General features: G+C 47.3%; 1 protein-coding gene and 1 long non-coding RNA gene across 21 annotated transcripts; one reads left to right on the top strand and one right to left on the bottom strand.

Moving 5' to 3' along the window:
• Positions 1 to 2569: 2569 nt before the first annotated feature.
• Positions 2570 to 42941, top strand: LOC118636933 (membrane cofactor protein-like). Of its 15 annotated transcripts, none has more exons than XM_036271895.1 (14): positions 2581 to 2816; positions 12858 to 13049; positions 13374 to 13467; positions 20725 to 20813; positions 21394 to 21591; positions 26049 to 26231; positions 26562 to 26612; positions 26716 to 26760; positions 28211 to 28258; positions 32061 to 32102; positions 34014 to 34052; positions 34670 to 34727; positions 35302 to 35340; positions 42482 to 42941. In XM_036271895.1, the coding sequence occupies exons 1-13, from the start codon at positions 2675 to 2677 to the stop codon at positions 35315 to 35317; spliced, it is 1197 nt and encodes a 398-aa protein (XP_036127788.1). In that variant the 5' UTR covers positions 2581 to 2674; the 3' UTR covers positions 35318 to 35340; positions 42482 to 42941. The 15 variants fall into 15 exon arrangements, with proteins under 15 accessions (XP_036127797.1, XP_036127788.1, XP_036127784.1 ...); XM_036271891.1 differs by lacking the exon at positions 35302 to 35340 and adding an exon at positions 39944 to 40036; XM_036271896.1 differs by lacking the exon at positions 42482 to 42941 and adding an exon at positions 39944 to 40034.
• Positions 42942 to 53827: 10886 nt separating this feature from the next.
• LOC118636932 lies at positions 53828 to 119014 on the bottom strand. 6 transcript variants are annotated; one of them, XR_004960854.1, is made up of 5 exons: positions 107145 to 107530; positions 97563 to 97711; positions 66229 to 66409; positions 64914 to 65063; positions 53828 to 55412 (listed from the first exon to the last, which is right to left on the bottom strand). It is a non-coding gene; the product is annotated as an uncharacterized LOC118636932 (long non-coding RNA). The 6 variants fall into 6 exon arrangements; XR_004960853.1 differs by having other exon boundaries at positions 53828 to 54088; positions 54186 to 55412; positions 64914 to 66409; XR_004960855.1 differs by adding an exon at positions 102743 to 102848 and having other exon boundaries at positions 64914 to 66409.
• Positions 119015 to 125459: the final 6445 nt, after the last annotated feature.

Consider the following 125459-nt stretch of genomic DNA (forward strand, 5'->3'; position numbering starts at 1 on the left):
TTTCCCAGCGTTTGGTAAATCCATGCTCACAGAGAATGGGCAGAAATATGTTAAATCACTTGACAGCAACACCTATTTATTGCATTTAATAATTAATACATGTTTATTATGTAGCTACTACAGGCCTAGAACTAGCTGAGCACGGAAGAAAACTCTATCCCTTCTTCATGGAGCTTGTCCAGAAAAATAGGGAACAAGGTTTAGAACATATCAAATGATCCTCAGCTGAGTTACCTCTAAATAAGTTAAAGAGATAAACAAGAATACTATCGATTATATTACGACTGGTTTGATGATTCCCAGGTATAGAAATTTCACTAATAGGAAGAAAGTTCGAGTAAATCCCCAATTAATGAATCTAATCTAGTACCTATAACTAGGAAACCAAACACTAGCCATATTTTTTCCCTGTTAAATTTTCTCATTAAAAAAAAAAAACAAAACCAAAAAAACTGACTTCCAAGCCAAGGAATAGATGGGAAAGTTTTTTCTTCCCAGCTTCACTGAGGTATAATTGACATACGACATGGAGTACAGATGGTTGTAGAGAATAGATTCTCTGTTTTCACAAATAAGTGCCAACACTGAACTACAGAACATTTCTGTTGTATCACTTTTACTACTGCAATAATTAAGACAAATGATAATCCCCTCTCATTGAGTTTCCTTTGTTTCTTTATACCTCCTTCAAGTTAGTGTCATCATGGTGTGTCTTCATTTAATAATCCAAGATTCTAAGGTCTTTATTTCATACATCACCTCCACTCTTACTGTCTTTCATGCTCAACTAAGAATCCAAACATTATGTTGGTCTGAGGGGAAGAGGAAATCCCATAATTCGTTAAACCCTTTAAAGTCAAACCCTTTCAGATGCAGGATTGTTTAAATATATATAAAGTTGTGTAGTTCCAGAGCATGCATTTGAGGTTTGTGCTGAAAGCTTCCATTTCCTCACCATTCTCTCATTTCTTAAGCCTCTGTGATAGTTTCTATCACCATTCTATGAACAAAGATGTTGATATATAAGTTGGGTTATTAAAATTTTTCCTTACCAGATTCCAAATGTAACCTGGGTCGATATAGAAAACTGAAAAGCACCAAAAATGAAATATGCACGATCCTATCAACTATTAGTTGTTTTTGGTGTATTTCCAACTAATCTCTCTCTATGTGTATCAATAAAGTACTTTGGTTTTATTAAAGGAATACCAAAAGGCACATAGTGATTTGGAGTCTGCTTTTTCCACTTAGAATAGAGGATAGTTTCTCACATTGATATTTTTTTACACTGCTTACTGCATAGAATTCCATCCCCTAAGCCACCTAGCAAAATTTTCCTATACTTTCGATTGACACTTAGGAGCTTATATTTTTCCCTCCAAATTATACATCTTTGTTCATAGGTCTGATGATCTCTGTGGGATGAACTCTAAATGGAACTTTTGCTTTAAAAGTTATGTCCATTTAAAAACTTCAAAACACACAAAAATTATTTTAAAAACTAAACTTTTGTGGGTGCTGGTTCCCCCAATGTTTACTCAGTGTTGGATGTTTTTATCTTTTGCAATTAATACGAAGAAAATGTCAACTTTTTTTGTTTGTTCTTTTAATACTGGTCATGCTACCATTTTTTTGTTTTATTATTCATACAGGTTTACTCACAATCCTACAAATAAATCTTGCTCATTCTTATACTTCTGGCATAGAGAGGCTGTTTCATCAGAAACGTTCTTCCTCTTACTAATTCCTACATATCCCAACAATAACAGCATTCATCACGTCCAAGAATTTGGCATTAATACACCCTTGTCCTTACCTTTTTCATTTACGTATATTTCCTCTTCAATAAAACATTTAGTTGTTCAAGGGCAAGGGCCCCATATGCTTAAGGCCAGGAATTAATCTACCTTTCCAGGGGTCCCCTCAAGGGAGTAGGGGCAAAGTCATTTACATTGGGGTTGGGAGTGCAGTGGGCAAACCATCTTGGTGATTTTGAAATCTAGCAGGCTTCGAGAGGATTCAGTAGCAGCCCTTCAGCCACGGAAATCTCAAGTATTGTCCCTAATTATGTCTAATGAATGCCAAATTTGAGCAAGGGCCCTGGCACTACTGACAGTCTGGAGGCCTCAGGACAAAAGTGGAGCCCTGAAGGCTGCTGGCCCATAGACGACCCGCTGTCTCGCTCTGGGTTTCTATTTTCAGGTCGTTGCGCTATATTCTTCTATCCAGAGTTTCGGAAAAGACGTAACGGAGACTGTCAACTCTTGCTCCCTTTCCACCCTTCCTGAGTGGAGTGATAATTGCCGGTTTAGGGGCGTCGCAATAAACCACCATTTCCGGCAAACTGCAGCGGTGCTTTCCGAACTGTTTCGGAACAGTTACTGTCAGTAGGCGCTGGCAGGGGCCTGAGCTGCCTGGGGACCCGGGTTCGGTCAGGCCACGCCCCGCTCCTGCAGGGCAAAGCGCTGCCCGGGCGCCGAGGCCCCGCCTGGGCGCCGAGGCCCCGCCTTGCAGCCTGCCGATTGGCCCCTCCCGCCCTACTGAACGTCACTTCCGTTTCGGGCGTGGCCCAGGCCCTGCCCCGCTGGGGTTCCGCACTGGGCGTTTCCTGAGTCTGAGGGTTGCTGCGGCGGGTAGCCGCACTCGAAAAGGTATATACTCGCTGGCCTTCGGGATGCTCGCTGTCTTCCGGAAGATGACGGCTTCTTGCGTGACTCGAACGATACCTCCCCGCCGCCGCGAGAGTCCCTTTTCTTCTTGGAGCTTCGTTGGGATCCTTTTGGTGGCCCCAATGCTCCTGTTACCCTCAACCACCGGTAGGGGCCTGGAGAGGTTGTGCGCTCTGGGAGCGAACTGGAGCGGGTCGGGGAGCTGGCCGACCGGAGCCGAGGTCGGGGAGAGGTTTGCTGGGTGGGTCGGGTAGGAGGCACGGGGCTTGGTTAGACCTTCGCCGGATTGTGCTGTGCGCGGGTCCAGGGGAGCGGGGACCCCGAAGTGCTTAGTGGTCGACACTGAGCCTTCCAGGGCGCTGGCGCGGCCGGTGTGTGCTCGGAACCAAGCAAAAACTTGCAGGTGTTTCGGGACTGAGCCAAGCAGGCTGGGAGGGGCCGACCCTGTGCTCAAGGTGAGAGCTTGGTCTTGAGTGCCCCAGTGCGTGGGGATGTTGCTAGGGCAGGTGCTGTGCCCATGGGGAGTGTTTACGCTGTTTCCTGGAAGGGGTGGTGCCTTGGTGAGTGGGGTGTTTGTGCCCCCCTGGGTCTGCCCAGGAAAGCCTGGCCCAAGTGACCTCGGGTGTGTGCTATACGGAAGTGGCCAGGGCAACTGTGCAGCGGGTGGGGCAAGGAACTTGCAGTGTTTCCTCTGTGTCGAGGCGGGCAGCGCGCGTTGAGCTCTTGAGTGAAAAGTGTGCTTTTGGAAGGGCGCGGCAGTGCTTTTGAAGTTCAAGTTAACAGGCTCCTTGTTACCCAAATTCGTATTAGCATTGATTTGCAGACTGTTGTGCCCTTTCCAGCCTCCCACCATTACCCACAGTGGTCTTTTTGCTCCTATGGAGTATACGAAGTATCCTATTCAATTAACCAAATGTCTTTTGGCATTGTTTTTTTTCATTAGGTTGAGTCATATTTGAGGGGATATCCAGAGTAACCTAAAAAACTTTGGTAGGTAAACCTTGTGAGAAATTTAGTGTACTAAGAAATGGACAATAAATAATGTTAATATGGTTTTCCCCGACAGATCATAAATTAAGCTGAAGGGCGATTCATTAAATTTGTTTAGTTTTTCGTGGAATGGAATAATTACTTTATATGCTAAAAAAGACATGCTTATTGTATAAAATATACACAAAGGACAACCATTTTATATTTTAGTGTATTTCCAACTGTCTTTATTATGCATGTGTGTTTCTATACCCAAGTTACTTTTTGGCTCCTATTACATAGTTTGTATGCTGCATTCTGTCCTTAGCAAAATTCATTCAATAAATATTTGTCTTATATGTGCCAGGTCTGTGCTGGTTCTGGGGATACACTGGTGAGCAAAAACCATTTCTAGTTTCATGCTCCTTCTTTCACTAGTTGTCTGTTTGCACCTGCACATGCACACGCGTGAACATAAACATGGGCTGTGATTTGCTCACTGTTAGATCCCCAGTACTAGGCACACAATAGGCAATCAATAAATATTTGCTAAAATTTATTGAGACTGACAGACAGTAACAAACCAGAATACTAGCCTTTTTAAAATATATATATTTTTATTGATTTTAAAAAGAGAGGAAGGAAGAAGGAGAGAGAAACAGAGAGAGAACTATCAATTGGTTGCCTCCTGTATGCACCCTGACCAGGGATCGAATCCACAACCTGGGTATGTGCCCTGACTGGGAATAGAACCTGTGACCTTTCAGTGCATGGGATGATAATCAACTGAGCCACACTGAGCAGGGGCATTATGCTAGTCTTATAACCCAAGAGAGGTGCTCTGGAAGGAAGGAGCATGATTCTCTGAGAGCATTTAACAAAGGCTTGTGGAAGGGAAGACTTCTCTGCTCATGAAACAAGCCAAACTCTGCCACTTTGGGGCTTCTGCATTTGCTGTCCCTCAGTCTAGGAAAATTGTCCTTCTGCCTCTTGCATAATTGGCTCCTCCTTATCCTTCAAACTCAGTTGTGATGTCACCCCCTGGGAAGGACCTTCTGTGACCTCTTTATCTCAGGTTGATGTGTACACACACACACACACACACACACACACAGAGTTTAAGTTACCCTTCCAAAACTATGTTTTTTTTGTTTTCTCCCTGCTAGAATATAGAGGTCTTGTGTGTCTTGTCACACTTGTGTTTACAAATGCTCCATTTTTTTCCCCAATATCAACACTCTTGGATAAATATTAATTAGCAAGAAGTTAAATATAATATTTAGCTGGGTCTTAAAAGCTCAGGAAAAAAGGTTCCTCCTGCCTTGAGGAGGAAGATTCTGTTGTCTGTTTTCCTTAAGCAAATAGTCAGCCAGATACTTCTCTAGCAAAATTGGTTTATTTGGGAACACCAAGAATTGCTTTTTGGAACATGAGGTCTAAAAGTAAATCAAGAACAAGTCCAGAGAAAGAAAGAAAGGGGAACTGAATGTTTGACGTACAATGACTTCTTATTGGCCAAGTTATGGCAGTTTCTCACTGGCTGAGCTGTCAATGGGCAAGGAGGAATCTTTTCCTTCCTCTTGTTGAGGCAGCAAAATAGTATCACATCCTGTGGGAGGTGCACGGTAAGGTCTCTAACAGTTGGGATCATCAGTGTGTGTTTTTTATTTATTTTATTTTATTTTTTGATACGTGCCCCTAGCGGGAACCAAACCTGGGACTCTGGTCCGCAGGTTGATGCTCCAGTAGCTTAGCCAAACCGGCCAGGGCAGTGTGTGTTTTTTGATATGGGTGTGAGAACTTTCTCTTCTAGCTTCCTGATGCCATTTTAAATGAGGTTTCTATTTCTTAATTTTCAAATGCCCCCCCCTCCTTAATGAAGATTTTTCTATGAAATCATTGCTGATCAAGAGTCAGGTTGTTTTGGATTCAGTGACCTTTTGTACCTTGATGCCAGGAAGGACCTTTCCTGAGTGTCACGTTCCCTGTCGGAGGAAAATGTACAGATTGTAAACCTACTGTGATCACATTTGAGTAACGAGGGGTGGGGGGAGATCTCTCAGGAATTACCCATCTCAAATTTGTATTTTAGAGTAGTGAATCTGCAAAGCTATCCTCAGAACTGAAAGAATTAAACAGCTTTGGGGAGACACATTGCAGGAATAGAACATGGAGCAGTTAAACAGTATTGTTATCTTAAAAGAAACTGGAACAAAATGTCTTATCAATAATACAGCCTGTAGGTTGCAAATCAGAGACTATGAATTGGATAATAATCCATGATCAGTTAATAGTCTAGATGAAAGAGAGACTTCCGTGAATTTTAAACCTTTTAACTGGCCTGGTTTGAACATGTTGTGGAAGCAGTCTCACCAGGTGTACCCTGCATCAATTTTGGGAAACTTTTACCCTCAGTCACCAGATGGTGTGCAGGTTCAGTCAGGATTAGATGCTTTTTGTGGATGTGTCGTGTAAATCCAGGAGTCTATTGCCTAGAGTTTGGCAGCAGAAGGGTTGGTTAGCAGGACCTGATAGGGGCCTTTGCGGTGAGGTTGCAAAGCCTTTCTGCAAGTGTCTTTTCCAATACATGAAGTGTCTAGGATGCACAGTGTGTTGCTTAAGGTCTTCATCTCTCTGGAGTGCACTGTGAAAAGATTGCTTTATCAGACCATGGTTAATTTTGATAGAAGAACTTAGGCCTTTACAATATTGAAGCATATTTTCTTTTATCTTTGTGAATCAAAAGAGGCAGGGGCCAGTTGCATTGGGTTTTTAGTGACTATCTCAAAGGGTGAGAGTTTGAGTTCCAAAGGAGGTGGATCAGAGATTTAGAAGTACCAACCAGCAGTGCTTTTGGCTAAGGTATTTAGAAGGTTTCTGCAAATTTTGTCAGTTGAGTCTTTAAAAAAAAATTTCTTTTTCTTTATTGATTTTTAGAGAGAAAGGAAGGGGGAGAGAGAGAGAGAAACATCAATTGGCCGTCTCCTTCACGTCCCCTACTGGGGATTGGGCCCACAACCTGAGCATGTGCCCTGACTGGGAATAGAACCAGTGACACTCAACCACTGAGCCAAACTGGCCAGGCTGCAACTGAGTCTTGATGCTGTTAGTGCATTTGACTAAACCTGATGATCCAGTGTGGTCAGTGCCATGAAAGTGGTGTCAAACTGGCCATATAGCACAATTCTGTCAAAGCACCTGACTGGTAAAATGGGTTCCTCATTTCCTGGGGGTTTGGAGGGGTTCTCTAGGTTGGGGCAATCTTTTCGTAGGGACTTTAGCCACAGGAGAGGCTGTAGCCTGTCTGTTGGGAAAGCTTCAGTCTAGTGAGAAAACATACAGACCATTACTAAAATAAATTTATATCCATGAGATGGGACAGCTGTATGAAATCCACTTGTTGGGCTGCGACTGGTCCATTCGGCAATTTAAAATGTCCGGGAGCAGTTGGAGCAGGCTTTCCTGGCTTATACTTCGGACAAATGGTGGCCTTATTAATAGTTCCCCAGCAGTATTGATTTATAAACATTATCATTTTGTCAGTGGACCAATGGTTTAATGCATGTGCAGTCGTTAGGAGTGGGGGTTTTAGAGCCTCTGGTTGGACTGGGTGTTATTTGGCTCAAACCAGAGCTGCTGCTTTTTGTCAAACCAACAATTGTCGAATTTCCAATTTTGTTTTCCTTTCCTGAGGCCAATTGTTGGACTTCTCTAGCCATTTTTTCTAAGTTATCATTTGAGGGAATATCCCTTTGACCACACCAGAGTTTTGGCTGCTGTTGGTTCCTTTTAAGAACTGCATTTCTTGTGGAAGTGTCAGCAAGATGATATCCCTGCAGCTTCCAGAGAGACAAGTTTAGAATGCCCTGGGATTTTTAAAAGATATATGTTTTTATTGATTTTTTAGAGCGAGAGGAAGGGAGAGAGAGAGAAATATCGATATGAGAAACATCTATTGGCTGCCTCTTGCCCACCTCCTTCTGGGGATCGAGCCGGCAACCCAGGCACGTGTCCTGACTGGAAATCAAACTAGGACCTGTCATTCCAGGGGACGATGCTCAATCCACTGACCCACACCGGCCAGGCTGCCCTGGGATCTTAATAATAGCTAAAGCAGCAGGTAAAAGTAGAGCATCTGATAATTTCTGAGCATACGGTCATTTTTTATTTTATTTCAGCTGGAAGTAAGAAAGCCATCTTGCTTCCACAACATTCCAAATCATGACCTGCTTACTCTGCAGTTATCTCGACTATCAGTAGAAATGTCAGTAGTTCTGCCCTGAACTAGGACACAGGCCCCTAGAGCTTGTTGGGCTGTAGTAGCCAAAGGCAAAGATCCCACTTCAGTCACATCAAAGGGTGTTGAAATTGCATATCCAGCACAATATTTGCCACGTAAATAAGAACCATTATTGAAGCATGAGAAGTCAGCCTTACTCAAAGGAGTGTCCTCCAGATCTAATGTAAGGCTTCATCTCTTTCTGGGTAAAGCCTTGTTTTGTCCGAGAGGACTCGGCTGGCACTTTGCCTGCCTCCTGAAATCAGGCCGTTCCACTGCAAGTGTGGTGGCCTTCAGACCGACCCCTTCTGGCACCAGGCTGCGTCTGAAACTGTGCTGGCCTGCAGTCCACCTTTGATACTGTTAAAATACCATTTCCAATAATAGCAGTAATGGAAAATGGGTTCATATTAAACGAAGCATAAATATTTTGACAGGAAAGAAATTTAAAACTTTAATAAAGGGTAATGGAAAAACTTGGCATACAGGCAAAACCTGAAGGAAAAATTATGACTTGCAGATATCTCTGGAACAAGTTGGCTGAACGAACAGTAAAGAATTTAATTTTGATCTAAGAGTGTATAGAACTGGTAACTGCTCATTCAGCTCTGACTCTATGCAGTGATGAATGACACGAGGCCCTCAAGAAGGTGTTAGTCTTGTGGGGAGTAAAATAATAAATAATTACAATAGGAAAAGTTCTATGCAAGGTATACTGTGGTATCATGATGGCATTATCCCAATACTCTGAGTGGGAGATGTCAGGAGCCTCAAGGAAGGAGGGTATCTAAGACGAAACTGAAGGGTGAGTGCGTGGGAAGAATGACAGGGTCTCCTCGGTCAAAACTGAAGGAAAATGATGCATGGAGGCATCTACAGTGCTGACATGATTTAAGCAATGTAATGGGCACCACAAGGGATCAAACGTGGCTTGACAATAGTGTGCAAGAGAAAACAGGATTCAGATAGTGACAGATTTTCAAAGTCTGTTAGTCATGCTGAGGAGACATTATCTTGAGGATCCGTTGAAAAGTATCTGACTTGGAAGGTCCTTGGTCACTGTATCATGTGTGTCCATATTTTTCTGGTAGCAATATGAAGAATGAATGGAATGAATAGTGCCAAGGTAGGTGAAGAGACCTATCCAGAAACTGGAAGAATGACAGTGGCTGTAGGAGTAAAGGATAGAACTAGAGGGTTGAACAGACATTTAGTTATGGAAACGATACAACTAGTTCGCCGGGTATGTGTGAGTATGAAGAAACAGGAGAGCGCGTTCATTATGTTATTTGAGACAGCATGCCACTTTCCAAGTGAGCTATGTGGGGTGGCAATTAAATATACAAACTTGGCACCCCAGCCCAAGATGTACAACGGAGAGGGGTTTGGGAAGCAGCTTTTTAGAGGTAATGAAGTCATGGGAGTATATCTACCCATCTTGGGGGTCTGCAGAACGAAATAACAAGAGTCCCTAGCAAGTGCCATTAGGAACATCACATGCAGTCAGGCAGAGGAGGAAGAGCAGTTAGAGAACAGGCTGAAAACCAGTGCGGCTGTGCTGTCCTGCAAACCACAGAGAGAGTTTTTAGGTAGAAAAGAGCAAAGGCAGAGTGATCAGTAGCTCCAGATGTTATATACAGGGTAACTAAAATTACTGTGGAAGAATGTGTTAGGATTCATTGAAAAGCAAGGTCATTTAATGACTTTGAAAGTAATTTAGTGATTTTTGTAGGCCTAGAAACGAGGAAGTGAGAGATAAAATAGACAGTTGTAGGTGTCATTGTCTGCATTTTGGGAAGCAAAGAAAGTTTTAAAATAGGTTATGGAGATAGTGGGATAAGGAGCAGGATTATCAGGTTTCTTTGGGGTTCCAGTTTGGGCACAGACCATGATTTCTGAAGGCACCGATCTGGGCCGGGATGTATATACTCTTGGCAGAAAAGGATTTTAATTCTTGCCAGCAGGTAGAGTGCTTACCCAATTTTGACAGATGTAGACAAGGTGAACAGCTCTCTTGACTCAGCAGAAAGCTATTTCATTTTCCTGAAACTCATATGGAATATTGGGAAATTTTCTGAATGCAGTTCATCATATTACTTAATGTTATCTATTGTTAAAATATAGCATTGCAGCCAAGTAATAATTATATTTAAACTAGCTAGGAAAACAACTAAGTCAAGGTGCTATTTTTCTGGGTCTGGAAATGTTTAGTTTGAACATTCCCATAGGAAAAAAATAAGAAGAAATTTGCTTATTAAACAGTATGGTATTGAACTCGTTTATTACAGTGTATATGGCTTGTAATCAACTGGTTACCAAACCACAATTTATACCCTGCACATTGGTGGGAGCATATCTTTCATGATGCATGTTAGTGGGAAGAAATACTTCAGATTAGTTGAATGAATTAAACTGTCTTCTTGACTTTTCCTTTTTCATACAGACACTCCATGTGAGTCATATTAGGAATCCTTTCTTCTTTATGGGCTTTCAGGATAGTCACCAAGGTTGAATGCATCTAACAAAGGATACTTGCATAATTTAATCACAGGCATGCCGTTGCGTGATTTCTTTCTTTGTGGGTCCAGGAAATTCTAGAATGATGTTGTACTTTTGTATCTGAACAGAATTATATAGACTGTCTCGCCCATGTTTGTTTTCCTATTGAAAGTGACAGTATCTAGCTCAGGGTATTAAATAAATGTAATTTCATTAATAAAACTTACCTCTATACTAACCCTTTTTTGAAACAGTGCTTTTTAAGAACATGTTTTTATTGATTTTAGAGAGAGAGAAAGGTAGATGAGAGAGCCATCAATCAGCTGCCCCCTATTGGGGATCGAGCCCAAAACCTGGACATGTGCCTTGACTGGGAATCAAACCAGTGACCTCTTGGTGCATGGGCTGATGCTCAACTAACTGAGCCACACTGGCCAGGGCTTAAACACTGCTTTCACTTACTAGAGATTTTGGTTTCCTTTTTGCCTTTGTTTTGAGCAGTTGATTGAGGAACATTCAGATACCAAGGGCAGCATAATGGAAATGTTGAAAACATTTGTCAGTATGTAGATTTCAGGAGATGATGGAAATGAAATGTTGGACTGTTGTGTGTGTATGTGTATGTGTGTGTGTGTGTGTGTATATATATAGTTTTAGAATTTAGAATATAATATGAAAGGAGAGTAAAATTTCACTTGTTTAGAGTTCTCTTTACTGGTCCCTCTTTTTTTTTAATCCTCACTTGAGGATATTTTTACATTTATCTTCAGACAGTAGGAGGGAGGGAGAGAGACAGAGAGAGAGAGAGAGACATCAATGTGAGAAAGGCACATTGACTGGTTGCTACCCGCATGACCCCAACTGGGGCCAGGAACTAACTGCAACTGAGGTATGTGTCCTTGGCTGGAATCGAACCGGGGACTCCTTGGTCCACAGGCCGAGGCTCCAACTGCTGAGCCAAACCGGTCAGGGCTTTACTGGTCTCTTAATCTGAAGTAAGACCAAGATTCAGGGAGCAAAAGAGGAAAGGTTCCTCAGGGAGCAAAACAGATCTACTTTCTCCTTAGGTCCCTAACTTTATAGGAGAGGCCTCTGCATTCTTTTAGCCCATTAGGACTTTACTTAATGTGTCTCCATCACATTTTTTTTACATAATAGTTCTAACACATTTGTTAGGCTTTCAAGCCCACAGATAATGTAAAGGAAGGCAAATTACACTATTCAAGGGAGTGAACACTGCCCCCTTCCAAAGAAATCAGAAGTAAAAAATTCTAAAAGCATAGCAATATAGTAGCTTTACTACAGGGATATATTGGATACACAGCCCAAAGAGCTATCTCTGGGAGCTTCTGAGTTCATGAATGATCCTTTGATCAGTTAAAGAAGATAAATTACTCTTGACGTTTGAACCACATTGGTTTGAACTACCCGCATTCACTTATCCCCGAATTTTTTTTCTCTAGATACCTAGTGTCTGCTGGTGTCTGGGTTTCACGATTGTGGAAACAGCCAATAGTATTTTCCATCTGCGGCTGGGAATCCCGACAATGCTGAGAGCATACTGTATGCATTGTTCTCAATCACTATATAAGCGACTTGAGCATTCAAGGGTTCTTACATGGGGTATCCTGGAACCCATTCCCGAGTGATACAGAGGAAATACTCTACTTAAGTTTGGGGGAATCCAAAAGTCATATGCAGATTTTCAACTGCGTGGGGGCCCCCACCATTGCTTAAGGGTCAGTTGCATATTTAAAGTAATGTCAAGAAAGCAGTTTTTTTTTTTTATGTAAGGGTATTCAAAGTAATAAAATTTGATTTTTAATAGCATCTATTCACTTATAAAATGCTCATTTCACAGATAGGAAATGAAGTTTTACATTGTGAAATAGTTTAGTCCATATTTATTTTGATCTATGAAATCCACAATGGCTAAATAATAATTACTTCTAACCATAGCATTTCTTGAGCATCCACTGGGTACAAAGTGTAGGAGGAAAAGAAGGCATATGACTGGTCCTTCACCTCTAGGAACTTGCCTCCTGAGAGGAGACTGAGCCTGAAGTGACAAGTCGTCATCAGTTTGTATTTCAAACTGTGGAAGAGTAATCTGATCAAGGGCTATAAAGTCTTAAGGGAGAGGTGAGTATGAAATGAACTCAGAATAAATGGGAAGGATGCATGCCTATAAATATATTTTTAAAACCAAAATTATGACTGTTGAATGAATATTCACCTTATTCTCCAAGATTTTAAAGCTAATAGAGTGTTATTTAAAGCAAGCACGGCACATGGTCCAGTGAAAACGTGGCACAATCACTTAAACTCTTGACATGGACCTTTCCATCTGCTCTGCACTACCTGCCTGCGGAGGCCATAATCCGTGGCTGGTGAAAAAGAGAAAATACTATATTTTCATGTTCTTATTCTCTTATGTCCAGATGCCTGTGATGCCCCACCGAGATTCAACACTATGAAAATCAAGGGTAATCCTCCAACCTCTTATAATCCTGGGGACAAAGTAGAATATGAATGTCGCCTAGGATTCAGGATTATTGTTCCTCCTCTTCCCACCTCGACTGTTTGTCAGGCTGATAACACGTGGACACCAACTCTCCAGGAGGCTTGTACAAGTAAGTAAACATACTTTCTATTTTTATTGCTCTAAAGATTTTCTCACATTTTAGACAGTCTATTCCACAACTGCAATGATGGTTTTCTCACGTGAATGTAGATTTTAGAGAGCAATGTATGTTTTCAGGCTTTGAAAATCTCCAGGAAATTTTTTATTTGGCTATTGATTCTCTGGGGCAATGTGAATCTTAAGTTCGGCCTTTTAATAGTTAAAGAAAGAAAATAGTATTCCCATGAATTCAGTAGAGCAATGTAGAATTTTGGTGTTGATTCAAATCTGTTTTGAAAATTGTATAAAAACGAATTTCAAACTTTTCTTTCAGGAAAATCATGTCCACAACCACCAGATCCCATAAATGGACAAAAAGAGGGATCTTTTGAGTATGGTTCAGAGCTTCGCTTTTCTTGTAATGAGGGGTAAGTAGAGGAAATAGGTAAATGTTACTAGTTCTGTTTTTGTTTTGCTTCCCTTCTAAGTATTCCCATAATGTTGACTTTATTTTGCTTTGTGTGCGACAAGTTGTATTTATAGTCAGTCAACTCTTGGACTTTTTATAGAGACTGAAAAGATGTGTAATGAATAGCAAGAAATTTCAGTAGAAGTAAAGCAGAATTGTATAATGCTGCATATAATAATAAGCCTATGTTAGCATGAAAAATATAGTCATCATGGTAGTTTTATCCTTGACAACAAAGTGCACCCTATTTTAAATGGCCAACTTTCAAAGTTGATGGAGGGCTTATAGAAATGGGAGGTAGAATTGTCAACCAAAAATAATCTTATATTGAGATAACTCTGTCATGTGTTAACCAGATGAAAATTGACCTGATTAGGCTGGACCGTAACGTTGATCAAGATCTCTTAGTGGAAAGCCTTATTTTTGAGACTGCTTCAAAGGAGTGAAGGTCTCAAAAAGAGTTACTGAGCACTTAATAGTAGCCTTTGTTCTATAGGGTTCTATTAATAGTATATATTCGGGATATTGGAAATTTATGGAAAATGTGCATTATAGCATGAGTAAATGTAATACAATATAAAATGTAACTGATTTTTTTGTATTAACTTTGTGTCCTGGTAATTTACTGAATTCATTCATTCTAATGGGGTGTGTGTGTTTGTAATTTTTAGAATTTACAAATTCTATATGGATAAGGTTGCACTATCTGTAAACACAGATAATTTTACTTCTTCCTAACCAACTTTGATGCCTTTTGTTTGTTGTTTTTCCTTGTCTAATTGCTCTGGCCAGAACGTCCAGTAGTATGTTGATAGGAGTAGTAAAAGCAGGCATCCTTACGTTGTTCCTTATCTTAGAGGAAAATCTTTCGCTTGTTACCATTAAATATGGTGTTTGCAATGGGTTTTTCATGTATGCTGTTTATTATCTTGAGGTAGTTTCTTTCTTTATAGATTATGTTTCACATGAAAGAGTGTTACATTTTGTCAAGTGTTTTTACTGCATCATGTGTTTTTCCTCCTTTATGCTATTGACGTAGCATAGTACGTTAATTAATTTTTACAGGTTGAGCCATCCTGGCATCCCAAGAATCAATCCCACTTGGTCATAGTGAATAATATTTTTAATATGCTACTCAATTCTGTTTGCTAGTCTTCCACTGAGTTGTACATGTAGGTTCATAAGGTATATATGTCTAGTTTTTCTGTGGTGTCTTTGGTAGCTTTGGTATCACAACAATGCTGGTTTCATAGCCTGAGTTCAGAAGACTTCCATCATCTTCATTTTTAAAAAAATTTTGAGAAGAGTTGGATTTAGTATTTTTTTTTTTTTTAAATTGGTAGAATTCAGCATGAAACCAATTAGGTCCAGGAGTTTATATCTGTGTGACTTAGTCTTTAGTCTGTGTGATAGGTTTTGTTGACATAAAATTGTTCATAGTACTCTAACAATATTTTGTTTTCTGTATAATTGGTATTGTCCCCAGTTTCCTTTCTGATTTTAGTAATGTGGGGTCTTCTCTTTTTTTACTAGTCTTTCTAGCCAAAGGTTTATCAAGTCAAAGAACTGACTTTATTTCATTTATTTTCTCTATTGTTTTCCTCTTTTCTTGTTTATCTCTGCTCTAATCTTTATTACTTTCTTCCTAATGATAGTTTTGGGTTTAGTTCTTCTATTTCTAGTTGTGAAGTTAGGTTGTTAATTTCTGATCTCTCTCTCTCTCTTTTTTTTTATCTTTACCCAAGGACATTTTTTACATTTATCTTCAGATAGAGCAGGAGGGAGAGAGCGGGGAATAGAGAGAGAAACATTGTGTGAAAGAGAGACATCGACTGGTTTCTACCCACACGACCCCAGCCAGGGCGGGGACAAACTGCAACCAAGGTACATGCCCTTAGCAGGAACCGAACCCGGGACTCTGGTCCACGGGCCGACGCTCTAACCGCTGAGTCAAACTGACCAGGGCTGATCTCATTTTAAAAAAAATATGTTTTTATTGATTTTAGAGAGAAAAGGAGAGGGAGAGCAAACAATATCAATGTGAGAGAAAGAAATACTGATTGGTTGTCTCTGAGGATCAAACCAGCAACCTGGGTATGTGCCCTGACCAGGAATCGAACCAGCAACCTTTCAGTGCACAGGGCGAATCTCAACCAACTGAGCTACACCGGCAAGGGCTCAGATCTCATTTTTTGTTATAAACTTTTATAGCTGTAAATTCCCCCTTTGGCACTGTTTTCACTATGTCTCATAAGTTTGGGGATGTTGTTTTTTCATTTTCATTCATCTGAAAGTTATTTATAATTTCTCTTGTGATTTCTTTGATCCAGTGGTTGTTTAAAAGTGTGTTGTTTTCAGCCTTGTGATATTGATTTCTAACTTCATCCCGTGTGGTCAGAAGATACTTTGATATCTATTTTTTAATATTTAATAGATATTTAATATTAACTGTGGCCAAGTGTAAGTATGTTTTTAATTATGTATTTATTATGTAATTAATTTATTAATAAAATTAATCTGTGTTATCAATTTGTAACCTAAAATATGGTCTGTCCTGGAAAATGTCTCATTTGAACCTGAGACTGTGTTCTGTTGTTGGATAGAGTGCTCTATTTGCATCTGTGTTAGATCTGTTTTGTTAGTTGTCTTATTGATCCTCTATTTCTTTTTATTATTGATTTGAGAGAGACAGACAGACAGAGACAGAGACATTGAGTGAGAGAGAAACTTCAAACGGTTACCTCCCGTATACACCCTGACCAGGGATTGAACCCACAACCTGGGTATGTGCCCTAAGCAGTAATTGAACCTGCCACCTTTAGGTGTATGGTACTATGCTCCAACCAGCTGAGCCACACCAGCCAGGGCAAAGTCCTCTGTTTTCTTATTTATCTTCTGATGGGTGGTCTGTTCATTATTGTGAGTGGGGTATTAAGGTCTCCAACTATTTTTGGAGAAAGGCCTATTACGTAGAAATGTATATTTCTCTCTTCAATTCTGTTAGTTTTTACATCATGTATTTTCAAGGGCTGTCATTAGGTGCATAAATGCTTTAATCATTACATCTTCTTGTAGTATTGAACCCTCATTAAAATATAATGTCCTTCTTTGTTCTTGTAACTTTTTTGCTGTTAATCCTCACCTGAGGATATTTTTCCATTGATTTTTAGGTTAAGTGGAAGGCAGGGAGGGAGGGAGGAAGAGACAGAGAGAAAGAGAAAGGGAAAGAATCATGGATGTGAGAGAGACAAATCTATTGGTTGCCTCCCACATGACCCCCGATGGAACCTGCAGCTCTGGTATGTGCCCTTGACGGGAATCAAACCCATGACTCTTCGGTCTGGCACCATTGAGCCAAACTGGCCAGGGCTAAACTTTTTTGATTTAAAGTCTATTTTGTATGCATTAATGTGGCACCTCTGCTCTCATATTTACTAAGTGCATGGAACATATTTTTCCACTTTTTTACTTTCATCTTATTTGTGTTTTTGTGTCTCAAGTGAGTCTCTTGTAGATAGCATATAGTTGGATCCATTGTTTCTATCCATTCTGCCAGTATCTGTCTTTGGATTGAAGAGTATAATTGTTTTAAATTTAAAAGAATTGCTGACAGGAAAGACGGTTTTCTATGATTATGCTACAGTTTTCTACATGCCTTAGAGCTTTTTTTGGTCCCTTCTTTCCTGTTCAGTTGATTTTTATAGTGAAATGCTAAAATTTCTTTCTCATTCACTTTAGTGTCCATTCTATACAGTTTTTGTTTGTGGTTACCATGCAGATTATATTTTAAATCCTACAGTTACAGTTTTCTGATTTGAATTTATACCAACTTAATTTCATTAAATTATAAAACTGCACCTTTACAACTCTATCCCCACTCCTTTTGGTTGTTAATGTAATAGTAGCCTCTACACTAATAATTGTAATACTAGCCGCCATAGTAATGAATTTATTTTCTTTTGAAAGATTTGGCTCTTAAACCACATAGAAAACAAAAATTATAGGTACAGACCATTGTTACAATAATCCTGGTTTTAATTATTGCCCATATATTTACCTGTAGTGAAATGCTTCTTTATCCATATGCCTTCAGGTTACTTTCTTTAATTTCACCTGTTAGGACTCCCTTGAGTATTTTTTGCAGGCAAGGTCTGATGGTAACAACTCCCTCAATTTTTGTTTCTGGAAAAGTCTTAGTATCTCCCTCACATTTGAGTACATTTTTGCTGGATTGAAGATTTTTGATGGATATATATATTTTTTTTAATCACTTTGAGTGTATCCGTTCGCTGTCCTCTGGCCTTCAAGATTCTGATGAGAAATCGGCTGGTAGTATTATTTGGAATTCCTTGTACTGATGATTCACTCCTCTTTTACAGCTTTTAAAATTAGATCACTGGGTTTTGAAAGTTTGCTCATTATGTTTCTTAGTGTGGTTCTCTTGAGTTCATCTCACTTGGAGTTTATTGAGATTTTTGAATGTATCTATGTCTTGCATCAAATTTGGGAAACTTTCAGCCATTATTTCTTCAATATTTTCTTTGCCTCCTTCACTCTATCTTCTCTTTCTGAGAGTCCCACAATGAATATGTTGGTCTGCTTATTGGTTTCCTACAGGTCCCATAGATCCCTTAGGTTCTTTTCACTGTTCTTCAGACTCAATAATTTCCATTGTCCTTTCAAGTTCACCAATTCTTTTGTCTGCCTGCTAAAAACTGCCTTTAATTTCTGTAGTGAAGTTATTATACTTTTCATTTTTCATATAATTTTCATTTAAGTTATTATACTTTTCAATTCCAAAATTGCCTTTTTTTTTTCTTCAGGTTTTCCATCTCCTAATCAAGATTCACATTGTGTTCATTATTTTCTTGATTTTTCTACATTTCTTCCATTAGTTCTTTTTTTTTTTTTTTTTCCCATTTTTGATTTTAGAGAGAGGAAGTGAGAAGGAGAGAGAGATAGAAACATTGATGAGAGAGAGAGAGAGAGAACATCGACTAGCCACCTCCTGCATGCCCTCCACAGGGGATCCGTCCCGCAACCTGGGCATGTGTCCTGACCAGGAATCGAACTGGCGACCTGGGGCATGGGTCGACGCTCAACTGCTGAGCCACACCAGCCAGACAATTCCATTAGTTCTTTGAGCATCTGGAAAATAGTTACTTTAAAATCTTTGTGTATTAGATCTGGAATGAGGTCTTTTTTCAGGGATAATTTCTGTTAATTTATTTTTTTCTTTGAAGGCACCATACTTTTCTGTTTCTTTGTGTGCTTTATGATTTTTTTTCTTGAACTGGACACTTGAATCTAATAATGAGGTAACTCTGGAGATCAAATTCTCCTTCCCAGGGCTTATTATTTTCCTTAGTTCTTTTTAGTGTTTTGATTGTTGTAGGGTCTGAGGATCACCCTGATATATATCCTAAAAGACTTCTCAGGTCTTTTCTGAGCCTTTGTTCCAGATTTGATGTCTGGCTTTTCAAAGGGAAAGAGCAAAAATTGAAGGGAGGAGCAAAGAACACTGGCTCTTTAACTTTCCAGAGGTCACTTCAGTAGGTAATGAATAGGCTTGCAAAAGTGGAGACATGTGACAATAATGACTGCCCGCTTCTTTGTCTGCTGTTCTGATCAGAAGCAGTCGTCAGTAGTAAGAGCACAGATCCCTGGTATTTGTGAGAAGAGGGTTGTTTCCCCTGGTCCCTGCAGGCTGCTGCAGGAGCCGTGTGCATCTGCCTGCTGTGGGAGCGAGATGGGCAGCTGCCACCGTGCTAAGAGCTGAGAGCGACAGACACTAATGCAGTTTCCTTGTCCAAGTCCTCCCTTAGCAGTTACAAGCCTCAAGGGACTCCAGAGTTCCAGAATAGTCACATCATCCAAATTCCAGCATTGTAATTGTTGTTTAGGTGGGAAGCCAGATTCTTGGTGCTTCCTACCCTCCCATCATCCCTGAATCCTCTCCTCATGTATTATAATATAGAACCAATGAGTGAGTCTTGGGCAGAGTCAGCTGGAAGCAGCTATAGGCAGTTTCGGTGACTATGTTTTTACTTGATCAAATAAAAATATCTAGTTTAAAGTTAGAACCTGGAAGGCACTTTGAGGAGTACCAAAAGGTTAAGACATACACTCTTTTTAAAGAAGTTTTTGCCTTATTGAGAAGTACAGTATACACAGACAGATGTCAAAGCAAAAGAGTAAATGAGAAGTACCAAAGAAATAGATGTTATTCATGGTCATTACGATGATAATCCAGAGCAGGAGAGAATAATGTGAATTTGAATCATTAGAGATGAAATCAAGTAGGGGTCTTCCTGAGCTACTTCTAAGAAGATACTCTGATCTGAAGAATTTTTTTAAAAATTGATTTTAAAGGGAGGACGGGAGAGAAAGATCGATGTGAGAGAAACAGCAATCCATTGTCTCTCATACATGCCCAGACTGGGGATCAAACCCACAAGCTGGATATGTGCCTTGACTGGGAATCAAACCTGCCACCTTTCCATAGGAGGATGCTCTAACCAACTGAGCCACCCAGCCAGGGCCTGAAGAATATTCATAAGACTTAAAGCTTATGCAGCACTCGCCATATTCCACATGCTAATTCATCTACTACTCACAACAACCTCACGAGGTATATACTGTTAGCCCCTTTTCATCGATGAGGAAACTGAGAAAGAAAAGGGGACTTGCCCAACTGAAATAACAAGTCAGTTGTGGAGCTGGGACGCAAAGCCAGGCAGGGAAGCTCTTGAGCCTGCTCTCTCTACTCGGTCATGATCCTGCCTGGGCAGAATGCATGAACTAGGGCACAGAAGTGAATGTTGATGTGCCTGCTGGAGAGAGCAGAGAGGCCAGACTGACAAGCATAGATGTAGATAATTTGCTCTAGGTCAGTGTGTGATCAAATGCAGAAACTCTTTATTTCATTACAGATTTTGTTTGTACTTTCATTATAAGTCATTTAAGAAATTTCTCCCTTAAACTACTGTAGTGCAGAAAAACAACCATATAAAAGTTTTCCTTATTACCATGTGCATCATGTTAGCTGGTAAAAACAAACAAACAAACAAAAAACAAAACAAAAAACATGCCCTGGCTGATTTGGCTCAGCGGTTGGACCGTTGGCCTGCGGACCAGAGAGTCCTGGGTTTGGTTTCCACTAGGGGCACATACAAGAAAAAAATAATAATAATCATCTTTTTTCTTTCTTATTTAGTTATTACTTACTTGGAAGCCCAGTTCTACGTTGTGAAATTTCTTCTGGGAATACCGTGGCTTGGAATGATGAGCCCCCACGTTGTGAAAGTAAGTATACTCTGTCTTTAAAATTTAAATTTAGAGCAGTAGTTCTCAAACTTTTGGCCTTGGCTTGACTTTATACTTCTAAATGTAAAAAGATCCCACATAGCTTCTCTTCAGGTGAAATGTGGCTATTGCTATTCATTATATTGGAATTCAAATGGAAACGTTTTAAAAGTAGTTATTTACTAATTCATTACTAGGAACAGTAAGCATAATACATATTAATATATGCAACATATTTTTTATGAAAAAACAAAAATTTCCAAATAGTGAGAATCATGGCATTGTTTTACATGTTTGCAAATCTCATCAATATGTGTCTTAAAGGAAGACCTCAGGATTTGGGTTGTCCGGTTAGCACACCATTTGTACCTTTGGCAAATTTCACTATACACTCTTAAGGATGAAAAAGATAGTACACTTCATAGAAACTTTGTTTCAAGTGGATATTGGATTTGCAACTAGACTGTAGAAATCATATTAATGAATTTATTGAAGGCAGTTCATAGGATATTACTAATGCTATCTTAATCTTGTGCTTTTTTTTTTTGCCTTTCCTGTCCTCCTTTTTTCTTTTTCTAAGAGATTTTGTGTCAACCACCTAAACAAATAGCAAATGGAACATACTCCAATAGCCACAAGGATACCTTTGAATATAGTGAAGTAGTCACTTATAGTTGTAATCCTTCAAGTGGACCAGATAAATATTCACTTATTGGAGAGAGCAAACTGATTTGTATCGGGCAAAACAAATGGAGTAGTGACCCTCCTGAGTGTAAAGGTAATAATATTTTTATTTATTTCTTCTTTTGTAAATAGTATGGAAATGCTTTGTAAATACTTCACTAACAAGTAAACAAAATAGCCACATTTGCTCACTCACACTGTTAAATTGATTTCTGATTTAATTTGAAAACGGTAAAATTGAATCAAAACTAATTTTAGTTGTAGAGTTCCCCACCCCTCACCACAGTTTTCAGTTTTCTTGGCATTAGAATTTATACATTGTGAATTATGGTGTAGATGCAGGAGTTGGGTTTTTTTGTTTTTTGTTTTTTTTGGTTTTTGTTTTTGTTTTTGCTTCAGAGTATCAAAAAACTCACATTGGTTTAAACATAACAAAGATTTATTTTGTTTTGCAAAAAATCTATGAGTGCCAGCTAGAAAATAATAGTGGAGTAGTCATAAAAGACTAACCTCCTCACCAATAAGATTGATAAACTCTGAACGAAATGTACAGGCGTACCTTACTTAATTGCACTCTGCTTTATTGCATTTCACAGATGTTTTTTTTTTTTTAATTGAAGGCAAGACCCTCACCAACAGAGAGATTATGCCTTGCTTTATTACAATACTCGTTTTAATGCTGTGGTTTGATACCAAACCTGCTGTATCTTTGTCATGTGCCTGTACTTTAAACATAATGTTTAAGGCATTAGAGAGTGACTTCAAACAGGGAGGCACTGGAGGCTATTTGACTCTTGCAAGAAAGGAACCACTGAATAATACCAAAATAATTACTCTTGTCATGTGCAAATGGAACATTCTCTAATTGCATATTCTAGGCATTAAGATAATTTTTAACAAATTTCAAAATATTAAAATCATTTACTGTACATTATCTGATCACAGTGGAATGAATGTAGAAGTCAAAAATAATTGTAAAATCGCAAAATATATGAAAATTATGCAAGACACTTTCGGCTAACCCATGGTGCAGAGAAGACTTCACAAGCAAAATGAGAAGTGTTGTGAATTGCATGAAAATGAAAATACAACATATTAAAATTTGTGGGGTACAGCCAAAGCATTGCTTAGTAAGATACTAATAGCATGAAATACTTATTAGAAAAGGGGAAACATCTCAAATCAGTAATTTAAACTTCTACCTAATGAACCTAAAAAAGGAAGAGCAAATTGTACTCCAAACAAGGAAACAAAAGGAAAGAATAAAGATAGAAATGTAAAAGAGAAAAAAGTAGAGAGAATTAATGAAACCAACACATAATTTTTAAAGAAGATCAATAAAATGTTTTAACATATAACCATTCTGACAAGAAAACTAGAAAATACAAGTTACCAATATTAAGAATGGAAAAGAAGACATCACTGAAAATATCCTACAGATATTTAAAGGCTAATAAGAGAATAACACAAACAACTTTATACCTATAAATTTGACATCTTAAGTCTCCTCAAAAAGAGAACTGTTCCCCCTGGAGAAAGTAGCAAACATTGTGGGAGTAAATAATAGTTACAGATATTTCTCCTTTTTCCCCAACTGATTCCCCCCTCCCCACCCTCCCCGCCCTGTCCCCAGCTTTGTTGTCCATGTTCATTGTTCATGCATACATGCATATAAGTTCTGTGGTTTATTCAAATGGACAGAATATTTGAGTAGAACTCTTCCACCAAAGAAGTTATATGGATGGCAAAAAGTACATTAAAAGTTACTCAATAGCATTAGTAATCACAGAAATATAATTTTAAGCCACAATGATATACAACTAAACACCTATTAGAATGGCTAAGAATAAAATTTAAAAATTAACAATACCATTACTCATAAAGATATGGCGTAATTAGAACTGTCATACATTGCAAGTTAAGAATGCAAAGTGGTATGTCTATCTAAGAAAACATTTGGTGATTTCTTATAAAGCTAAATATGCACTTACCATGCAACTCAGCTATCCAAGTGAATTAAAACATGTTCAATAGAACCCTATATGAGAATATTCATAACAGCCTTATTCTTAATCATCCCATATTGGAAGCAGCCACTTATTTTTCATTTGGTGAATGGCTGAACAACCATGGTACATCCATATAATGGAATAATACTCTGCAATAAAAAGGAATGAGTGTCTAATCTTGCAAAGGCAGGAATGAATCTGAGATGCATTACACTAAGTGAAGTAAGCCATACTCAGAGGCTGAGATCCCATTTGACATTCTGGAAAAGAAACATTATAGGGATAGAAAACAGATCAGTGGTTGGCTGGTTGGGGAAGGTGGTTGGGGGATGGGGAGGGTTGATTACAAAATGGCATGAGGAAATGTTGGAGGTAATCGAACTCTTCTTTGAATTTATTGTGGTGATAATTACATAGTGTTTTCATTGATCAAACCTCATTCAGCTGTACACTTAAAAGGGTGAGTTTTACTGTATGTAGATTATATCCAGTAACTCTAACTTACAGAAATTATTACTGTGATTAACAGCAGTTTAGCACAACAGAGAATAGATCAGTGAAGACAGTGGAAACAAAATGATTTAAAAGAAATATTTTTAAAAAGAGAGAGAAAGATAGGCTTACAGCCTGGGGAATAGCAAGCAGTCAAAGATGCATGTTAATGGAGTTTCAGAAAGAGGAGAAACAATAGTATAGACAGTTAATTGAATAAATATTGGCCAAAAGTTATCCACATTTGATCCAAAGCAACTACCCCACAAGTCCAGGAAATTCAGTGACCCTAGCAGGATAAATACATTTTAAAAACTTCCAGAGAAACCCCGCTAAAGTAAACATACCATGGTAAAACTTCTGAAAACAAAAAAGAAAAAGCCAATGAGAGGAGGAAAAAAACAAATATATTACATTTGCCCCACTGCTCTAAGTAAGAATGACAGCTGGTTTCTCTTAAGGAAATGTGGAGACTAGAAGACAATAGCATCTACTAAAGTGCTGAAAGGAAAATAAAACAAGAAACCTAGAGGTCTCTGTCAAGGAGAAGTATTTTATTTAAAATTTAAAAAAAATTTCAGTTAGCCCGGCCAGTGTGGCTCAGTGGTTGAGTGAAGACCCATGCACCAAGAGGTCCCTGGTTCGATTTCTGGTTAGGGTACATGCCCAGGTTGTGGGCCAAATCTCCAGTGGGGGGCATGCAGGAGGTAGCCAGTTAATGTTCTCTCTCATCGATGTTTCTGTCTCTCTTCTCCCTCTCCTCTTCCTTCCTCCTTCTCTAAAATCAATAAAAAAATTTTTAAAAATTTTAATTACAGTTGACACTCAATATTAATTAGTTTCAGGTGTACCACATCATGCTTAGACATTTATATAACTTACAAAGTGATCACTGCTGTTAAGTCTTATAGCCACCCACCTGGCACCATCCGTAGTTATTACAGTATTACTGACTATATTCCTTATGCTGTACCTGACACTCCTGTGACTATTTCGTAACTGCCAATTTGCACTTCTTAATCCCTTCACCTTTTAAGGAGAAATCTTTTAAAACTGAAGGTGAAATAAATAAAAACATTTTAAGATAAACTAAAGCTAAGAGAATTGTCACTACCCTACCCGCCCTCTAAGAATTGCTACAGGAAGTTCTTCAGGCTGAAGGGGAAAGGTACCTGATGGCAGTTCAGATCCACATGCCAGGAGGAAAAGCACTGTCCTGGTTTAATCTCATAAAATGTTCTCTTTTACTTACTGCCAGCCAATGCTCCCCCACCCCCCATCCCAATTCTGCCAAACCCATTACTGGATTCTGAAATCAATTTAGAATGTTATGACCAACATTTTACTTCTTGAGAAGTAGAGTAGAAATACCAGAGTACACTAGTATGAAGTCTACATATTAACTTTTAACTTTATCTCAGGCTTGTGGGATTATATACTGGTTTACAGTGGAAAATGTGGTTTTCGATTCCTGGGTTGGAGTCCAGAATGTATGGAAAACACAGCCGTGACTCCATTTGTCTTTCTATTTCTTGAGCATCCCAGTTCTTGTATGTTGTTAGTACTTAGAACTTTCTCTTTGCATTTTTGCATAGCTAGGTTATTTCCAACTTTTAAATTTGAGCTGAAGTATTTTAATTCACAAGAGTCTCTTCTGCCTTTCTACTAAAGTAGGGTACTGTAATCAGTGTCAGCATGAAATTTTAAATCCCTGGAGCTAAAAAGTATCAACAGGTTGTATCTGAACTTACTAGGAAATTGTATCTGGTAGTCAGACCTTTCTCAAAACATGTCAGTAATGGGAGAAAAAATGTAGGAAAGCCTATAAACAAACTCTAGTGGCAGTCTGTTGTTCTAGGTAGAAAAGATTGGATTTTGTGAAATCTATTTACCTACAATTAAGACGCACAAATAAAGTCTTTTAAAGAGTTAACATCCTGCCTTCTATCCCTTGTCTCTCTGTTTCCAGGGAAATTACTATTTTGTACTAGTTTTTCTCTCCTAGGCTAAAGCAGCTTTCCATTAATTCTGAAATTTCTTCACTTTTCAGTGGTCAGATGTCCATATCTAACACTGACGAATGGAGTACTGGTGTCAGGATTTGCAAACAAATATTACTACAAAGCAGAGGTTGAACTTGCTTGCAATCAGGGCTTTTCCCTTGAAGGCAGCCGCACAATTGTCTGTGGAGCTAATGGAACTTGGGAGCCTGCGATTCCAAAATGTGTTCCAGGTACAAAGCATGTCTTTTATGTTCTTCTTTATTTAGATTTTAATTCTTTGACATTAAGTATAAATGATACAACAGTTTTAGTATTTGACTATGTCTTGATATATAAAATTCACAAAGAATTCTTTGGTTATTTTGTATATTTTTTATAGAGTTAGTACATTATGTATATCACACAGGTGTATAAATTTTTCTTCAACTTTTTTATGTATAAAACTGGATAGCAGCCATTTTTAAAATTGAAGCATAGGTATTTTCATCTAAACAAGTCAAGAATGAAAAAAACAGTAATTTGTAAGTGGTTCATCCAATTGACATTATTTTGTTTTCCAGTGTTGGCTCCTCCCAGTACCAAACCTCCGATTTTGAGTACTTCAGGTTTAAGTAACATTCTACTTATACTTTTCAAAACTTATTTTGAAATATTGATGTTTGCCAGTGATAGCTCCCAAGTATCTGATGTGCTCTACATTATTTTGTTTTCCAGCATCTACTTCTTTCAGCACAAAACCTCCAACTTCCAGTGTCCCAGGTTTAGTAACTTTCTGCTTATATTTTTCAAAATCTTATACATTCCTAGTGATTTTTTTTTGGAAATCATTTGAATTCCTGGATATTTTTTCAAAATCCTTTAAATACCTGATGATTTACCCTCATTCATCATTGTTAGTGATTCTAAACTTATTTGCCATAGTCCTCAGATATAAACAGCTCTGTTAACTTGGCAAGTTATGTACACTTTAAATGTGTTTATTTTTATGTAAAATTGTTTAATACCTTCCTACTGGATGGTGAGAAACTTTAAGTGGTATGCATTAAAGCTTTTACCGCAGTGCCTGGCATATAAGAAGTTCTTAAAGGAAGCTGTGTGACTTACAGCATCACTCTGATTACATTAGTGAACAAGAAGGCCCTTGGCTTCTGTTTTTTAATGTATTTGTTTTCTGTCATCAACTTTGCTGTTTTATTAATATTGAAAGTGATCTGGTGACATCTTTACAGAGTATCTTCCTGATCCAGGACTAAGTTTCATTTCCTGGACAGCAAACAGTTTTTTTCTTTTTATATAGTACAATTTGAAGTGGTAAATTTCTGCTGACTCCCACCCCTACCTCATACAATTATTCTTTTTGTCTTTGCTGGTTTTTTTTTTTTTTTTAAATCCTCACCTGAGGATATGTTTATTGATTTGAGAGAGAGAGGAAGAGAGAGAGAGACAGATACGTCAATTCCCATACATGCCCCAACCGTGGATTGAACCTGGCACCTTTTGGTTGATGGGACAATGCTCCAGCCAGCTGAACCATGGGAATGAAATTTTATAGCAACTGAAAGGCAAAGAAAGACTATATTTATTGAAATGAAATGGAGGGTGTTTTGCATGAACTACCATCAACTGCTCTGCTTAAGATATGAGAGATTATTTTAATATGGTGGAAGGAATTGTCTTTTGATTTCAGCAGAAACAAGAGACAAGCAGAATAGTAGGAAGATCATTATCCTGGGCTCATCTCACTCAGGGCCCTAGTTTTGCTTACTCATGTGACATCATTTCTGCTGGCTTTACTTTCCTGTTGAGGGTGAACTGAAATCTCTAATCATTGGCTTCGATGTTTCTCTCACATTGATGTTTCTCTCTCCCTCCCCCTTTCTCTCTCTCTAAAAATCAATAAAAACATATTTAAAACAATAAAGATGCATGTTTATTCTGAACCCCTTTATTATTATTTATTATTAATTAACTTCTGTCATTTTCATTATAAAGTACAAAGCTATAGTGAACATTGTTAGATAGATTCTTATATATTTTTGTAAATATATACTTAGGTTAAATACACAACAGTAGAAATGCAAAGTTTAGAAAGTATGTGTATTTTTTATTTTAGTTACTAATTAACCGTTTTAAAAAATTAAAAATTAAAATTAAATCCATAATATCATATTGATAAGGCTGGTGAATGGAATCAAATTTATTTTTCCAGGTGTCAAGCCTATTCATCCAACAGAATCTGCAGTTCCAAATAGTCCAGGTTCAAAAACTCATTATTCTACCTACATTAAGAAGTTTATAGCCCTGACCAGTTTGCCTCAGTGGTTAAAGCGTTGGCCTATGGATCAGAGAGACCCGGGTTTGGTTCCCGCTAAGGGCATATACCTCAGTTGCAGTTTGTCCCCGGCCCTGGTTGGAGTCGTGTGGGTGGTAACCACTCAATGTGTCTCTCTCTCGTCGATGTTTCTCTCTCTCTCGTCGATGTTTCTTTCTCTCTCTTACCCCTTCTCTCCCTCCCGCTCTATCTATCTGAAAATGAATGTGAAAACGTCCTCAGGTAAGTATTAAAAAAAAAATGTTTATAATGTGATGGATGGAAAATGATGTCATGTATTAGCTTGCATTTCTTAAATTATTAGATAAGATAAGCTTTTTGATCTACATTGTTTATTCATGTCCTTTGTTCATTTGTCTGTTAGGTTTCTAGATTTGTGTTGATTTATCAGAATTCATTATAAATTAAACCCCTTTTAACTTAAAAGGAACATTTTTTCCATTTTGTTTTTGCCTCATTTTTACTAGTCAGTTTCCTTTTAAGATTTTTATCCTCGCCCGAGGACATTTTTCCATTTTTTGTGGGAGGGAGAGAGAGAGAGAGAGAGAAACATCAACGTGAAAGGGACACATCGAATGGTTGCCGCCCGCACAACCCAACCAGGGCCGGGGACAAACTGCAACCATGGTACATGCCCTTAGCGGGAACTGAACCCGGGTCTCTCTGGATCGCGGGCTGCCGCTCCAACCACTGAGCCAAACCAGCCAGGGCCCTTTTGAGATTTTTACGCTATTGGATATAGATTGCTTTTTATAACTTTTAATTTTAGAAGTAGTATATGAATATAAATTTCTAAAATTTAAAACATTAGAGAGTAAAAGATAGTCTCCTTCTCTTTCTCTAGTCCATTGTATCTGTTTCTATTGATCAATATCCTGTATGTGTAGATTTACATATTTTATACATATTTTGGCTTATTTTCTTTTATCTTAAAAATGGCATGATGCTGTTCCTGTTTTTCTAAAACTCTTACATTTTTGCCCTGGCCGGTTTGGCTCAGCGGTTAGAGTGTCACCCCGCAGACCAATGAGTCATGGGTTCGATTCTGGTCAAGGGCACATATCTCGGTTTCGGTTCGTCCCTGGCCCTGGTCAGGGTCATGCAGGAGGCAGCCAGTTGAAGTGTCTCTCTCACATTGATGTCTGTCTGTCTGTCTGTCTGTCTGTCTCTCCCCTTCCTGCCCTGCCCCTCCCTCCCTCTCTCCCTACCACTCTATATGAACAAAAATGGAAAAACATCCTCGGGTGAGGATAAAAAAATAAATAAAAATAAAACTCTCATATTTTGTATTTGCTGTCTTAGATTGGGGTTTGTATTTAGATTTATTCCCATCCTTTTTATGATGACTTTTATATATGCCATATTTTACTCTATCAGAGGTAATTTATATGTGCAGAAGCTTTCTTTACATTAATAGGTGGTTAGATATAGCGATCATTTCCTTAATGGTCTTCCCCATGTTGAAATTATATAAACATTTCAACCAGGTGTTCTGATTGCATTCTTTGCATTTAAATTGTTGGTACAGCTGAAATACTTATGATATATGGAATTAAATAGAGTTCCTTTCCACTCCACCCATCCCCAATTATTCAATAAGTTGTCTTCGCTTCTCATTTTGACATGCCAGTTTTTATCATAAATTTTACATTCCCACTGGTGATACACAGAAGTTCCAGTTTGTCAACTCTTGACCAACACTTGTTATTTTCTGTTTGTTTTTTTTTTAAATTTTTTTACACTAGCCATCCTAATGTATATGAAGTAGTATCTCATTGTCATTTTTGTTAGCATTTCCTAATAATTAGTGATCATACTTTTATGTACTTATTGATGTTTTGTATAGCTTCTCTGGGGAAATGTCTATTCAAGTTATTTGCTCATTTTTTAAATTTGTTTTTTGTTGTTATTGAATTTTAGTAGTTCATTATGTATTTTGGATATTAATCCCTTGTCAGCTATATGATTTACAGATGTTTCCTCCCATTCTTAGATTGCCTTATTACTCCATTGATAGTGTATTTTGATAAATGAAAGTTTTTAATTTTGATGAAGTCCAATAAATCTATTTTTTTCTTTTGATGGCTGTTTTTGGTGACACATTGCCAGATCCAACATCATGAAGTTTGTCCTCTATGTTTTCTTCTAAGAGTTTTATTGTTTGAACTCTTATGCTTAGTTCTTTGATGCATTTTGAATTAATTTTTATGTATGGTAAAAGGCAGGAAACCAACTTCATTCTTTTGCATGTAGATATCCACTTTTCCAAGAACCACTTGTTGAAAAGACTTCTTTTCCCATTAGATATTTTTAGCATCCTTGTGGACATTTGACCATATATGTGAGGGTTTATTTCTGGACTTGTATTCATTTGGTCTCTGTGTCTGTCTTTATGCCAGTACCACTATGGTTTGGTTATTGTAGCTCTTTAGTAGTTTAGTAAATCAGGAACTTTGAGTCCTCTCAACTATGCTGTTTTTTGTTTGTTTTTTAGGATTGTCTTGGCTATTTTTAGATCCTTGAATTTCATGAATTTTAAGTTGGAGTTTTCTATTTCTGAAAAATACATATTCAAGATGGTGATGGAGTTGCCTGTAACCTGTAGATTACTTTTTGTAATGTTAACACAGGATATCTTTCTATTTATTCTTCTGTTTCTTTCAGCATAAGTTTGTAGTTTCCAGTGTAGGAGTCTTTCACTTCCGTGGTTAAGTTTCTTCCTAAGTATTTTATTTTTTATGCTATTGTAAATGGAATTGTTTTCATAATTTCCTTTTGGGATTGTTCATTTTCATTGTATAAAAATGCAACTGATTTGGGGGTGTAGGTTATGTACCCTGCAACTTTGCTGAATTTATTTCTTAGTTCTAAGAGGTTTGTGTTTGTATGTGTAGTCTTCAGAGTTTTCTATGTAAAAGATCATGTCATCTGCAATGGAGATCATTCCTTTCCAACTTGGATGCTCTTCTTTTTTCTTCCTTATTGCTCTGACTAAAACTTCCAGTATTATGTTCAATAGAAGCCTACTTCTAATGCAGGCATTCTGTCTAGTTCTGATCTTATGGGAAAAACTTTCAGTGGTTTACCATTGAGAATATTATCAGCTATGGGTTTTTCATAAATGGCCTTTATTATGTGGAAGTTTCTTCTACTGCAGATCAGCTTCTAAATCTTTGTTTTTATCCTCACCCGAGGACATTTTTCCATAATTTGTTCAGATAGAGTGGGAGGGAGAGAGAGAGAAAAAAACATCGACGTGAAAGGGACACATCGAGTGGTTGCCACCTGCATGACCCAGCCAGGGCTGGGAACACACTGCAACTGAGGTACATGCCCTTACGGGAACTGAACCCAGGTCTGGACCGCAGGCCGGCGCTCTAACCGCTGAGCCAAACCGGCCAGGGCAACTTCTAAATCTTTTTTAGCCTTCCTTTGTTTTTAAATTTTATGTAGAATCACATTGATCCATGGGCTTATTTTGACATTAGTCTAATGATAAATTAGACCAATAAATTGCTGTTCCACAGAATATTATCATAGGAAGTGTTACTGAACAGGAAAAAAATATATATGACATTGAATATAAATTTATAATATTCTGTGATACTACTTTTAAATAGAAACATTAATATAATTTATAAGCTAAAAATTCTAAAATCTGATTTAGAGGTCTTTAATCTTTGTCTTCTTTCTTTTTCACTTATTTTTATTTTTTTCTTTCTTCTAGGGCATCCCACTCCCACTGGTGAACCACCGTCTACAGCATTAGGTACTATTTTGGTTATCAATGCTCTGCTTTATGAGACCTTAAAGTTCTACATGGAAATACTATATTTCAATTATCTGTCACAAATGTGGGATAATTAACATTTGTCTATTTTAATGGTGCAGATACCATACAAATGTAAGCAGTAGTATGTATAGACACATATAGATAATACAGTTTTTAAGAGGTGCCCCAAATTAGGATTCCTTGTGAGGTGAGGTAACTTTCTTAAATGCTGTGTTTATATGTAGGTTAAAATGTATAGAATAGAACTTGCTTTCCATGTGATAGTGTCATTTTGTGATGGCAACTGGTAGGTAAGTTTTCTTTCTATCCATACTTTGTACGCACAAGCCTTAAAGTTATTTAACACAAGCCTTAAGTTGGGTTCTTTTTTTTTTTAAATCCTCACCTGAGGATATTTTTCTATTTTTTTTTTTTTTTCTCAGACAGAGTGGGAGGGAGGGAAGGGGGTGGGGAGAGAAACATTTATGTGAGAGAGACACATCGATTGGTTGCCCCCAACATGACCCAGACCAGGGCCAGGGACTGAACCGCAACAGAGGTCTGTGCCCTTGACCGGAATCTGGTCTGTGGGCCGACGCTCTAACCCCTGAGCCAAACCGGCCAGAGTGGGTTCATTTTTTTTCAGAACAGGCTGGTGTTATCATACTTCACGTAGGCTCACATAGTTCACACAATATATGTTCAAGAAAATGATAAAGTATAGTTGTGTTATTTAAATGAAATATAAAGATTTCTTAGTGAGTAAATGAAGAGAAATGCGTATTGCTTCACATTAGACTAGTAAGGTTAATCTTTTTATGAAATGCACATTAGGCCTGTTATGTTTTTCCCTCTGAACACTGTGGTCAAACTCATTGTGGCAGTAAATCCAAAGCCATCTTAAGTCATTAAACACGATAATTTTTAATGAAATGAAAAGAGCAGAGGTAAACATGACATTATATGCTTTGACTTACAGAAATTTAATTAAAATATAATGAAATTAAGATTTTGTATTCTTTATTGCTCTCTTGATAGTCAAAAATACATGTTTAAGTTTCTAAACATAATTTTTTTTTTACCCTCACCTAAGGAAATTTTTTCCATTTTTTTTTTGTTGTTGTTCAGATAGAGTGGGAGGGAGAGAGAGGAAGAGAGAGAGAAAGAAACATCAACGCAAAAGGGACACATCGAGTGGCTGCCACTCGCATGACAAACCAGGGCCAGGGACAAACTGTAACCGAAGTACATGCCCCTAGTGGGAACCGAACCCGGGTCTCTCTGGACCGCAGGCCAACGCTCTAACCACTGAGCCAAACCGGCCAAGGCTCTAAGCATAATTTGTATCCATGTGCCCTTCTGTTTGTTTTGCATTCTTAGAATCTCCTTGGGGTGTCTTGCTTTGGGGGTGGGCATGCACGAGGAAGGATTAATGATAACGTATGGTCTGTTAAGGTTCTGCATATTACATTTGTGTAATAGATTGATAAAACTTCATGTGACTTATTCCACAGACCTACTGTTGGTGAAAAAATATAAATTTTGTAATAAGGTCATAAAAAATGATAGACTGAATACTGAACTAAATCAACTATAATGGGATAATACATTTTTAAAACAATTTCCCACTAATCTAGTTGAATTGTAATTGTTTTGATAACAACATTCACTAATAATCTAGTGTGGTAGCTACAGCACAAAATGATGTTTGACCCTAAGCCTGGAGTTAAATTAGAAGGGCTCTGTGATCCAAATGAGCTGGATGCACTAGCAGTCACACAAAACTAGGTTGATAAACTTTTTCTTTGGTGTAGTTTATAGATGAGCTGATCATAATAAAAATGTTAATTGCCATCTGGAGACTCACATGTGCTCAGTTATCTTCAAACTGGTTCTATTTTTTCTCAGGTGCCGGAATGATCATCCTGATTGTTATCTGTGTTTTAGGTAAGTGACCCAACTTGGATGCCACCTAAATTGAAATATTAATGTGAAGAAGAGCATTCTTTGCCCTGGCCGGTTTGGCTCAGCGGTTGGAGCATTGGCCTGCGGACCAGAGAGTCCTGGGTTCTGTTCCCGCTAGGGGCATGTACCAAAAAAAAAGAAGAGCATTCTTTAACGGTTTTGCAGTTTCCACAGTTTTTATAGCTTGAAATTAAGGAAACCAGTCTAGAAGCACTTCACTGTTATAAGATATACTACCTTATATTGGTGATTACATATTCATTTTTATTCTATATGTCCACTTAGTACCAAATCCTAATTAATACATGGTTTTTTTTTTTTTAAAGATGATTAGTCATATGAGCTTACATTCCAAATATGCTTTGGGTAATTTTCTAAACTAAAGAAAGACTCTTCTTTGACTTACTGTGGACTGTTTAAGTGATTCCGGAATTGCATTTAGACAGTGAAGAGTCCAGATGGAATATACACGTATATGTGCTTAAATAAAATAGCATTTCTGACCACTGAAATGTAACCAACATTGATTTCTTCTGCTAGATTTTGAATCTTCGTGATTGGTTTTCAGTTACATTTCATTTGTTTTTGGTTTATTGTAGGTGGTTGCAGCTTAGTAATTTTCATCATTTTCGTGTTCCTTAAGAAGAAGAAGAAAGGGTAAATTAAATTAAAACATGTTTTTTGAACGTACTGGTGCTTCTCACACTTGATGTACTTTTGTGCAGCTTTTGTTTGCACTGTATTGCATGCATTTGTTAAATGTGCCTATAGGACTGTGCCATCGGAATCACATGTCTTTACTAAAAACATTACAGCTACTTTTTACTATCATTCTAACAAGAGAAATCTGTGCAGTGTTGCTTCAGCTGTTAGGTTTATAAGAAAAATTTCTGTGGGATTTGGGGTTTAAGTTCTGCAACAAATCATGGACCATGATGGGGCCTTCCCTACCCAAGGTGTATACCCTATGTTCTAAATTGAGCTGGTGGCCAGGATTAAATTTAAAAATCATTCACTGTGGGAATTTTGACAGATATATTCATTGGGGCTTTTTGATGAAAATTTCCATTTAGCTTTATTACTTAAGTAGTTGTAAGAAGCCATGCAGATGTCTTCAGTCAAATACCCAATTTGATTTTTTTTCATTTAGAGTTGTTATTTATACAAATTAAACTGGGGGATTAAAAGCAACACTATTTGATTTCCCTCTTATGTTCTTTTAATTTACTAGGTTGCAGGAAAACTGATGGGGTTAAACTTGCTGAGAGGGGTAAGATTTATAAGGCACCTCATTAACTTTATCTGTCTTTTTATTTATAAAAATGAAAGATAAACTTAGTAAATAAAAAATATACAAATTATTCAAAGATCATAGAGTTTTTAAACATTAAACTTCAATTCTAATGACATAATTTATAATTTAATGAAAGAAAATAATTCCTGGAGCATAGACCAAGATTAGGTGCTTTGAAATTTTTGATTTTTAGTTATTTGTTTTTCCCCAATTACTTTGGAAATAGTTTGAAATCAAATCAGTAATTTATTTTAATGCTCACCAAGGATATGTTTATTGCTTTTGAGAGAGAGAGAGAGAGAGATGTCGATTTGTTGCCTCTTGTACATATCCCAACTGGGAATTGAACTCACAACTTATGTGTGTGCCCTGACCCAAAGCCTTTTGATGTGTGGAACAATGCCACAACCAACTGAGCCACCTGACCAGGGCTGAGATCGATAATTTTAAGACTTTTGGTATTCATGGTTTTATGATATATTTTTTATATTAATCATTGGGGGGGGCTATAGAATAAAAGTCCATTCTACACTCATAAGGAGCTTAAACTTCTTTTATATTATTGATTTTTTGAAAAATACCCACAATGCCTTTATTTGAATCTTCAATCTTATATTTGTAGAACATATGCTTTGCATATGCAATTTCTCTTTCAGTAGTCTTTTTTAATTACATATACACATCAGTCTGAGTTAGGAAATAATGTTAGTAGAATATTTTTACAGTTCCAAAAGGTTCATGTAGAAATAACTTTTAAAGAAAGCAAAACAATATAGCGTTGTATCCCTCATTTTTCTTCTTTATTTATAACATCACTGAATCAAAATACTTGAAGGTTCTTAAGTTTGAATCAAACACTCCAGCTATCAACTAATGGCCTTCTGAAGCTGAAGTTATTTTAGCACTGTAGCCCCAGATTAAAGGTTTCTGTACCATAACTGACCTGAGATTCCATTTCCGATGAGCTCCAAGTGCTGTTGCTGCTGGGCCTGAACTACAGGTTAAGTAACCAGGGTGAAGACTATTACTGATGTATACCTAAAATTTGAGGAAATACAATGAAGTTTATGAGCAAATGTTTCTCTTGAGATTTTTTTTTTAATGTTTTTATTTTTTAGAGAGAGAGGGAGAGAGCAATAGAACCATCGATGCCTCCTGCACGTCCCCTACTGGGGATCGAGCCCTCAATCCACTGGGCCACCCTGGCAGGGCTACGATCACTAGATTTTTAAAGACTTGTAAGAAGTATGTGGGATAATGCTTCCCTGTAGCTTGCTTTCAGTGAAATAAAATAGCCCAGAAATTCTCAGTTACCTGGTCAGTTAATCTATGACAAAGGAGGCAAAGATATACAATGGAGTAAAGAAAGTCTCTTCAATAAGTGGTGTTGGAAAACGGGAGATATGTGCAAAAAAGTGAAATTAGACTGCTTTCTTACACCATGTACAAAAATAAGCCCAAAGTGGATTAAAGACTTAAATATAAGATCTGATCCCATAAAACTCCTAGAAGAAAACATAAGTAGTCAATTCTTTGACTTTGGCTTTAACAACATCTGTTTGGATGTGTCTCAGGAAAGGGAAACAAAAGCAAAAATAAACAAATGGGACTACATCAAACTAAAAAAGTTTTTGCACCGTAAGGAAAATATTCAAGAAAACAGCCAGCCTGCTGAATGGGAGAAAATATTCACTATTGATTTCCAAGAAGGTTAATATCCAAAATACATAAGGAGCTCATACAACTTAACACCAAAAAAAGCCCCCAGACAATCCACTTAAAAAATAGGCAGGGAATTCGAATAGACATTTCTCAAAAGAGGACATACAGATGACCAACAGACATGAAAAGATGCCCAGCATCACTAATCATCAGGGAAATACAAATTAGAACCACAACGAGATATCACCTCATATCTGTTAGAATGGCTATCAAATCAGTGCTGGCGAGGATTAGATGCCGGCACTGCCGGTAGGATTGTACATGGGCACAACCACTGGAAAACAGGGTGGACGGTCCTCAAAAAATTAAAAACGGAGTTGCCATATGAGCCAGCAATTCCACTTCTGGGTATTGTCCAGAGAAAACAAAGTGACTAATTTGAAAAGATATATGCAACCTCATGTTCATTGCAGTATTAGCCAAGATATAGAAGCAACCTAAGTGTCCATTGATAGATGACTGAAAGAGGATATGGTAATATATATACAATGGAATATTATTCAGCAATACGAAAAAATAGAATGAAATCTTGCCATTTGAACAACGTAGATGGGCCTAGAGGGTGTTATGCTAAGTGAAATATGTCAGACAAAGTCAAAATACCATGTGGTTTCATTTATATGCAGAATCCAAAAAACAAAAGAAATGAATAAAGAAAACAAAACAGACACAAACCCCTCCATATGGGAAAAGCTGAGGGTTGCCAAAGGGGTGGGAGTTGGGGTGATGGGCGAATTGAAATTGAAATGAAGAAATGAAACATGAAAATGAAAAGAATGAGACATAGTATAGCAAAGCAAAAAAAACCTGTCCATGTACATGTAAGAGTGGATTATACCTCAGACTCCTCTGGAGGAAGGACCGCTAGAACATGCAAGGCAGCGTGGTAGAGGGTACGTGAAGGCAGGAGTGCACGTCACTGGCCCTGATGTCATTTCCTAAAAAGCATATGATTGGGAGTCTGGAAGGGATAATGTCACCAAAAATTATTACATGAAAGGAAATCACTGTCAAAATAAAACCGTCCCTCATCCATTCACTAAATAAAGTGGACAAACAAAACCAAGAACAAAAAAAAAATCAAAGTAGAAAATAAGTAGTGCCCTGGCCACTTTGGCTCTGCGGTTAGAGAGTCTGCCTGCGGATCAATGAGTCGCGGGTTTGATTCTGGCCAAGGCCATGTACTTTGATTTTTGGTTGGTCCCTGGCCCTGGCCAGAGCCCTGTGGGAGGCAACCAGTTGATGTGGCTCTCTCATGTAGATGTTTCTCTCTCCCTCTCCCTCCCATTCTATCTAAGATAAATAGAAAAATATCCTCAGGTGAGATTTAAAATAAATAAGTAGTAATTTTTTTTTAATCTTTTATCCTCACCCAAGGACATTTTTCCACCTATCTTTAGACAGATTAGGAGGGAGGGGGAGAGAGAGAGAGAGAAACATCGATGCGAGAGAGATGCATCAACTGTTTGCCACCTGCATGACCCTGACCAGGTCTGGGGATGAACTGAAACCAGGTAGGCGCCCTTAGCCGGAACCAAACCTGGGCCTCATTGGTCCGCGGGCCGACGCTCTAACCGCTGAGCCAAACCAGTCAGGGCAAGTGGTAATTTTTAAGATCATTAAACATCGTTTAAATTGTGATGAAAACGGCCACAAAATTCAAGTGTCCTTGTACATTTCTCTGCTTCTTAGCTTTCAGCTAAGCATACTAACAGGGTCCCAGATCGGTCTGAAATGGGCCCCACCTACAAGCGCCTGCCTTTTCCCTTCCAGTCTCCTTCCTTAGCTAATCTGCACACTTTCTGGGCTTGGAGTCGCGTCCCTCGCCCGTCCTCTGCTGCTGCTGCGGTTGCTTTGCTTGTCATGCCTGTGCGTCCGGAAACCAGATGCCTTCTGTTTGCATTAATGTTCTCACTTACAGTGAAGACTTTTCACAGGTGCATAAGTGAGAGTTTGCTAAGTTCATTAGCATTTCTTTGCATACTTTATGTATTTTAATATTGTGACTAAATTGTTTTTCTTTTTTTCATGAACGATATTTATTTGTTATAACATAAACCTATTTTTAGTGGTAGGTTAATAGTGACTGATGCAATAACTTTGTTATTTTTAAGCCGTCATCTTAAGTGAACGTTCACAAAGTTTTTTGGACCTACTGTATATGGTGGCCAGGTCGGGTGGTGGGCAGTATAGGGACATGAGAAGACAAACAAAAAACAACAGAAGGATCAAATGAATATTTTTCTAGTTAGTTATCAAATTCTTGAGCATTCAACAAAATCTTCATATATTTTCAACAGAAAACTAGTAAGAAATAAAGATTTTGTCATTAGTGGAGAGAGCACACTTAGATTTAGACTCATCCCAGGAAAATGGGAGATTTTACACAGGTTTTCCCCTCCGTGCAGACGTCAGGACGCATCTGCAAATGTGCTACTTGCCGTAAAACGGATTTCTAAGACGGTTTTATGTGCATTTCATGTAGATGCTCTGTGTGGAAGTTTCCTCAAAATCTAAGGTGCCAGAGACCAGGGCCATTGCTTCCCCCGAACTGGTTATTCTGTGAGTTGGCATTATTCACTTGAGGCTAAATGCTTCACAGATAAACAGATTACACGGGAATTCAGAATCTGTCCATCTGCCTGCTGGATGATCCCTAAGATTTTAAAGTAGCTTCTCGCACGGCATTTCCTCTTTCCAGCTCCTAAGAAAGAATCAGAAAGTCCCAAGCGGTGAACCCGGTCGACAGCTTTGCTTCCATTCTCCCCCATCGCTGAATCGATCCACTCATGTTACCACTCGTGCTTTTGGTTTGTTGTCACTATGTTATTCAGCCCTTTTCCCTTCCTCTGTTCAGCACCTACCTAACTGGTGAGAGCCACAAAGAAGTAAAATTTATTTCTCTCTGAGAAGAAGAGATGAGAGAGAGGTTTGCTTTTATCATTAAAAGGTATCTGCTTCCTGTGTGTTTCTTTTCAGATGTCCTTTCTTTTGAAAAATGTTCAGTGAATATGTAGATGTCAGTAACTTCAGCTAAGATATGTTGACAGTAAATGTTAATGAGGACACTTAGATTCCAATTTTGCTGAATTATCAATTTTTTTTTATGTCATTCCAGTTTTAATGTAAAATAATGCGGATTGACAGGCTTTGGGTTTGAGGTGGGCTCAGAAGAGTCATGTTCCCTGTCCTTTTATCGGACTGGCTGCTTCCTCTACCCTCTAGCGGCTGCAAGTCCAGAAACGAGGGCGTTGCTTGAGCCCATGGGAAGTAATCGTAGAATCTGTTCGTGTTCAGTGCAGGGAGGGCAATTTTCCTTTTACAGAAATCAGAATGCATTTTACTTAATTCTGCAAATGTGTTCAATTTTAACATATAAATACTGACTCCCTGAAGGCATTTGTTTTTCCCTTGACCAGAATATTTTTAAGATATGAAAGAGAATTTAATAAAAAAGGCAGATTTTGAAAACTTCTGAATTGCATTGCCTCAAACCCTTTGACCCCCCTCCACCTTCTGCTGAATGAAGTGACCTGGAAGTCCCCCCCATTCCAGTCAGAATGTGTGTCCACATAGTGGGGACGAGAGGGAGATATGTCCCCCAATACCTGTAATGTGAGGTGCTATCCTAGGTTACAGTCGAGTTTGGGAGCAGACTCTACAAAGCCCAGTGGGAGGGACAACTTGGTGAAAGCAAAGTGGTGTCTTTGATCCCGGGGCAAAGCAGAAGACAGAACATCCCACCCAGAAGGGCAGTCTGGGCCCCCAGCCCTCTGTCTTCTCAATTTCTTAGGGTTCCTTTGAGCCGAAGCCAACCAGGAAGGCAGTTTTAGACTGCTTGAGCCTCGCCTGTCTGTAAGCGGTTGACGCTAGTTCAATGAATGCTGTAGCTAATACAGAATAACTCATTAGCAATTGGGTTTCGGATATTTATCGTCTTCCAGCAGCTTCATTGTTATATCAAGTAAATGGTTTTAGAAACTTGTTAATCCTTTCTTTTTATCTTTTTCACATATTGGAATTATATTTATTAAAAAATTTTTTTTCTTTATCGATTTTTGAGAGAGAGGAAAGGAGAGGGAGAGCGAGATGGAAACATCGATGAGAAAGAACATCAGTTGGCCGCCTCCTGCATGCCCCACACTGGGGATTTAGCCCACAACCTGGGCATGTGCCCTGACTGGGAATTGAACCAGCGACCTCTTGATATATAAATTGATGCTCAACCACTGAGCCACACCGGCCGGGCCATATTGGAATTATATTTCAAATTCTACTTAAAAGAATTATACAGAAATTCTTGGCAGAAAATGAATTGACTTCAACAAATAGAAAAATAAATTTGTGTTGGAGAATTCAGCCACAGGCCTGACTATGACCTCACTCCCCACAATAGTCCCTAGGAAGTCTCTGCCACAGCACAGTCCTGTGACAGTGGAGGTTCCTCCTGATGGCCTCCCCCCAGAGAGAAAGATTTGTATGCAAATCTAACCTGTAGCTCCTGCACTGGGCGGTGTCCCTGAAGTGTTTGCTGTGACAAGTACACTGTAGAGAACTGGCTGGGCACCTACAGCCTTAGTCTGCTGTGGTCAGGGACTGAGGCAGGGACCACGGCTGCATCTTCTAGTTCCGAGTCACGGCCATGTGTGCTGCTGGGGATGCAGATGTGGCTAGTCCAGTGCACGACATGCTGGAAGTACGACGTCCACACCAGAGTTCAGAGCTAGTACAGAACATGTACAGGCCTGGCAGATGTTAATAGTTCGCTGTATTGAGTCAAGTAACATATGTTAAAATTAATTTTCCTGTTTATTATACTTTTTTAATGTGGCTTTTAGAGAACTTAAAATACATGACTCATATTTTTTGTATAGTGTCGGACTAGAATGATGGATTTTAGGAAGCTGTCTATTGCTACAGTAATAGTGTGATATGAACTTCGGTTATTTCAGAGAATCTCTTACTGGCACCCATGATTTCCTTGACAATATGGGTAAAAGGCATTATGGAACATGAACACTGTTGGAATCATCACCTTTTACAAAGTGTCATCTGAGAGGGAGATTTAAAACCAATAGTGGGAGAACACGTTTCTCTCCAGCCTTTCCCATTGGCCCTAAATATAAATGATGAAATATGTACCAAGCATTTTATATGCAACGGCTCTATTTCTTGTTTGCCTAGAATAAATAATATATCACAGGGATAGAAAAAGGATTTCTAGAGTGAGGAGAGTTGAACATTTGAAATTATTTTAACAGATTTCTCTATTTCATAGACCAGGGACTCTTACTACAGTTTATTTTAATTGTCCATTTTCTGGGTAGGCTCCTGAATTTAACTTCTGTTCTCAGTTAGGTTTTTCTCTGATGCTACCTCTTTATCTTGCTTTTAGGAAATCAGAAGTTTCTGCTTCATACAGCACTTGCCAGAACATATTACAGACTCCGGCAGAGCCAACCCTATGAATGGTTCCAAAAACTGGTGTAAACTTTTTGCTCTGATAAACGTTGAGATCCACAGTAAATTCATATGGCTACTGTGCAAAACAGTATGTTAGTTCCTCAAAAATTAAAAATAGAGTTACCTATGACCCAGCAGTTCCACTTAAGGATATATATTTGAATGAAGTGAAGTTACTATGAGGAAGAGATGTCTGCCCCTCCTGGTTCGCTGCAGCATTATTTACAACAGCCAAGACATGGAAACCTTCTAAATGTCCATCGAGGGATCAGTGGATAAAGAAAATGTATACGCGTACAGTGAAATACTATTATCATTGAAAAGGAGATCTCGACATTTGCAACAACATGGATTCAGGGCATTTTGCTAAGTGACAAATACCTTGTGATCTTGTATGTATAATATATAAAAAACTCAACAGAAAATAAGTCAGATTTGTGGGTGCCAGAGGGGGATAGTGGGGGTGGTGGGGTGTAGGAATTGGATGAAGGTGGTCAGAATGTACAAACTTAACACTTATAAGTACGTATCGAGATGTAATGTACAGCATGGTGACTAATTACTAATATTGTACTGCATATTGGCAAGTTCCTAAAAGAATAGATCTTGAAAATTCTGATCACAAGGAAAAAACTTTTTTTGTAACTATGTGAGTTGATGAATGTTAAATTATTATGCTCATCATTTCATAATATACATATCAAATCATTATGCTTAAACTTACATCATGATACATATCAAGTATATCTCAATAAAACTAGAAGGGGAAGTAAACATCTCCACGGGTATTCTCTGGTTTCTCTCACCGTCATGTATGCCACTGTGAGACATAATGCTAGCACTCCAGTGTCACCCAACTGTAATCATTATCCTTTGATCCCTCTTTGAAATAGGTATGAATTTGGGTATGAGCATCTTGCTTCTCAACACAGTGTCCTTGGTAAGATTAAGGTGAGGAAATGATGTTTTCATAAAATCTCAAAATTTAGAGAAATACAGTTCAGAATGAGATATTTCATTTGTAAAGAATGTGATTTGACATCTTCCCCCCCCCCCCAAAGTTAATGCTAACTGCTAAGGTTCATGCTTCAACAACTCTATTATATGTATTATAATTTATTGTAAAAAGTCTACAAATATGTGTATACTACTTCAGCCCTTAAAGATTAAAAACAAAATCAGTGAAAACTGGGAATTTGAGTAAGTTTGACTTCCTTAACTAAAAATATTATTGGAAAATACTCTTCAAGTAAATAGAGTAAAATTCTATTTAAAAAAAAAAATACTGCCCAGGCTGGTTTGGCTCAGCGGTTAGAGCATCGGCCTGCGGTCCAGAGAGACCCGGGTTCAGTTTCCACTAAGGGCACGTACCTTGGTATGCTGTTTGTCCCCGGTCCTGGTTGGTTATGTGGTTGGCAGCCACTCGATGTGTCCCTTTCACATTGATGTTTCGCTCTCTCTCTCTCTCTCCCTCCCACGCTACCTGAACAAAAAATGGAAAAATGTCCTCGGGTGAGGATAAAAAAAAATTAAATAAATAAAAATAAAAATACTTGTAACTTTTTGATGGTTTAGAGAAGCCATAAAGGTTAACGGCTGGCATTTGTTATTCACCTTTTCTAACATCAACAGAACAGTCCAAGAATTAATGAACATTTAGAATCAGTTGCATACTTCTGTAAAAAATCAGAAGGCTGTAACACTCTTAACAAGAATGGCAGCTAGGTCCGAAGTGGACATTGTGGCCTAGTTTTCTTAGGGAGAATTCCACCTAGAATCCACGATTCTGGCCTAGGGGGTTTTCTCTCCCTACTTGAATAAAGAGCCAGCTCAACTTAAGTCACCTAACAGTAGGCAGTTCAGTAGGGAGTAAATTCGTCAGCTGACCCCAAATTGTGTCAGAATTAGTCTTTGTGTGTGTCTCACTGCACCTGCTGAAAGGCAGAGTAAATGTTAAGCCCCGCGTTTCAGAAAAGGAAACTTAAGTAATGTCGTGTGCTTGTTGGTCCTATGAAGGAAACCGCCCCAGCTCAGGTACCACTTGATGCTCAGGTGGAGCAGGCCCCTCCCTCCTGAGTCCTCACACCTGGCAGGGTCTCTTAAATGAGCCAGTGGGCAAAGAGGAGGGGCTGCCACTCTAGTTTATTTTTAAAGGATTTTATTTTTTTTACATTTTTCTTTTTAGTAGCACAAATTGGTCCAAAGAAATACTACCCCGAGACAGACATGATTGGGGAATCAGAATGGACCACTGTAAATTCTATAAAGAACTCCTTTTGTAACCTCTGATGAGTGGCATTTTTCAACCAAAGATTGTTATACTTACACAAATACATTTTTATAATAGTTTCTGCTTCAAATTTACTTTCTTCAATTTAGTGTAAATGAGAGATTGATATGTATGAATAAATATTACGTTGTCAAATAATTTCTCTGTTTCTGAAATATATGAAGAAACTGGCTTTCTGTTGAGAAGGTTTAAATAACAGAGAAGGAAGCATATTTGAATTAAAAGTTTCTTAAAACTGGAAAAATGTATTTGCATTGAAATGGGAAGCCCCATGTATCAACGTCCTTATTGTTCAGTTTTTGAAAACTAACTACAAATCTGGTAAAATAAAATGTGAGATGAATGAACTTTACTTTGTGTCAGTGTGTTTCTTTCCAATGTTTTATTTCAAATCAGAGTATGTTTCTAGTCGGGTCCCCTGTTCTGTAACCTTCCCACTCCCAGTCATCACTCCTGCCTGCCCCTCCCATGGCAGAGCCTGAGACACCTGGGCTGCCCCGCTCCCAGCCCAGCGCGTGCCTCTCCTGCTCACAGGTGTTCAGTGACCCCGCATCACCTCCCGCATGAAGTCCCAGTTCCTCTGCATGGTGCTTGAAGACTTTCTATAATTAAATTCCAGATTTGCTTCCCAAGGCACCTCTTTCTGCTGCATTTCTTCAAGAAAGCTACTCTCAGTCAAGCCAAACCACCTGCCCTGTGCTCTACACCTAATTCACGGGTACATGAAACGCTATGGCCCTGTCGATCCTGGGCATCTTCCAAAGCCAGTGAGTGCATGGTGCCCATTCCGCGAAGCTTTCCTGATTTCTGCCCAGGTATATTACCTGGCTTGAGTTAACCACATCTAAGTATAGACACGTGTCTGCTAGAACACATATCTTCCAAATCAGTTGAATGCATGGGTTATGACTAAGCAATTAAAAGCCCAAGTCTAACAATGAAATTATAAATTTTCATTTGTGTAACTATTAGGATTTTTTTATTTAAGCAAAAAAGTATTACTTGGCATTAAATCAGATTGCTAAATCTCTGAGATTAGGCCTCAGTGTGTCTCCACTATGGCTGCACATTGCAATCATGGGGTGGGGGAGATGTCACCGAGTTTTCCAACATAATCTATCAGCAGTGTGGCCTGGGCAGAGAGGTTTTTAATTTTTTATTTATTTTTAATATGTTTTATTGATTTTTAGAGGGAGAGATAGAAACATCAATGAGAGAGAAACATCGATTGGCCGCCTCCTGCATACCCCTCACTGGGGATAGAGCCCGAAACCAGGTTGTGTGCCCTGACCAGGAATCGAACTGGTGACCTCTTGATCCATGGGTCAACGCTCAGCCACTGAGCCACACCGGCTGGGCTAGAGGGCTTTTCTCAAAGCTCCCCAAATGCTTCTAATATGCAGCTAAGGGTGAGAACCTCGGCATTAGTGACTCAGTTGTATGGTCCATTTCTACATAGAAACTTACAAAGACCCGAGGCAAAGGTTTATATTCACTTATGAAATTTTATTTTTTATTAAATCAGCCTAGTAAAGAAATCATGCCCTGGCCGGTTTGGCTCAGCGGTTGGAGCTTCGGCCTGCGGTACAGAGAGACCCGGGTTCGGTTCCCGCTAAGGGCACGTGCCTCAGTTGCAGTTTGTCCCCGGCCCTGGTTGGTCATGCGGGTGGCGGCCACTTGATGTGTCCCTTTCACGTCGATGTTTCTCTCTCTGTCTCTTCCTCTCCCTCCCACTCTATCTGAAGAAAAAATGGAAAAGTGTCCTCGGGTGAGGATAAAAAAAAAAGAAATCAGAAAATGCCTAAGACTTGAATTAAGGTCTTGGTGCCTGGCTAACCAAACAAAATTATCTGTGGTTTAAAAATACAGGAAGCAATCTTTCTAATACCAACACTGGATGAAAATGAGGTTAACTATAAATAAAGCATTTTATCAAATTTCATTTGGCTTTAACTTGAGGTTGTTTTTGGTAAATCCTCACCTGAGGATATTTTTCCATTTATTTTCAGACAGAGTGGGGGGGGGTTGGGGAGAGAGAAAGAAACATCGACATGAGAGGGACACATCAACTGGCTGCCCCTACACGACCCAACCAGGGCCAGGGACCAACCAAAACCAAGGTACGTGCCCTTGACCAGAACTGAACCCATGACTATTCGGTCTGCCAGCCAACGCCCTAACCCCTGAGCCAAACTGGTCAGGGCTGAGGTTATTTTTTAAAAACTTGTGTATTCATATAAAATATACAGGAAGAACATTCAAGATGGCTAACAAGTGTTCTGGGGGAACTGTGAAGAGAACTGTATCAGGAGGAATTTGCATTTGCACTGTTAAAGCAGATTTTAGGTTTAAGGGAAGTGGCAACTCTGGTGTTCTAAAATTTAGTAATGCCTGACAGCTAATATTGTAACTCAGAATGAACTTTTTTACATATTTTAAGAATTTGCATATTTTTACTCAAAAGCAGGATTTAACCTAGTGTACTGACTTCCTGAAATCATGCAAAATTGAGTTACTGTGCTCGTTTTTTCCCCCTAAGCTACATTGCTTTCGTCAGTTCCAGGCTCATCCAGGAAAGCTGACCCCAAAATGAAGCCGTCAGTCTCTGTGAATCACAGCACTGCTGCCCCCGTGTGGAGGCATGTGATAACTCCTTCCTTAACCCTTCAAACTCCTGATTCAGAGGGTTCCGTCGTTAATTACCATAGCCCTTTGTCATTTTCCTTTGGATCTCGTATTGACTAGCTCTTTTCTGGTTTCCTTTTATAAAATTAACATTTTTAAAATGTCTAAACGCTGTCCCTTGTTGTTTAATATGATGGAAGTACAACATTAGGGTTTGTGGACCGTAAACTGTTTTTTCCTTCCCTCTCGTTCACATACCAGCCTAACGTGACTAAACTACCGTAAGCATAGACCACGCTGAGAAAGTTTTCCAGCCTGATTCCTGACTTGCTAACCCAAGAACACCTGCGTAGGGGTAGGAACACTGATATTAGCAGGTGGAGCCACTTACGGTTATGTTACTTTTATGTAGCTTTTAAAAAAGTGAATTATTGTATGTTGCAGTGGCAAGCCTTGTACCAAATATCAGAAACAACAGCTCTGCTATCCTAGGACTTATGGCTTGTTGTTTCCTTGAGAATTTTGGAGACTACTGTCATTTAGATGAGCACTTACTTATGGTGTTCGAGGTAAATGATTGGTCATTGATCACCTACCATCATCTGAAAAGGCTCTAGGAAAATACTCCTTCAATTTGCTTTCGACAGGGGACTCAATTATGAGTCTTTGGCTAGGATCCCGTAGAACCCTGCTTCTTGAATTTTAGTATAGGCGAATCACAAGGTGATCTTGTTAAAACGAAGATTCTGATTCAACAGGCCCTGGGGGTGGGGTGGGGGGGCTGTGTCTGCATTTCTGAGTTCCACCTGCTGTATGTGGTAGGCTATATAATGGCAGTGTTACCTGTATGGCAACGATCTTTGGAGAAGAGATCTTAGATGGGGAAATTTTCTTGGATTATCCAGGCGGGGCCCTAAATGTAATCACAATCTCTTTATAAGAGGAAGGCAGGGGAGATTTACTCTAGCAAAAGGCAATGTGGCCACTCAAGCAAAATGCTGCTGGCTTGGGTGGAGGCTGGAGGCTGGAGGGTGGAGGGCGGAGGAAGGAGCCGCAAAGCAAAGGATGCAGCTCTAGGAGCTGGAAAGGTCAAGGAAACGGATTCTCTCCTCGTCCCCTGGCAGGAGCGTGGCCCTGCCCATACCTTGATTTCAACCCAGTGAAGCAGATTTCAGACTTATGACCCCCCAGAACTAAAAGAATAAACGTGTGTTGTTTTGAGACACTTTGTGAATGTCTGTGTCCCTCCAAAATTCCTGGACTAAATCTTAACCCCTAAGGTGATGGAATTAGAAGGTGGGGCCACTGGGAAGTTATTAGGCCATGAGGGCTGAGGCTTCACAAATGGGATGAATGTCCCTAGAAAGGAAACCCGAGGAAGTCCCACCACCCTCTGCCCTGTGAACTTACAGCTGGAAGGCTCTGTCCGTGAACCAGGAAGCTGGCTCTCACCAGACCCCCGACACTGCCACGCCCTTGGACTTCCCAGATCTTGTAGAACCGAGAGGACTACCTTTCTGTTATTGGCTGTCTGGGCTGTAGGAGTTTTCAGAGGCCCAGGTTGTTGTGATTTGTTACCACGACCACAGGAAACAAAACTCCAATGCTAAGGGTCCTCAGAACACAGAGTAGCAAAGCCTGTTAGAAGCAGGGCCGCAGAGGGTTCTCAGCCCGGCTACACATCAGAATCACCTGGATGAGTTTAAAACACACGACAAAAAGCAACGTCCAGGTCCCCTTCCGGGAAGAGTTAGGCCACAACCTGTAAGGGTGGAGGCCAAGAATCACTCCTGTCAAGGCTCCTGGGGTGTATCTGATCAGAAGGTAGGGTGCAGTTGTCACATTAGAATAAATCCCTAATATAACTGTGTTCAAGGAAGACTCTTAAGCTCCCCCCAAATATGGACACACTAGTTTGCCTGGTACCCCCTCCACGAAGCTATCCGCCAGCTTCTCAGTGAGGCCCGAGACAACCTCCCGTGAAGAATTACCAGGTCCAGGACTTCGTTTCACCGAAACCGTGTTCAGATCTGCTGTCTCAGGCTTCAGAACTCAGCCTTTATTTCCACAGCTGGAACCCACGGCCAGCGCAGCCTGTACGAGCCCTGCGTGTGCTTCCTGCCCTGTGTCCTGCCACAGCGAACCCGTGGTCCAGCTGGCTACGCGGGGCCCACAGCACAGCATGGCTCGAAAACCAGGCGCAAGGTGTGCAAGACAGACATGCTGCTCGCTTCCGACGTTAGGACGTGGTCATCAGGGCCTGCGATCAGAATCCATGTGGTTTGATCCCCCCTCACCCCAAATACTTAGGCTGGAGCTTGGGACTCAGTACACGGGGCAAAAAATGTTCAATTTGTGCCCTGGCCAGTTTGGCTCAGTGGTTAGAGCGTCGGCCTGCGGTCCGGAGAGACCCGGGTTCGGTTCCCGCTAAGGGCACGTACTTAGGTTGCAGTTTGTCCCCGGCCCTGGTTGGTCGTGCAGGTGGTGGCCATTCGATGTGTCCCTTCACGTCGATGTTTCTCTCTCTCTCTCCCTTCCTCTCTCTCCCTCCCACTCTATCTGTACAAAAAATGGAAAAATATCCTCAGGTGAGGATAAAAAAAAAAAAAAATGTTCAATTTGTTACAACCGACCCAAAGCTCTTCGACCCGGAGGCACTAAGGTAGCCGACCTCGGCAGGGAAGTGAATACAACGGTGTCGGGTCTTAACTCTTCCCACCACCAGCTCCTGGGGATCAGAGCGTGGGATCTTCCGTCAACAGCCTCAGTAGCCCGGGAGCTGCAGTCGGGGTGAATCACATTCACAGGGGAGTCTCCCCAGGAGATGCGTCACCCCCCCACCAGGCTGGGCAGCCATCTGGGAGCAGCAGCTTCCCGGGTGGGTGACTTACCACCACTCACTGGGAACCACTGGCGTGAAGGGAAAGCACTGCAGGTCCTTCACAGGGGGCCAGGCATGTTCCGTGCCAAAGGCTCAATCTAGCAAGGACCAGCCCTGCGACCCGAAGACCCCGCAGGCTTCACCCCCACTGTCAAACCCGGCTAATTTCTGAATGCCTTCACGAACTCCTTCCCGTCCTCCGGGGTTGACAGAAACTGAGAACCAAGAGAAGAACTCCGGCATCACTTTTTTTTAAAAAATAATTTTTTTCTCCTTCATAGATTTTAGAGAGGGAGAGGGAGAAATAGAAACATCGATGGGAGAGGACATCGATTGGCTGCTTCTTGCATGTCCCCCACTGGAAATTTGGCCCACAACCTGGACATGTGCCCTGACCAGGAATTGAACCGGCGACCTCTTGGTGACCGGGTTGATGCTCACTGAGCCACACCGGCCGGACCGCCTGCATCGCTTATAATGTAAGCGAAACCATCAGGCTGCTCCCGTGCTGGGAATCAAGGCTGTGCCCCACTGGGGTCCAGGCTGGCTTCCCCATCCGTAGCAGCCTCCCTAACCCGGGTGATCAACATTTCTGTCATCTTTTCTCTCATGTTATTTCTTGCCTCCTGGAATTCCATTTTTGTCTTAAGGGGCTTCATTGCTGTCTGTCTGCTGTACCCTACTTTGTAATGTAGGTGAGACTGGCCCAGGAAATTAACGTTTCAGGTCCCCACTTCTCATCATCACAGAAGTGCGAGTGGAAAACAATGAAAAACAAAGACATGATACACCGATACAGGAAAATATTTATTAAGTTCGGACGCGTGAATCGTCTCTTCTTAACAGAAAGGTAAGTCAACAAGCAGCCAATTTATAGAATCCACCACATGTCAGTGAAAGGTAACTGAGGACCTGACAAAATTACAGTGATCTGTTTTTTAAAAGTCTAACTCATCTCCTACCTCTGCAATAAAGGATAAGTGCAGTTAAAGAAGTTAGCAGGAAAAAGTGTGGCCTTCCTTCTCCACTCTGCCCATCCATCCTCCGGGAAAGCACAGGCTGCGGCTGAGCAGACTTGGCACGAGGCTTCGAGGCTGCTGCTTTTCCCCCTACATCATAACCGATTTCAAATGGTGCTAGACAAAAACAGACTCTGAACACCAGGAGAAATCGGTCAGCCTGTGTAAGAGATGGGTCCGGTGATGCTCCTGGGGTCCTGCACCTTGCAGGTCTGATACCAGCTGCATGGCACGTGCAGCTGAATGTTCCAGGACCTGGGAGCAGGCGGACAGCGCCGATGGGGACGCCACTGTTCTCTGGGTGCACAGCCCTCGCCCCTTCCCTGTTCCAAGTACTCAATCCAGCAGTGCCTGTCACCGCGCTCAAAGGCCCTGCCAACAGGTGAGTATCACCACCTCCGCCCCTGCTCAAACCCCTGTCTTCAAACACAACCCCCTTCCCACACAGTTACCCCCAAACCCAACCGATATACTCAAGGGTGTGCTCTGCTTTTCAAGTTTGCTTCTGTCTTGTCGCGGCTCAGGTGGCAGGAGGAGGGGCCATTCCCCCGAGCAGCAGCTCCTCCTCCGCTGGCCCTTGGCTGTGCTGCAATTCTTACTCCTAAAACACTGATTTCAAATGGTGCTAGATACAAAGATGGAAAAATCTAAGCCACCATGTGAAACCAGCTTCCAGAAGAAGAGGATCTCACTGAAGAAAAAAGGGAGATGCGCCCAGAAGCCCCGGCCTCGGTCCCCAGGAGATGTCTTCTGGCAGTTCCGCTCGTGGTGGCACGTAAGATCACCGTCCACCGGACTGGCAGAGGGGACTGCTCCTCAGGCCGCTCAAGGAGCACACGAGTCAGGCCGACGCTTCACAGAGACGCAGCAGGACAAAATCCACGGACTCTGCATTAACGGGTTTGATTCCACTAGTCCCTACACACCGTCACACACAGGATGAGATAAAATAGCCAACGCTGTTATTAACACACATTTCTACCTCCATGCCGCCCTGCACTGGTGAGCTAGACGCAGTGTGCAAAAGGCTTTCTGATACTGTCTCACCTCATCAGGAAACCACCCGTGTCTGCCTGGGAGGCTCTGGCTGCTACACAAGGTGACTTTCACCTGGGCCATGGCAACCCTTCCATGTGCCCTCCTCAGGAAGAACACGGGCTGCACCTTCCCAAACGTAAGCGTCACAACAGTGGCACTCTTACCCTCTGGTGTGACACAGAAAACGGGTGTCCTAAAACTGTATTAAATAGATAACCCTCTAACACAGGTTTCGTGCTGTGCTGTTTTCAAAACTTGCCTGAAAATAAGATTTGCAAACTGTGTTTCAGTTAGATTTCCCATCTCCTCAGTGCACCATCTCCTTTGGCTGCACTTCCCTGAGACCACAACCAAGAGGAGGAGGAGGCAGGTCGAAGCGGCGTCCCTCAGGTTCCCCACCAATCCTGTAGGCCTCTACAGAGAGGCTCATCTTTTTTATGGCTCCTGAAATAATGGGGTGTCCTGCTCAGGGAAGAGGAGGAGGTAACGTTTGAACCCGAGCTGTACTTTTTAACCCTCACAACCATCATCTGAAGCAGGTGCTATTCCCGTTTTTTGCAGAAGCAACGTCTCCTTAACGTGGTTCAATCATATGTCCACAGTCCCAGGACTAATAAACGATTCGATCCCAGATCTAACCCTAAAGTCTGTTCCCGCCCCTCTGCTGCCGGCTCCATAGCGGTGCCTCATCTCCTTCCGCTGCTGAACTTAACTGCGAGCAAGATGGGGCGATCAGGGAGCGGGGGATGGGGAGTGGGGGGGTTCCCAGGCACTGTCTCCACGTGGAAGTGGAAGGTCACTGACGCACAGCGCGTCAGCCCGGGAGGCAGGCGCACCCCGTTCTGCAAGGGGCCGGCGGCTGGGCAGCTTGCTTGGCTCTCCTACCCTGCTGGCGCCTTTGCTGGGGCCCAGAGCAGGGCTGCGCGGTGGGGAGGAGCCTCCCCATACTGCTGTGAAGGCTCCGGAGTGACTGACACCAGCACCAGGCGCCGCAGCCCGCGGGGCTCTGCAAGGCCTCACGCAGCTGGGGAGCTGGGGGGCTCTGCCCGGCTCTGAGTGAGGACACTTGCAGTCAACAGCGGTTAACTGTTGGGCTTTTAAGGGCAGGAGTGAGTGTTCAATGACAGTCATCACCACGGGGTCAGAATCTTATAAAATGAAGAGATCTACGTTGGGCAATTCTCAGCTTTTGTGCTTTTCACTTCTGCCCAACTCCTCTTCCTTAGCAACTTCCGGTTGCCATCTCCAGAGAACCCTTTCCTGAGATGTCACAAAGTCACCCTTCAGTGAACCGGACAGCACCCTCCCTCTGCAGACACCGTCCCTTCTTTCTGGAACATTCTCCAGCCGCTCTCCCGCTGCTACCACCTGTCAACGCCCCCCTCCCCCAAAGCCCCTCCCCCACAAATCCAGGTGGTGCTCCTTCAGATCTCATTCTCAGGGGAGGTCCCCCCGCCCCACCTCAGCCCAGCTTTCAGCTAAGTCACCACCTCCCAGCATCTACTTCTGACCCTTCAGAACACACTTGTGTCATCTGATCATCGGGGTGATTAATTAATGTCTCTCCGGCTACCCAGGAGACGCCAGCCAGGAGTTCAGAGGGGGCTGCACCCAGCACCGAGGACCTAGGGGACACCAGCCAGAGTGTGGGCTCCAACTTCTCAGTCCCACAATCCTCTCAGTTCTCTGGAAGAAGAGATAAAAAAAGAAGTCATTAACAATGCATCACTGTGAACACTCTGAAAGAGGAAGAGGGGAGAGAGAGTAATCTTAGTACCCGAACCTTCTGCCCTTCCAATCCTGCTGGATCAAACGGTGTGTTCAGGTCTCAACTTTCCCCCCGGAACCAGCCTCTCTCCCGAGCCTGCTGAGCAGTGACTCACCGGAAATGAGCGGCTGGTTTTGTGCCCAAGTGGGATGTCGTGGAGGTTTGCTGAGGGCTGCAGGGGGCCTGCTCGCCCGGCACCCGCTGAGCACCGGGGTCTGTGAGAAGGTGGCCCAGGAACGCTCCACCTGCTGAGGGCTCTGCTGTCACCTGCAGGTGGCAGGGCCCTCCCACCTTGGCCTAATGGCCCCAAACACACTGGTCAGGGGACAGGGAAGGAAAGCGCCCACCCAGAGGAGCGGGCTTGTCACTCGGGAGGTGCCACGGTGCAGAAAGGGAGCCACTGCAGCCCAGGGCACTTCTGCACCCACATTCTGTGTGCAGGGCTGTCCACCCCACCGCGCCCGGAACACTCCTCGGCCTGGCAGAGACCTGAGCGTGGAGGAAAGGTCACCACCAGTGAATCAGAACCCAGTGGCTGTACTTCCTGCTCGGCCCCGACTGCGACAGGTCCCTGGCCTGGGCCCCAGAGGGTTCCTCTGACCGCTGGCGCAGATGGGTCGCCGCGTGTTCCCATGCTCTGAAGGCTCGGCGGGAACCTTGGGCCAGAGAAGCGGCGACAGCGTGCGGCCGAAGCCGAGCGACCCGCAGAGGCCACGCTTTGTCTGAAGGCACGCAAACTCAGGCGCGTTACGAAACAACTGTTCAGGCCAGACGGAAACATCTGAGGGCCCAGCACGACTCATGGCCGTGGGTTCAGGACAGTCCGGAGAGCTCCTACTTCGGCCCCAAGAGCTCCTACTTCATTCTGTGAGGGGGGCTGTGTCTTTCAAAGTCCTAAAAATCCTATGCCCAGCATGGCGCCCCCAAAATAACATGGGCGGAAAATGGGAAGGGGAGGCATCCTCGTATATGAAATCCATAACCAAATCCACGGAACAAACAGAGATTCACCCCCAGGGACCTAATGCTGCTGATCTGTTCTGTGCAGCCACGATGTGTTCAAACCCTGAACGCTGAGAAGGTTCTTGGAGGCAGCAGCTTCTCCCTCCCAACAGGGCTGGGTGCTGAGTCACAGCTACTTACATGACTGACGCAAGTTCCAGCCAGCGCGGGGGAGGGGTGCCGGAGGCAGAGCCCAGCTCAGGCTTCTTCCTGCCACTGGGAATGCTGGTTTCGGGGCTCCTGGCGTGAGGAAGAGTTGAGTCATCTTGGTGAGAGAGGGGCCTGGGGAAGGCCCTTCAGAAAAAGGGGAACGGTCTGCCCTCCAGACAGCCCCAGACCATTGTATGTATGAACTGGGAGGCCCGGCCCAGCTTCCTGTCACTCCCTGTGCTAGCCCGGGCCCTGTGTCCTGGGCATTTCATCTCGAGCTGTCGGGTGAGGCCTCTGCCAACTAGCTGTGGTTAATGAATCAGAGGAAAGGGCAATAAAATGAAGAGCATGGGTCTGGGGGCCTGGGGTGAGGCGGCCATGGAGATGGTTCTCTCTTTCGGGCAGCCTGTCCCCCGGAGGAGGGCTCGGCACCCAGGGACCCCCACACTTCCCAGGCCTCAGATCCAAGGAAGGAAGAACGTGCTCCAGACCCCTGGCGCCTCTGAGATGCCACTGAGGAGGCAGAGTAGGGCCCTGTGTCAGCAATTCCGTCCGCCCCGCCCCCCCAGGCCAGATATGGAACCAGGCTCCCAGGCAGCAGCTTTCCACAAAGGTGGGCTCTCTGTCCCTCCCTTGACACCCCCAGCAAGAACCTGGGTCTGGAAATCTCCCACTCAGTACAGGGCTGGAGGGGAAGATGCTCCATGGCTACCTTGCCTTGGGGTGCAGCGGGGTGTGGGCAGCAGCAGGAGGCAGTGGGGAGCACAGGGAAGGAGGGGGCAGGGGTGAGGGCCAGAGCAGGCTGTCTCCATGTCCCCAGAGAAAGGCTCAGCTGGGGCCCAGGAGGACGGCGCAGCTCCGAGCCAGTGCCTTCACGGGGCAAGGGAGCAGCCTGCCCCCCGGCACACAAACAGCGCCCACCCCAGGTGCCAGCTCCAAACCAACGCGGGTCCAAAGGAAAATCACCAGATAACCTCTGGGACCCAGTAAAGATGGACTAAGAAGCGAGACTTCAGTCTCAGGTAAAATCTAACTGGAGGTCAAGGGAGCGAGGCCCCAGGGCCCAGCTTCCCCACCCCCGGCAGAGGAGCTGCAGACAGTGTCCCGTGGGCGCCCCACTCACAGGACCTCAGGCCTGCCCGGGGAGAAGCGGTCCTGTCTCCTAGAGGCCCTCCCTCCGCAAGCCCAGCCCGGCAGCACCGCCGCCCTGCTCCTGAAGGGACAGCAGCCTCTCCACACATCGGGCATCCTCCCCGGACCAGCTCCCAGGAGCAAGGCTCTGGCCAGCCAGCCGGCCGGCGGCACCAGGAAGCCCCGGGCATACCCACTAACCTCTGAGTGGCGGCTCTACCCAGTACCTGGGCACACACCTGGCTGAGCACATGGACAGGGGCACACCCTGGGACATGGTTCCACTTCCCTAGTTGGAGGGAGGGAGGCTGGGCAGACAGAGGGTAGGTCCAGAGTCCAAAGCCAACTCGGAGCACCTTCCGCTCCTGCTTCCCCTGAAGCTGGCCAGGCTGGTAGCTGTGCCCACATTGCTAGGCCAGCGTCATTCTGTTATCACGGCCTCTGTCTGCCAGTCTCAGAACCTGGAACAGTGAGTGGTGGGAGGAGGCAGGAGAAGGGGAGGGAGGGGAGGGAGCAACGGGAGGAGAGGGTGGGAGGGGTGGAGGGAGGGGTGGGGGTGGAGGAGGAAGTTTCACAGTCTAGTGCATTCCCATCAGATCAGAGAACCGGGGAACACATACAACTTCCCCTTTTCAAGAGCTCCTCTGACCCCACTTTTGTTTCGGTTCCTTCCTCTGGACTGAGGATGGCATGGCTGGTGGGCTAGGCAGGGGCAGCGCCCAGGTACCCAGCCAACTGGGCTCCTGCCCGGCTCCATCGAGGCCTGGCAGCCTCCCTCGCTGTTACCCAGCATGCCCTTCTCCTTGTCAGGGAGGCCTCGCCCTCTTGTTTTCCAAGTTTTATAACAGTATTGTTTGTTGTCCAGCAGATTAAATTCTTTTGGAGACTGGGGGGGGGGGGGCGGTTTGAGGGAGAGCGAGGAGAAAAAAGAGAGAGGGAGAAAAAATACAAGTAACCTCCATTAGGGTGAAAAAGTAAATGAGTTCCTTCCTGAACAGAGTTCACCTGTGTCGAGAGGCCGATGGCCAGAAGCCTATGTTCCCTTCCTCTCTGGCCCTGTCCCCTCCTCACCGAACGGGGGCACATGTGGTCTCAGACTTTCAAGGCTGTTACTCAGAGTTCAAGCTGAAAAGAAGAAACAGCTAAAGTGTTTGGGGGGTTCATGCTTGAGCACCCCCTACCCCAAAGAGGTGGCCTGCCGTGGGCTGAGCTGGTCCTTGCAAAGAACCCCTGGATTCTCGTCTCCTCGGGTTGGGGTGACCAGGTGGGCACGGGGAGGGCCTATCAGCATCCACCCCACCACAGAGATGGTTCATCTCTGCAGTGAGCTTGTGGTCTGTTCATATTCAAAAATAAAATAATACACTGAATTATGTCAGAGACACGAAAAGATCTGTAATCACCCCCCCACACACACACCAAATAATAACATAAATGCATGGAAAATACTCCTGCTTACTTAAGGAATGAGTGAGAGTGAAACAGGAAAGAAAGAAGACAGAAAGTCAGTATAAAATAAGCACAATCTTACAGACAGGAGGGCCCACTGGAATGTCCCCAACCTGTGAGGCCCTTCGAAGCTCCCCCTGCAGGTGTAATGACAAAAGGACCTATGGTTCTCCCTATCTAACACGACCCCCATTCAGCCACCATCTGGCTGAGTTCAGACTTCGGGTTCCCTCTGAATAGTAAGCCCGCTGGAACACACACCTGTGCCTTCAGCACAGCGGTAATGCCAGCCAGGTCCCCGAGCTGGGGCCCTGCCCGAGATCCTCCTCTTCTACCTCCCACCTTTCCCCAGCAAACCCTGTCGGCCCGCCTCCTGCCCCAGCCCCACATCCTCAGGGCCTCACGAAGGTCCCAAGGGCTGCAGGGCCTCAGGGTGGTGGAGGTGGTCTTACACAGACGGCTGAGAGCAGCCCAGGGCTCTCTCCTGACAGGGAGGACAGGAACAGGCCTTTGTCCTTTTGTCACTTGCAGAAGTCCCAGCCCCACAGGGCCAGTTCCAGAGGGGAACCAGTGAAGCTCCGGCCAGATGCTCACTCGCCCTCGAAGACCCGAGGGTGCCGTCCCTGCGCTCACTCTGGATCCCAACACCCACACCGCATGGTCCCAGGCAGCCTCACAGTCCCAGAGACCCGGGGCTGGGAAGACATCCAGTCTCCCCCTCAGACCGAGAGGCCCCATTGTTCCTTGGGAGCCCTCAGCAAAGGGGGTGCCACCGTTCTCCCTGTCGCCTAGCCGAATCCTCCTCCCGGTGCAGGTCAGCCATCCTTCCCCTCCTCCAGGGGAACAGAAAGAACTGGGATCAAGGGGACAAACCGCCACATGTGACTTTCTAGAAGGTTCTATCCACCAGAGCAAACCCCTGGTGGATTCCCCATCACAGGGCTTCTCTCCAGGCTGAGGCTGGACTCAGGGGCCACAGCTGGACAGACACACGCACGTTGCCCCGTCCAATCCTAAGCCTTCTTCCAGGAACACCTGCAGATCAAGCCTGAACCACCATGGCTGAATAAGGTGAATAAAGACAAACGCTTCTCTTCCCCTCATACAAGCTCTGGGTCCGTCCAACTGAAGACCACTCACAGGGCCGCGGCCAGGACATGCCGCCCCTGCCCCGCCTCGGCCCCTGCATAGAGTGGGGTGTCGTGCTCTCTATTCAGGGAGCACGGACGCCCGAGCGTTCTCTGACCTGCCTTCCTCCCCACGGGTAGGTCTGCCTCTTCAGGTCAGCGGTGAAGCGAACACTCACGGCCGAAGCCAGCGTGTCTGGTGTCTCCCCTCTCATTGCACGACTCTTCCAGCAGGCACCGTGCGGTAACCAGCCAACAGGGAACACTCAGCGCGTGTGGGTGCCGCGCAGAGCTCTGGGCCACCGCACAAGCCTGCGGAAAACGTCTCAGAGGTCCCACGACACGGCCTCCTTGCTAAGAGACCGCGAGGTCGGAACAGGCCTGCACGCGCAACCACCAAGTGCCACACAGCTGTGTCAGATGGCGCGGGGAATGGCTGGCTTCCCAGCAGAGAAGGGCCAGCTGGTTTTCACACGGGCTCCGAGGAGCTGAGAGAATCAGACAGGAGAGCCCAGCTATTCTGAGAAGGGACCTACAGCCTCCAGAGATCAAGTTAACTGCCGAGACCACTCCCCGCCCCTGCCCCTGTCCCACTGGTCAGTGGGAAGAACACAACTAGAACCCAAGGAAATGGCAACTGGAGTCAAGGGACCTGGGTGGGGGGTCCACATTAAGCAGGTACCAGCAATTAGACCTTGGCAGGGCTCTCTGGCTCAGTTTCATCAACTCCAGGGATTACGCCACCTACCCTCGCAGGGGTGTGTGGGGACCAAATGAGCTGGAAAATGTGGAAGGAGCTGTGAGCATCACATGGTGCGTGTGAGACCCTGGCTGCTATCAGCTCCTCTTCTGCCGGAGTCCCAGCCCCGATCCCTGTTCACTCCATCATTCTGGGGAGAGGGTAGTGGGCTCAGAGTGATGAAGCCCAGAGCAGTGTCGAGTAAACAGGGAGTATCTTGGAGAAATGTAGCTATTTTTAAAGCTCTGCATTCTGGCCCGGCTCATGAGGCTCAGTGGTTTAGTGTCAAGTCATGTACCAAGAGGTCGCTGATTCGATTCCCGGGCAGGGCACATGCCCAGGTTGTGGGCCCGATCCCCAGTCGGGGGCATGCAGGAGGTGGCCAATCGATGTTTCTATCTCCCTCTCTCTCTAAAATCAATAAAGAAAAAAAAAAAGCTCTGCATTCTGGTGAGTGGGCTGCACAGTGTGCCGTCAGCCCCGGGCTCCTGCCCACGCAGCCTGAGGAACAGTGGACACTGGGGACAGGGGCTACCCTGCAGAAGCTAGGCCAGGGTCCCAGCCCTCCTGGCCCCAGGCGGGCCTTGCACAACAGCCTGGAGGACCTGGCTTTCCTGCATGCGTGTTATTTTCGTTACCTTTTAACTAGTGACCCAAGATTAAAACGCCAAAATGGAGCTGGTGGCTCTGAGATATTTTTGTTTTTGTTTTCTTCTTCTCTCTTTTTAAATAGAAGGGCTTAAACAACCACACGAGAACAGAGGCTAAATATAAAGGAACGTTCCCGACAGCAAGAGGCACAGACCCTGAAGAGACGTCTCAGGGAAGGTACAGCACAGGACGCCCAGGACCTGCAGTCCCGGGTTCTCTCCAGGACTCGGTGCCAGAAAGGACAGTATACTTTTCCTAGAGCGCAGCCCCCACTGCTGGCCTGGCTCTAGGCACGCCTCTTGTCACCTGGAGAACCCTCAAAAATCACCTTCACATAACCTCCAGCCCCTTCCCACTTACTTCTGGGCCAGGGGGTCCTTTGAAAATTGCCTCCATCCACCTGCCCTAATGAACAGCAACAGTGTGTCTTCTGGAAGCAGGATTGCAGCGGATCACGGGTCTTCAAGCTCCCTCCCCTCTTCTGTAACTCAGGCCTCATTTTCCTCGCCCCGACCTTCCGGCTAAGAATCACCTCCGCGAACACCCAGGGAGCTCCCGTGTCCGAGTTGCCAGGAACCTCCAAAAAGATTCTTTTTCAACCTTCTCATTTTCCAGGTAATGAAAGTGAGTCCCAAAGAGGCCAAGTAGGTGAGTTTTCACCCAGGGAGCCCAGGCCTGCTGAGGCCCACCTTCCCTGAGCCCGACCACCAGGACCCCTGCTGCACCCTGCAACACCAGACCCCGGCAGCAGGTGGCAGTCTTGGTGGTTGAGGGAGGCAGGTATGACCGTGGGGCGAGGAGGGAAGCAGCACTCACGTGGCCTGACTCATGTGGGCTGGCGACTGATCCACTTCTCCATAAACAAGTCCTGCCGTGGAGCTGCACGCACTGGAAATATCCCTCCCACGTCTCTGGCCACAACCTGCCTCAGTCTCTCAAGACACAACGTGTGTCCAAGCATCTACAACACAAGGCGACTTCTCGTCCCTGACCCCCCACCTGCCCCTGCCCTATCGCGACAATCTCGGGATCACGTGTGCTGGCAGGAGAGGCTGGGCACTGAGTGCTGCCTCCTCCGGGCACATACTTTACCAGTGACTCGACAGAGCCTTAATCTGAGTGTTCCTCTGTGCTGTGTGGACAAGAAGGGCATGGTGACCAGGCTGAGGTAGGACACCAGCTGGCACCTGCTGAGGGTAGGAGACGAAGGCCAAGAGCAGTCAGGGCCAGTGGAAAAAAACCCAGTCTGCTGGGGACCAAAGGCCTGACGCCTACGGCCACCTCGGTCCAGAGCCACTGCAAGCTCCTCCGAGCTACGCGGACCTTGGATGATATTTCTAGGTGTTAGAAAAGAGAGGGGTTGGCATCTCTGTCGAGTCTGACTCCGGAGGCCCGATCACTGCGGCTTCCCCGTGTGGCCGAGGTCCTCCAGGCTCCTGAATTCCCTCCCTGACCAACATCTGGAACCCCCTTCTTATGCATGGGTGTCCTCCTTTTCCACAATGCCTGCTTCCTATGTCTTCTCATTCTGTTTGTTGCTGTCTATGGCCTCTCCCACCCTGGAACGTGGCTGAGCTCTGTCCCCCAGCACCTAAAGCAGTCCCTGGCACAAGGCGGGGGCTGGGCCCAGATCTGTGGAAGGAACGTGTTTGCAGGCGCTGCCCCGCCTGTCCACGGATACCCCAGAGAACCTTCCTGTGCCCTGCCGCCCCCAGGGGGCGTGGCATAGCCGACCCGGGGACTGTGAAGTCCCCTGGGGCATCCTGCCTTTCGCTCTGTTTCACATTGGTTCTCCTGGCTGCCTCGCCTCCGAGGGTCTTAGCTCAGAGCAAACAGTGGTGTTGGAAGTGCCTGGGTTTAAATCGCAATGACCCCGCTGACCAAGTATGTGACCTTGGTTAAGTCATTTGATAATCACAGCTTCTTCCACCCTCAAAGGGAAGTCACACCTCCTTCGCATGGCTGGTCCGACGGTGAAATCAGGTGAGCAGAGGGGGCTCATAACGAAGGTTCGTTTCCCTTTCCCTGGTCTCAACCAGGAGCCCTGGCGCCCATCTCGGGCTTCAGGCCTCATGATGGATCCCGATCTGGGCTCCACGCACGCACACCCACTCTGGGCCACGCAGGCAGCCACAGCCGACACCGGATACACCCTCCTGCACCCTCCTGGCCTCAATCTTGTGGTCAGGCAATGCACAGCCGTCTCCCCACATCTTTCTCCATCCTCTTCCCCCACTCCCCCCCTGCCCGGCCCAGCACGACGGTATCAGGTTCTGCACAGCCTCGGGGCCTGGAGGTGCCCCCTGGCCCTCTCAGCCCACAAGCAGCTCCCGTGCAAGGAGCCAGCGAGAAACCAAGCCCCGTCTCTGCTTTGCTCACAGACACAGGTCCCAGGAAAGAGAAGAGAGAGGAGGGCCTCGCGTGCACTGCCGGCTTGTGGAAGGGCAGCGTGTCTTACATATCTCACAGGCAGGCACCGTGCCCAAAGAAGTGACCGGCACAAGGTACAGATCCTCTCTAAGGCCGTGGCTGCTGCCGCAGGGGCACTGGTGCCCGGGGACGGAGCCAAGACATGCATTAAACAATTCACAGCCCTGACCAGACCAGAATTCAATGGAATCGACAAGGTGCTGACCAATCAGGTCCCCGGGCAGGGCCCCGCCCCCCACGCCTGCCGGCCAAGCCACACCACCACAGGTCTAGCGCCACCAGCTCTGTTAACCTCTGCTGGACCCAGATGGAAAGGCCCCACCCTGCCTCCTGGCTTCCAGACCACAAGGATCCAAAGGTCAAGAAAGAAGTGCCAGATATGCCCAGCTGCCCCCCTGCTCGGGAGGTGTCAACTGTTCAGCCAGCCTGACTTGCGACACATAACGCCCTGTGTCGTATCAGTAGAAGCCAGGCTGGTGAGCGGGGAGGAACGAACCAGGTGAGGAACACAAATAGGAATGTCAACAGGGAAGCTCCAGTCCCAATTCCGCAACCATCAGAAGTGACAGGAACAACTGTGTCACAAGGAGCAAAAACAACGGCCCCTCAGCTTCCCGTCCAGGTCGTCCCAGTCTGGACAAAGGCAGGGCTATGAATGAGCGGCGGTCACCCAGAGCCAGGCCCAGGGATGCACCGCACAGGCGAGCGCGGAGGCTCTGGCGCACGGCCAGCAGCTCCATCTGGCTCCGGCCCCACAGCCAGCGCTGGCCATGCTCGGCCGGCGCATCTTGAGGGACTTGGCCTGCTCCTCTTCATCTCCCCAGCTGCACCAAAGTTGATCCCTCCTCTTTATTCATGTTCCAGAGCCAACACCCCTCGCCATCCCTTGCTACATTAGTGCTGCGGGGGGGAGGGGGGGGCGCTGAGACATGTCAAATTCCTTGAAGGAAGAGACACGGACTCGTCCAAACAGCCCTGGATTCCTCAGTCGGCGAGGATCTCAGGCTGCTCAGAGCCAATTCCCAGATTCATCTCAGATGGGAAGAGGCCTGAAACCCCGTGTGGCAGAACTGGCTCGACTTCTCCGGAGAGCGTTGGGAAGGCAGCGGGGTGCGGAAGAGACAGAAGCAGAGCGGTGGGATCCCACAGGTGCCTCCTGACATTAGCCAAGAGCATCATAAAATGACATAGCACCCCTCCTTTTATCTTTAAACCCCAGACAAATCTGTTCTCGGCTCATTCCAACCAGCCCTATCGGCCCAGGACGGTGCAGGAATCCACCTGTCGGAGAGGTTTCTCGGTGACATGGCAAGAGCCTCGAGTCTGCTTTCCGAATCGTCTCCGTAATGCGACAGACCTCCCCAGTTTTGCAGGCCGCCGTCATTTTTAATCACCGTTGCTATTATCATCAAGTGAGGCAGAGAAAAATCATTTCTACATCAACTGCCTACAGATGCTTTGCAATGGCTTATTGGTCCAGGAATTTTTGTTTTTTAAGGCGAAGGCAATAATAGCCTAGAGGAAGAAAGTGATTCACTACAAAAAAAATAGGGAAAGAGCCCCAACGTCTACTGCCCAGACCACAGTCTGAAGCCTAAACTACAGCCCTAGACGAGGGCCAGCAAGGCTAAAGGTGTCTGAAGGAAGAGAGGACATCCCCTGAGATGACACAGGGAAGAGGACACCCCAGGCCCAGGCAGGTTCCCCAGACCTGACGGGTTAAACCCAGAATCTCAGGCCAGATGTTAGGGGCCAAGGACAGTGCCCAGTCAGTGACCTGGAGGCCCATCTGCTCTGCCAACTACCACTCCCAGCACCCTCCCCAGCTCTCTCCCAACATCCTCGCGGCCCGGTCACTTCGGCTGGCCACCCTTCCTCAGTATCTGCTGGTTACTAACCCCATTCACAGAAAAACCAGCAGGAAGAGAATAAAGGAAGAGCAATTGTGTGGGAGACTGTGAGTTGAGGCATTTACGGATTCCTCAGTGAATGAGGAAAATGGTCTCCATGGGAAAAGAAGGGGTTTGGGGAAAACGAGAAAGGGGCAGCCCACACCTGACTTACCTGGGAGGCAGGGCAGGGATTACACGGTATTTTCCATGCTGCATCTGGTTTCCATGAAGCAGCCTGGTGATGAGTCACTGACAAGACCGGTCATCTGTCACATCAATCAGCACTCGGTCACAGACCCGCGGAGTGCTGGCTGAGCAGTGCCTATGAGGGAGAAGGCAGATATCCAGCCCACTCTGCATAGACCACCCAGCATGACATGCTCAGTCACGAGCCAGCTCTCCTGAGGACAGCTGGCACCTCTGCCTAGTAAAGGCACATTTTCAGAAACGCCAAAGGGGGCTGAGGGCAGGGAGCCCACAAAGCTCCCGGATGGATACTGGAGCTCAGTCTGCCCTCATACATCCTAAAGAAAATAAAGAAAGGAGGAGGATGGGGAGAAGGAAGGCAGGGAAGACAAGAGGTCCAAAAGAAGGAAAAGGGAGGTCAGAAGACATCCTTAGGCAAAGCAAGGCAAACAGGAAACCCGGAAGACAGAGCGGAGGCTGGACTGTGCCACGGGGCACACTGTGCCTTCAGCCACGGGTCGCACTGTGCCTTCAGCCACATGGTGCGCCCAGTCCCTCCTGTTCCCCATCCAGAGCCCAAATCCATCGAGGTTGTCAGCCCCTCCCACATCAGTGCCCTCATCCATATGACCTTTGTGTCTATCAGCATCTGATCTGGGGGAAAGAAAGCTTGGCAGCCCTGAATTAGACACAGGCGTGTGTGAGCACGTGCACACACACGTGCACGCACACACACACACACACACACCCCTCCCAGAATGAAAGGCCCCTCAGAGATGTCTCACTCTCTAGGTTCTGATTCTCTGATAGAAGTACTCCTCTCCCACGGGGGAGGGCAGACACGTCCGATAAGAATTGCTTAGCAGAATGCTATATATAGTCTAGGTTCCAACCGGCCTAGAGATTTGGAGCTAGAACTTGGCAGAGAACCATGCTAGATGCTGGCAAGGCCCAGCCTCCCTCAGCCAGCCAACTGAGCCTCACCTCCCTGTTGGGGGCAGTGAGGGCACACAGGGTCCTGCCATTTGCCCATTAACACTCTGCACTGAGCGACACGGGCTTTTGGCTCTATTTTAGGGAAAAGCAACTTCTCCTGAATGTGAGGGGGCTGAACACCAAGTTCTAGCATCTCTACAGCTCTCTGGCAGCATGAGAAAAACAATCTAGTCCTCTCTTCTGGAGGACCAAGGGTGGGGGTGTGCAGGGACAGAATGGAGAAGGCACAGCAGCCGGCTGGGGTCAATAAACATCTATCCACTTCCGATGTTTGAAGGAACAAAAGAATACAGACAAATACTTACTGCACAGAGCCAGGCTGCCAGGCACCTCTCTCTCCCTTTTTTTTGGTTCCCAATAAATGCAAAGGGGCATACATTATCTCACAGTATGACGGCTGTCTTCTGCATACCAGCACCCTCCTCAGCTGGGCGGAGTCTCCAAGGGGTTGTCACTTACTCAGGGAGTTAAACTCCTCTGAGTTCTCTGTGGGAAAGAAGCAAAAGGAAGATACGTGGGCTCAGTTCACAGGGCCAACTGCAAGCAATTCATTGTGCAGGCTACCATCAGGGTCCCCGCTGGGTTATGCCGTGGCCCCGGGAGCAGGCCCTCAGCTGCTGCTCACCGTCCAGAAGCATGACGGAAGCATGACACTGCTCAGCCCATCGCCCTGGGGAAGACCAGTACCCGTGGGCACGGGGTGCTGTCATGGAGAGCCTGTCCATCAGCTCGTTCAGAAAACAACCCCAAGGGGCGACAGAGCTGTCTGAAGTGCAGAACTGGGGCTCTCATCATACACACAGCGTTTGGACAAAGAAATAGGAGACTCAAAGGATCCAACACCCACATATATATAATGTTTTTTAGGTCAAGTTGCTCTGTATTCAGGCTCAAAGAGACATGACACACAGGAGCTGGTGCAGCCTGCATGCTCTGGGTGGGGACGGCTGGCTCCATCCCTTGCCCTGGCCAACTGTCCGCTGTGACCTCGGTCAGGTCTCCCTGCTCCCTCAGGCTCCCAAGGGCCCAAAGCCACTCCTACCAGAGATCCCCAGTGAGTCAGGCCAGGAGGTCTCTGTGGAAAGGAGGAGGTGCTCAGCCACAAATGTTAGTAGCATCATCTATGGGAATGCGTGAGACTGAAAAATGGAACACAGGGAAAGGAGGCAGGGAGCTCCCGGGCCAGGCTGACCCTCATCCCCACCCACAAGTTGTTTGCGCCTCTGCCCTGGGACACTGGAGGGAGAAGAGAGAAAGTAAAGCCAGATGCTGGGGATCATGGTTTGGCCACAATTCAGTGGCAGTGGCGCTCCATGTTCTCTCCTGCTCCCAAGAAGGCACGGTTGGGCGGGGCCTGGCAGGTGGGCAGGGCCTGGGGGAATGTCACATGCATTTGGCGCAATGCTGCAGATTCAAGAAACGCCTAGAACCTGAGCCGCCATGATACACACGCATCGGCAGGAACTCAAGGTCCACCATTTCGCCTACGAAGGACGTGAGAGCCCTGGCCGGTTTGGCTCAGTGGTTAGAGCGTCAGCCTGCGGACCAGAGAGTCCCGGGTTCAGTTCCCGTTAGGGGCACGTACCAAAAAAAAAAAAAAGAAGGACATGAGGACGATGAAGGGGAGAAGACAAGCTTTGATTTGGGACTACAGGAAGGCGGAGGCTGAAGCAGGCTGCCCAAGAACCGGGTTCCAGCTTAAGGCCGGAGATGTGTACCCACCATCATTACACAGTGCCAGCCGAGGAGAGCACTTGCCCATGGGGTCCCGGCGCGCCCCTGCTAGGCCCTCCCCTACCCTAAGGAGAAACCTGCCTCTGTCCAAGGCAATGAGCCCCAGTGAGGAATCCCCAAGGGCCCTGGTAAGATGTCTCTCGTTTGGGACTAGAGAGAAGCTCAAGAAGCAACCCTGTTTGCCAAGTTCATCTAAAAATACAAACAGCTGCATTTTCTTTTCAGATTCTAAAATTCCAGGGTCCACAGAATTCGAATCACCTGGTGTCTCCCCACCCCACCCCTATATTCAACAGTGGGCTTCTGGTTGCCAAGCCCTTGCTGAAAATGACCCTAGCCTGGGGGTCAGCTCAGAGCCCCAACAAGCTGTTTCTGCTTTCATGTTGACAGAATGTCCTGGCCACTCAGCTGAGCGCTCCATCTTCCTGCTCCCAACACACTGAGTCATCATCCAGAGAGGAAAAAAACAACAAAGCAGCCGTCACCAGGGTCCCCACTGCCGTCGGCTGACGACTCGCGGGGCTGTCGTCACTCTCCGCTCTGCAGCCCCAGAACTGGTGACGAGGGGCTGCAGGGGGCCCCGCTCCCCTCCACCGATGCACAGTGTCAGGAAGCAGGCTGCCACTGCTGTGAGGAGAGAAGGGAAACCAACCTGGCATTAAAAGGCTCCCAGGAAGGCACCCGGTTAACCCTCAGCCTGCCACCACCAGGCCTCCCGGCCCCCTCTGTTCCCATGGCGTCTTTCTGATGCAGGAGTTAGAGGGTATTGACTGTAGGTGGGGCAAAGACACCACCTGGCAGGTTTCAGGTGCGTGCTGCCCGGTGACCTCCTCCCCTGCCCCTGCTTCTGATGCCAGTGAAGGCACACAAGCTCCCCTTCCCCCCATTTCTCCTCGAGCCCGGTCAACTGCTGTGTTCCCTCCTGAAAAACAACTGGGCAGGGGGAAGGGAGACACACTTTCTGTTGGGAACCTATTTGCGTGGAAAAATAGTAGGCATTTCTGTGTCGTCACAGTGGCTCCATTTCACTGACTGAGGACATTAAGACTTAGAAAGATGAAATGATTTGTCTCCCACCGCCCAGCGAAGACACGGCAGCGTCGGATGCAAGCCTGCGTCTGTCCAAGTGCAGGGTCCTGCTCCCTGCCTCCCACGGTCTCCACTCTGCACTGGGTTACGGACCTTATTTCTGCTCGGAAGATACCATAACCCACCCGACCTCCACCTCCTCTTCCAAGAGGAAAGCCACCAGGATAACTGAAGTCTGTCAATCCGTCCATTCTAGCCACACAAGAAGTTAGCATCAGGAGTGAAACTGGCCACCAAGGGACAGTAAAAGTTAAGGAGGCAGCAGCGAGGGTGGTATGGGACAGCTAAGTGTCCCAGACCTTGAGTGCAAAAACATCGGCCACCCAAACTCCCACAGTGCATCAGGAATTACAAAATTCCTTAAATAGACACGTTTTGGGGCTCTACCTCGTTAAGAGGCATTTTGCAGACACGGAGGCTTGAGAGAGAAAAAAACGCAAAGGCTTTGAGAGACCAGGGTTCTGACCATGATCAGAATACTTACCAGACACGGAACTCTCCTCGCTGGGCTGTGGTAACAAATAAATAAAATCGCCACTTGGCAGAGCGTGACGTGGCACCTGGCGGACAGAGAGCACCCACTGGGCATGTGTGAGCTCACAATCTAATAGGCAGCATAAGACTCATCCACAAAAGGCAATAACAACGGAAGGAGCATAAAGGAGGGATGAAGCCCACGGGGGTTCGGCCGAAGGGGACGGGGTGGTTCTGCGGACCCCTGCTTGGGAAGTGAAGTCAGCAGGAGAGGTCCAGGGAGGGCACTGCTGCGGGTGGGTGGCCTTGGGAAATGCCACTCGTGGAAACAGAGGTGGGCAAGGCAGGAAAAGGAAGCCACCTGGTTCTGTTAGAATACATGGTCCACCCAGGGAAACTCGGAGGAGCAAGACTGCCCCGGAACTCAGGCTAGTGGCAGACAGGCCTCGGCAGCAAGCGAGGGGAAGGGCTCTTCCTCTGGAAATGGTGAGAAACCATTTTAAATCCTGGGCAGGGCAGACAAGATGGCCGGAGGACGAGGGGCAGAGGACGGGCAGAGGGAGCCACAGGCCTGGCCATAGCTGGAACCTCGGCACTGGCAGGGGGCGTGAGCGCCAACTGGGAGGAAACACCACACCATGGCAGGGCCATCAGGACAGACAGACAGACCCTGGACCCCACCCCCAGCCCCGTGGGGAGACTGCAGGAAGCAGACCTTTTGGGGGAACACCAACCACAGATCCGACACGTCTGAGATGAGCTGCCACGTCTCTGCCTCCACTCTCCCCTCAAAATTCAGCTTTTCACCAACTGCTGTAAGACTCAGCCCAGGGCAGGAGACCCAGGCCTTGGGTTGGCAGTGCCCATGCTCTGGCAAAGCCGGGCCCCACGGGGTGAAACCCTCAGCCAGGACTGGGTCCGAGGGTGGGACTGGGCAGTCCTGCCCGTGGGGCCACCCTCACTGCCGCAGTCACTCGGTGCCGCCTGGCCCCCCCTCCGGCGGAGCCCCCGCCCCCCGCCCACTCTGCGGAACCGGCACAGCAGGACCAGAAAAACCAACGCTACCTTGTCAGAGACCAGCAGAAACACCTCCAAAATGGCAGCCTTGTGACCAAAGGGGTCCAAAAACATTATCAACCCACCTAGGGAAAGGAGAGCTAGTGACAAGGGCCGTCCACTGGGCCCCCAAACCCTTCCTCACTCTCCCAACGGCCACATCTTTCCCTTCAGAAACTTCCCCTCAAAAGCCAGAAAGCACAAGAGGGAAATAAGGGCATCGCCCATCCCCCCCGAGAGGTCCTGGGGGCCATAGGTGACACCGGGCATTCGGAAGGACGTTCTACGTTCACACCCCAACATGGGACACAGCAGTCCCTCCTCCTGCCTTCCAACCTAGCTCCTGCCCCAACCAGAGGACAGCCAGCCCTCCGGAGACTGAGGCCGTTCGTGGCTCCGCTGTAAGACCCTCCCCGGCTCCGAGGGCCCGCGAGCCAGGAGGCAGGGTGGCAGGAGGGCCGAGTGGGCGCAGCCGTGCCCTCCGTTATGTAATAAGGGCGGTGCTGTCCTAGGCCGGAGACCCAGGGCGCATTGCGCTCCCAGATGCGCAGTCATGGGCGGGGGCCACTGCGCATGGCGGCGGGGGCTCGGAAGCCCCTCCCCACCAAGGTGAGACCTGCACCCAGGACGAGATGGGGAGCCGGAACCCTGATTTCTCCACGTCCCCTGCCCCCCAACCAGAGAAACAGCCTGCTGTCCTAGTTTTGCTCTCACTCTCGTCACTCCCCGAATGACAAGCCTTTCTAACCTCCAAACCTCTCAAGGCCCAGTGGCTCGCCCTGAAACCCCACCAAATACGCAGTTTCTGAGCAATGTCCGAGGGTCGGTCCCGTCCTCACCTTTCCAGGCACCAGGGAGCAGCAGCTTCCAGAAGGCAGGTCCTTCCCATCCTGGGCTCAGCTCTGGACAGCCCCAGATGTCAATGCAAATCTCTGGTCCCCCGGGAGCAGCCCAGAGGCAGCAGGAAGCCCGGGGTGGTGGCGACGGCAGCAGCTCTGCCCTACCTTGCCCATGCGTTTCCAGGGCAGCCAAGAATTATTTTGCCGCAACACTGAGGTGTGGCTGATTCCAAAATTCCCTTTTCTGACACCAAACTAAAGGACAAATATTTTCTTCCAGTGTGGCCAACCCTCTACGCACCTATCTCCCCAACCCTTCCCCCTCCAAAAAGTTTGGGGTGCCCTAAGCTCCTCTTCCTTTGAGTGCACGAAATAAAAAAGGCACAGGAAGAGGTTTCCCACTGGTCAGTCAAAAGCAGGCACACAGGAGCATACGCACACCCCTAAACAGATTTTAGAAAGCTGCTGGGCTTCTCCCCCCTCCCCTTTAAGCAAGTGAAATGCAAATTCAGATTTGATACCTTGCCCTCAGCCAATCAAAAAAAGGTTTTCACCTGCCATGGGCCAACCCACCAATCAGAGGAAGTGTCTGGAGTGAGAGCCCTCCCCTGGCCAATGGAAGGCCAGCTCAGTCACTTAGTTAATGATGCAGCAGTACAAGGAAGGCCATCACATGTGAACTGGAAGGGTGCCAACATGGAGACACAGAGAGCGCAAGGTAAACAACTTTCCAACGCCAAAAGGATGACATTTAATCTCTAAATGCTAGCTTCCCTTCTCAGCTCATCCTTAAGCCCTCTCAGCCGGCCCTACAGACCCCGGGAGCCTCACTACCTGTCCCCCTAGAGCTCTTAACAAGATGCAACAGTGACTGCGTCACCATTCCCCACTTTCCCCAACTACGCAGTGACAAACCTACCAGCTTTACCCCACTTCTCCCAGCCCACACCCCAGCCTGCCCACCTGCTCCTCACCAGCCCCAGCCAGGTTCCCAGGGCTGAACACTTGAGAAGGCAGCCCCTGGGAAACTCTGCCCTGGCCTGCCTCTCCACCTCTCCTCACTCCCCCAGCCTTCCACCTGAGACCTGCACGGACAAACAGATGCTGACACTTCACCCGGAAAACCAGTCTGTATGTCTGTCCAATAGAAGGAAAAGAGGGTAAAGACGGGGAGGTCAGGTGGGACACTGGGGACAGCTTGCTCCTCTCTCCTCTCCCCTGGCCAGGAGTGAGCAGCTGCCACTCAGGGAAAAGAAGCTGAAGTGGAAAAAAAGCCCTCCCTCGAAGAAAAAAAATAGCAAAAAGTGAGAAAGAGGGTGAGAAAGACAGAGCGCCCACATACGCAGAGACATCGCCCCCGATCCCAGCAAATACGTACGTGGGGAAAGAAAGGGGTTACGCCATCAAGTCCTGAAGCCCATCGGACCACCCACCGTCGCCTGCGCAGACCCAAATCTCCATCCAGCTGTAAGGTGCCGCAGTCCCGAAGGTTCCAGAAATTGGTCCCGTAAAGTCTTCTACCATCACCCCACAACCTCTTGCTCCCACCCCTGCCCCCACCACCACCCCACGTCCTCCCCACGGGAACCACCCGTGACACCTTGCGTGTCATCTCCTTAGCCTAGGCTACCCAGACGCCTCCAGCCCCCGACAGATTTCTGAACGCTTGGCAAGTGAGCTGGCAGAACCTGGTGCCCGGTGTTGCTATGACTTGTTTCTTGATTTCTCTCTCTCTGCAGCACGGCTGTTGCTAGCAGACCTATCGACGGAGCGCTCTCTCTCTCTCCCTCTCCCTCTCTCTCTCTCTCTGAGCTCTGTGACGCAGATCTAAATTCTCCAGTCTGCTCCTTGTGTTGCAAGAGCAGAACTGCAGCTTTCCCCTGGAGAGCCCGAGGGCAGTGCCAAGGCTGGTCAAACAAGGCAAAAAAAAGTTGGGCCTCCACTCCGCTCCCTGGCCACACTTCTCAGTCCCATTTTACCCCACACCTCACTGCTCTGGGGCATAGAGGGCCTGGTCCCTGCCGGCTCACACCTTCCCTGAGGGATTCCCAGCCACAGGACTAGCTTAACTCTTTGAGTGACAGCGCCCACAAGGCAGACAGGGCTGTCCCACACTAAATGTTGCGTCATCTTTTCTTGAGCCCTGTGAGCTTCTCCCAGCCGTAAGAAAAAAATGGTCCTCACCCAGAGACCACCGTCCTGTTAACTCTTTCTGCCACAGACAAGTCCAGATTTACAGCCGTAGCTGTAAAATTTTTGTTGTTTTCTGGTTTTTTGGCCACCAACCAGGACCTTTTTCTCCCTGGAATTTCCTAAAGACAAAAAGTGTAATTAAAACATTGCCTGCTTATCCCATGAGTGAGATCCTTCTATTGGGGCAGGAATTAAAGAAACCAAATTGAACTGCAACCTGAAGAATCCAGAGTAAAACTGTCTGGATTTCCATTCTTCCAGAGCTCAGAGTTTTAGGGACGAGGTGGGTACGTCCAGTCGCTTCTCAAAAGGCACTTATGCCACGCTCAGTCCCGGAGATCCAGGTTGCTGAGTCATTTGTTCCCAAGAAGATCCTCTGACAACATGAAAAGCAACTAAACAGCGCGGCAGCCACGCGTGGACCTGGAGTGGCCAACGACTGGGTTCTTCCCTCGGGTGGGCAGCCCACAGCCTCTGCGGTGGTAATCACGGGCATTCGCACACCTGGAAAGTCTCTCACAAGGGGGGGAAGGGTGCCCCCCATGCTCTGGAGAGGGCCTGAGACTGTTTTTGGATACTGACAGCTCTCCACTACAGCAAAGCACATAGCTGCGAATGTTTTCCTGCCCCAGGCCCAGGAATGTGTCCAGACAGCTCCGACGCTATCACTGAACCCCGTATACCCAGACCAACGCAGGGAGCCTTGGGTCCCACACTGCTATATCCAAAGAGTGAAGATCCAAAACGGTTTCTGACAACCAGTTGTACCGTATGAGCCTAGACCTGACTGGAAGTCAGAGAGAGGCTCCGGCCCTGGAGGAGTTGACTCAGAAAGTAGATCACCCCGAGAACCCTGCAACTCCCAGGAAGACGGCTTGAGAAAGAGCGGCCGGGCAGCCACCTTACTCCGTCCAGCCTTCTTCAAGCAACTACTCTGGGCCACGATTTCACCCCACAGAAAGACCACTTGGAAGGCAACCATGGCGCTCCACGGTTTTCAAAGAAGCCCAGAGCATCTGTGCCAGGCTCCCAGCAGGGGGAAAAGTGCCTCACATTCACACCTTCTGGGCTCCAGGGCTGAGCATGCCAACAAAGAAGTTACCTACGGGTCTGATGACCAAAGGAATGCGGCCTTGATAGCACTAGAGCAAGTCCCCCGGAATGGTCCTCTGCCTACTTAAATACCATTTGCCGTAGTTTTCTTTTCCATGGAAGAAAAACATGCCTAAGTTCATGTCAGGACATTCCTGATTTATCCAAGAGCCCAGGATCAAATAAACAAAGGGCTTTGAGCTCTGCCAGGGAGCCTCCTGCTTCAGGACAGAGAACGAGAGGGAAACGGGGCCCGGCGCGGAGCTGGCCCATCACCCGGGGAACCTGGTGCGTGACGTGGCTGCTCACTGCCATGGCGATGGAGATGTCACGGGTGGGTGGAAGTGAGAAAGAAGAGGCAAACGAGTCACGAGAGACGGAGCAAGGGCAAGTTCGGGCCGAGGAGGGCCGTTCGCGGCCACGGACGTGCCAGGTAGAGAGTGTGGTCAGTCACTGAGCTGGAGGAGATGCAAAGGAAGGTCCCCACCGCGGGCGCCGCCGGATCCCACTCTGACTTGCAAAGCATTAGGACAGCACTCTGTTTGGGAAGGTTTTACTGTTTGATTTCACTTTTCATCTGAGTCTTTTCCTCCTCCTGCAACCCCGTCACTGTTCTTACAATTTTACTAGGATTGAAACAGTCGTCGTGGGTGCCGCTGCCCAATTCGAGCTCTTTCTTCTATCAACCGGATTCTGCGTGGCACCAAGAACAGAAAAACCCAAATGGGATGACCAGGAAGCAGAAACAAATTTGGTTCCAAAAACAGGGGAGGATGTTTACTTAGCAAGCATGCTCAAGCCTACCAGGAAGTGATTTTACAGGGTGCTGTGTGTGGTGTTTGACTTCGGGGGTAAAGATAACTTCTGAGTGAGGAGAAGGTGCTGGCTCCTTCCGTCCACGCTCTGGGGCCTGTGGAGGCTGGGCCAGGGCAGACCTGACAAGGCAGGGCTTCCCCTCCCACCCAGCAGGCGCTGGCTCTCCTGGGCTTCTCTGCAGCCGACAGGCCTCGGAAACTAGAATCACTCTCCAAACACCGCGAGCTCTCCACGGCCTCTGACGGATCTGGGTCAAGACTTAGCAATGCCAAAGATGAAGAATTTTTTCTTTAAAGGGAATGAGCTGAACTTTTACCCAGCCCTTGTCCAGGGTTTGGAATGCAAGCATCCTGTGATTGCCACACACCCCAGCTCACAGGCATCAGCCAGGAAAGCAGGCGCAGTGCGGCCTCTGTGTCCCCTCGTTTGGTCATTAGGACCGACTCTACAGCGACGGGATCTTTAATCGGGAAAGACACTTCCTCTTGAGACAGGGGCTGTGCAGGGGACTGATCCCAAACTCCACACAAGTATCTAGGGCTAAGTGGGTGTTCTAGAGGGATTGGGCAGCGACCTGGTCTCAGGGAACTGACAGGCCAGGTCCACAGTGACATGGTGTTTCTGTTCACTGCCTGGGAGGGGCAGACGACAGGCACTCGGGGAATCATTTTCCAAGTTCCTGCTAGGTGCTACGCCCCATGCAGCATGCAGTATGAGACAGGCCATCATCTTAAGACATGCCCGTTCTAGCGGAGGACCCTATAAGCATCCCCAGATTTGCACTGTTGATATTTCAAAAATCTGTTCTAAAGCTGGAATTCATTTTCCCATTGAAATACACTAAAAATATTATCTGGGTTCCCAGGGTAGCCCACAAAAGTCTATTTCAGCCACGTCAGAAAGCTGCAAGCTCAAATGCCGATGGGCTGGCAGGCACGTGATAAAGGCAACGCAGCTGGTGGCAGGAGTGGGGGGTGCCAAGTGGAAGGGGCGTCCCCGCCCTGCCCCAGCCCTGCCTGCTGTGGCCAGTGGGGAATGGAGACCCCCAGAGCCCAGATCATTCCATTTTTCAGGAGAAGGAGGCAATCCAGATTTATTGTATTAAATTCTTGATTTCTGAATACTGTCCAAAAATTTTAAAAGCCAAAACATACCTGCCCACCTTCCAGTTTGTTTTCTCTGTGGTAATGGGTCTAAAACACGATACCTTTGCAACAAAAAAATAAGAGTAGGCACTGCCAGGGTGAGAGTTTAAATAAAATACAGAAGCAAAGAAGAATAGAAGAGAATTGAAAATTCTGCCTCAGAGAGGCTGCTTCTGACATGACAATGAGGGGACCCTCGGACCTTTGACTCAGTGCTTGTCACTCTGTGTTGAGGGTTGTGGGTGGAGGGGTGCCCCGGAATCATTTTTCAATCTACATGATACCCTTAAAGGGATAGTATGTGTGCCAAGCCTGACCTAGCAGGAGGACAAGAGAGTCTCCCAGCTGAGAGGTGCGGCTCTGGACATCCCGGGCATCCTCCAGGGGTCTGTTCAGGGCTTTGTTGATAAAAACGGGGGATTATCACAATGCAGCTGCCCATCCACGGCACAGGGCCCTCCACGAACAACACTGTGACTCAGCTGTGGTGTGGCCTCGCCGCTACTTGACCCAGTCATTCCTCTCCTCCTTTGGGAGGTCGCACAACCGGAACATAACTAAAGAACTGTCTCCCTAGGTCATAGCTACCAGCCCTCAGGTCTTCGCCCTGCCTCTAGGGCCCACAGAACCACCCACTCCCCCAAAGGCTTTCAAATATTTCAGGATAACTTTTACAACCGCAAGTTTTTAGGCTAAACAAGGAGGTACAAAAAGGGAAATGAAAAAGGAGGTGGGGGGCGGGGGAAAGCCGGGGAGAAAAATTCTTAAAATAGCTGATCAAAAATTAACAAGCCCCAGGAAAAGAGGAAGAGACATATATATATATTATGTATTCATGAGAAAGAGGCACCTGGGGCTGAATACGCAGCTGAGTGAGGTAGGACCTGTGAAAGGAGGGGCCTGGGGTCCGCACACAGGAAGAGAACAAGGACCGGGGACTAGACAGTTCCCAAGGCCAGCCACCAGGCTGTGCCAATGATCCAGGGTCAACTGCTTAAAACCCGGAATTGGGAGAAGAACACGGCATATAACCCACAATTTATAAGTATGGGGCATCCTTTCGACTATTTTAGGGGACGGGGTTCTTTTTCTTATTTTATGGATCTTTATATATTCTGGGTACAAATCCAGTTATGGGGACAGCTGCATCTTCTTCTCCACTCCATTTCTTTTCTCTCTTTTAGTGATGTTCCATGATGGATCAGAAGTTCCATATTTTAAGAACATTTTTTTCCTTTATTGATTTTTAGAGAGAGAAGAAGGGAGAGGGAGAGAGAAATAGAAACATCTATGAGAGAGAACATCGCTTGGCCACCTTCTGCACGCCCCCAGCTGGGGATGGGGCTCACAACCTGGGCATATGCCCTGATCGGGAATCGAACCAGTGACCTCTTGGTGCAGGGGATGATGCTCAACCACTGAGCTACATTTTGATGTCAACCAACATATCCATCTTTCCCTTTATAGCTATTGCTGTTGGTGTCTTCTTTAAAAAATGTATGGCCCCTCAAGGTTATGAGGATATTCTGTGTTATCTTGTAGATGAAGTTTTCTTTTATCTTAACCTACACATTTAAGATTGATGATTTCTCTGGAATTTATTTGTGTGTGTGACGTGAGGTGGTGGTGAAGAATCATTTCTTTTCGTGTAGATATCCACTATCCCAGCAGCACTGTTTATTAAAATGACTGTCCGTTCCCTACTGCTCAGCCGTGGCCCCTCTGTCATAAATCAGGTGTCCAGATTTGTATGGGCCTGTTTCTGGGCTCCCTATTCTGTTCCTTTGGTCAGAAACAAGATAGACAAATAGGTCTATCATGGAGCACTAATCTTAAATCAGGTGATTTATCATGAGGATTTATCTACAAGTAAAGTTTCAGAAAATATAAATCGAAGAGCCAGTTTTGCAAAATGAGTTCAATGTAGACAGAAATAGTCTGAGAGGAGGGCTCCAGCGAAGGCCTCTCAGAAAGAACAGAATGAGCAGGAAGAAACAAAGAAAAAGCAACTCTAGCTCAGGAATGGGTAGCAAGAAGAAAGGGGCAGAGGTAAAAATGAGTCTTATTTTTTTGTAGATAACACAGTGATCAAGAGGCTAGGCTCATACTTCATCCAAATCCTGAATTTGCACTGTCTAGCTGTGTGACCTTGGACAAGTTAATAGCCTTTCTGAGCCTCAGTTTCCTAATCTGCAAAATGGGGAAAATCTTCCTCATTGAGCTGTGCAGATTAATTGATTATGCCACCTCGCACACAGCCTAGCACTGGAAGTTTCAAAAATGCTGGTGCTATCTATCCTCATCAGAGTGAGTGACACCATGGTGACCAGGTAGTCCACTGAAGCAATGTTGCTGCTCAACAAACATTAAGTGAGTACATGCTACTGCACAAAGGTAACATACACGGTGGTTTCTCAGACTCTAAAATGAGACAGGTTGGAATCTAAATTCTGGCACAGCCTCTTTCCTAGTTATACAGACTCGGATAACTGACTTGATCTCAGTTTCCAGTTTCAGCTTCCTCCATACTTCCTAGGAGTTTTCTTGGTGAACCTGTTATGAGACAGAAGAATTTAGCACAATGCCCCATACAAAGTAAATGCTTAACTCTCACTCTGATGATGACAATGATGGACAATGATGATTTTGTGCTTGGTACCATACCAGGCACAGGGAGAAAAGGCCTACCATCCCCTTGGAAAACTTATAGCACTGGTCTTGGTGGTCTTCCAACTGAGTACTAACCAGGGCCAACATGCCTAGCTTCATATTGGCAAGACTAAGCCGATAAGACCAAGTGTGTTCAGGGCGTAAGCCCCAGACTACAGAGGAGCTTGGACAAACAAGGTTAGAGACCCCAAGTGAAAGCCAAATCACCGGGTCAGTTAAACATTTGGTAAGAAAGAAGAAACACAAACACAGAATCTGAACACGTATATAACCAGAACAAGTCTGAAAATGTACTGGGTCAAGGGGGTCAGACACGTTACTCACAGACTAAAAGTCTGATGGTATTCACGGGGAGAAGGTTCCTAAAGACAGTGCCATCCACAGCTTCAGTCCACGCTGATGACCATGACACGGTCGGCCTTCGAGACTGCAGTTCATCAGTCTCCTGGAACAACTACCCCAGAGCCACTGAGCTTTGGCCATCCAGTCCCCAACCCAAGGGACCCCAGCATTTATACCCAGGTTGTTGAACTGAAGTGAAACAAGGCCCAGAGGTGACAACAAACACTCCAAGGACACAATACAGCACCACATGCCAAGTGAAAATCCGAGAGACCAGGGCTGGGGACAGCCTGTGCTGGAGGGTCGGTCCTGGCAGAGGTGAGATGCAGGTGCAGACACAAAATGCCACCTCTGACAGGGAGCTGGAGCCAGGCAGCAGACAGTAAGTGGCCTGGCAGACGCTGGCCCTGAGTACACGGGGTTCCCATGACTGCGGGGGAAGGAGGGGATCGAAGGCCAAGTGAAGTCTTGAATTCTCAGCACAAGTGAAAGTGAACCCCAGCACCCATAAAGATGCCACATGGATAACATGTCCAAGGGCGGTACAGTGAGGGGCACACTTTTGGGGCAGTCAGGTCAGGCCTGGAATGGGATGTTTGTAAGCAGATGCTTCCTCCTGGGCAGACTGAGTCAGTCGGTCACAGAGGCCAAAATTCCAGGCTCCAAAGTGTCCTGCCCAAGCTAGCTCCCCTCAGCTACTGGGAGAGTGAAAGAGGCCAAATGATCTATCTTGTCCCAGGTCACTGGTCATTAAATCTAAGTGCCCAGAGAAGTTTGCCTCGAGCAAAGCCCAGGCTGCCCTGGGACTGCACCTGCAATGACTGTGGGCTGGGACTGAGTCAACACGGTCACTCCACTGGCCAGAGCCCTGGAACAGCAGCTTCTAGCGCTGCCCACGGTGCAGGGGGACAAAGTCTTCTTGGAACCCAGGGAGTAAGCCAGTGTGCCTCTTGGCTGGCTGCTCCTGAAATCCTGGCCTTGTCAACGGGTGGAAATAATTTCCAGAGAGATGGAGTGTGGCTGGGCCATGTGAGTCGGACTGAGAGCTCTCCGCCATCCCTGCACAGTGAAAGCTGTGGTCTGTGCCAACGGCCAGCCGTGGCCGGGAGGGGGCAAGGAGGGGTCCGGCCATTCACCCTGCAGGCACAGGCTGGAACCCTCACATGTACTGCTGCTCCGGGGGTTCTTGTTCTCGATCAAGGAGTGAAGCTTTGGGTAGGGGGAGATGTCTCTAGGGTACCGAGAACCTGGGCAATGGATGACTCATGGGCTACACTGACCTCTGCATGACCACATGAGCTTATACCACGTGACTCAAAAATGGAGTTTCTTTCCTGCTCCAGAACAGACTATTGCTTTGCTTAGCTGAGTCAGATCTAGACAGCAAGAGTCTCTGCAAGCAGGACAGGGGGTTCCCCAAACAATTCTGACGAGCTTTAATTTCCATACTGCCCTGTCCCCTGTACAGGGGCAGGCCGTGCTCACACCCACAGCCAAAGAGGGAAGACGCGGACACCAGCGCCATCGGGCACACTAGGGCCAGGTCTGGGCTTCCAGCAAAGGGCCAGTCCTTCAGGAGCAGGGACAAGGCCTCCGGGATGAGACTTTATCTGGAGGGTGGGAGAAGGGCTGGCAGCTGTCTGAAAGACCATATTTAATGTCATATCTTGGGGCAATATTTGCGGTGCATTTTATATTATTTTCATCAGATGAAACCTTAACGAAAGTCAGGGTCCACAACATCTTTGATGATGCGAATACATCCAAGCTGGAGAGCGGGGAGGGGTTGCTGACTATTCGATTTACAGAGGGCAGGTGTCAGGAAAACTCTGTAAGGTTCAGCTCTCTGAAGCCCTTTGGGGCCAGCGGGCAGCCGTTGTTCTCAAGTTAGGGTCTGACATAGGCCTCTGGGGTCAATGTTCTTTCCCCAAAACCGGAGCGGCAGTAACAGCTCTGCCTTAAAAAATGGAAGATTACACTGGGACGTTGTTTAGGTCCGTGCTCAATGCCATGTTAATAGTTCGGGGTGAGAGGAGCACCCCACCACTCTCCAATACCCTCCCTCTGAAAACCGCCAGGTCTTCAGGGCTCAAGGTGAGCACGGAAACAGCCGGCGAATCCTCTGAGAATGGGCATTTTTTTTACTCCACAACACTGCGTCTGGGGACTACCATGTGTCAGTGCTCTTCCTGGAACCCCGTCCTTGGCCAGCAGCAGGGGCTGTCCCCGTCACCAGCGGCTGCTGACCTGGGAATCCACTCGGAGGACAGGTGGCTCCTTAATCCCAGCCCGGCCCCCCAAACAGAGCAGCTCCAGTCCAGCCACCTGTCCAGGTCGTGGCACCTGCACCTCTCGGTGCGCCCTGACAGGCAGAGCCGGGGTGGGGTACCTGCAGCCTGAGTGTGCAGGTGGCGAGAAGCTTCTGCGAGGGCTGGCATGGAAAGAGCCCCGAGCCACCGGAGGACTGGAGGACACAGAGCAGGAGTTGAGATGCTCAGATCAGCCGGGGAGTCCCCGCCACTTCCCCAGAGAGGCCTTTTCGTCACAGTCAACAGAACACCCGTGCCGGCAGAGCCTCCCACTGACCTCGAGGCCCGGCAAAAGCACCCACAGTGAAGTGACCCGAAAGCAGTAAACACCGTTCCTGCCCCAAACCCAGCAGAGCCGCCCAACCACATCCAGATGGAACAGGATGACCTGCCAGAGGGAGCCTCTGGACTTCCTGCAGAGGTCACCTGGCCCATCTCTCCCAGTACAAGATCGGCCTTGGCTGCAAGGCCAAGATGCGGGACCTGGGGCGGCTTACCTCGTCTCTCAGCCTAAATCTTCTCGTCTATGCAGTAGGGAAAATAAGCTATTTGCACCCCTGGTGTTGTTGTAAGGATGAAGTGAGTCCATGCAAGTGAAGAAAGTACTTGGTAACACTGCCCGGCACAGAAGTGTTCAGTAAGTGGAAGCCAATCCTCGTGTTTTCATTCCTAGCTTCCCTGCGTGGCGGCCACTCAGCTTGCCTGTAAGCACTACGGCCCGACCGAAGGGGCCCACTACCTCACGGGGTCACCCATCCTCCCTCCCTCACATCCCCCAGGCTCGGTGGTGGGAAAACCACCCAGGTCCGTCCATCAACACCAGCCTCCCGTCGCTGGTGCCCTCTGGCCCCAAGGCTACCCTCTGGAGTGCCACAGAAGAAGACTGACACCCACCTCCAGGGACAGTTCTTTAAATACACAAAACTGCCCATCAAATCCCTCCGCCCAAATTCTCCCTGCTCTTGGGTAAATATTCCCAGGTTTTTAACCATTCTCCACAAACCAGCAGCTCTCCTCTGAGCTTGTTCTGGCGTTTATATTGTCCCTCTTAACTGGGACCGAGAACTGGACCAACCCTCCACCGGTGGCCTGAGCCAGCCAGGGCACAGAGACCTTGACCTCCAGCAGCACCTTCCTCCCTCGGGGATGCCCCTCTCGCTTCGTCCACCTGTGTGGCTGCCCCCCCCCCTCCATCCCCGCCCCCACTCCCCACCCACACACTCTCTTTAAAACTTGCTACGGTGTCTTCATGAGGACTTTCTCAGTCATGATCTCAGGAAGACATCCATAACCCTTTGCTGAGAAAAATATTAAGCCAGGTGCTTTCCCACGTTACCTCCACAAATCAGCTCATTTCCCTGAGTTGGGACCCAGACCTTGTTCTCTGACCCCAGAGTCACCTGCTCCTTTCCTGAGTGTTCACTGGGAGGGGAGGGGGGTCCTTTCCACCTGGCCGAGCTCCTGCAAGGAGAATGTGCTTTGCCACTGCTGACTCTGGATGAGTATCTGAGACCCATGGTCTTTACTAGATGAGGCAATAGTCTACCTTTATTCTCCATTCCTCCCAAGTTGGGTCGATGACAACCCTGCAGGCCGCACGTTTGTCACAGTGATCGTCCTCCCTTCTCCAAATGCCAACACACGTGTAACTCCATGTTATGCCTTCAGGACTGATCATACACTGTCATGTCTCATCACATGTGTTCACCTGGTATCTCCAAGTCAAGTCTGAACTTTGCAAAGACAAGACCCAGGCAAGCTTTAGAATTCTCTTTCATCCTTCCCAAGCCAAGCTCCCAGCAGCACTCAATCAATACTTATTGATTGGCTGATCAGGCTAGATTAGGCCTCCCTGTCAACACGACCACCCCAAGTGCCCAAGAGAGACACAGCGGAAACAGGCTCACCTGGTCTGAGTCCCTTCCTTGCAGGCACCGGTTGTCGGAGGTTCCTGTTCCTCTCTCCTTCCTTTGATCTAGACCAGTCAAGCATGAATTTACTCCTCTTACTCCAGTGTTTGGAAAGGGTCCCCAAGCAAATGTCAAAGGGACACCTGCTCTGCGCTTTCACAGACACCAGGATCCCCTCACCCTCTGGCCGGAAGATGCAAAGGGCTGCTTGCTCTGGTGTGAAAACGGCGCACTGTCAACTCTGAACCTTGGGGAGTGGTTGTGCGGATTCCTCTCGCACAAGGAATGTGGCCCGTGTGCAGCAGAGAATGGAGGAGACAGAAGTCAACTGTCCTCATCTCATAGATGGGAAGGCACTGTCAAACCCACTCTCGTCCAGAGAATTAAAGACCAGGCACGCTAGCAGCTCCTCGTGGCTCCTGAGTAGATCTGGGCTCAGCCAAGAGTGGAATGCCTTCCTCACCTGATACAGCAGACCAAGGGGCGAAGGGGGCAAAGGGGTGCCATCCACAGCCCTCAGGAGGCAGGTGGGAGGGCGGAGACTTTCCCGCCTTCAGGTGCCTCCTGGCCTGGGCTGGAATTCTTGCTGTTGTTATGAACATGCACCAACCAAGAAAAGACCTTACGCCTCGGTCCAGGCACCTGACACGATGGGCTCCCGACAGCAGCTCAGGGGCCTCACAGAGAAAGCCTCAAGTCGCCGGGAGGCTGTTCTAGGTCCAGGCTCTCATTGATGAAGACGCTCTTACCAAGTACCTGATTCTCCTACATACTTCCCACACCTAAGACAACGCCAGGCACACAGGGTTTGTTGATACGGCTACTGAATCCAGGACAGGAGGAGAAAAGGAATCAAAATTAAATATAATATATGGTTCATAACCAAAGGAGTTCCTAAAATAGCTTCCAGAGCTAACATGATTTGGGAACAGTTATAAAACAGCCTAACTGCAAGGAAGCGGCGTGTGGACCTGGACCACGCCTCACAGCCCCTCTGCTCCCACCACGGCGCCCCCATTGCCAGCAATCGGCTGCCGGCTGCGTGGAGAGACGGACACAGGAATGGAGACACCGCGCAACTTCTTTGGGGCCTCCTTCTAAGCATCCAAAATATCAACGTTCACTTCTCGTTTTGGGAATCATAAAACTCCCAGATCCCGACGGACCACCCCCCGCTGTGAGGATGTACCCAGAGTCACTGTATCACCTCTGTGCAGGAAAGACATGGATGTGTCCCGGCAAGCTGCTCCCAACGTGACCCTCCCATCCCGCTCCTGGCTCCCCTGGCTCCTTTTACTCTCTCACACACAGAACCAAGTACCAAGTTAAAAAGTGGCAGAGCTGATGGTGAGTCAACTTTGCTCCATGGCCAAAATGTGGGCGCCAAGCTGTACCATGGAGGTCATCCCTCCTCCTGCTGATTTGCAAGCTGCCCAGGCCCAAGCTGGACTCTGGCCAGTTGACCCCTAGGACCTGGCCATCTCCTTGGGGCCTGTAGGAGGACTTCAGACAGAGGCTACCTTCCTCTCCCATAGCCCTGACCCCTGCTGATCTCCAGCTTTAGAAGATGAGGAACAGTAGAAACAGCCTTCACTTGGCTTAAAGCCCTAACAGGGGTTTGTCTGGCTTCGTCCCAAGCTCCCTTGTGGCCCCAGCCCCAATCCCACCAGACACGGATGTTCCCCTCATCCCTCTTCTCCGACTGTCTTCAGATGTGGCTAAGCTCCCAAACTAGAATGCCCCACGCCTTTTCTTCGTTGTTGTTAATCTTCACCCGAGGTTATTTTTCCATTGATTTTTAGAGAGAGTAGAAGGGAGAGGGGAAGGGGGAGAGAAAGAGAGAGAGAAAGAGAAACATCAATGTGAGAGACACATCGATTGGTTGCCTCTTGCACATGCCCCGGTCAGGGCTGGGGACCGAACCTACAACCCAGGTATGTGCCCTTGACCAGGAATCGAACCAGAGACACTTTGGTGTGCAGGCTGATGCTCTAACCGCTGAGCATCACTGACCAGGGAAATACCCTTTGCCTTTTATCTGCCCAAATAGCATCTTTATCATCATGAACATGGACCTCAACATCTAGTGAGTGCTAAACACTGACCAGGCCTGGTGCTCAGCCCCCTGCATGGACCACAGCTCACACCGTCTTCATGATGGGGCTATGAAGAGGCTACGAAGCCTGGGCTATCTCCACCTGCACTCTACAGGTAAGGAGCTGAGCAGCTCGTGAAACAATACACAGCCAGTATCGAGACCCTTAACCACTGAGAGAGGCAAACTAGAAACACCATCCTCTTAGGAGACTTCCCACCAACTCCTGTCCCCATGTCACACTTGACAACCCCAGGTATAAAGATGGGACTAACCACGTTTCCTTGGGGAGAAAAGGGCAATTACACATGTGCCTTTGTTGTAAATAAGTATTTTTTTAAAATATTTTTTATTGAATTTTTTTTTTTTTTAGATAAAAAGAGGAAGGGAGAGGGAGAGAGAGGGAGAAACATCAATGTGAGAGCAGAGCATCAATTGGCTGCCTCCTGCACGCCCCCTTCTGGGGGCTGAGCCTGCAACCCGGGCATGTGCTCTGACCAGGAATTGAATGGGTGACCTTTTGGTGCATCGGATGACACCCAACCAACTAAGCCACACCGGCCAGGGTTGTAAATAAGTATTTTTAAAATAAGTTTTTATCATTGACTCATTTAAATGATGTGTCATGCCCGGCCGGTGTGGCTCACTGGTTGAGCATCGACCCATGCACCAAGAGGTCGCCGGTTCAATTCCCGGTCAGGACACATGACCAGGATGTGGGCCTGATCTCCAGCGAGGGGCGTGCAGGCGGCAGCAGATTGATCTTGTGCTCGCACGTCGATGTTTCTCCCTCTCTCTCCTTCTCCCTTCCTCTCCCTCTAAAATTAATAGAAAAAAAATTTTAAAATAAGTAAATGATGTGTCATGTACATATAACTTCTGATAACGTACAAAGTAGTTCTATGACAAGTTAGCCTATTTCCTCCTCCCTCGAATGATTCCTATTTTACAGAGGAGCAAATGGGAAAAGTGAGGGGTGCTGGCCAAGGCGCCCAGCCAGTAAGCCGCAGAGCAACAGTGACCCCGGGACCTCCGAGCGCTGACCCCAGAGCACGGGCCTGACGGCTGGTCGGGACGGGGACTCAGGAACACCCACGTGTCCTGGCTGTGGGACTCAGGCAGCATCATTAACCTCCCCTTGTCCGGCCTGTTCACCCATAAGCCAGAGCTAACAACCACTGTGACATGTGGGGACCCTGAGGACTGAAGGAGAGGACGTGTGCGGAGTGCTCAGCCCACTGGGAACACAGAAACACTCCTTACGGGCAGTTATTTCCATTGACCCCACTGCCCAGGCAGGAACCAGTGTCTGCTGGACTCCACGTGCCCGTGTGGAGCGCACAGGAAAGCAGCACCTCGTATGCGGCCACCGCGGCCCCCAAACAGCTGTGGCCCAGAGGCACAGGGCGCGGACAGCGGGGGCAAGCACAGTGCCACAGGCAGGACCGAACTGTGACGCGGCTTCCCAGGGGCCGGGACGCCTTCTCCCGCCAGGGAGGCTGCGCTGGGCTCCCACCCACTGTGGCTCTGAAGCAGCAGCAGCTGCCCCATGGCCACGTTCAGGGACCCACAGGGAGGCAGCCGAAGGCCCGAGCTGCAGGCGTGGCCACCAACAAAATGGCCGGGCGCGGCCTGTGCCAGCCTCAGCCTGCGGCACTGTGCCCTCCGGGGCGGGCACCGCCTTTCCTCCTTCGGCCTCACACCTCCCTCCCCCCGGGGCTGCCGGCCGCTGCTCCCAGGGCTGGGGACATGCCTGTCCTTGGTGAGAAGAGCAAATAAAAGCTCATGGCCTACTTCCAGCAACGTTACTGTTTCTCACTTTAAGATTAAAATAATAACACACAGACATCCAGAGGCTGGAGAGCGAGGGGGAATTAAGTGGCATCGAAGCTGTGGCCCAAGGACTCGCGCAGCACGGGCTGCGGTAACCTGGCAACCTGAGAGAGGTGTGTCAGTGAGCAGGATGCAGACAGACAGTGACAGGGCTGGAACAGGCAGGGCTAGCGGCGAAGGTGGCCCGGCTGGCCCGGCTGGCCCGGCTCCTCGGGCGCTGAGGAGGGGGAGCAGATAGCACGCTGCCTGCCCACACAGCTCCTGACTCCCAGCGTGTCCCCAACGCCACCTAACTGGTCACCCTGGGAGCTCCAGTCCAGTCTAGATTCCGGGAGAGGTATCTTCCTGGAAATCCCGTCCTTTCCCTGCTCGGAAGCCTCCGCTGGCCCCCCAGCACCTCTCCGAAGCTCCCCAACACCTGGTCCCCATCTAGCCCTCCAACCTCACGTTCCCCTGGTCTCCCATACTGCACCCCCTAATCCTGTCCGACTGCCCCTTCCGCACACGTCCCTCCCATAGGCCCCCATGTGTGGCAGTCTTCCCCTCACCCTGGCCCACTGTTCTAACACGTTTGCCTACCAAGGACCAGGCACAGAGCTGGGCGTCGAGACCACAGGAAGACGTAAGACAGGGAGCTGCCGGCGGCAGGGCCGGTCAAACAAGCCCATCGGTGTGACTCTCATGGGCAGGTAATCCAGGATTAGCAGAGGCAGAGCACTTACCATGAGCCACACTCGAATCCTTCACAGACTCATTTAATCCTTCCAGAAACCCCATGAGGTAAGTGCCTTACCCACCAGTCCCATTTCATGGATGAGGGAACTGAGGTGTGGAGAAGATCAAGTCCACTGAGAGAGGGACAAACTGACGTGGACATTGGGCACCCCGGGCAGAGAAGTGGGGTGGGCTTTGAGGCCCAGGCAGAGAGAAGCCACCCGTCATGGGTGGAGCCAAATGCAGGGACGTCCACAGCCACAGCAGCCCCGCCACTTCCCAAGAGACACCCTAGACGTGCGTACTTCCCTCATGGAGAAGAGGTGCGTGGAGGGGCGGGTACAACATCGCCCCCATTCTAGGAAGAAGAAAGCAGGAAGGGGCTGTGTGTGAGCAACAGCCAACTCACAGTGAGGCCGTGGAAAACCCAACCGACAGCACACGCACTCAGCATCCACATCTACCCCCGCCACTCGGTGGGGAATCTCAGCCCAGGTCCCCGCGGGCCGCGTCCTGCCTCTGGCACAAGCTGGGGAGGGGGATCTCTGGGGTGTGTCGAATGGCCTCTTCTTTCTGTTCCTCATGGCCAGAACTGCATGTGTCCCTGCCAGCCAGCTGCCTCGTGCCTGTGCCAGGCAAGCCTCCACCACACGCCGGGAGGGCTGGAGCGGGAAGCTGGCCCGACTCCATTCCCAGGTGGGCACAGGACAGGGCACTGGGGCGTCGGCCTCTCCACCCAGCGCTGTTCCTCCTGCTCACAGGGGCTGTGGGGGTAGAGGGGCATGCAGCCTCAGGGTCAAGCACAGCAATGTGGCAGGGATGGGACTTGCTGACCCTTCAGTCCAACCTGGTGACTTCTCCTCCTTCTCCGCTTCTCTCACAGAAGTGCCGTCCAGGGAGTCCCGGGCCCCCTGCAGGCCACCAGGGCGCCTCCACCCTGCTGCAGCCCCACCCAGGTTGTGGTTCTGCCTCTCCCCAAGCAGAAGGGACCTCCCTCCTTCTCCTCCTTCAGCAATCCTTCAGTTTCTTCCTGAAACCGGCTGGAAGGTAAACTCCATGAGGACAGGAACTTCTGTCTGCTTTTAAACTGCTGAAGCCCCGGCGCCTAGAACAGTGCCTGGAATTCAGGAGGCACCCAATAAACACTTGTAGAAGGCACGCATTATCATCTCCACCTTATAGGTAGGAAAATACGTGCATTTCCCAAAGCTACACACCTGGTATATGGCAGAACTAAGGGTCCCAGCCAGCACTGCCCAGGTACAAACCACGCCTGTCATGCAATCATCTGACGCTGGTATTTACTGAGTACCCGACATGGAAGGTGCTTGGGAGGACACAGAAGATGGTCCTCACACTGAAAACTGTACTGGGGCCTATTATGTACCAGGTGCTGGGGGGACACAAGACATGGCCTTTTTTATAAATACAAGCTGTATTTATTATTATAATAAATACAACCTGCATGTAAGTGCAGATGGCAATATGTGCAGATTGAACACCTGTGAATGTCGTGCACATATGCAAAGGTCTTATCCACCACAGGACAGTACGGGAGGACTCAGTGATTGAAAGAGCTAACAGGTGCGACAGAAACTGGAGGACACAAGGTTCACTGGAGGCAAAGAGGCTCCTCGAAGGAGACAAGCTGAGGGGCTTTGGAGAATCCAAGACCTGAGATGAAAATGGAAGCAGCTAAGGCAGCCCAGGGGGCAGGAATGACGGCAGAAAAGCATGAAAGCGGAAGGGTCCCGGCTCGGGGAACAATTCACAGAGACGTCTCCCTGACCTGAGGTTTTCCTTCCTTGTTTATTGTTTGAAAATTTACACCTCAACGTTTAACTGTTTCATATTCTGCACCTATCAGCAGTTTTATCTGAAAACAAAAGGTTTCGCTGCAGTACAAATGTCTACATATGTTTCTGAAAACCGCTGCTCTAAGTCAATCTCATTTTCCTGCAGATGGGAAGTGGGAATTGCTCCTGGCCCCAGAGCTGGCTCGTGGCGGAACTGGGGCCACAGCCCAGGTCTCTGAGCTGCCCGTGAGCTGTCCGGGACACTATCAGATCTCTCGGCGTAATTCAGGGAGCAGAGGAGGTGGGCCACTGTGGAGACTCGGCGCCACGCTGGCCGGGCCTCTGTCCTGACGTGTCAGTCGGGGCTCGCAGGGACTGACGATAAGTACATGACCGGGGACACGTGGGCCTCCGCAGCGTTGGTCTCTCCTCCTGCTGGAGAAGCTGCAGGGCCCTTTCTGCTGAAAGTCATGAGTTGTTTGTTGGTTTTCTTCCTGCTTGGCTTGTTTTGACATGAGGAAGAGGCTAATCCTCCTGGCAAGCGTGGGTCATACAGAAGGGCAGCCGTCCCCTCCCTGAAGCAGCCAGCTCCAGCAGGGAGAAACCGGATCCAGGGCGCTGACTGGTCAGCAGCTGACCTCTCTGCTGGCCCCTGGTGGCTCCTCCACGTCCCACTGGGGCCGCCTATCCTGAAAAATACAGGCTCTGGGCTCAGTTTCCACTTCCACCGGTTACTAGCTGAGCGACCTCCGGGAAGACACGATCTCTCTCTCTGACTCGGTTTCCTCATCTGCCAAACAAAACGACCCCACGGAGTTACTGTGAGGCTTAAATGAGTTAATGTGTGCAAAACGGTTAGCAGAGCACCTAGACCACAGTGCACATGGTGAGTTTGGCTATCACTGTTCTTTTTTGGTTGGGACATAAGGCTCCCTGAAACCTGGTCTCCGAGCTATCAGGCCAGACCAGACTGGATGCTAAGGTAACTGTTGGGGGGCTGGAGTAAACAGTGGTACCCGAGATAATGCAGGCACAAGCCTGTAGAGACCCAAACCCTCCTCCTGCATCTTGGCTTCCCTTGCAGCAGCTCAGAGAGCTGGAGGCAGGTCAGTGATGCTGCCACCAGGAAAGCCCGGTGCTCAGAAGCAGGTAAGGCCTCTCCTGCCTCACGCTCTCTGCCACGGTCCCTGCCCCGGGGGGCAGCCTCTGACTGGTTCCCTGTACAGAGGAGTCATGTTCCACACGCTTGGATCCTTCGTCGCCATCCTGTGGGCATGCTCCAGGCATTTTCCTTGAGATAAATAATTTCAGACATTTATTCCTTGAGATAAATCCAGTTCCAGGATTTGGGGGATTTAGCTGGATATTACCTTTAAAGAGCCGATGCTGAATATTTTCCCTGAGGTCTGGGCTCAGCCCGGTGGGTGTCCACAAGAACTGGCCAGCCTGCTTCCCCAGCGGGGGTCTGTCTGCGAGCACACGCTTCCGCCTGGCCCCAGGAAAGAGCGGCGGCAGCTGCCAGGCGAGCTGGTGGCAGCCCCGGCACCCATGTCCTCAGCCTTCTGCCCGACATCTCTCCAGGGGCTGCAGACAGTCTCCAAGACTCAGGTAAGGATAGGGACTGTTCAGGCTCAACTCTTACGCTTTAGATCTCAAACTTTTAATCTTCATGTCCCAGCCTCTAGCTCCTGGCAGGAGCTCAGCGAATGCCGGTTACACCGAAGGGAGGTTGCGATTCTCTAGAATCACAACTCAGAAACAGCCAGTCCTGTGACAGCCAGGGTGTCTGTCACATGCGGCCAGGTCCTATGACTACCTGTGTCCGTGATAAATGCTCTACTATGCTAACAGCACAAGGGTCTTTCTGGGGGAGTCTCTGGTGTCCAGGAATTATAAATACGACTACTGCCCTGGCCGGTTTGGCTCAGCGGTTAGAGCGTCGGCCTGCGGACCAGGGAGTCCCGGGTTTGGTTCCTGCTAAGGGCACGTACCTCGGTTGCAGTTTGTCCCTGGCCCCGCTTGGGGCCATGCAGGTGGCAACCAGTCAGTGTGTCTCTCTCACATCGATGTTTTTCTCTCTCTCTCTTCTTCCCTCTCTCCCTCCCGCTCTATCTGAAGATAAATGCAAAAATATCCTCGGGTGAGGATAAAAAAAATAAATATGACTACTGAGTTACGTTAGATGTTGCTTAGATGTAGATTACTCGAGTGTCCCGACAGCCATCTCTTAACCAACTTCAGGGAGGACATAATAGAAGTGCCCACCATATTACTTCCCCACCCGTCGCACCTCTGATCCGGTGTCCTCGCTGTCCCCATGCACACCTGCGTTCTTTCCACCAAGCCCATTTCTCACTGTTTCCTCTGCCTGGGTGCCCCTCTCTCGCCTCTCTATTAGCACAGAGCCCAGCCCGATTTCAAGGCCACACTCAAGTTCAAGGCTTCCATAAATCCTCAGAGTGATCTCTGCTTCCCGGTCTTTCTCTGCGGCTGCGGTAGCTGTTGCCACTCCTGGTGACTCCCCTAGTACCTAGCAATTCACAGCCAGCTGTTTCGGGCGTGTTGCCCCTGATCCCATGGTCTGGCCCATACTGCCACCACCCCTCTAGAGAAACGTCTTTCCAAGGTCAATGATGACATTACACAGAACCAAGCTCAAGTCTTGACTTCATCACCGTTTAGAGCCAGTGCTGGTGCGCCTTCCTCAGACCTCCCCTCACTGACACAGATGCTGCCCCGCTCCTCCTCCTCCTTAAATCCTGTCCTGTGTGTTAGTCCAGGGCACCACCCGAGACCACCTCTCCTGTATTTTTTGTGACTGCTCCCACCTGTGCTAAGCCTAAGCCCCTGCTCCTATGACTCGGCCCCTGTGTCCTGGGACATCATGACACCACTACCTTCATCCCTCACCTCACCTCTAGTCCTCAGTCATCTTTTTTTTTTTTTTTTTTATCCTCACCCGAGGACATTTTTCCATTTTTTGTTCAGGAAGAGTGGGAGGGAGAGAGAGGAACAGAGAGAGAGAGAAACATCGATGTGAAAGGAACACATCGAGTGGCTGCCACCCGCACGACCAACCAGGGCCGGGGACAAACTGCAACCGAGGTACGTGCCCTTAGCGGGAACCGAACCCGGGTCTCTCCAGACCGCAGGCTGACGCTCTAACTGCTGAGCCAAACCGGTCAGGGTCTCAGTCATCTTGAACACCTGCTGGAGAGCCCCCTGGGTATCCCACTGACACCTCATGTTCAACATAACTAAAATTCATTCAACAATTATTTGTTGAGTGCTGACAAAGCCAGGATCTGTTCTAGTCATTGGTCAGCAAACCATATAAAATTCTTGCTCCACGTGTCCATCGATGGGTGCATGGATCAATAAAACGGGGTACAGCCACATAATGGAGCATCATTCAACCTTTACATGGAAGGGAATTCTGACACATCCCACAACATGGTTAAGCCTAAAGGCGTGCTAAGTGAAACAGCCAGTCAGAAAAAAGGCAAATACTATATGATTCTACCTTTACGAGGTACCTAGTCAAATTCATAAAGACAGAAAGTAGAATGGTGGTCACCAGGGGCTGGGGGGAGGAGGAATGGGGAGTTACTGCTTAATAGGTACAGAGCCTAAGATGTGCAGGATAACGAGACTTCTGAAGATGGATGGTGGTGACGGTTGTACAACAACAGGGATACACTTAATACCGCTGACCTGGACACACTAAGAATGGTTAAGATAGTAAACTCTATGTTACATGTATCTAACCACAATGAAAAGTCCCTGGCCTCTTCACTTTTCTGTATATCGGATTGCTTCAATTGCAGTGAGAAAGACACCGTCCTCAAGGAGCTTACATGCCAGAGGCCAGGCTGAGACGGCCACCCCAGCAGCTCCTTCCCAAGTGTCCAGCACGCGCACTGCCATGCTCCAGGCTTGCACTGTGGACACCTGATCCCTCTCCGCCCCCCAGACCCACGTCTGCTCCATCCTTCCCCATTAAGGCTTTCACCTCAGCCCTTCCTTCTCCCCAGCACAATGTCTACCACCTCTTCACTTCTGATGGGAAATCGCGAGGGAGTGGGGGAAACCCGGAGATGCCCGGTTCAAAGGCCGACTTCACATTGGCTCTGGATAACCTCACACACAAGCGTCAGTGTCCTCGCCCGCTGGGTGAAGGCTCTGACCGGACGCTCCCGAAGGCCCCTCTGGCTCTAGCACGGCTGGGTCTCTGGTCCGCCCGACCCTGCCCGGCCTGCGGCCTGGTGTCCACCTCGTAGGTCCTCAGCAGCCTGAAAGAAAGGCCTCTTTCAGGAGGGGAACCCGGCCAGGGCACGGCTCCCTCCACGTGCTCCTTGGCTGTCTTTCCTGCCAGCCTGAACTTCTACTGTTTGCAAACTGGTGACTCTGGATTACCTGACCTTGGATTCTGCCAGCCCTGCACTGCTGCGGGGACCTCTTCTGACCTGACTGCCCGTAACTGGCACAGCCTCGTCTGTTGACGGTGGACCCTGCTCTGCCACCACCGACTGGGCTGCCTGGTGGCCGTACAACGAGGGCGCTTCTGGCTGGACTCTGGATTCTCCCTGGGCCGTCACCACGGCCCCACTGACGTGCTGGTCCTGGCCCCGGTTCCTGCTGCGTCCTCCGAGGTCACCCCTGTTGCAAGCTGGGTTTGTCATCTGCCCGTGATTGAGTCATTCACTCCACAAAGGTCCACTATGATGTCTATTCCATGACGGGCACTGTCCAGGCAAGAGATCCATCAGGATGGAACACAACCGCTTCTCATATCAACGTCCCACTGCCAAGACACGTTTCCCTACTCAACGAAGACGTCACCCGAGTCAAACTCGTCCGTTCACCAGGTATTTACTGAGCGCTTATTATGTGCCAGGCGCCATTCCAGGCATTGCGGGAAAATATCTGTTTTAGGAAGTGTAACCTTCTACACAGCACAGAGGTCACAGAGCCTGAGACGTGCAGCAAGAATCTCAGTTACACAACCGTCAGTTGTTACAAAACCTCTCTGAGCCTCGGTTTCTTCACTTGAAAGTGGGGATAATAACAGTAACTAAATGATAAGACTGAGGAATAAACAAGACAGTCCGTCTAAAATGCTTAGAACAGCACGTGGCACACAGCAAACACTTGGATAATAATACTTTTTATTTTTATGTGACCTAAATATGCCAAGAACTTCAAGAGTCCCTGTCCCACCCTACTTAACCAATATCCCAGGAGAGCCTTTGTCGATGAAGCCCAACGTCAACATCGCTCATAAAGAATAAAGATTCCCGTGCCAAGTACTACAGATAATCCCAATGCTTTCACACTGGTTACCCTTGGGGATATCATTAAAGAGATGGATACCAAAAGGTTTTGAGAGGATAAAATATCCGCAATACATATATTCAACAACATTTAAGGACCTTCCTACAAACCAATAAGATGGGCAAACCGACAGGAAAATGAGCAAAAGACCCGAACAGGCACTTCACAAAAGAGGTTACCCAAATAGCCAATATCATGACAATGCAAATTCAGACCACAGTGCACTACTGCGTCATAACCCCCAGAATGAGGATAACGAGAGGGAAAGATAATATCAAATACCGGCAAGGACATGGAGTAACCAGAACTTTCCTGCTTTGCTAGTGGGAGTATAAAGGTACAACTGTGACCCAGGAGTTCCTCTCCTCCATACACCCAACAACAACAACAACAAAAAGCTATATACATACACACACACATATAGTATCCACTTATACATATGTGTGCATGTACAAATATTCATTCACTAAAAGACATATTCAAACATATTCATAGTAGCACTATTTGTAATAGCCAAAATGTGTGTACAGCTCAAACATCCATCAACCATATAGTGGATACTAAATGGTGGTCTATTAATAAAATGGAATACTACGTAGCCACAAGAATGGGAAGCTATAATGACACCCATCATGGATGAATGACACAAAAGAGTGAAAGAAGTCAGATACAAAGAGAGAACACTGTGTGATCCATATTACATAAAACTGAGAAGCAGGCAAAACTAATCTGTAATTTTAGCAGTCGAAGTAGTGGTTACCCTTGGAAGGGCGGTTAGTATCTAGAAAGAAGCACAGGGCGATTTTAGGCAGGAGGGGGTCTGGTCATGTTCTGTTTCTTTGCTTGACCTGGAAGCTGGTTACAGACCGTGGGCACACTTCGTGCTAGCCACTTAGGATTTGTTCGCTTTATTTATTTTTGTATATGTTATATGTCAAGTAAAAATATACGGAAATGAACTAGCTAATGAGAAAGATTTTTTTTAAAGCTAGGAAAAATGGACTTTTATCCAAATGGGTTGTTGCCCCCAACACTAACAGATTTTAGTGCCTCCATGAAACCTAAAAGATACATACACATTTCTGATCACTTTCCTATGGCCTCTCCATAAATGGCAGAGATATCACTGTCTAAAACTCCAAAACCATATAAAATAAACACAGTTTCAACACTCCAAATCCATTGATCAAGCTTTATGTTCCAAGAGGCCGAGTTTGAAAATGCATTTGGGTTTTATAGATCCATGTTGCAATATGGAGGAATTTTAAGAAACAGGATATTTCAATGAGAAATAAGCGGGCGGGCGGTGAAGGGAGTAAACACCAAGGAGCTGGAGGAGAGAACACAGCTCCAAACCAGCAGCCAGGCGCCCAGTAGCTGCCAGGGCCCTGACGTGACTGGGCCTGGAAGCCAGGAAGTCCCGCGGGAGCCAGCAGCTCAGAGCCCAAGTCAGGATCTGTGAGCACGATAGTCGCTAAGTTATAAGGAGGCTCAGAGACCACGGCCCGAGAACCCAGAACGTCGGTCGGTAACTACAAGCTACTGAGAGGTTAGGAGAGGCGTGCTCTGACTTCCTGACCCAGTGCAGGAAATAGTGGCTGGGTGTGGGCAGCCTTGGGTACACAAGGAAGTGACTTCAGCTGATCATGGAGTAAGAGGATGTGACCCTGGGTGTGCTCAGACGTGCAGGAGGGATGAGCAAGCTGGTTCTTTCTCTGTTGGGTGTGACTTTCTAAATATATACACATTCATCTGCACAATACAATCCATTCACATGTTCACCATGGCTGAATGGGACTTGGGAGGCTTTGGTTTCAACGGCCCGAGTAGCCAGCTAGGACAGCCGTAAGCTGGAACCTGGCTCCTGAGCCCACAGTCACCTTCGTCCCCTACGTGAGAACCAAGGAAGCAGTGGCCTGAATTCCAGAAACATCAGAATTTGCCAATATAATCCACACACGTGCACCCCCTTCCCGTGATTTCCACCAACAAAGGGAGACAGCAAACTCAAAATTCTAAATAAAAAAAAAAAAAAAATAGGTAACCCCGACATCACTTGTACTTATTTATTCTTCGGCTGCTCCAAAAATATACTGCTGTCACTCAAACACAGGGCAAGTGAGTGACCGTGTCAGCGGCAGGGACTGAGGATGTCCGAGGCCCCGGGAGAGTACCTCTCCCAGGTGGCCTGGTCTTACCTTGGCTTCTGCCCTGCCAAGCTCCTCCGCGCCAAGGTCACCGCCTCTTCTTCCCCCACGCCACCAAGTTCTGCTCCCACCTCCTCTGTGACATCACAACTAAAGAGTCCAGGTAGTGAGGTCAAATAGGAAGACCCTCGAAGCTTGTCCTGAAATGTAAAAAGCACATGTATTCTAGAATCCACGTGCAGTGACTCTCCCCCACCGCCCAGAGTGAGCGAAGACCCATGCTTTGGAAGGTGACCGTTTCCCTGTCCTGGCCCCAAGGCCGCCTGGCCGACCACGGAGGGTGGTGCTGGCACATGAGATGCGCTGGGCTGCTGAGGCATCTGGCAAGGGGTTGGACGTTTTGTCAGGGAAGCAACATCATGTTCTCCAGGGCAATGAGGACGTGTTTCCTGCGTGTCAGTGAACGTCGCAAGTGGAACTCAGTTCTGCAAGGCCGAGCAAACGCTTCAGCGACAGGGAGAATGAAGGACACGGCCACGGGCCAGACGCTTATCATTGCCACCTTTGCTTGGAATGGCTTTCCCGTTGCCCTTAAACTTCATCTCCAATGTATCAGCGTCTAAATATGCCAACCCCCATGCATACTCAGGTGCCCCGGGGACACAGCCGCACCAAGCCACCTGCATGACCAAACTGGGATTCTACGGGAAACTGTGCCATATGAGGTTAGGGAAAAAACTCCTAAATATGATTTTAAAAGACACTGTAAATGCTGAGGATAGGGGAAGCAGGGGGACGAAAGGACAAAGCAGTGGCCAGACAGCTCTTAAGTCATTTCCAGCAGAAGCAGGGATCTGAGGAAATGACCTCTCGTGACCATTGCTATAAGGCTGTCCCCCTGTGCAAGGGTTTCTCAACCTCAGTACTACTGACATTCTGAACTGGATAGTTCTGTGTTGTGGGGCTGCCCTGCCCATCATATATCTAGCAGCCCTGGCTTCTCCCCACTAGACAATAACATTCCTTCTGCTCCCTCATGTAACAACCAAAAATGTCTCCGGACATTGCCGGATGTCCCCTGGGGGCAAAATTGCCCCTGGCAGAGAACCACTTTCTTATACTAACAAATCACATCTCGCACAGGCAAGACCCCAGCTGGCCAAAGTGCAGTCTTCCACTCTGGAAAGAGCTGAGAACATGTAGCCTGGTGGTTATCTCACCAGGCATTAAAGCAACTGAGCTCCCCGAACACACCCCCACCATCAGGTCTGAGAAGTGGGAGGAAGAGGTTCCAGAGGGGGAATTGTTCTGTCTCCAACTCCACAAAACCCATCTCCTGCCAGAGATGGTCCCTTTCAGAAGACAGAGAAACCCCCAGCCCTCCAAAGCCAGTCTCACAGCCCCAGTACAGCCCCTCCACACCCTAACTCATGCTGAGTGTTGGGTACACAAACACCATGCACTTGGCTGCATTTCTGGGAGGAGAGAAGCGACATCTCAGTCCCTTAAAACCTTGTTCAACTAATGATCCTAGCTCTTCCCTCTCCCCCACTCAACAGCCTTGACTGCAGGTCCCCTAGGATACCAGACATCCTAAGAAAAATCTCCCAAAGCTCAGATCTCGCTCTGCAGGGCCTTGGAAGTCAAGGCTGGCACACTGGTCGAGAAGCATGGAAGAATTTGCAGGCCAAGGTGAAGGAACTGGAGATACTTCCAGACACCTGAAGGAGGGACAGATGGAAGACCACACCCAAGGGGCAGTGGGGCGGAGCCGAGTCTGGAAGGGGCAGAGCCGGCGTGATCCCCAGAGACAGGCTGACCAGCTTCCGGGCTGCAGAAAGGGAAAGATCCCGAGTGACCACAGACCTGCCCAGGCAGAGAGGCGCTGGCTGCACTGCTGACTATAAATCTCGTTCACTTGGGGCTGGGCTTGGCTCACAGCAGGCCGGCCCCCCACCAGCTACAGTTTTGCTAAATTTAGTGCTGTTCCCAAGTCACCGAAATGACACTGCTCTTCGTGTCCATTTCAGGTTCACCCGGGGACAGGCGGAGAGGAGCGGGACTTGTCCAGAAGAGATCTGCCCTCCTGTGACCTCTCCCTTCCCCACTGAAGTCTGGGGCCCAGGGGAGCAGAGACGTGAGAAACCACAGTCAGAGGTCTCCAGGCTCGGAGAGCAGGCTCTGCCCCACGGCGGCACTCGGAGAGAAAGGGGGCGCAGATTCCAGGGGCATGTCCTCCCTCTGCCCACTCCTTCCACCCAGGTCTCACTCAGGGCGTCGCGGGTGCTGTGGGGGTGCGCCCGCTCCCTCAGATGAGAGGCTGGTGATACGGAGACACATCCTCAGGAGGCCCCTCTGCCTTGGAGATAAAAGTGTCTTTGACCAAACAGTCACAGGCACTGACATTCCGAGGCCAAGATGGTGGTTTCTGAACCCGAAACCACCCAGGACGCTTCAGAAACGACGGCTGTGTTTGCAATAGCCATGGATGATGTCAGGTGGGTACTGGCAATATTGAGAACAACACTTTGTAAAATATATGATTGTCTGACCACAATACTGTGCACCTGAAACCGATACAAAATAATACTGAAGGTAACCTGTAATGGAAAATTACACACACACACACACACACACGACTGATGCCCAAGTCCCAACTCCCCAGAAACTGGGATGGGATTGGTCTGGGGTGTAATGCATTTGGCTCAGGCTTTGGAAATTTTAAAAGCTCCTCTGGTATTCCAATGTTGAGACAAGTTAGGGAGGCAGTGGGTTAAGACCGTGGCTTTCTGCCTTCAGGCTGCCGGAGGTGGGGGTGAGGCAGGTGGAGGACTCCTGGCCCAAACAGGCCCTTGCTGTGTGACCTTGGGCAAGTTATTTAACCTCCTCTGCCTCAGTTGTAGCCACTGTTGAATGCACACGATATGTAACACCTGCCTCAGAGCGAAGCCTTAACCAGACACTAAAGCATACAGAACTGTGAGAGTAATAAGGGCTTAATAAAAGTGAGGAATCATTATCACTGTTACAACAATGAGGAGGAGGAGAAAAGAGAGGGTACCCGAGGGCTGTCTCTGTGTCGTTCAAGGACTAAGAGTCCCTCGGACTGAAACTGTGACCATTCCAGGAAGTGGGAGGGGGAAGAGGCTCCATGGCCACCTGTACTCGGGAGGAAGACCAGCCAACTCTCCCTTCCTCTGTTGACAGTTTCTCCCACCTTCATGTCCACCCCTCTCCCCACGCTTCTAGAGCCCACCACTCAGGGCCCAGCTCTGAGAAACCCGGGGCCCTCTCCCCTCTCAGGTCTCCAACAATACTTCCCCCATGCCAGCAATTTTGGAACGTTATTAATTTGCTACCCTGAACAGCTACCATCCAAAGAAATATCGGCCTATGGGGTGAATGAAGGCTTTGCTATATACTAAGCTGGTCTCCTCAAAGACACAATGAGCAGTTTGGGAGGGGCCCTAATTCTCATGCTTCTCATTGTCCCTATGGCATCAGCACCATCCTGGACACACAGTCCTTGATTAATAAGATTATTTGTGGAATGAAAACAAATGTTGAGCCAGCAGAGCTAGCTACACGTCAGTGAGGAGCCAGGCTCGGTGCCAAGGAGAAGCAGGACCAGCATGAAGACAATGGGATTCTGGACACCCCTCCGCATTGTGACAAGGACAGACCACCACCTCTTTCCATCCCAAGGGACAGACCCCTCCCATCCACTCCCAGGGCCCATGTGTAAGTGCTGCCGGCAGAAGAAATGTTGGGCAAACAACTCTGCTCCCTGGGAACCTGCTCTGCCCAGGCCTCGACGAGGACGGCCACGTGTCTAGTCACATCTGCCATGGAGCCACCGACCCCCTTGGTTCCCTAAATCCCATCGAAGCAGCCAGGCAAAGCCGTGGTGCCCACATGGATGTCCAGGGCAGCTGGGCACCAACAGGCTGTAAGCCTCTTACAGATTAAAGGTCCTAATTTAAACCTCCCTTTGAGGTAGGACAAGTAGGTCAGCGCTCGCAGGCTGGTCGGCGCAGTCGGTGGAAGGAGAGGCGGCTAGGATCCGAGAAAGACTCCTCTCCTTTGGGGGGAAGACGAGCCAGAGGATGACAGAATGAAGTGGGATCACTGATGGGGAGACAAGAAAGCTCATTCCAATCTACCAGGAATCTCCCCCAGATGTATGAACTCTGACCTCCTATGAACAACCCTGAGAAACAGAAAAGGACAAGATAGTCAGTCGCGATGGCCTGCCTCTCCCTCTCCTGACCTGGGGATGGGATCAGCTAACAAGGACAGGACGCGCGAGTGAAGAGGCGAGGGGCTGGATGCTGCACTCCAGGAGGCACACCAGGTGACACAGAGGGGAAGGCGACCTCTGCTCCCAGCCCTGGGGAGGTTCTCCAGTCCTCCCCCCACGGAGCTCCTGCTGCAGGAAATCCCAGGCACAGCGGACAGGGAGGGGGTGGGTGAGCAGCTGCGCGTGAGCCTCCGCCACGCTGGGGGAGACGGGCTCTGCTGCTCTTTAAAACAGCCTTGTCACCACGGGTCATCACGGAAATGGCCTCTGGGGAAGTGGCTGGAACCTGCTGTCTACGCCAAGGGCAAAGAAATCCCTCCAGGAGAGTTTGTCAAACTTTTGGGAACCTGACCCACAGTAAGAAATAAAGTTTACCAGGTGACTCGGTGCACACATCCAGGAGCACTGGTGTACATGGAGATGTATATATAAATGAAGCAAAGTTTCCTAAAATCATACTCATTTCTGCTACATACCATGCAATCTAGTATTTGCTATTATTATTTTTTAATGTTGGCCTCAACCCACTAAATTGATTTCACCACCCATAAGATGTCTGGACGTGCAGTCCGAACCCCAGGCTGGAGAAAACTCTTTTTCCTTGAAAGAACTCTTAAAACTCCCTCACAGATGAACCTCCCCACAAAGCAAAACCCTACTACGCGCCCAAGTTGGGAGCCACAGCAAAGGAGGAAGAGCAGGTGTCACTGCAGCAAGCAAGGCCTGCCACCAGGAGTCCCACGTCTGCCCCCTGCTGTGCTCCAGGTGCAGGAGCTCAGGGGCTCTGCCCCTCCACCTCCACTGGGGCCTTCCGGGGCTGGCGAGCATGCTGCCCAGCCGGGCGCAGGCAGGATCTTCAGTCCACCTGTGCAGTGGGATAAAGCATTGCCTCCCCGCCCCTCAACCTCATCCCTCCACGAAATGGACTTACCTATGACACACAAAGGGAGAAATGTCAACACTGCGCTGCCCACACTGGTTTTCTTCAAATCGCCGAACGGCCTATCTGTGTATCAGATACTGTACACTACAAACTCCTACAGGACAGGACAGGAAGTCTGGTTTCTTCATTTATTTTTTTAACTGAAGGTACACAGAACCCCTTTATAGAAATTTTTATGAGAACAGGAACAAAAACAATCCAATTTTAAACTATCTTCAACCCCGTCATTGTGCTTTTCCAAGCAGCCCATGAAATCAGGCCACCTCCTCCTCCAGGCAGCCCTCCCTCTTACCCCAGGACAGCCGAGGAGTTCTCTGAACCCTAGACCATGATGATATGAGACTCGTAACGACTTTTTTCCACAGTCACTGTTCCCAGAAATGAAACACACTGCTTCTCTACCTGTGTGATCACAGCTTGGCTGAGTACCTGAGCTGGAAATTGTCACAGAAAAAAGTCAGCATTCCATATTCTGAATTAGTTAAGTTTTAAAGTTTCCTTGCAATTCCTAGTGAGACCTGGCATGAAAAGAGGTTAAGCGCCACCCAAATCATTCTTAACAAGTTGGTCAAGACCCTCCCGAGACCACCCCTACCTTTGCAATACCCAGCCCCCTTCTACCATATACACCCCTCAGAGAATGTGGATGACCTTCTACCCACAAGCCATTTCGTCCTCCATCTCTGGGCCATTGCACTGCACTTTTGAGGGAAGAAGTCCTACTCTTTCAACACCCACCTATTAACAAGTACATATTGACTGACACCTGATAGAGGCTGTGGTAGCCTCTGGGGATTCAGCCACGAACAAGACGAACGGAGATCTTCCTCATGTTCCAAGGGACACCCTCCAATTCCCAACCGCCCCTTCTGGCTAATATACTACTTTCTTACAATCCCTTCATGTCCCTTTTTATGCTTTGCCTTTTAGCATGTGTGTCTGTCTCCCTCACTAACCATAGCTCCCTGAGGACAGAGACCATGTCTTGTTCACGTTGGCATATCCTGTCCTTTCCTATCCCCATCCCCACTCCACCCAGACAGACAGAGCTTCTCACATAAGAAGCCCTGTATAGCCCTGGCCAGTTTGGCTCAGCGGTTAGAGCGTCGGCCTGCGGTCCGGAGAGACCCGGGTTCGGTTCCCGCTAAGGGCACGTACCTCGGTTGCAGTTTGTCCCCGGCCCTGGTTGGTCGTGCGGGTGGCAGCCACTCGATGTGTCCCTTCACGTCGATGTTTCTCTCTCTCTCTCCCTTCCTCTCTCTCCCTCCCACTCCATCTGTACAAAAAATGGAAAAATATCCTCGGGTGAGGATAAAAAAAAAAAAAAAAAAAAAAAAAAGAAGCCCTGTATACATGTGCATCAAGGAACAGATGCTAATGGGTTAGCTTAGTACTCTAGACGGCAAAGACTGGCCCACTGGGGACAAGCCTTGCTCATCCAGCAGGGTCCAGGGGACATGGGAGATGGTGTCTATGTGGCAGAAAATGCTCAGGACCCCTTTCCCAGCCACAGCCTGTGGTTCTTGTCCCAGCTGCTCCTCCTTTAAATTGTGCTTCTGGTCACAGCAGCTGGAAAATAACTCCGGGGGTACACATCCAGCTGGCACAGCCCCTGGACTGTCAAGGTGGATGAAAAGTATATTTGCACAAGCATTTTCAGCATATTGATGAGCTGACAGAAGACATGCTACAATGTTTCAAAGACGTATCACCTCTCTTTTTAAAGAACACAACTGACTACTCTCTCTGTTTTCAGCTCAGGTACTGCCTGGGCCACCTCTCCCAGTAATCTCTTCCAGCACGCTCCAGAGCAGCGCTGAGCACCATCATCCACCACCTAAGTCACAACGAGGCAGTGACTCAAGTCGCCGCCGCCTTTGCTGTCAGGTCCAGAATGAGGCATCGGACTTGCATGCTGTCTTCCCTCATGTCACCAAGGCTTTCAACTCTGCGAAAGGAACGGCTCCAGAAGCCACCACAGAAATCCAGCTACTGCACTTTGTTGTCTAACAATTGTCATCGTAGGGTACCGACGTCAGAAAATGGATCTATTTCCCGACACTACGCAGTCAACAAATGTTGGTGAAAGGTTGGTTAGGAAGGCAAGATTGATATGGAAGAATCCATCAGAGCAACTACCCTCGATGTAGCATATACAAGATCCAGAAGGATGAAGAAGAATTTGAATGTCTACTTATATTTACTTTTATTTAAAATTAAGACATTAAGCTTTACTATTATTTAATGTATGAATTGACATAGGTATACGCCTTCGATCTGTGTCGGGGGGGGGGTCTCCGTCATTTAAGGTACAGGAGGCATCTTGTGTCTGAGTAGGAGACCCAGAACACACAGACGGACAGGGGCACCCCCCCATTGTCAGTGTACTCGAGTGCAGTTTACCCGCAGCCAGTTAAGCAAATTTAAGGATATCATCTTTATTTGATCACATTCATGGATTATCTCATGGCAAAGTACCCGAGATACTCAACTCAAAGGTTGGTTTTTGTGTTTTGCTTTTAACCAGAAAACAAGGTTCCAAAATTTTCTGACCTCTTCTGTAATGAGTGCTTGTTCGTAGAATGCTATTTAACGAACATTCTAAACAAATAAATAAATATTTAATCTGTCCTTTTAAGGTAAAGGTGACGTTTAAAAAATGGGTAAGAGGCTGATCTCCGAAGACTGTCACGGGGGTGTTCGGAATCAGACACCGGCCAGCTAATAAACAGCTCTTATTTGAACTTCAAAAAAAAAAAAAAAAAATGGGTAAGAAAGCCTTTACTTTTTGAAAGAGACAGGTCACCGAAATAGGCATTTGGAAATCATTGCTACCATTATGTGACGAAGGTTCCAAATTCAATGTAAGGCTGTCATCTGTAAAAGCATGAATCTATGCACACACTTAAAACAGAATATCCAAACTTAAAAAAAAGTCTCAATGAAATGAATAGAATGCAGTGTTTCAGGGGTCACAAGTCCATTTATATTATAAATTGAACCCATAATAATCTCTTCATAAAGAAGGTCTCTTTCAAAATGCCCTGACCTCCTGGCCGGTGTGGCTCAGTTGGTTGGGCATTGTCCCGTGCACTGAAAGGTTGCCGGTTCGATTCCCGGTCCGGGCATATGCCCAGGTTTTGGGCATGATAGCGGTATCATCCTCCTTTTTCTCCCTCTCAAAATGCCCTGACTTGAACCAGACCTTCAAATGGCTATATTGCAAATTATGACACCAAGATATTGTGAAAAAATGAAGTATATTCGATTGCATGGTTCTTACTAAAAATGAATAATTCTTAACAATTCATTCCATCTACCTCTCTCTCATATGTGCCAGGCACTGTTCCATGCTCTGGAAATACAGCAGGGAATAAACGTGACAAAAATCTCTGCTTTCAAGGAGCTCAGGGGAGGGGGGACTATACAAAGTAACAGAAATACATAGTATGTTAAATGGTGACAGGTGCCATGGAGAAAGAACCCTGTAGGGAAGGGATGCAGGAAATGCTGCTAGCAAAGGTGTGCGTGGGGGCGGCACTGAGAAGGTACTACCTCAGCACAGACAAAAAGGAAGTGAGAGGCAGCTCTGGGCTATCTGGGGGAAAGCAGTCCAAACGGAGGGAACAGGAGGTGTAAAGGCCCTAGAACAGGAAATGCCTAGTTTATTTGAGGAACAGCAAGGAGGCTAGTCTGGCTGCAGCACAGAGGGAAAAAAAAGAGAGAATATCAGGAGATAAAGACCCAGAAGTGAAGCGGGGCAGGCCACGCAGGCTGCATTTCCGAGATGGCAGCCCCCAGTCACACGAGGCTGCCGAGCACAGGAAATGTGCCTGGTCCACGTGGAGCTGTGCTGTGTTAATAAGGCAAAAGCCATGTGATATATACATCAGAAATGAAAATCTAGGGATGGGCAGAAGTAGGGAAGAACTCTGTGCCAAAGTGTGCTCTGCGTATAGCAAGGGGGCTACAAGAATGTGTCAATAATGAAGGCTGGCATTTTGAGCATTTACGAGATTGTACCCAAGTGCACTGTGCCACTGGGACATTCCTTTGACGCAACAAAGCTATTGTCATCATAACCTGCATGTCTTTGTCCAGATGAACAACATAAACCTCTGTTTGCCCACCCCTCTATATGTTGCATATTTTTTGACATACTGGGTTAAATCAATTAGGATGTTTCTTTTTTTCTTTCTGAATGTGGCTACCAGAAAATGTTCACTTACGTATGCGGCGCTCCTGTGTAACTCGCGTTCTGGTTCTGTTAGACAGTGTTTATACGCTGCAGGGCCTTGCGGACCACTCTAGGGATCACGGCTGTCACCGAGAGGAAGGGCAGGGCGGGGCATGGTGTGGCATGTCGCAGGGCTGCTGTGAGGACTCTCACCTGTCAGGAGCAGAGGAGGAGCGGATGAAAAGTGAAGGTGGCTCGGGCCAGGGTGACAGCAGCAAGAAGTTCTGACGGGTCGTATTCCAGACCTACTGCAGGCAGAGTAACCGAGATGCGCTGCTGGGTTGGATGGACATTAGAAACAGAGAGAAGTCGCGATCACGGGTACTTTGGATGATGGCATTCCCATAACCAAGATGGGAGACTGAAGGAAGAAAGTATCTGTATGGGAAAACCAAGAGTTCCGTTTGGAGCATGTTAAGTGTGAAATGTCTATTAACGTCCAAGTTGAAATCGTAAGCAGGCAGATGGAGACTCAGGTTAGGGCTGCAGTTCACGGGGGAGAGGCTGGGCTTGAGACAAATATCGGAGGGTCATCCGCATGTAGGTTTCTTTTCTAAGTTCTTATTCTGGAAAATCTCAAATATAAATAAAATGAGAGGCGGCATAATAAAGCTCCAGGTACCCATCGCCTAGCTTCAACCATTATCAACTCGTGGTCAAGTGATGCCTTGGAAGCAAATTCTAGACATCTTTTCATCTAAGATGGTATCTAAAGCCATGAGTCAGGAGAGGATCGCAAAGAGGAAGAGGAGAGGAAGAGGAGGAACCCTGGGGCCGTCTAATGCTTGGAGGTCAGGGAGATGACACACTGAGAAGGAGCAGCCAGTGAGACCGGCGGAAAACCAGAAACACGCGTCCTGGAGCCACGTGAAGAGCTTCAAAGGAAAGGGTATGACCAGCGGGGTCAAATGCTGCTGAAGCTACGACGATGAAGACCACCAGGTGACCACCAGGTGCGGGAACGTGGAGGCCACCCCCTAGCCCTGCCAGGAGCACTCTCCTCTGGAGTGGTGGGGACAAGCCTGGCTACAGGGATTCAAGAGAGGAAGCGAAGAGAGCAGGGAATGAAAACGCTTTAAGGGACAGAAATGGGCAGTAGCTGGAGTCGAAGAAAGTTTTGAGCCGTAGTGATGGACAGAAATAGAAAAATCAGAAACGATGCAGTAAAGAGGGGTAAACTGGTGATGTAAGAGGGCAAGGGACGTCCTGGAGCAAGTCCTGAATACGGACGAGGGATGCAGTGCAAAGAATCGGGGTTGCCCTCAGACCGGACCTCAGTGTCCACCTGGGAGAAGGCAGAAAACACACCGTGACACAGTCTTTTATATGTGTAAACGTTTTATAACATAGATCATCTATCAGTACAACAGTGCTGTCTATAAATTATAAACACACACATACAAGGGGATTTCTCAAGTTTTAACCAATAGGGGTGCATAATCAAAATAACTGAAGACCACGTAATTGGAAGAAAATAAAACATACTGTCAAACTCTGAACTAGGTAGCCTTTAGTGACCGGCATGTATATCATGGTATATTTGATATACTGTGTATTATTATGTTAAGTATACAATAAAAGACCGAGAAAAGGTAAAAGACTATTAGTCTTTGTATCCGAGAATAGGTGTTTTTATTAACTAAGATTTTTTTTAAAAGACTCAGACACTATAATCCAGAAACTGCAATATAGCTGCATTTGAACTGCAAATGGAAAAATACAAGAATCGTGAGCCATTATCAAAATCAGAGGGTCACAGGGACCAGAAATAAGTCTGATTCTTTATTTACACAGAGAAACGCAAATCAGTTAATACTGTAGTTTTATTAGCAAGGCAGGCCCGAATTGCACCATTGGATTCTGAGGCTGCATGGTTACCCAACAGCACACTGCTCAGCAAAGAACAGCCACCGAGAAAGTGGGCGTAATAAAACAGGCAGCCTAATCAGAATCGGCAAAGCCCCAAACCAACCTGAGGTGTACACAGAGCCGCAGAAACATCCAGTTGCCCAAAGAGCATATCAGCACCACTTGGCGCCCGCTGAGCCCTTGAATAGTTCTGAGCACCTTTCAGATGTTTTCATTCAGCCTCCCTACAACCTGCCAGGTACGTAAGCTTTCCATTTTAACTTACTTCGCTATCAAGACTCAACCCAAGGGTGGCTTGAGTCAATGGACAGACGCATGGACAGTCGGTGATACTGCTAGGACCCCCGTCGCGTGGCTGTGAAGCAGAGGCCTGCCACAGGAGCCACCCTGAACACTTCTCGGGGCGTCCCTTACCCACCACATAAAACGACAGCAAGCGCACCTGTGTACCAAGTCCTACCGCATGGCAACTCTTTCAGTACAGAAGTGACGGTCGCGGTCACCCGACGCGGGGAAAGGGACAACACGCAGACCCACGACAGCTCTAACGTGGTCAGACCGTCAGCTCCACGAGAGCGGGGCCCTGCCTGTGTTTTCACAGCTGTATGCCTCGTGCCGGGCACAGAGCAGGCTCTCAAGAAATATTTATTGAAGGAAGAAAAAAATGACGACGACATTAAACCACAAAGATCAGGAATAATGAAGAATGCTCAAAAATCACGGACTGGGTCAACAGAACTCGGGAAGACTGGAGATGGCAGCCCACTGGAGACAGAGGGAGGCAGCCAATATACGCCCAAAAGGCAGAATTGCAGCACTAAATTCTTTTAAGAAGGACCATACTCTTCAGTAACAGAGGCTTTGAGATGAACCATCGACTAAAGAAAATGTGTGAATCTTGTCTGGAGCCTGCTTCAAACAAACCAACTATTTAAAAAAAAACTGAGACAAGCCAGAAAAGGTAAATACTGGTGATATTTAGGAAACAGTGCTTTTGCAAGGGGGGAAACCACCGCTGGGGTTATGTTATTAACGGTACTGTGTTGTTGTTGCTGTTTTTTAATATGAGGTTTTATTATTTTTTTTCCTTTATTGATTATTTTAGAGAGAGAAGAAAGGAGAGAGAGAGAAACATCGATGAGCGAAAACATCGACTGGCCGCCTCCTGCATGTGCCCCACTGGGGATCGGGCCCACAACCTGGGCATGTGCCCTGACCCGGAATCGAACCGGTGACCTCTTGTTGCATGGGTCAATGCTCAACCACTGAGCTACACCGGCTGGGCAAAGGTATTGTGTTTTATCCAGCCAGTGTGGTTCAGTGGTTGAGCATCGACCCATATACCAAGAGGTCACCGGTTCGATTCCCGGTCAGGGCACATGCCCAGATTGTGGGTCCGATTCCCAGTGTGGGGGCATGCAGGAGGTGGCCAGTCTATGTTCTGTTCTCTCTTATAGATGTTTCCATCTCTCTCTCCCTCTCACTTCCTTTCCCTCTAAAATCAATAAAGGAAAAAACATTTTTTAAATAAAAATAAAGGTATTGTGTTTTAGAAATAAACAATGGAGTATTTATAATGAAATACGACATTTGGGATTTGCTGTAAAAGAACCTAAGAAGGGAGTAAGAAGTACAGTGGGCTGGGGTATAAAGGAAGTGAGAAGGGCTGTGTGTTGGTAATATGTTGAAACTGAGTGACGGGAACACTGAAGTTTCTTACGCTAACTCTCTCTACCTTCCTAGATATGTGACATTTTCCACAGTAAGATTGAAAAAGAAAAGTAACCATAATCTCAAACTGCACTCACTTTCCTTGCACCTGCCCCCTACAGGGAAATGTGGTATTCTGGTCACACCTGGGCACAGTCATTTCCAAGGAGATGTGCAGACAGAGCTGAGAGCCCTGTCATTCCTTCGTCACCGCCATCATCTTCACCTGGGACTCACCTGCTTCAGCTCTGCATTCACACTGGGCCTGGAGACGCCTCTAAAGGATCTAGGTTGTTCCACCACAAATATCTGTGCTGCACATCTTTTCACTGCACTACTAATTGGTCATAAAATAATTTTGCAGTGACAGATCAAAAAACTGCTTGACAGTTTGGTCTGCATTTGGCAGACTTCACGTATTTAACCTAGTTGTCAGTTTGGTCTCATTTCTCCATGGACGAAGTTCTTACACTTACTCCCATTTTTACATTATATAAATCTCAGCCCTCATAATGGTGCATACAGTGACGAGTCGACGTGGTGGATGATAACAACGGCATATAAAGCAGACTGCACAGCCAGAGTGCATGCTCTACTAGAAAATGATGACCGATCTGTTTGCAAATCCTTCGGTGAGCCCAGTGAGCCATTCCGTCCATCAAAACCAAAAGTTTACCAGGCTGTACAAATACAAAAGAGGCAGCTGCTAATTCTTCACAGTCTTCGAGAGCATTCATTATCGATTCTTTAATTGGAAACTGACACCTCTCCGAATGAAGAAGAAATTTCAGCAAAGGAGAAAAAGTGCAACTCTGAATGAGACGAACCAACGAGCAAAAAAAGATGTATATTACTGTGAACGGGAGCCTTCGAAGACAGTATATTTTCATTTTTCACAATAAAGTCTTTTAGTTTTGTTATTAATTTGCTCATGTTTCATTATATCCTTTTTAAATGTCCTTTTATTTTTCATTCTTTTCTATTTTATAATGAAATTGCCTGAGGGCCTATTAGTTACAGCAAACATGTTTGGGCAAGATGTTTATGATGAAACCTCCAGACACGGCCTCTGTGTTCTCTCACACTGGTTTCTACTCTCGAGCCCCGATCTTAAATTCCCTGGCACTAATTGGTTCTTCTTTCCACCCCACCCCTGCTTTATCCAATGATGTGGGTGCCGCGAACCCACCTCTCTTGGACTGGGTCATTCTCTACTTTCTCATGGTCCTAATGCCAAAGGATTCTCTCATTCCCACACGGCGTCAATCTTTCTATGCCCTTCTCTCCCTGATGGCATTCACAGTACCAGCGTGTCCAGGTTCGGCCCACCCTCCCCCAAAGGTATCACGCACATTGCCGCGGGCTCCTCTCTTCCTCCGCCCACCTGCTCACATCCCTCCTGCATATCTCCAGGGCAGACCCCGCGAGGATGGGTCATCCTTAAACATCCATGTGGCCACCCAGTGTCAAGCACAGTACCCCACGCTGAGTGACGTAAACGAACAAGACAGACACAGATGCATGCTCTTGAAGCTTGTGATCTAGTGCGGATCCTATTCAAATGGGATCAACTGTCCCTATGCCTTCCAGACCAGACTGTGAATCCTTCATTTACTCCCTGTCCTCCCAACGACACACAACGCTCACCGTACAGCAGATCCTTAATCAGTATCGGGGAAATGAACGGTTCCCCGAGTCAGTGCCCTGTCTGCACATCAGTGTAAGCCCGTGTAGTCGGAGGTCACCCTAAACTCTACAAAGGAAAGGTATTTAGAGAGGAGTTTTGATGAGGACCCCTCCCTTTTTTTTGATGGCCTCTGGGGAAAGTGTGTACGGGACACTTTCCAGCTAAAAGCAGCTCCGGGTGTACTCAGCTCCTGTCTTCGCTATTGTGGGCATCTGCTCCCTCCTCCCCCTGCCAGCCTCCTCCCTTCCAGCTTTGGTGGTAACAACGCTCAGGCACCCCTGACACCCCGCGGCTCCGAGCACACAGTTTCCCCTTGTCACCAAAGGGTCTCACTGCCCAGCTCAGCCCTGAGCAGAAGTGACCAGACTGTCGTGCTGCTGTTTTGTAAACGCAAGAACTTGAAATTAGTCCTGTGTCAGCCAGGAATTTCACCAAGACTCCAGCTTGAGGAGCAAAAGGTGGAAACCAGGACACACGGGGACTCCAGAAAGGTTGACGGCAAGAACACCAAGTCGTGATTCTGGCCCCAAGCAACAGATACACACACCCCACCAACCCCAAGCCGCAGGAGCTTGCTCCCAGAGTGGACAAGCGCCAGGTTCCGGCGAACCAGGCTGGGTTGCAAGGTCTCGCTGCAGCTGCATCTCCAGGGCCTTGGCACTAAAGGGACAGTGAGGCCGGAAGTGATAAAGCAAAGATACCAAGAGAAATATGCTGTAGGACTTGGCGAGACCAATGACCCTCTCCTCCTCTTCACCAGAGCCTGGCTGGGGTTGGCCCATTCTCTGTAAGGTCCTGGGCAGTGAGGGGGAGGCTACCTTGTCACACCAAGGCCACACCACACCCCTGCTGAGGAATCCAGGCCTCCAGACTCAAAGGAGTTTGTGGAGGCTCGGGGGGGAGGGGGGGTAGATAGGACCAAAAATAAAAGGGGTTTCCCAGATACAGGATACTACCTTTGGGTGGACTCCAGTATCTACTACCTCGACTGACACATCAGCCTCTCATGGGATCACAAAAGCAGGCCTGCCCTGGCTGGTTTGGCTCAGTGGTTGGAGCGTCAGCCTACGGACCAGAGAGTCCCAGGTTCGGTTCCCGCTAGAGGGCAACAACAACAACAAAAAAAGCTAGCCCAAGGCAGACTCTTCGACAGCCCTAGGAATCCGAACCAGCCATGTAAGCATCCCCAGGGGAGATCCAAGCACTTTTCTGGTGGTAAGGGCAGGGTAGGCAAACTTGTTCTTAAAGGGCAAGACATGCCCAGCCCGTGGCTCAGCGGTTAGAGCGTCAGCCTGCGGACCAATGAGTCGTGGGTTTAATTCCTGTCAGGGACACGTGCCTTGGTTACAATTTGTCCCCGGCCCTGGTCAGGGTCATACAGGAGGCTACTAGTCAACATGTCCTTCTCACATCGATGTTTCTCTCTCTCTCTCTCTTCCTCCCTCCCTCCCACTCTATCTGAAGATAAAATAGAAAAATATGCTCAGGTGAGGATTTAAAAATAAAGGGTCAAGAGAGTAAATATTTTAGGCTTGCAGGTCAGATGGTCTCTGCTACAACTACAGTAAGTCCTACTTAAAGTCATGGGTAGGTTCTTGGAAATTATGACTTGAACCAAAATGATGTATAACAAAACCAACTTCACCACAGGCTGATTGATATAAATAAGAGTTAATGCCTAGGGTATATTTCTGGTCCCCAAATCATCACCACACTTCTAAATAAGCACCCAAAACACTTCTAATATTAAACATTGAAATAAATGTGAGCTATACATACATTTAAGATGGAAAAAAAACAAAACCAATTAAGATCATTATTTTCCAACCCACGTATTCCAGTTCGGGGTTGCGGGTGACAAGGACTTCTGCCAGCAGCTCAGGCACAAGGCAGGCACCACCCTGGACAGGAACCCTTGCACTGCGGGGCCGCTCAGACCCACACCCACACTCACGCTGGGTAGCACAATTTGGACACATCTAAGGGTCGCGTGTCTCGGAAGTGAGAGGAACCCAGAGTACCCTAGAAAAGCCACGCAGACAATGGGGAGAACATGCAAACTCTACACGGACGGGGCCCCCGCCAGGAATCAACTTTTTTTTCCTCGTCGACATTATGATAAAACGACATTAAGCGAAACAACATTATTCAGGACCTGCTATGCTCAACTACACCAATGCAGCATGAAAACCGCCATAGACAAATAAACAATGGGCATGTCTCTTTTCCAATAAAACTTTATCTACAAAAGCAGGCATCTGGCCAATGGATATTGTAGTTTGTCCACTCCTGAGCTTCCTGCTCTTCCAGCATTTCCAAATCCCAAGAGGAACAGAGGCCACCCTGCATTGGGAGGGCTCCCACGCACTCTGGACACAGGGTCCTCCATTCCTACTACTCCCTCCCGTAAGACACGAAAGAAGTCTGAGCTGCTTGTTCAAAAAGAAAAGTCTGGCGTGCATCAGAAACCTGAGTAACGGAGTTAAAAGCTTTGGACATCAAATCCAAAGGCTTTAGAGCTGGGAAGAACTAGACCCTTTAGTCCGAGCACTAACGTCTGGAAAAGGAAGTGACTTGCCCAAGATCGTGTAACTGGCAAAGGCCTCCTGACTCTGTCCAGTGCTGTTACTTCTCTAGAACAGCGATTTTCAACCATTTTTTTTTTTATCTCACAGCTCACATAAATTACTAAAATTCTGCAGCACACACAAAATTATATTTTTTGCCCATCTGACCAAAAAAATAGGTAAATTTTGGATTGATTCACGAAAAAAAAAAAAAAAAAGTAATTTACCTACCCTTTTTGCTCCAAATTAGCTTTTAAAAAAATCAGGTGCCTATATTTGTATATAAGGATTTTTGGTACCAAGAATGAACCAATCAGACACAACCTTATTATGCAACGTGACCAACAAGAGGCAACTCTGTTATGCGACCTACATATTTGTGGTTTAAGACAGGGCATTCACGCTGCACAGCTATTGGTTATTGTTGGTTGTCATTTTTTCATTTGACAGTCTAAGGGAAAAGAGGTCAGTGTCTCTGACAAAACAGTCAGGAATTGCACATTTTAAAAACTCCTGCGGCACACCAGTTGAAAATCGCTGCTCTAGAGTGATGACCGGAAATGAGCCAGAACCAACATCCTTGCTGGTGGAGACTAAGGACCTGTGACGCATCTCTGTGCCATATCCTGGGGACTCGCAGTGACTTCTGAGTGACTGATAGGGCAAAGCTCAAGGAGAGAATAAATATATATATTTATCTTTCCAAGACAGATCCTCCCGGTCATAGTTACTAGAGAAAAGAAAACTTAAAGAGAAACCTGAACTTCAAAATGGGGTGTGGTTTGGTAGAAGATGTGGGTGTTCATTAGCAGAAACTGGTCCAGCAGTCTGGGCGGGTCCTGGGATAACAAACAAGTACAAGGCACACAGCCTCACCCAATGCTAGGCCGACACCCCAGGCCCTGGGGTCTCTACTTGCCTTCTCAGCAACCTCGCACCTTCAAGGCTTCACAACGATTTCCTCCAAATCTCTTTCCAGAACTGACTTCCCTTGCAAACTTTATTTGCCTGACCATTCACTTATCTATCTGGACACCCTGCCATCGTCTTGAAGGCAACACGTCAAAAACCAAAACAAACATGACTCCCCCAAAGAAGTTTGAACTCTGATTTTTCTATTTCTGTCAATCACTCAGGCTCAAAATGTCAGCACCTTTTCTTCCCCAGGCCCTGTCCCCAAGTCAAAGTGGCTCTCTGCACTGCTTCCTCCCCTGCATTCCCACAGGCTCCACCCTCATCCATCACCTCCAGTCTGGAATACTGCCAGTCTTCCGCCTGGGGCCCAGATTCTCGGCCTTTAACAAGGCCAGGCTGATCTTCCTCCATATCTCCATCCTCCTCCCATGTACCACAATCTCTTCAAGGTCAAGGCCCAGTCCTTGACCTGTCTTCCCAGCTCCCAGGACCTGACCTAACATGGCAGGCACCCAATAAATGCTGAATGAATGAATCCTAGCTTTCATCGGGAGCCATGACCACACAAGAAACCTCAGGGCCTTCCTATTCCTACTATTGAGAGGCTCTGCAGGTCTCCAACATCCCGCCAACCCTGCCCACCCACAGCTTCTACCATCTCAGAAACAAGCTCCATCCAGCTGATCGATGCCTGACCCTCCTCATGTGCCAGTCATTCCTGCATCCACATCTCTGCCCACGCTCTTCTCGTCCTGTTCTGCAGTGACGTCCATACCCTTCCCCCTACATCCACTCCAACTCCTACGCAACTGCCGAGCTCTGGGGGAGACAGGATGCAGGAAGTGGGAAGATAATTTTTTAAAATTGGGGAACAGGGGCATGACAAGGAGGTGCTGAGGTCTCTGATCCCTGGAGACATCACCTTCCCAATGGGTCGCAGGCGATTAGAGAAGGAAGAGGCGGGAGGAGGAGCCAAATTTTTCCACTGAGGGAAAGGCATGATTTTCATCACTGCTTCTGTTGCCCTGGTAACCGGGGACAGCCCAGTGGAGAGTACAGTAAAAGAACACCATGTTTATCTTTACGTTCTGATCCACTTCCCTGTACACCCTTCCCTGACCATCCCCTGGCCCCTAGGCCTGCACCAAATTTCTTATAATGCCACCGCCATCCATCCTGCCAGTCACTCTTGCTCAAACCTCAAAGGCAGATCTAATTTCTGCCTCTCTTTATCCAACACTATGTACCATATATTATTCTTCCACTGCAACACCCTGGGGATCATCTCACCACACCCATCTGCCATGCCAGGGGGCCCCAAGAAAAAGCTGACCTCAAAGCACAAGAGTAGCGTCCACTCCACCCCAGTCCTTTGGGCAAGAGAGACTAGAGGCCAAGAAGGTGCGGAAGACTGCCCAGCCAACCCCTCTCTCTCAGCCCCAGACAGCTGGCGTGAAGTGGGCCTCTGTTCTCCCTTCCCCCTCCTATGCCCAGGATCAGACGGAACAAGCCAGGTTGAGAATCGGAGGGAGTAGGTCTACCCACAAGCTTCCACAGAGCCTGCTTCCCCCATGGGCACAGTGTTTGCGTGACCTGAGAGGAGTCAGAGCACTTGCCCTGGGAGATTATATAAGTGTTATATAACATGGTGGCACCAATAAGCACATAGTGCCAGGGACAGGCCAGGGGTGGAACCAAACCCAAGGGGCTGGAGGTTAACAGCTCTCTCACCACCAATGCCAAAGTAACACCAGGCCCTGGCTGCCCCGGCCCTGTCTATACCTGTTCCTTCCACTCCAGAGGACACAGAGAGAGACTTGCCTGGCTCTGCATTCTTCTTCCCACGCTGGGCAACAGGGAGGGGCTGCTGCACCATCACCACCCTGGCCCATGGCAGCCTCTGTCCCTTCAACCTAAGGTGGCCAGGCTGCCCTTCCCTCCAGGGAGCAGCAAGGGGGCCAGGGGCAGGGGAGGGGCTGTGAGCCAGCAGCCCCTCCCCTCTGTCCTGGCCCTAGAATGGGTTTGTTTGGGGGAAGTGCTGCAGCAGCTCCAGGATTGGCTGGGGCAGCCGGCCCTCTGTCCCTCTGTTCTGTCATTTGCAGGTCCTCTAAAAAACAAAACAAACCAAAAGGAAAAGAAAAAAAATTGTGCACATTTGGCAAATGACGAATCCCAAATTTTGGTCTATGGCTTCAAATAAAGCTAAAAGGGGGGGGGGGACCCAAGGACATTACCCAATTTCCCTAAGCCCCCATCTCCCACCATATCCTGACCAACCCACCACCTATGGACTTGGGCTGTAGGCCTGGAGAGTCCGCCTTGCCTCGGGATCCACCTCCCTCTCCCCAGCCCCTATCTCTGGGGCTGCCCCTGTTGCTGGAGCTCCGGTCTCTGGCATTCCTGCCCCCCTACCCCAAGTCTCTGCAGAGTGCTCCGAGTACGGGGCTCCGGGATATGCACACAGGCCTGGGCAGTTCTGGGCACTTCAGGGCCAGGTCTTCATCAAACTCCTCCACCCTCACCACCACACCCACTTTATTATTTGGGGTGGGGGTGGGGATGGGGGTGGGGGTGGGGTACTGAACAGAGACACAGGCCAGTGACATCTCCCTCAGAGCCCGCCCTCTCCTGAGCTATGCCACTGGGCTTCCCGCCTCTCTCCACACGCACCTCCGTGCCCCCTAAAGAAGGAGGGGGAGAAAGAAATACGCATCAATATCATGAGCCTTTGCGCACCATCCCTCGCCCCCTCAACCACCTGTCTCGGCGCTCTCCATCCCCCACCGCCTTCCACAACTCCGGGCGCCCCCTCTGCAGCAAAGGGGCACCACGCCCACTGCGGAGCAGAGAAATGCAAGGTGGGGAGTGGGTAGGAGCTCCCGGGCCGCCCCCGGGGCTGCTCCTCCACCCCCTCCACCCTGCTGGCCCGGGCCCCAGAGCTCGGGGACCGCCCGGGGCTGCTTCAGGCCCGAATCCGCTCCCACCCACACGGCGAGGGCAGCTGCGCCCGGAGGCCGCACCGCAGCAGGGGTGGGGCTCCCCCGGAGCGCACCCGCCCGGTGCATCGCCCCCAGGGGCCCACCCCTGCCCCCGGCTCTCTGAGACCGCCCGCAGGCCCGGCCCGCGGTGCACCCTTCCACCTGGCCGGAGCTCTGCTCTCACCTTCCGCAGCCGCTTCCCTACTGCGGGACTGCGCCATCCGCACGGCCATCCTGCGAGCGCCCCGCGGGAGGTGCGGGAGGTGCGGGAGGTGCGGGATGCGCAGCCGCTGCGGACGCCGGCCCCACCGCCGCCGCTTCCCGGGCGTGTGAGCTCAGCCCGCCCGCGCGCCCGCGCTTCCCACGCTCGGCACCCGGCGCAGCGCCACCCAGCGACTGCGGTGGGCACGGCATGCTGGCGTCCGGGAAAATCTGACGCAGCACTGCTGACTGATTTGGAAATTCCCAGAATTTGACAGTACGTTTGCTGCGGGCTGGGGGACTGACAGGTCATTCTGACCATCTCCAGCCTTAGGGCAGAACGTTTCCCACTCACCCTTGTCTCTGAAGGAGATGCCAAGGCTTTGCCTGACTCCCTGATTCCCCCCCTCACCCTTCCTCTGACCTTGCTTCCATATTTCTCTCAGGGCAGTGGAGACTGTGGTGCGGGTGGTGACTACTCCTGTAAAATGGGGATGGGGGATCAGGAGTGGGCAAAGGGCAGGGAACTCTGGAGGCTGGCATTCCAGGCCCTCCTTGGTCCTGTCTAGACATAGAAGGTGTGCACAGGTCACTTTTGGAACAACCTTGTTATGTTATGTTTTATTTTAAAAAGATGTCTCAGCCCACCTGTAAAGTCTAATTTGGGCGAGTTGGAGTATTGTTTTTTAACCTTTTCTCAGACATAGACCCTTTTGAGAATTGGGAAAGAGCTGTGGGCTCTCTCTCCCGGAAAGTGCACAAGCACACATAAATATAATTTTGCACGGTTGGAATCCTCAGACATCTCAAACCATGGACCCCAGCTTAAGAACTCCTTCTCTGCAGATACCCTAGGTAGCAGGAGGCTGAACTGGTGATTACCTGAGTCTGCTGCCGTCTTTGCTCACACTGTTTCCTCCTTCAGGAATACCTCCTACACACCTCAGTCCTGCATTTCTGCCTCTAGAAACCCCAACTCTCCGTGAAGACCGGCTCTCAGTCTTTTTCTCCCTGACTTTCACATTCAGAAGTGCCATCTATAACCTGTGTTTTCTGGGAGCATGTTCTTTATGCCATTTATGTCTATTAATGCTATACATGAGGACCTATAGTTATTTCTGTGGCTGGTTGTCTTATTGCTTCTTCTAGATTATAAATTCTTTTAAGGTCAGTTCCCCACTCTACAGTTACTAAGGCAGGTGCCTTATATGGTATGCCCTTCACAAGTAGCTCTTAAATAACCAGAGGAAATTGGGTTGAGAAAACAGGAGGCCCGCAGGAGGCCCAGGGAGATGAATGCCTTTGTTCTAGAGGGACCCAACACCCCTCCTCTACCCCGATGCTCCACCACCAACAGACACCCATCGCAGGCACACCTCAGCACCTGGCAAATAGAAGTCTCAAGGTGGCAGGATCTTTTCATGCATTTTTCCTCCTCTGGGCAAGACAGCCATAATCTACAGGTCCCTGGATGAAACTGGGATACAAGTTCATGCAGGATAAACCTGCCAGATAGCAGATGTTTGACTCCCTGTGTCCCCTTGTCCAATAAGGAACACCACTATCCACTAGTTATACATGCCAGAAACAAACTGGATGTCATTTTTGACTCCTCCGTCTCATTCCCCTCCCTCCATGCACATTCCCCTTCAATCACTATAGCCTGATTTTACAGGTTAACTCTATTTCAAAAACTGTCTTCTCTCCAGCCCCGTGGCCCCATCCTGAGCTCAGACTATCATTATTTCTTAGCTGAATTTCTGCATCTGTCTCCATGCTAACTGGCCTACCTGCCTCAAGTCTCACCAGCTCAGATCCAGTCTTCATATCCCAGCCAGAAGGATCTCCCCCTAGGTAGCTCCACCTTTACAAAGCATATGGTCCAAAGTTCCTTACCCAGCTCACTAGGCCTCCAAGCTCTGACCCTCAGCTGACCCTCTGGCAGGACTTGCCACTTTCCTCTTATCTTTTACACTTCCCTCCTCCTAAGCATCATGTTCTTTCCCACCCTGAGGTGCGATGCCCTTCCCGGAATTTTCCTGAGGCGATGTCCTACTCATTCTTCAGGCCCCCCCACTGTCTCCTCCTATGCCACCCTGTCCTTCCTGCTATAACATTCACTGCACTATACTGTGCCTCACTAGTGTAATGTCTGCTTTCCCTGTCACACTAGGAGCTCTGCAACAGTATCCTCAGTCCCTAGCACAGTGCCAGGTGCCCGGTTAGGAACACGACCAATAATTATTGAATGAAGGACAGCTTTGGGCCTGACACAGACTCAGATGAGAGACTGGGGTAAATACAGTGGTGCAACGGGATCAGAGGGTCAGCCACGGTGGGGCCAGCCGTACTGCTTTCAAATAATGGTGCCACTCACTGTTCGCAAGTGAATTCCAATCTTTTTGAGTCTTTGATTTCCCCAACTGAAAAATGGGAATAATAATACTCAGCATTGCTCCAAAGATACATGTGGAAGCACTACAATATACATATATATGTATGTATAATAGCAGTATTGTATTACTTCACTTGATCATCACAATAACATTTTGAGGTAGGCAACTGTCATTTCCCACTTTGCATATGAAGAAATTGAAGGAGGGCAATGTAAAGCAATTTGCATAAGGTCACCTAGCTAGTTGCCAAGGAACAGGCTTGTCACTGGGTCCTAAGCCCAGGCTCTCTCCACATATCTCCGCTGCCCTTCCCTCCCTCCCCAAGGGCTGGGACACATGCATGTTGCCATCCTGTGCGTCATACAGCTCATGAATGTCACCACTCACCATTTCTGAAGGTTTTGGTTTGGGGGGGGGGGGGGGTTGGTATAAAGTAAAGTATATAACAACAGCTATCAGGGCAGGCAGGAGTGGGATTGGGAGCGGATGAAAAATGAAAGGACTCCGAAGGCCACAGTCCTCCCCACTGTGTCCCCCTGGGACATGGACTGCTGTGAGGCTCAGCGCCTGTTTGCACTGTTCAAGAATGACTTGTGAGTTTCTGAGCCCTTTGAGTTTGTACGAAGGTCGGTCCCAGTGATGGGAAGCTTTCCAAGCCTTTGGTGGGCAGGGGCTTGGATCACTGAGAGCCAGGAAGGAGGGAAAGAGCAGAGCAGCCATCTTTTGCTGACTCCAGCTTTGAGGGCTCCTCTAAGGCTCTTTTTGGGGGTCTCCCAGAAATAACTCTAGAGCACTCTAAGAATGTCGATGAAATCATCAAACAAGACGTTAGCAAAATAAAGAGGGTAGTACCTGACACGTAGTAGAAACTCGTTATGTGTGAGCTCCTAAGATGTGCATCAGGGCTTCCAGCCTCCTGCTCCTGGGTCTTCTGGAAACGCCTTTTGCACAAAGCATGTTTGTTTCTCACTGCGTCCAGCGCCCCGGGGAACACGAGTGGAACTGCCCTTCACAGGTCCCCCGTGTGTGGTGATGGTGGTTTTTCTCTTTAAAGATTAAATCATTTTTTTTCCCTTTTCTGCTCCACAAAGACAACAGCCCTTTGGTTTTTGATAAATGTTCCTTTCCTACTAGCAGGTGGATTTGCCCCGGGCACTAAGAGCTATGCTTTTAAAACACACACATACCAGACTGTTTGAATCTGCTACTTCTTATTTCTCTTATCTTCTGCCCTGGGGGCTGAGTTTTCTCTGCTTTGGCAGGCTGATAACGCGTGGAGGGATGAGAACAGTTCTAATGAATAGACTAACTAGTGGTACAAGCCTTTAATAGCTGATTATAGGAAAGTCATTCCCCCTCCTCCCGTGATTGATGGCTGGCTGGCTGTTGTGCTGCACTATAGTGAAATAGTCAGCTTCTAATTATCTATCAGTTGGTTCAATGGGACTTGTCCTCTCTTGCTTCTCCTCCTTCCCCTCGCTAATGGTCAGCACAGGCATAACGGGAGAATTCAAACCAGCTGACAGGCAGCTCTGCACAGATATGTGTTGGGATTCTGATGCTGCCCCATCTTGAGAGCTCAGAGCTAGAAAGGGAATGAGAGGTATCGGGGAAAAGAAGGCGAGGAAATCATACCCATAGTGTTGGCTTACCTCCCCTGACCCTTGCCTCTTGGTTCCTCTCTGTTGGTATGGCATAACTCACATGCATGTCAGTTTCATTCAGGCACAGCCTTGGATGGCTTAATGCATGCCCTGAAATTGACTACCTAGGTTCAAACCTGGATTCTCCCACTGGCTAGCTACCTGGTCTGAGAAAGTCACCTAACCTCACGTGCCTCAGTGTCCTCACTGGTGACGTGGGAATATGATTGTTCCTGCCCAGGACTGTTGGGAGGATTGAATGAAACAAGTCAGGAAAAGAGCCTAGCACATACTAAACCCTCATTAACATTAGCTACGATTATCACTACTGCCTGAAATTACTTAACTTATCTAATGCATAGAAGGAACTTGGTAAATGTTCATAGAATAAATGAATGGCTATATCATAATGTTCAAGTAGATCGTGAGCCCTTGACGTTCAAATAGGTGCAGAAAAACGAAAATTGCTCCCTAAATCATAGTAAGAAGCTACTGTTAGTTGAGTGCTTATCCTAGGCGAGGCTCTGAGCTAATTGCTTTATTCTCTCATGTAATCCTTATGTAACCTGATTTTTACCAGCCTTCTTGGATCACATTTTCCTTAAACAGCCCCAGTCCCCACACCACATTTTGAGGGATGTCTCCCTTTTCACCAACATTTCCAAGGACTCTGGGGGATGGGCTGACACGTTCATGATCATGTCCCCTTATGAATCCATGCTCGGGCTGGATCCCACCTGCCTCCTGACAATGCCGTCCCCTCACCCCATCACTGCCTTCACAGCAAGCCGAGCCACTCCTCTAGCCCTAAAGCCCCCAGAACACAGGGCCACTTGGGTGGAAGACTTTTGCCGAAGGTCTGAGGCTATGAAGGATAGTTACAGCACCACTTAGAGCAAGTGACAGCTGGAGGTCACCACCCTGGAGCCCCCCACCTCCCTGGCCCCGCTGCCCTCTTTCCTGGCTGTTGTTAGTTAGAGCCCTGCCTCCAGCTAGCTATTCCCCCTCCCAGCATTCTTCTCCCCCATCTCTCCACCCCCCCCCCACTTCCCCCTAAAAACCCCAGACTGCTATTACTTTATTACACAAAGACATTTAGCTCTTTGGAACAAATATGTCCATTCTGGGCTCTTCTCAATCTAGGGTCAGAGAAGGAGCCCAGGAGATGGGTGCGTGTGAGGGTGCCCAGCTGCTTCGCTCAGCCACAAAAGTGGGCCAAAGTGTTTTCCTCCACCAAGGAGCACGCGCCTCTGAGAGGGGTCCTGTCCCGCCCTAGAATCAGGGAATGTGGCAGTCATATTTTTATACAAAATTTTTCGTCCTGTTATACTTGTGGTAGCACTAGGAGGTAGATATTATTATCCCCACTTTTTTTTTTTTTTTTTCCAGATAAGGAGACTGAGAATCGAAAAGAGTTTTAAAAAAAATAAGCTACTCACAGTCGCCTATCGCGTAGGAGAGCTGGATCTTCAACAGGCCTCTCTGATCCCAAAGCCAGGGAGACTGACCACGACACCGTGTGGTCACTCAGTGCATCTCAGGCTGCTCTGAGGTAGGTTCCACTCACAGGGCAAACCTTTCCCAGGAAATCTTCCTGTGGGGGAGGTGGGGTGAGTCCTAGGAAGGTGAATTGATGGACTGAAGGCCAAAGACATCAAAACAGAGTGAGAGCTAGAAATAGCCACGTATCCACAGCTTCATGTGCGAGACCCAGGCGGAGTTGCTGCTATTAATCTCCACCGAGTGATCACTCTGATTGCCTCATTTGTTGGTGCTGCAGTTGCTGATTTTTGCTGTGCTAGGGACCCCGCTCTGGAAAGATAGAGCCGGTTCCCTTTTGCTTGCAGAGTGCTGACTTCACATGTAGAACAGCACGTTGGTAGCCCAACCATGTTTCATTAAAAAGGCTAGCCTGGTAGCGGAGGCTCTTGCAAAGTAAAGAGCCGTGGAATCAGTGAAGACGGGCTCTTCCCTCCCGTTGTCAGCTTTCTTCCCAGAGCCCCAGGCAGGAGGAGTGAGTTAGGCAGAACCAGGTGAGGGCACATCCATCCCAGGTGGGTAGCAGGTGGAGGTACCACAGGATAAGGCATGCAAGAACCTCACTAGAAATGATGAGGTTACCAGCATGGGGGAGTGCATTTTACCACCAAGTAGCAAGCAGTGTGACCTCGGTTTTCTCATCTCTAAAATGGGGGTTATAATACTTATCACATGATTTTCCCCCCAACTGAGTGTGGTAATCGACAAATGATAGCTTTTATTATTGTTTATTCTTCAGTCTACTAGGGAGGATTTCTGCCCTCCCACACACCACTGATTGCTTTCACCAAGGTTACCAACCACCCCTGTTTTGAAAACTCCTTCCCTCTACTGCTTAGAAGCATTTCACATTATACACCAGGCATATTCCCTGGTTCCTCATGACCCCGGTCTCAGGGGTTTCATACCTCCTGGACCACCATTCCAAGTCTCCTGAGGCATCTTTATTAGTTATCTGCTGCT

The sequence above is a fragment of the Molossus molossus genome, unplaced genomic scaffold, assembly GCF_014108415.1.
Source record: "Molossus molossus isolate mMolMol1 unplaced genomic scaffold, mMolMol1.p scaffold_m16_p_20, whole genome shotgun sequence".
NCBI classification, from domain to species: Eukaryota; Metazoa; Chordata; class Mammalia; order Chiroptera; family Molossidae; genus Molossus; species Molossus molossus.

What these genes read in the sequence shown, in the direction of transcription:
- LOC118636933 (XM_036271889.1), top strand. Translation starts at nt 2,675, where the DNA reads ATGCTCGCTGTCTTCCGGAAGATGACGGCTTCTTGCGTGACTCGAACG. An exon ending in CCTGTTACCCTCAACCACCG is followed by an intron (nt 2,817 to 12,857) that starts GTAGGGGCCTGG and finishes TCTTATGTCCAG; the next exon opens with ATGCCTGTGATGCCCCACCG. An exon ending in TTTGAGTACTTCAGGTTTAA is followed by an intron (nt 26,613 to 26,715) that starts GTAACATTCTAC and finishes TTTGTTTTCCAG; the next exon opens with CATCTACTTCTTTCAGCACA.